Source organism: Schistocerca serialis, chromosome 3, assembly GCF_023864345.2.
Source record: "Schistocerca serialis cubense isolate TAMUIC-IGC-003099 chromosome 3, iqSchSeri2.2, whole genome shotgun sequence".
NCBI lineage: Eukaryota > Metazoa > Arthropoda > Insecta > Orthoptera > Acrididae > Schistocerca > Schistocerca serialis.
The window spans coordinates 921,519,625-921,663,803 of NC_064640.1; the positions used below are offsets into that span (position 1 = coordinate 921,519,625).

General features: G+C 42.4%; 1 non-coding gene across 1 annotated transcript; it reads right to left on the reverse strand.

Moving 5' to 3' along the window:
* Positions 1-25,766: 25,766 nt before the first annotated feature.
* On the reverse strand, positions 25,767-25,841 carry Trnat-ugu (transfer RNA threonine (anticodon UGU)). The gene has a single exon. It is a non-coding gene; the product is annotated as a tRNA-Thr (tRNA).
* Between the last annotated feature and the right edge of the window lie 118,338 nt (positions 25,842-144,179).

Genomic DNA, 144,179 nt, shown 5'->3' on the forward strand with positions numbered 1-144,179 from the left:
TTCAGGTTGCTATTGTGCTGGTTTTCTGGTGATAGTTTGAATTTGCATATTGTGGCTGATGGATTCATTTTTATGTTTGGAAATATTAGTTTCGTGTGTTTCTTATGGTCGGAGATTTAATATTAATTTTTATTTTTTGTTCAGTTGTGAATAAGATACAGATATTTGAGTAGATCGTTGCTTGTTGCAGTGGGAGATGGTATTTTTGTTCTATTTTCTTTGTATGCTATGAGTTGATTATAGTTTGTGTATATTGAAATTGGTGGTTATGCAATTTTTCTTGAATTTTTGAATTTTTCTTGTTAGTATGTGATAATTGTGTTGGATTGTGATTGGTTTGTATCAGGGGTATTGATGTACCATTAGAATATGTTTCTGGTATTAGCCATATGAGCACGGTTTGGTTTGTTGTACTATGGGCTTTGCTTTACGTAAAGTACGTGAAAGTGTGGATAATGGATTTTAAAATTTGTGTGTGTTGGGTTTTTGTACATTCGGCTTTGTTTTTTGCTGCCATATAGGTCAATTTGTGTCAGCGGGTTTTGGAGTTGTGTGCAAGTTCAGCTTTGTTTGAGGTATATTGGTGAAGTGAAATTTGCAACGCAATGTTTGAGTTTTATGTAGGTTCCTGGTATCTAGGGCTTTGTTGGAGCTATGTCGGTAAAGTGAAAATTATGATGTTGAGTTTTTGAGTTTATTGGTTACTGGTGTTGTAGTCTCCATTTGAGACATTGAAATTTACAACACTACTAGTTTTCGTTTTTGTGAGTTTGTGTGTTACATTTTGAGGATTTTGTGTGCTAGATTTTTGTGCAAATATTTGTTTGGCAGTAGTGTCATTATTCTTATTGTTATATGTTTCGTTTGTCTGTACCCGAAACCACCTTCTTCATTCAGTTGTCTACATCTACATCCATACTCCGCAAGCCACCTGACGATGTGTGGTGGAGGGTACCCTGAGTACCTCTGTCGGTTCTCCCTTCTATTCCAGTCTCGTATTGTTCGTGGAAAGAAGGATTGTCAGTATGCTTCTGTGTGGGCTCTAATCCCTCTGATTTTATCCTCGTGGTCTCTTCGCAAGATATACGTAGGAGGAGTAATATACTGCTTGACTCCTCGGTGAAGGTATGTTCTCGAAACTTCAACAAAAGCCCATACCGATCTACTGAGCGTCTCTCCTGCAGAGTCTTCCACTGGAGTTTATCTGTCATCTCTGTAACGCTTTAGCGATTACTAAATGATCCTGTAACGAAGCGCGCTGCTCTCCGTTGGATCTTCTCTATCTCTTCTATCAACCCTATCTGGTACGGATCCCACACTGCTGAGCAGTATTCAAGCAGTGGGCGAACAAGCGTGCTGTAACCTACTTCCTTTGTTTTCGGATTACATTTCCTTAGTATTCTTCCAATGAATCTGTCTGGCATCTGCTTTACCGACGATCAACTTTATATGATAATTTCATTTTAAATCACTCCTAATGCATACTCCCAGATAATTTATGGAATTAACTGCTTCCAGTTGCTGACCTGCTGTTTTGTAGCTAAATGATAAGGGATCTATCTTTCTATGTATTCGCAGCACATTACAGTTGTCTACATTGAGATTCAATTGCCATTCCCTGCACCATCCGTCAATTCGCTGCAGATCCTCCTGAATTTCAGTACAATTTTCCATTTTTACAACCTCTCGATACACCACAGCATCATCTGCAAAAAGCCTCAGTGAACTTCCGATGTCATCCACAAGGTCATTTATGTATATTGTGAATAGCAACGGTCCTCCGACACTCCCCTGCGGCACACCTGAAATCACTCTTACTTCGGAAGACTTCTCTCCATTGAGAATGAAATGCTGCATTCTGTTATCTAGGAACTCTTCAATCCAATCACACATTTGGTCTGATAGTCCATATGCTCTTACTTTGTTCATGAAATGACTGTGGGGAACTGTATCGAATGCCTTGCGGAAGTCAAGAAACACGGCATCTACCTGTGAACCCGTGTCTATGGCCCTCTGAGTCTCGTGGACGAATAGCCGGAGCTGGGTTTCACACGACCGTCTTTTTCGAAACCCATGCTGATTCCTACAGAGTAGATTTCTAGTCTCCAGGAAAGTCATTATACTCGAACATAATATGTGTTCCAAAATTCTACAACTGACCGATGTTGGAGATATAGGTCCTGTCAGTTTCATCCTGTTGCTGAAGTTATACTTCACGTTACTTATGTTTGTTTGCAGGTGTAATGAGTGATGTCGTGTTCGTCATATTATATGAGCCGGCCGGTGTGGCTGTGCAGTTCTAGGCACTACAGTCTGGAACCGCGTGACCGCTACGGTCGCAGGTTCGAGTCCTGCCTCGGGCATGGATGTGTGTGATGTCCTTACGTTAGTTACTTTTAAGTAGTTCTAAGTTCTAGGGGACTGATGACCTCAGATGTTAAGTCCCATAGTGCTTAGAGCCATTTGAACCATATTGTATGTGCTTGAAATAGTGTAAACCACGCTGATGGCATTACTGATTGAAACAGGTGGATAGATTTATGATTTTGTTATGCCAATCTACCTTTTGTAATAGTTAGAGCAGCAGATCCTTTTTTATAGAATGATTTTGTTCTTCAGATATAGTTTGTGTGTGTTTTGACTAATGATGGGGTGAATGTCGGAGAGGAAAGTGGCTGGGATTTTGAGAGACACTATAGTCCTGTATGAAAGGCACAGGGCGGGAGCTGGGTGGCTATATACTAGCTACTTACGGATTACCAGATAGCTCACTGGCTGGTAAGTAATAATAATGAACATACTGGTCTCTGTCAGTGCTCATGTTACTGTTAAGGAATATTTACATCTAATTCTAACTAGAATAAGCAATCATTGTAGTCTTTTATGCTATACGGTTTTTGTTAGATATATCTTCAGAGCAGAAGTTGCCAGAAGCAGCAATTCCAGTTCAGATTTAAAAGTGTGTTAGTTTCCAGCAACCAGTCACCTTTGATTTTATTCTTCATTTACTATTTACCATGATCGGTTTTGAGTTGACAAGCGATTTATTGTTAGATGGTACATATTTATTGCATATTTGCAGCATTGTTGTGGCTTGTGTAGCTGTGGCAATAGAACGAAATATGTACGCACTGAATGTAGAGAGAAGTTTGTACAGTTCACACCTGGCTACAGCTGTGCAGCTCCAGCAATGCTGCAAACATGCAATAAATATGTACCATCTGATGATAGTGATTCAAAACTGATCATAGTAAAGAAAGATTGAAAAATAATACAAAAGGGGGCTGATAATAGTAATTTCTGGAGACCTTTAACCATCACAGTCACAGTGCCTATATAATGGATAGATCGTTAAAGTTTCAAAATTTTTTGGTACTTGTCAGATTATATTAGTGGGAAAATAATAGAAAGCTTTTGTGGTTATTGTTAAATGCTTTCATGGGCCTTTGCCATATATTTAGTGATAAACGATTATTATGTTCCATTCTAAATTTTGATTGAATTAACTTCATGGCTGACAAACAACTATGGTGGCGCAGGATTGTTGGTTGTATACAACATTCCACATACTTAGAATGAGAAAGAGCTGCACATGCAGTTCAAATAGAACAAGACATACATTCAAATTATTTTCATTGTCATCGTCAGCAGCAGTGGGAAGTACATCAGTTGGGGTGGTAGATAGGGCAACAGTTGGCTCTCCCCTCCCTGTGCATCCTGCTGCACCTGAGAATGCTGTGTTGTGCTTAAAAAAATCATCAGTAATTGTAGTGGGCATATAGGTATCAAGAAAGAACTGCAGTTGGCTGACTCCTAGCCACTGCCACAATCAGAGTTATTTTAGTCAAGGTGTAGTGTGGTTGTGAGAAATCAGTTCAAGCAGAACTGTGATCTGTGCTATCAATACAAGACAGAAATATAACTTTTGTGTAAACTCTTCATTCTTACCTAGGATTTAACAAAGTTATATACTATGGTGTGGAGATATTTGAGAAACAAAACATTCCTCATGAGTGACCTCTTCCACTGATTATTTTAGTGCAAGGATTTGATTCCTCCTTTAGATGGATGGCAAGTAGTGTGTTGTAAACTGTCCTGTGTAATTACATATTTAGGTTACTATTTTCTTTGAATAATACTTGACTAATGAAGTAAATATTAGGTTTCTGAGGCAGCCTGCAGCTACCTAATATAACTGAAGTATCAGCAGCTTTCTTTCTAATTCACTAGAACACACTTAACTGGCATAAAGAGAACTAATATTAAGCAGTATTGTGATAATTTCTTGTTAATATAGTGTAGGGCTTAAGCAATGTTTAGTTGTCTTTTGTTAATGTGTATCTTTACTTGTTTCGTAGCACTGTAGGTTCACTTTCTTGGTGGGATGTACAGAACATGGTGAATGAGTAGAAGAAATCACTATTCTCTTGAAATTGTGATGTCAAGCTACATTAGTAAATGTATATATTGTGAAGTTGCTGTTAGCATGTGTGACATTCTCTTGCTTTATTTCTTCCTTGATAGTCCTCTGTGTCAACATGCTGCATTGTTATAGTGGCTGAAAAATAGGAAGTGGAAGCTCAACAGTGTCTACTGTAAATGATTTAGCAGACAGTTGCACAATTGTGATTCTCGGTTCTTTACTTTCAGTGTTCACAACCCCACAATATTACACAATTATATAGCCAGTTCACTATTGGTAAATGTCGAAAAGCCTCATTAATACGTTGCAGGCAGCATCAGCATACAGGTACAATAGCTTGCCACTGAATATCTATGAGCAGTAAAAACCTAACCACGCAGTTCTTGCAGAATAATACGGTATGTGTGACACTATTTCCCAAATAAATTGAACAGACATTGTCATTAATTGTTCTAACACACTGCTTATTTGTTTTATACTTATTCCACTGTTAAGTTGATGCCTTGTTATTAATTTAACCAATGCATAACTCCTGTCTGAAAATCGGCCATGGACTGACTGTCTCGGGACCAAAAATCAGTCCTTAGTATAGCCTCATAATAATAGGCACTGAAACTATACATTGTTTGATGTTTAAGTTACAGAAATTACAATTAAAACGTAACTCATTCAATGAACTGAATACATCGAAAAATTCCTTCTTTTTAATAGTTCCATCTACCACAAAGATTAGGATGAAACATTTGTATAAATAATAAAATTAACAGATATACTTACACAAACAATACTTTTGACAAACGTGGTAATTATTTTGGAATTAAGGGCTGGGCTTTGTTATTATGTTTTCAAATAGAGCGAAATAAATAGTTTAAGAATCTTAGTAGTTTTTCTTCCAAATGTTTATATTTACTACGGAATTTATATTTGTTTATTAGTCAACAATAGAATCTAAGTCGTGAAACAATTACTGATTTCACCCTATAACAAAAATATTAACTATGAATGGTCAAAATAAATTAGGAAATTAATTACATGTACAAAATTAGACCTGGTGCTATATTCGTTAAGACGGAGGACCACCCTTTCTCTTGTATGGAAATGAAGATAATATTCATGCGTGTTAATGGTAATTAGACTGAAATGAAAATACAATGAATTTAAGGAGGCAGATCGCAAAACGAGAGGAAGTGAAGAGATACCAGCTTGGTTTGTCACAAATGCTTAATACCTTGAAGATGCCCCCTGCAGGTCCGGGGTTAGACTCAGCCCAAGGTATTCCTGCCTGTCATAAGAGGCGACTAAAAGGAGCCTCTGATGGCTCGGCCAATTTGTGATTGGCCCCTGTAGGGTTTCACCTCTATTTTTCAAAATTTTTCCGGAAGAGTGAGCCAACTTGGGTAGAGAGCCTTATGTTTTGCATCATATCCATCGTGCATTGAGATCTTTATCCCACTTTCTCGTCGTTGCATTGCAGCGCCGCCCATTCTCCATCTCTTGGGTGAGGACACCTTCCTGGGTGTGTTTTCCACCATGCACTATGCAGTTTCTTCTGTGCCGACAATTGCCATGGACTTTTTTGCACCTCATATCCAGCACAGGAGCCAGTCCATTGTGATGAGGCCGCCATGTCATTCCCCAAGTCATTCCCCTCCCTGGCCATACCATTGGAGGAACACCAGGCTAAGGATGGCAGTGAAACGTATTCGCCCTGATACCTCGTATGTATGAGAGTTGATGGGGAATCTTTAATGTCCATGAAGCCTCAGTTTTTTGTGGAGCAATTCGAGGACAAGTTTGGGGAGGTGGAGGGCTTGTCCAAAATCTGCTCTGGGTCAGTTTTGATAAAAACAGCATCCTCTGCCCAGTCACAGGCATTACTCGCTTATGGCAAGTTGGGAGATGTTCGGCAGCAACACTCCTCCAACCATTGAGGATTTCAGTTCCCACTTCCGAGCCAGAGAAGCGTAAGGCTTCTTCAGCTCCTCTCGATAGGCAGGGTCACTCCCTTTCCAGGTTTCTGCTAGTGGGAAAGATAACACCTGCCAGCAGCAGAAGAGCCCAAAAGCAGCTGGTCATAGGGCTTCACGCTCATCCTCAGTCCAGGAGACTGATTCAGTGAAGTCCTCCCAGCCAGGGAAACCCAAGGAACAATATGAGAAATCGAAAAAGATGACCCCTAAGAACAAGGAACTTGCGATGCCACCGACACCACCACTACCTACAAGCTCTATGTTTGAGGATGGGGTGGAGATTTTGGCGTCTGTTGAGGACCTGGATCTCGCTGGACGCTCAGACACAATGGATATAGGCTGCTCAGTCAAATAGTCAGTGGCAGCAGGTAACCCTGAGGTGTATGCTGCCTCATTGGATGTTCCATGCCTTCCCAGCCTCACGATGATGTCATCCTCCAGTGGAATTGCGGCAGTTTTTTCCACTGCCTGGCTGAGTTACGGCAACTGTTAAGCTTTATGCGTGCTTTCTGCATTGCCCTCCAGGGAACCTGGTTCCCGCCAATGCGGACCCCTGCCTTTTGTGGCTATAAGGGATATTACAGGAACTGTAGTGACTGTAATCAAGTGTCAGGTGGAGTTTGCATTTATGTCCTAATCCCAGTCTGTAGTGAAACTCTGCTGCTTCAAACACCTCTTGAAGCTGTGGCTGCGCAGGAAATAACTGTCTGCAATGTATATCTTCCTCCAGATGGTGCAGTACCCCTGAATGTAATAGCTGCGGTGATCGATCATCTCCCTACACCCTTCCTACTTTTGGTAGATTTTAATGCCCATAACCCCTTATGTGGTGACACTGTGCTTGCTGGCTGAGGCAAAGATGTCGAAACTGTACTTCTCAGTTCGACTTCTACCTCTTAAATACTGGGGCCGCCACACATTTCAGTGTGGCTCGAGGTAGTTACTCAGCCATTGATTTATCAACTTGCAGCCCAGGACTTCTCACATCTATCCACTGGAGAGCACATGACGACCTGTGTGTTAGTGATCACTTCCCCATCTTCCTGTCAGTGCCCTGGTGTCAGGCCCACAGATGCCTGCCCAGGTGGGCACACTGGGAAACTTTCACATCTGTCACCGTTGATTCTCCCCCACATGGTAACATCAATGTGATGGTTGAGCATGGTAACATTGATGTGATGGATGAGCAGGTGACTATAACAATCGTTTCTGTGGCAGAAAACGCAATCCCTAGCTCTTTAGGGTGCCCCGGCAAAAGACAGTCTCATTGTGGTCGCAGGAAGTTGCTAAGGCAATTTCAGTGTGTCCATGAGCTCTACAGCGACATAAGCGACACCCTTCCCTGGAGCATCTGATAGCCTTTAAGCGGCTCCGTGCCTGTGTATGCCAGTTTATAAAACAACGGAAACAGTTGTGCTGGGAGAGGTATGTGTCGACCATTGGGTGCCATACATCACCTTCCCAAGTCTGGACAAAGATTAGACGTCTTGTTGGGTGCCAGACCCCAATAGGTGTCCTCTTCATTACCATCAGTGGCGTCTTATGTACTAACGCAAGTGCGATTGCCGAGCACTTTGCTCAAGCCTCTGCGTCGGAGAACTACCCCCCAGCCTTTCACACCCTCAAACAATGGATTGAAAGGAAAGTCATCTTGTTCACTACACGCCACAGTGAACCCTATAACGCCCCGTTTACAGAGTGGGAACTCCTCAGCGCACTTACACATAGCACTGACACTGCTCCTTGGCCAGATTGGATCCACAATCAGATGATTAAACATTTCTCATCTGACTACAAGTGCCATCTCCTAATCATCTTCAACCGGATCTGGTGTGATGGTTTCTTTCCATCACAATGGCGGGAGAGCACCGTCATTCCAGTGCTCAAATCCGGCAAAAACCTGCTTGATGTGGAAAGCTATCAGCCTCACCAACAGTCTTTGTAAGCTGCTGGAATGTATGGTGTGTCAGCGGTTGAATTGGGTCCACGAGTCATGTGGCCTACTGGCTCCATGTCAGGGCAGCTTCCGCCAGGGGTACTCTACCACTGATGATCTAGTTTCCTTCAAGTCTGCCATCCGAACAGCCTTTTCCAGACACCAACACCTTGTTACCGTTTTCTTTGATGTACACAAACCATATGACACCACCTGGCGACATCATATCCTTGCCACATTATACAGGTGGGGGCTCCGAGGCCTGCTATATTTTACAGAATTTCCTGTCGCTCCGTACTTTTAGTGTCAAAGTTGGTGCCTCCCATAGTTCCCCCATATCCAGGAGAATGGGGTCATGCAGGGCTCTGTATTGAGTGTATTACTATTTTTAGTGGCCATTAATGGTGTATCAGCAGCTGTAGGGCCGTCCGTCTCACCCTTCCTGTATGCAGATGACTTCTGCATTTCGTTCTGTTCCGCCAGTACTGGTGTTGCCAAGTGGGGCGCCTACAGGGAGCCATCCACAAGGAGCAGTCATGGGCTTTCGCCCACAGCTTCCAGTTTTTGGCCACTAAGTCGTGTGTCATGCACTTCTGTCAGCATCGTACCATTCATCTGGAACCAGAACTTTACCTTCATGATGATCCACTCACTGTAGTGGAGACATATCGATTCTTACGACTGGTTTTCGATGCCCAATTGACTTGGCTACCTCACCTTCATCAGCTTAAGCAGAAGTGTTGGCAGCACCTCAATGCCCTCTGCTGCCTGAGCAACACCAACTGGGGTGCAGATCGCTCTGGTCTGCTGCAGCTCTACAAAGCACTTGTTCAATCCCACCTTGATTATGGGAGTGTGATTTATGGTTTGGCAGAGCCCTCAGTGTTGCGTGTACTCGACCCAGTGCACCACTGTGGCGTTCACCTAGCGACGGCAGCTTTTATGACAAGTCCGGTGACCAGTGTCCTGGTGGAGGCCGGAGTCCTTCCATTGCAGATCTGACATGCACAACTGCTCATGAGTTACGTTGCACACATTCTTAGTTCTCCTGAGTATCTGAATTACTGTCTCCTATATCCACCTGCGGCAGGCCATCTGCATCGGCGGCCCATGTCAGGGCTAACGAGTGCGGTTCGCGTGAGATCCCTTCTGTGTGAACTGGAGTCCTTCCCCTTACCATCTCCCATCCAGGTCTGTCTGCATACACCTCCATGATGTATCTGTCTGCATACACCTCCTTTTGTACACCTAGACTGCAGATTCGTCTGGACCTTTAGCATGACCCTAAGGACTCAGTTACTCCTGCTGCTCTCTGCTGTCACTTGCTCTCGATACTTGACCTGTTCCAGGGCTCTGAAGTGGTTTACACCAGCGGCTCAATGGCTGATGGTCCCCCCTGCGGGTTCGGTGGTTAGAATAGGCCCGCGGTATTCCTGCCTGTCGTAAGAGGCGACTAAAAGGAGTCTCACATGTTTCGGCCTTATGTGATGGTCCCCTCTCTGGTTTCACCTCCATCTTTCTAAATTTATCCGAAGAGCGAGCCAATTGGGGAAGGGCGCCTTACATGGTGCACTGTATCCGTCGTGCAATTAGACCTTTCTCCGGATTGCTCGTCGTTGCAATGGTGTCCCACTCGTTTTCGATCTCTTGGGCGAGAATACATCCCTGGGTGCGATTACCACGCTGCCCTCTGCAGTGTTTCTTTTAACTGCGACGACGACCTTGGACATTTTTTGCACCTAAGATCCAGCACGGTAGCCAGTCCGTTGTGGTGGGGCCGCCATGTACCCTCTTGGTTGTTGCCCCCTGACAACACAGGGATCGCTCTACTGATGCCTGCGCCGTTAACTCCCCACGTATGCCAAGGAGTAGATGCCTATCCTCCTGGGGTATCGGGACTCCCGGCAACGGCCATCCTGCCAGGTGGCCTTTGCTGTGGCTGGGTGGCGCCCGTGGGGAGGGCCCTTGGTCGGAGTAGGTGGCATCAGGGCGGATGACCCGCAATGAAGTGTGGTACATCATCTCTCGCTGGCGGCCAGCCGCCAGCAGTCTCTAAGCGTTCTCGGGCTCAATTTAATGCTCAGAAGTACGATCCGAAAACGTTCCCCTCCCTGGCCACGCCGTGGGAAGAGCGTAAGTCTCAGGGTGGAGGTAACAGTTATTCGCCCCGATTCTTAGTTTGTACGAGAGCTGATGGGGAGTCTTTTCTCTCCACAAAGCCTCAGTTCTTCGTCGAGCATTTAGAGGACAAGTTTGGGGAGGTGGAGGGCTTGTCTAAAATGCGCTCTGGGTCAGTACTGATACAAACGGCATCCTCCGCCCAGTCACGCAGGTTACTTGCTTGTGACAAGTTGGGGGATGTTAACGTTACTATTACACCACATAAGAGTTTAAATATGGTCCAGGGTGTTATTTTCCATAGGGACCTCCTTTTGCAGTCTGATGACGAGCTGCACGCCAACTTAGAACGTAGAGGTGTTCATTTCGTCCGGCGCGTTCATCGGGGTCCAAGGGACAATCAGGTTGCTACCGGTGCCTTCATCTTGGCCTTCGAGGGTGATACGTTACCGGAAATGGTCAAGGTGATGGTCTACCGATGTGACGTCAAACCCTATATCCCTCCCCCGATGCGGTGCTTCAAGTGCTGGAAGTTCGGCCATATGTCTTCCCGCTGCACTTCCAGCCTCACGTGTCGAGATTGCGGATGCCCATCTCATCCCGATACTCCATGTGCCCCGCCTCCCATCTGCGTCAACTGCGGGGAGCACCATTCACCTTGCTCGCCTGACTGCACAGTTTTTCAGAAAGAGGGCAAAATCATGGAATACAAGACCCTGGACCGGCTGACCTATACTGAGGCCAAAAGGAAATATGACAGACTCCATGTGAGAATGACATCTTCTTATGCAGCTGCTACAACACCTGTGCTAGCCCCATCAGTTTCGAGACTTCCAGCCAGCTCGATAAGCAGTAAGACTCCTCCTGCCCCCTTGCCCGTGGGGGGCTCTACCCAACCGGTTGCTCCTGCACCACCTACCTCAGGAGCAACCTCCTCCCACCCATCGGGGACGTCCGTCCCCGCTTCTCATCCGGAGAAGCGTCTAACTTCTTCAGCTACTCTCGCCCGTAAGAGTTCCCTTGGGACCCTCCCTTCCCAGGGTTCCACCAGCGGGAAGGATGACGGCCGCCAGTGGCATAAGTCCTCACCAGCGGCTGGGCGTAGGGCTTCACGATCCTCCTCTGTCCCGGAGACTGAATCGGTGAAGCCTTCCCAGCCGGTGAAACCCAAGGTTCAGCGAGAGAAGTCCAAGAAAAAGACCTCTAGGGCCAAAGAACTTGCGGTGGCACCAACCCCACCGCACCTTTTGCGCTCTGCGTCTGAGGATGAAGTCGAGATTCTAGCGTCCGCTGAGGACCTTGATCTCGCTGGTCCCTCAGACGCCATGGATGCCTCTCGTACGGGTACTGAATCGGTGGCAGTGAGTGAACAAGCGGCGTAAATTGCCTTCCCAGTCCTTTCACGCCTTTCTCAGCCGTGGACAATATCATCCTCCAGTGGAACTGCGGCGGTTTTTTCCACCATCTAGCTGAGCTCCGCCAACTTATCAGCCTTCGCCCTTTCTTCTGCATTGCTCTCCAGGAAACTTGGTTTCCAGCAATGCGAACCCCCGCCCTCCGTGGCTATCGGGGTTATTTTAAGAACCGGGCTGCTTATGAAAGGGTGTCTGGTGGCGTCTGCATATACGAGGGCCGTTCAGAAAGTAACCTCCGGTTGATTTAAAAAAATACACCAAGTTAAATAAAAATATTTTAATATATACATCTTACAACTACATCTTTGCACTATTTTTCTACATAGTCTCCATAGCGATTGAGGCACTTATCGTATCTCTTCACAAGCTTTGAAATTCCTTCTGCATAAAAATCACCCGCTTGTGCCTGGAGCCAGCCTGTGACCGCATCTTTGAGCTCTTCGTCGTCATCAAACCGCTGTGACCCGAGCCATTTCTTCAAATGCATGAAGAGGTGATAATCACTTGGCGCCAGGTCTGGGCTGTAAGGTGGATGGTTGATAACGTCCCACTTGAAGGACTCAAGAAGGGCCGTTGTTCTGCGAGCAGAGTGAGGACGGGCATTATCGTGCAAAAAAACGATACCGGAAGTCAGCATACCACGGCGTTTGTTCTGTATAGCCCGTCGTAACTTTTTTATTGTTTCACAGTACACGTCTTGATTAATGGTCGTACCACGTTCCATGAATTCAACCAACAACACCCCTTTGGCATCCCAAAACACCGTTGCCATCAGTTTTCTGGCAGAAAAATCTTGCTAGGCTTTTCTTGGTTTGGTAGGCGAATTTGAATGTGCCCACATCTTTGATTGTTCTTTTGTCTCAGGGTTCACGTACTTAATCCAGGTTTCGTCACCGGTCACGATTCTGTTTAACAATGGTTCTCCTTCATCCTCATAACGTGACAGAAAGTCTAATGCAGAGGCCATTCTTTGAGTTTTGTGGTGGTCGGTAAGAATTTTGGGCACCCATCTTGCACAGAACTTACGGTAACCCAATCTTGCTGTCACTATCTCGTACAAGAGAGTCTTAGAAATCTGTGGAAAACCAGTAGACAACTCCGACATTGAGAAACGTCGATTTTCACGAACTTTTGCATCAACTGTCTGAACGAGTTCGTCAGTCACCAATGATGGTCTACCACTCCTCTCTTCATCATGAACGTTTTCTCGTCCACTTTTAAATAAACGTACCCATTCACGGACAACTCCTTCACTCATAACTCTTGGTCCGTACACGGCACAAAGCTCACGATGAATAGCTGCTGCAGAATATCCTTTGGCTGTAAAAAAACTTATGATAGCACGCACTTCACATTTGGCGGGGTTTTCTATTGCAGCACACATTTCAAACTGCCACAAAAACTAAACTAGCGCAGGTACGACGTTCACTCGACCACGGCTTGATGCCAACTGACCTGTTGAGTGCGTGAACGCACAGATGGCGTCGCTACTCCCCCCACAACCCGCACTGTGACCAATCGGAGGTTACTTTCTGAACCGCCCTCGTATGTCCTTCACACTCTGCACAGCGAGTCTGTCCCTCTGCAGACGCTTTTAGAGGCTGTCGCTGTACGCGTGTGGACGCCACAGGCTGTTACCATCTGCAGTCTTTACATTCCACCGGATGGTGATGTCTCGCAGCATGTCCTGGCTGCACTGGTCGCCCAATAGCCGCCACCTTTCTTGCTATTGGGCGACTTCAACGCCCATAACCCTCTGTGGGGTGGGTCAGTGGCCACAGGTCGAGGCGCCATCGTTGAGCATTTATTGTCGCAGCTCGATCTCTCGCTGTTAAATGATGGTGCCTTCACACACTTCAGTGTGGCGCATGGCACCTACTCCGCCATTGACCTTTCCATCTGTAGCCATAGCCTCTTACCGTCTGTCCAATGGAGTGTGCATGACGACCTGTGTGGTAGTGACCACTTTCCGCTCTTTTTGTCACTTCCACAGCGTCACTCTTCTCATAGCCCTGGCAGATGGGCTATGAATAAGGCTGACTGGGATTTGTTCTCCTCCACTGCCTCTTTTGAGCCTCTCTCTACTGATGACATTGATGCGGTGGTTCAATCGGTCACCACCGGAATCGTTACTGCCGCCGAATCTGCCATTCCCAGTTCTTCTGGGTCCCCTCGGCGGAAGGCTGTGCCTTGGTGGTCGCCTGAGATCGCTGAAGCGATTAAAGATCGCCGACGGGCGCTCCAGCGTCACAAGCAACATCCCTCCTTAGCCCACCTTATCGCCTTCAAACGGCTGCGTGCGCGGGCCCGCCTCCTTATCCGCCAAGGCAAGAAGGAGTGCTGGGAGCGGTATGTGTCCACCATTGGCCTCCATGTCACTCCCTCGCAGGTCTGGGCCAAGATTCGACGCGTCTACGGCTATCGGACCCCTGCCAGCGTCCCTGCGCTCTCACTGAATGGAGCCGTTTGTACTGACTTCGACGTCATTGCAAATCGCTTAGCAGAGCATTTTGCTATGAGTTCCGCTTCTGCTCCGCTTCTGCGAATTACCCCCAGGCCTTCTGCTCCCTTAAAGAGCGGCTGGCACGTCGGAGCCTTTCGTTTCGCACCAACCACCCGGAATCTTACAATGCTCCATTCAGTGAGTGGGAATTTCGCAGTGCCCTAGCTGCTTGCCCTGATACCGCTCCTGGGCCAGATGGCATCCACTGTCAGATGCTGAAACACCTTTCAGTGGACTGCCAGCGGCGCCTTCTCGATCTTTACAACCGTCTTTGGGTCGAGGGGGAGTTTCCGTCGCAATGGTGGGAAGGCATTGTCATCCCCGTTTTGAAACCTGGACAGACCCCTCTGGAGGTGGACAGCTACCGTCCCATTAGCCTCACCAACGTTCTTTGTAAGTTGCTTGAACGGATGGTGAGCCGGCGCTTGCATTGGGTACTGGAGTCTCGGGGCCTTCTGGCTCCGTCTCAGGGTGGGTTCCGTAAACGCCGCTCCGCCACCGACAATCTGGTGAGCCTGGAGTTGGCCATCCGTACTGCTTCTGTCCGCCGTCAGCACCTGGTCGCTGTCTTTTTCGACATGCGGAAGGCGTACGATATGACATGGCGTCATCACATTCTTTCTACGCTTCATGGATGGGGTCTTCGGGGTCCTCTGCCGATTTTTATCCGCAATTTTCTGTCGTGTCGTACCTTCCGCGTGCAAGTCGCGGCCTCGTATAGTTCCTCCCACGTCCAGGAGAACGGTGTGCCACAGGGCTCTGTCTTAAGTGTCTGTCTGTTTTTAATAGCCATTAACGGGCTTGCTGCGGCCGTGGGAAATTCTGTCTCCGCTTCCCTGTATGCTGACGACTTCTGCCTTTACTACAGCTCTACTGGCATTGCAGCTGTTGAACGTCAGCTACAGGGCGCTATCCGTAAGGCGCAGTCTTGGGCTGTAGCGCATGGGTTTCAGTTTTCGGCAGCCAAGACCCGCGTTATGCATTTCTACCGGCGCCGAACAGTCCATCCTGAGCCGCGGCTTTATCTTGCCGACAAACTCCTTGCTGTGGTGGAGACCCACAGGTTTTTGGGGGTGGTTTTCGATGCCCGGTTGACTTGGCTGCCTCATATCCGGCAGCTGAAACAGACGTGTTGGCAGCATCTAAACGCTCTGAGATGCTTGAGCCACACCCGCTGGGGCGCCGACCGCTCTACCCTGTTGCGGCTCTACCAGGCGTTAATCCAGTCCCGTCTGGATTATGGGAGCCTGGCTTATGGCTCAGCATCCCCATCTGCGTTACGGGTGCTGGACCCAATTCTCCACAGCGGGATACGCCTTGCCACGGGTGCTTTCCGCACCAGCCCTGTGGACAGCATACTAGTGGAGGCAGGTGTACCTCCACTGCGGGTACGACGCCAACAATTACTGGCTGCTTATGCTGTCCATGTTTTTAGTTTGCCCGAGCATCCAAATTACCGTGTCCTGTTCCCGCAGTCGGTCGTTCATCTGCCGGACCGTCGGCCCCGGTCGGGTTGTCCGATCGCCATACGCGTCAAGGAGCTTCTCTGCGGGCTTGGGTTTTTCCCTGTTCCGCCTCCTTTCCAGGCGCCTCTGCGTACACCCCCGTGGTGTGTTCCTCGCCCTTGCCTTCGACTCGACTTGGCACAGGGCTCGAAGGACTCGGTCCCTCCAGAGGCCTTCCGCCGTCGCTTTTATTCCATGCTTGCCACGTATCAGAGCTCTGGAATTGTTTACACCGACGGTTCGATGGTTGCTGGTCGTGTCGGGTATGCGCTAACTCTAGGGGACCATTCCGAACAACGGTCCTTGGCGGCTGGCTGCAGCGTTTACACTGCTGAGCTAGTTGCCATCTTTCAAGCCCTAGAGTATATCCGCTCCTGCTCAGGTGAGTCCTTCGTGATCTGTAGTGATTCCCTGAGCGGTTTACGAGCTCTCGACCAGTGTTTTCCTCGTTCTCGTCTGGTGATGGCTATCCATGAGTCCCTGCATACTCGTGCGCGTTGCGGCCGCTCTGTGGTCTTTGTGTGGAGCCCCGGTCATGTCGGTATCCCGGGCAATGAACATGTTGACCGCCTGGCGAAAGAGGCCACGTGTAAACCATCTCTGGATTTTGGCCTCCGAGAGACTGATTTGCGGGCAGTCCTCTGCCGAAAAGTTTTTGCGCTTTGGGACGCTGAATGGCGCGATCGGATTACACCCAATAAACTCCGTGCCATTAAGGAGACGACGACTGTGTGGCGGTCATCCATGCGAGCCAACCGCAGGGACTCCGTCATCCTTTGTCGGCTCCGCATTGGCCACTCCCGGCTAACACACAGTTATTTACTGCGCCGGGAGGACCCTCCTGTATGTCGCTGCGGGGCGGCTTTGACGGTGGCCCACATTCTGTTGGCCTGCCCCCTTTTAGCTGTGGTCAGGCAGACATTTGCGCTGCCTGCTACGCTCCCTGCCCTTTTAACAGACGACTCCACTATGGCTGACTTAGTTTTACGTTTTATTCGGGCAGGGGGATTTTATCATTTAATCTGAGTGTTTCTGTTTTATTTTATTGTTTTGTCTTGATTCTGGCCTCTGGCCTATGATTTTCCACTGATTTTTTTATGTGTTTCTAAGTGGTTGGCTTTTCCTTTTTTATTTCTCTGGTCGGCCAACCACCGTCACACTCTGTGTGGTTTTAGTTCGTTTTGTCTTGTCTTTGTCTCAGTTTCTCTTGTTCTGTATCATCTGTGATCTCTTCTGTTCCTCGTTTTTATTCTCTGTGGGTGTGCTTTGTCTTTGGAAAAAGGGACCGATGACCGTAGCAGTCTGGTCCCTTTAATCCCCCAAACCAACCAACCAACCTCAATGGCTGATGGTCATGTTGGCTTCGCCTGCATCCACAGAGGCCATTTTGAATAGCATTCCTTGCCTGATGGCTGCAGTGTATTCCTGCAGAGCTGGTGGCCATCTCTCGTGCACTTCAGTATATCCATTCATGCTCCGGGGAATCACTTCTTGTGTATAGTGACTCCTTGAGCAGCCTACAAGCTATCGACCAGTGCTACCCTCGCCATCCTTTGGTAGCGTCCATCCAGGAGTCCATCTATGCCTTGGACTGGTCCCGTTGTTCAGTGGTGTTTGTGTGAACCCCAGGACATGTTGGCATCCCACACAATGAACTTTTTGACAGGCTAGCCAAACAAGCTATGCAGAAACCACTTCTGGAGATGGGCATCTCTTAACCTGACCTGTCGTTCTGACTTATGCTGTAGGGTTTTTCGGCTTTGGGGGATGGAATGGCATAATAGTACACACAACAAACTGTGTTTCATTAAGGAGACTACAAATGTGTTGAAGTCTTCCATGCGGGCCTATCGAGGGAATCAGTTTTCCTCTGCCGGCTCCGCATTGGCCACACTTGGGTGAAGACCCGCCCGAGTGTCGGTTCGGCGCCAGTTGACAGTGGTCCATATTCTGTTGCACTGTTCCACTTTGACTGCCCAGCAATGAAATCTACATCTACATTTATACTCCACAAGCCACTCAATGGTGTGTAGCGGAGGGCACTTTACATGCCACTGTCATTACCTCCCTTTCCTGTTCCAGTAGCCTATGGCTCGCGGGAAGAATGACTGTCGGAAAGCCTCCGTGCACACTCGAATCTCTCTGATTTTACATTCGTGATCTCCTCGGGAGGTATAAGTAGGGGGAAGCAATACATTCGATACCTCATCCAGAAACGCACCCTCTCGAAACCTGGACAGCAAGCTACACCATGATGCAGATCCCCTCCCTTGCAGAGTCTGCCACTTGAGTTTGCTAAACATCTCCGTAACACTATCACGCTTACCAAATAAACCTGTGACGAAACGCGCCACTCTTCTTTGTATCTTCTCTATCTCCTCTGTCAACTTAATCTGGTACGGATCCCACACTAATGAGCAATACACAAGTATAACTCCAACGAGTGTTTTGTAAGCCGCATGGAACTTCTGACACTATCTACTAGATGATATTATCTTGGGTTACCGGAATCGTTGCCACTAATTTTATCTGACAATGTCTCATCGGCTGATTTAGTTTTATGTTTTACTCATGAGGATTGGTTATATTATTTGATCTAAGTTTTAGCACATGTCCTTTGTCCCTCTGTATCCTCCACCGTAGTGCTTCTAGGGTGGAGGTTTTAATGTGTTGCAGAATTGCTGACTTCTCCCTTTTTATTCTCATGGTCAGCCAGCCATGGTAATCTGCTTTGTTGTTTTAATACCTTCATCCCATGTCTTTCATTTCTGTGGTTTTCTTGTCCCCTTTTGTCCATTTACATGTTTGTTGCCCTTCATCGTTCTTGTGATTTTTCTTTTCATTCTGTTTTGAGTTGTCAGTCTTGTTCATTTTCCCACATTTGTGCCATTGTTTTATTCGGAACAAGGCTCTGATGACCTCGTAGTTTGGTCCCTTTCTCCCTCTCTCAATCAAACCAAGCAACTGTTGAAGATGCACCTACAAAATGACTGTTGGTAAACACTATAAACACTTAAATCACTGTCTGCAGCTGCCCATTTACAAAGTGACTGCAACATGTCATCAGATTAGCTGATTATATGCTTCAACATTTCACAACTAAATATTTGCTCAAATGCAGGAGTTTTTACTCCTCAGTGCTTCATTTGAGATTGATTTGTACCTCATTGGTGATTGAGTGGTGTACTCTACATACAAAATTCATGTTACTAATCAGTACATGCTTAACCCCTTTGTATTTTGACATGTAGTGATGTTATTCTACTTATGTTTGTTTTTTCCATTACTGCCAGATTCTATCAACAGATATGCAATAATTCATTCAATATACCTTTGATTTATTTTCAGAAACACATCGCAAATCCAGTACCACAACAGAACAACTACAGGATTGCACAACCAGAATTTCTCTGCCACCAAACTATATTTTATGGGCTGCTTACAAGTGATAGGCCATGGTCAGTACCCAAAATCATTATTTTATATTTTACCATCTGTGCCAAATTAATTTGTCTGGTAATATAGTAATGTTATGGTGCTGTCAATGATAGTCTCATAGATACACTTTAAGAAAATGGAATTGTGTACATTCCAATGTGAAAACCCACTGTCATAAAATGTTTATTGAAGTGGATGACACTTGTATTCCATGTGCTGGAGTTACTGTTGTAAGGAATGTGATTTTTTAGTATGACATGTTAAAAACAACTGCAGTAAAATAAATTTGTTTATTGCAAAAGGAGTTATGTCTCGTACATATATTGTCCAATTTTATATGTGAGTTGTCCACAATCCCTGCTCCCATCCCCACACAGAGAAATTAATTACAGAATCATTGCATAATGTTACATGTGTGTCTCTTGGAAGGGAGGGGGAAGAATACACACTTTTGAGAAGAGTTTACTGGTCCGTCCAAGGATAATTTTGTTTGATTGAGTTGCTTACGTTTCCTCAAAAGTAAAGCTGTGAGAGAGGATGAAATTAAAGTATTTTATGATTTGTTCTGCATGGAATGTAGAATGTTTTGTTATAATATATTCAATTGTTCAAAATTTATTGTCTTACTGCAAACTGTTAGACATCAGCTGTATTAGGTATAGATGTAACACATATTAGTGACATGTGAAAATTTCTGCTGGACTGCGACTTTCACCTGCATTTCTCTCTTATTGCGAGGAAATATTCCATGAAGTTTAGGGTTTGCAGTCAGATGTTACTGAACCAGTCTTTTGACTGCATAACTTCCAGCAATCCAAATGTAAATGGGATGAAGAAATACTGAGTATTCATCTGTCCTAGAAATCTCATCAAAGATTCACTGTGGATGTGTTTAAAATAAGGTATAATGAGCCAACTGTAACACATTCAACCAATGTTACACATCTTCTTATTTGTCTTGTGTTCAGTTCTTTTTCTTTGGTTCTTTCCACGCATCACCTCTACTCTGCTTGTAACTTCAGATTGATCAGTCTATGATAATATATAATGGGCTATGAAAATGAACACTTATTTGCAAGAGTTTCTTCTAGATATGTTCAGTTTGATTTGATCTTTTGGATGTGACATGACCTTGAAGAAATAAAAAAAAAAAGCAGAAGTAGCAACAGTTATGACCATGCTTGATTTGTAAAAAAGAGAGGTGCCAGTACTGTGACCTGCCAGGGAGTGTTTTTTTTAATCAAAGTTTTAAACCATTATTTTAATGCCTTTTTTTATCATAGGTATTGGTGCGGAATACCATCACAAATCAAGCACTGGTTATAACAACAAAAGCAGTTGTTTAGAATAGTGACACTAGTAACTGTATGTGGCTTGCTTTGTCATCTCACAGCAATAAAAAAGGAAGATCAACTTTTGACAATATTGTGAAAAGGATAGTTGCAACGCACCATATAGTGGAGATACTGATTCACAGAGGGGTTCAACAAAAAGACTGTTAAACAAAGCTTTTGGCCAAATAGCCCCTCATCAGAATCAAACGTGGCTGCAGTCTTTGGTTGCCAAGGCAAAATTTGAGCATCGTGCAGTGCTGCTCACAGGCTGGCCTTGGCAGCCAGAGACAGTGGTCAGGTGTGTCTTTGACTGAAAGCTTTGTTTGACATTCTTCTTGTTGTACCTATCTGTGACTCAGCATCTCCAGTATGGATTTATATAACGTCCAGTTTTATGTGTATTTTGTCAGTTATGTCCTTGCTCCCCACTGCCACCCAAACCAAAGAAACTGGTAAAAGAAATTGGTCTCATGAATTTCTGTGTGTTTGTGGTTGGGGGGGGGGGGGGGGTAGACAGAAGGGAAGGTTTGCACTACTCACATGGAAAAATCTATCTTGGCATGTGTTAAAATTATTTAATTGGATAGATAAAAAAATCTACTCGCCAAGCAGCGGGAGAACACACACATAAGACTGTTGCGATTGGCAAGGTTTTGGAGCCAGTGGCTGCTTCTGCAGGCAGAAGGGCCGAAGGAGAAGGAAGCAGGGTGAAGGAAAAAGACTGGCGAGATCTAGAAAAATGGGTAGATTGTGGGCAAGTCACCAAGAACTGTTGCTCAGGGGAGACTTACCATATGGAATGAGAAGGAAAGATTGATTGTTGTGGACTGCATACAGCTTTGGCATCCAAGGCACATGTATTTGATCGGTTGCAGACTCCATTACAGCAATACACCACCATACTCACCTCAGCCATAACTGCACGTAATTACCTCACCAGCCTATTTAAAAAGGTTTCCCGGGCCATTGCATCCAGTCTTGGTACTGCTGATCCCTCCACAAAACACCTTCAGAGCACACTATTGGTGACTCAGTATTATCCTGCTCTGGAATACATTAATCAGCTACTTTGACTGGGCCAAGACTTCCTAAAATGATGACCTGTCTGACATTTTGCCCACCACACCTAGAATAGCTTTCCAACACCCCCCTACCCAAATCTCTGCAACATTCTTGTCAGACCCTTTGCTCCACCTGCAGCCATCTTGCTACTGTATGGCTCCTACCCCTGTGACCGTCCCCACTGCAAGACTTGCCCTATGCACCCTCCTACCACCACCTATAACAGCCCTGTAACTGGCAAAAAAAAAAAAAAAAAAAAAAGGGGGGGGGGAGAGCCACCTGTGAAATGACACACACCATATACTAGCTGTTATGTGAGCACTGTTCAACCTTCTACATTGGCATGACTCCCACCAAATTATCAATTACAATGAATAGTCATACACACAGGGTATGTACTGGCAACTCACAATATCCTGTTGCAGACCATGCTCTACAACATTACATTCATGACCTTGATGCCTGTTTCACCATGTGCGCCATGTGGATTCTTCCCACTGGACACCAGTTTCTCAGAACTCCGCATTTGGAAACTAGCACTACAACATGTCCTTGGTTCTTGCCCCCCACCTGGCCTTAATTTACGTTAATATCTTCCTTCTCAGCTTTCCTTCACTGTAACTACTCTTTGCTTCACTCCATTTTAGTATTCTACATCTTATGTTGTCTTTCACATCTATTTTTCACCCCCCCCCCCCCCCACCTCTGTTACATACAAAGCACTTACTTCTCATGCTTATTAACTCATGCATGATGTTTTAGTAGTAATCTCTGTCTCGCATATTACCCTGTCTTCTGCCTTTGAGCTCTCAGGTTTTCAAATCTCGTCCAATTCAGTTATCAACAGTCTGTCTTTCCTTCTCATCCTGTACAGTAAGTCTCCTGTGACACATGGTTCTGGGTGACTTTCCCAAAATCTACGCCTTTTCCTAGACCTCTCCAGTCCTTTTGCTTCACACTTCTTCGTTCCTCTTTAACCCTTCTGCCTGGAGGAGGAGCCACTGACTTTGAGAACTTGCCACTCACAACAGTTTTATGTGTGTGTTCTGCCAGCACTTGGTGAGTAGATATTTTATCTATCTAATTAAATAATTTTATCACTAATTTATTGTTTTCATTGTTATATTAGTATGTGTTAATTAAGAAACCCCACCTAATCATGAATCTGCCACTATAGATTTACCATTGAGTCAACATACCAGAATTAGAAAATAATTTAAAAGTCATGAATGAAATCAAAATATTTTGTGATTGGCTCTTCATGGTATCTGAACCGTGTTACATTCATCTTTTTTTGTAGTGTGTTTGGCTACACTGATACAAAACTTGAGGAAGAGTACATGAGATGAAAGCTCCATGTATAATGGGCAATCAAATGAAAACAAGACTGATGAGAAAAAAGTAAGTAAACTGTTTATTATTTCAAAAGTAATCACCATAGCTGTAAATACATTTATGCCACTACGAGACAAGATAGTCAATTCCTTCATGGAAAAATGTTTTGCAGTTGTCTACAGAACCATGACTGTACCTGTGTGTGCACCTCTTGATGTGAAGCAAACGGGTGGCCAAGAAAGTCTTTCTTCAGGGCTCCCAAAATATGGAAATCACATGAGACTGGGATTGTATGGAGGTTGTGTGAAAGCTTCCCAGACAAAACTCTGCAGCATAGTTGAAGCAACCTGCCAATAAAATGCCTGCTAAGGTTGTATAGTGTGTGCTGCAGATGTTTTGCTGGGAAAACCCTTACATTTTCTCTGTAAAGTCCCAATCTCTCCCCATATGATTTCCATATTTTTAGAGCCCCAAAGAAAGATATTCATGGCTGTCCTTTGCTTCAGATAAAGACGTGCATGCCTTGGTACAATTATGTTTCCATATGTAACTGCCAACAGTTTTCCATAAATACATTGACCACCTTGCCTTACAGTGGAATACATGTAACAACTATGGCAATTACTTCTGTATTAATGGATAGTTTACTTACTTTTTTCCCATATTTTTCATATTAATTTGACTGTCCTCGCGTGCCACAATCGCTAAGTTTGCTTTTGTAGATCTGTGTACTATGTAAGCAAGTGCTCTGTTATTATTTTACAGCATTTTATTATTATTTTAAATACTGTGTTAACCTCAAAAACTTGCATCTGTATGCTAGGTTAAAGATTCCCAAATTTGGTGGTTTTAATAATCCAGCTAGCTTATCTGCAGTACTAAAGCAATCAACAGTAAGTTCATAAACACTGATTTACATGCACCATTTTGGATTCGAGAACTGTAGACTCACTTTTTTGAGGTGGGGGCAGTAGAAGACATGTTTCACTGTACAGCTGAGCAACTTGAAACTTAGCAAGTGTGGATAACGCAATTTGCTATAACTCTACTCCTCACATAACTTTCTTACTTCCTTTTTGTATTATGCTGGTAGTAGATGTATCACATTTACATAAAGCACCCAAATTCATATTTGAGTGGCATGTCAGTAAAATTCATTTTTCATCGGTTGGAGTTCTGCTAATGCCAATGATATAGTTAATTTCTCACTGTACATGTTCCTTTAAGAGAAATCTTTATTTAAAAGCCATATGTGCAGAAACACATCGTGAGGTAACAATTGTTTATTTCCAGAATGACATAAATTATTTGAAAGTCCTCATTTCACTCTTTCAGTGACCATTTTATTATGTGTGAAAATTCATTAACTAAAAAGTTATTCGTAATTAAAGTTTCCACCACCCAGAAAATATTATTATTTGGACCATTAAGTATGTTTATGACATTATAACTGTAGTTATAAATTTCTTGCTCTAATTTTTCTGAACTGGAAAATAATTTTATCAGAGTAATTTGGCAATTAAGAAAACTACCATACTGTGAAATTTCCAAGAAGCTCGGTAAATTCCCACAGCAGTGCATTTGGTATTAATAAAATATTCCACCCAACTTTATTTATTTCCCAATCATCTATCACATAGATAAACCAAATTATTACTTGCCTTCCCATAATGTCATTGCCACTAATTTTGACATTGTCCTCTTTATATAGCAGTAGGAATTTTGCTCCCAGTAATTGTTACAGTAACTTCTCCTTGGCAGAGTCTTGATTAGCTATTTTCATCTTAATATCTCACTGTAAAAATTCATAGCATGCACTCATCCATTCCACATTTCAATGTCAAAGTCACTAACATGAGCAGATCTTACTGTTACACTCACTGAGTGTGATTATTTCATGCACTTGTTTGGAAAATCTGGCTGTAGATGTCCATGTAACATCTCTGCATTAAAGTGTTAGTAAAGCTTCAGTGACGGAGTTCTATCAAATGCTATTTTGTGAAGATCTATTTTTTGTAGACTTGAATGATGACTTCATCATGGAAAGAACCTGCTGCTGTTTAGAGTTCATCAAGCGTAGTAGCTGACTTGGTTTACTTGAACTATAAAAATAGTTGATAGCAGAAGTAAATATTCATCATTATATGTTTTGGTGCTAAGAAATGTGAAGTAATCTCAAGTTTAAATCAATGGTGTCATGCCCATCACTTAAATATTAGGTTAAATCTCCAACCAATTTCAGAGAATGAGACTTCAAAATTACCAAAGAATACCAGCAATATAACCAGGTCAGTAATGTTACATAGTGTGTTTAGCTTTTCACTGGCCAACTGTAGAATCCCTAATGATGAAGAGAAGCTTCGTAATAAGGCATTAAACATAAAATGTGGCTACCCATGTAATTAAATATGAGAGGAGTGCACATTAAAGAAAGCATTTTGTAAGAAACTTAATTTCCAACTGGAAAAACAGGTTGTCCAAAACTGCAATACTAAATACTATACGGTACAGTGTGCTCATTGATACTTAAAGTGTTTGTTTCTATTTCATGCAGTGAACAAATCATATGAGGAATGAGTCAGTTTTGTAAAGATTTGTATTCTTCATGTAGAAGGTACGCCTGTAAGAGTTGCTGTTAATTCAATTACAAGTGAAATGATAGTTAAATGGACACCCTAGCTGCAAACAGGCGTTGATGTACTTCATTGGGGACATGTTGAAAATGTGTGCCCCGACCGGGACTCGAACCCGGGATCTCCTGCTTACATGGCAGTCGCTCTATCCATCTGAGCCACCGTGGGCACAGAGGATAGCGCGTCTGCAGGGACTTATCCCTTGCACGCATTTTAGGACATAAGAATAAAACTAAAGCAGTATGGTCTTTTATTGAATCAGAATTAGGTACAACAGTTAACCACCAGGAAATTTCTAAAAACGTACAAAACAACGTTACTATTTCAAACTCTTCTCAAATAGCTCAATGTTTTAATAAGGTTCTCATAAATGTAACAAAATTTGGTGTAAATGTGATTACTTATCAAAACAGTGTGAATTGCTTTGGCCTAAACAATAATAGTGACCACTTTGTGATATTTAGTAAAATCTCAGCTGAAGATGTAAAAATGCTATTTTGTCATTAACAAACAAAAATGCTCCAGGATGGGATCAAATACCCACCAAAGTAATTAAATTTGTATTTGATAAAATAGCACACCCTCTGTCCTTAATAATCAGTCAGTCATTTGAGCAAGCAAACTTCCCTGATGTGCTTAAGTATGCAGAGGTAAAACCACTGCACAAAAAAGGATCAATAGAGTGTATGTGAAATTATCACCTCATCTCTATCCTCCCAGTGCTATACAAGTTATTTGGAAAAATAGCTGCTGTCCATATAATAAATTTTATTGTGAAACATGGTTTTATTCTTAAAAACAAGTATGGGTTCCAAAAAGGGAAAAGCACCATGAGTGTTGTTAATGAATTCATTGAAAAAATCTGCTCATCACTAGATAAAAGCAACAAAGTAGCAGGTGCCTTCTGCGACCTTGCAAAGGCAATCGATTCTGGGAATCACTTCATGCTGCTTCATAAACTAGACAGATATGGTGTCAGACCAAATGCTCTGCAGTGGCTCAGATCTTATCTGACAAACAGGAAGCAAAGGGTAATCATAACATCTAACATCGTAAATTACACATCTCAGTGGGGTACAATACCACAAGGAGTCCCTCAAGGCTGAATCTTAGGGCCAACATTGTTTCTCTTTTACATAAATGATTTACCTCTTAGTATCAATGCAAATGGCCTTCCTGCAGTGGTAATACCTGTTCCCATCAGATCACCGATGTTAAGTACTGTCGGAATAGGCTAGCACTTGGATGGATGCACTCAGCCCTTGTAAGAAAACTTAGAGCTACTTGATTGAGAAGTAGCGACTCCGGTCTCATAACCTGACATACTGCCGGGAGAGTGATGGTGTGACCACATGCCCCTCCATATCCGCATTCAGTGATGATGGTGGGCTGAGGATGATACAGTGGCCGGTCAGTACCGTTGGGCCTTCCAAGGCCTGTTCGGATGGAGTTTAGTCTAGATTCTTAATATCAATGCCTAGCCAGTCATGTTTGCTGATAGTACTTATGTACTCCTTGAAAAACAAAATGTGGGAGAAATTCTGGATGGTGTTATAAACACACTAAACAACCTAGATACATGGTTTCAACATAATGGCCATAAACTTAGCTTTTCAAAGACCTTGTTTACACAATTTAGAACCAATCAATCAAAACTCAGTGACTTCAGTATTGTACATAAAAATCAAGTTATGGACCAAGCTCAGTCCTTTAAATTCTTGGGACTAAACTTGGACAAAAATCTAAGCTGGCAAGCACATATAGATTATTAACTGCAACATTAAACAGCCTTGCCTTTGCAATGAATCTGGTATAACAGACGTAAGCTGCATCGATGAACCATAGTTACTTTGAATCTGTAATTAGATACGGTTTAATTTTTTGGGGAAATTCAAGCTACATGTCATGAATCCTGCTACTTTAAAAAAGAGTTGTTAGAAAAATGTGTGCTGCCCCTCCCAGAACATCCTTCCACCCATTATTCAATAACCTAAAAATATTACCTATCCCTTCACTGTACATATTTGAAATTATCATCTTTTTACATAATAAACCTGAGCTAAGGGAAGAAAACCATTTCAAACATATGTACATCACTAGACACAAAGATAATTTCATGCTTCCACAACAGCTCTTGAAACTCTACCAATGGACACCCTAGTACATGGGACTGAAAATTTACAATAAACTCAAGGGTAGAGATGTACTGACGATGGAGATAGGTTCGCTAAAGAGAAAACTATGTGATCTCCTGGTGGAAAATACTACTATTCAACTGAGGAATTTATGAATGATGAAATCATCATTTGACTAGTGTGATTGTTTAATATTATGGCATTGTGCATAATATTGTACACATATGTAAAGATAATGTACTATCACATCATAAGAAAAACAATATCAACCAGTACTGGTAAAAATAGTGGTAGGGAATTGTGTAATTATGTACATCGTAAGGCTAAAATTTGTGTGTCTCCTGTACAGCATCATCAGTAGATTTGTAAATGTATGTTATGAGACAAATAAAATGGAAATACAAATACAAACTATCACCTAGCCTTTAAAAAAACCCCTTGTGCACTCCACAAATACTCTTGCTCCCCGAGTAGCTCCTACCTTTGTGTAGTGCACCCCTGACCTGTCAAGAGGAGTCCTACAACTCTCCACCCAATAACATAGCTCCAGAAATCTGCAGCCCAGATCATCACAGAGCCAACATAGCCTTTGGTTGAGACACTCCACTGGTCTCCAAACCAAAGGAACCCAATCACCTCTGGAAACAATGCTGCAAATTGCCAGCTCTGGTTGCACCCCACAGGCGAGGCCAGCAGGCTTGTCCACTTTCACGAGCCACTGGTATGAACTGAGGATAGGCTCAGAACTTATGTAACAGGCATCATTGGTGCCAAAACCAGCCAGAACTCACAGATGACTGCAGCCTGCATGCTTGATAGCTGCATGCAAGGATTCCTCCACTTTTTTGGATGTGGCCTTCTGGCAGATGTATTCAGTACACATTGGCTTTCTTACAGGCCCTGAATGCTATTTCTCTATGAGGCTCTATAACATACTTAACTGTGGAGATCCCAATACACAGCAAACCCCAACCCCCATTTGCCTGCTCAGACCCTGCTGAAAGACTGATGTGAAAGCATTATCACCCACAATTCTCACTGCAGTCAAGGCGGACACCCCTTGCTGGGCCATCTGGAGGCTGCCTCAGTAGCAGAGCCTGTGGGTCAAACAAGTGACACCTGAAGTTTCCCATGTGATATATCGGATGATCCACCACTGCTACACCTCAAGGCAGCAGACTCAGGATCGCTGACTGTAGCCAAAAGTACCTTCAGCTGTTCGCAAACTGTGGCCAATAGCTAACTGCTGTATGACATGACCACCCTATTACATAAGTTCTTCTGAAAATGTTATTGTACCATGCTGTTGTGCTTTATTTACATAATGCATTTTCCCAATGGTTAACATGTATTAAGCCTGTTTCATTTATATTTGTTAAAATGTTTTTCTTAGCATGTGTATTGTTACACATACAGTATCTCCTTTTGTAATTCTGCATTACACATTTATGTTTAATGACTACTAAACGTGTGCAGTATAAAACATATTTACTCATTCAGAATGTTAAAAATGTATGACTTTTTTTGTAGTTATATAGTGTATGTAAAATGACGACATCAACTGCATGAAAATTGCTTAAAGATGGATCAATAAACCAATAAACCAACAAGGGCTGTAATGTTATATGTGGTAATTCTTGGGCACTAGAATATGTTTCTTTGAAATTACTCATGAAATCAGAACAAGCACTCCTATATTTAGCCTTTAGAGGTCAACATAAAGTTGAATTTCCAGGCATTTTCCAACAGAAAGTAAATGAAACTGCATGAAAAATGGTTTTTACTTGAAAGTGCAAAGCTTACATTTATGTAATTTATTAGATGTTTGTATAAAATTGTTTGGTGTTAACTGAACCAATCCCCTTAACCGCAGATTTTACTGATACATATAATTCCAGCTTCACTTTATCAACAATCTTCAACATGAAAGGAAAATGACTCCATCCACAGCTCATATTTCATGGAGTGTCATAAAGCAATAAACACTTAACCTAAGTCAAACAAGTAAAACTGTAGGAGAAATTGTTAAATGCAAAAATAAATTACTCTTACTAGTGGATTTCAGTTTTTGATCTATATCTGCAAATGTGGCTAATAGACAACATTCATATTAGCTCACTCAGTACAGCCCACCTAATGGAACATATTTATGGTACAAAAAAAAAAAAAAAAATTTTTACTCTTGAATTGTTTATAATTGTGATGGTCCAATTAGCTTTGAGAAGCAGTTAACCCAGAAAACCATTGGTCCAATGTAAAATGTAATTACGTTCAGTTGTCTGTATGAAAGTTCATCTTTTCAATACGTGTGTACCATATTATAAGTCTTTCAGACCAAGATTAAGAATATTGCAGTAAAAATAAATGTTGCATACACTAAATTTCAGTGAGAACAAAGTGTGTCAGAGACTTGCTCTTCAGACACGAGGAAAATAAAGTGATCATTTGAATAAGTTTTTCTCTGCTATGTGGTAGAGAGTAACGTCTTGCTGTTAATGTGGGTGGTTGCTGTTGAGAACTATCAAATAGTCTTTTTTTTGTGTATAAAGCCAAGCAGAATGAAATATATGAAGCAGCAATGTATTATGTAATGGAGAAGTATATAATAATGATTTGGTGAAATATAAAGTGAATATGAAGTACTATGAAGTATATATGAAACAGCAATAGTTAGGGACCCTGTCTTTGTAATAGTTTCTTTTGCAAAAGTATCTCTTCAGTCAACATGTTTGTAAGGGAATAAATAAGCACTATAATGAGCATTGATAAATTGGAAAGTGAAATGATATACTAGAGAATGTTCTTTTGTTGTGATGACATGCCCAAGAAATATGACATTACTTGTTGAGAAGCTGCTGGACATTACAGCACTGTTGTCAGAAACAGAGTGATTCTTTTATAAAAAAATGATAAAATACTAAAAATTATTTAATGAAGCTATGTGAATTACTAATTTATTTAGTGACTTGTTTAATATAAATTGCTGCACAGTTCATTTCTTTGATGTTGTTATTTTCTAACAGGAATTAAACATGCAGAGTATTTCACTAACTTCATTTCGAGAAGGTTAATTGGCCAGAGTCAGAGGAGACCAGTTGAGTAAATAAAGCAGCTTCCATTCTCATTTGATTTATATACATGTGTTGTTGTAAATTTTCTGTGTGACATTATACTGACAGTTATGTTTATTTATAATAAGTAAATTTCCAATTAATGAATAATCATTCTTACTAGAAATATAGAGATAGAAATTACTAGTGCACTAATTTAGGAAATTTGTTTGTCTATCCTTGTTTGTAAATGCTTAACACCACTTTGCATCAGTACAATACAATACAATGGACGTGAGTGAAAATTTGAAGGAGAAATCACAGAAAGGACCTACAGCAAACCGTGAGAGTGGTTTTTGTGAAGATGGTGCCAATAATGAGTAATGAACTGTGTTAACACAGTGAAAAAATTGGGAAATATCAAGAATAAGTTATGGCCCATGAAGTTCTCTGATATAAATGTGTTTTGAAATATTATGGTTATGTACATATAATGCTATGCACTTGTATGTTTAGAAATTTTGTAAAATTTTATGTCATAAGATGGCCAGGGGAAGCTGTTAGGTAACATTTATTTAGGATACCTGATTTGAAAATTAGTTTAAAGCATTATGGTAACATTGTTTCTTTTTTATGTATTTTGATACATGTAATAGACTCTTATAGACCACTGAATTATCCAGTAAGCTAATTGTCAATAACAGTCTGTTTAATTCAGTTGGAGGGTGAAGAGATGTAGCAAGTTGTAAAATACGCCAACTGTTGTGTTTTCTGCCCACATGAATAACTGAAATTCATTCACTTTTTCATTCTGTATTTATTGCTGTCATACATGCAATATGTAAGATATACAGGAATATGTAAAATTTTTATTTATGTGAAATGCCATTTAAAATTGTTCAATTGTTTGTATTTATCTTCCTGATTAAAATGGCATATTTTCATTAGAAGGCTCAGAAATTAAATGTTATGGCGAATTAATGTTTGGACACTCATAATTTGAATGGCCTATTTTGCTTTAATATCGGCAAGATTTTGAACTTAGAAGACATAATTTTTTTGCTATATTTTTTTCTGAATCAGAGAACAACTCTCACTAATTAATTCAGTCACTAATTAAGATTTTGGATAACTGAAGATCATAAAATATGGATTTCAGGATTGATGCCTTACTTGTAGATAGGGGATTTCAGACTACAAAAAGGTAATGATGTTCCACATGCTTTTATCATTTATTAACCTGAAGCATTTTTCATAAACGAGATAATAGTAAAGTCCGCAAGTCCACACAAAATAGTGAAATCTAACTTAGCAAAATTTAAAAACATTGAGTAATTTTATAAATCACATAATGTTCTTGTGCCTGTCTTTAAATAGCCACCCCTCCCCCAAAATCAACATTCTGTGTAGTAGTAGTATTAGTAGTAGTAGTTTATTCATTCAGCGACAATGTACATTGTATGGATTTTGTCAAAGAACATAGTATAACAAAAATAAGATAAGGGTGTACAGTTTCCTACATACTACAATGGTTCATTGTACCCATCACAATATTTTTGGGCAGTACAACTTTGATTACTGTAACAATATAAAAGTATGAGAAGGATCGTTTACATGAAATACATTACAAGTAAATAATTGATTTAACACTTTTGTTCAGAAAAATTTTCATTGAGGCTGTGACAAGCATTTGATTTGTGGTACTATTAACTTACAGTAAATGAATGTAGTTACTTGCTGCAAGGGCAGGTATTCATTTATACTGTAATAGCAGTTGGTCATTAAGAATTTAAATATTGTTTCCTTGAATGTAGACAATGTTTTTATTTCTCTTAGCTGAGTTGGAAATTTGTTGTACAAAATAGTACCCTGAATATTGGTTTGTTGTTGTGTTAAAAGCCTTGTTTACTCTTTTTATGTGGATGTCATTGCACATTCTTGTATTGTAGGAATGAGGATCTTAGTTGGTTTTATAATTATCAATGTGCATTTTTATATTAACAACACTTTTTTGTATAAGGCATGGTAAGAGTAGAATATTTAAGTGTTGCAATAACTGTTTGGAAGGTGTTAGCCTTGTACTGTTTGAAATTATTCTAACAGCCCGTTTTTGTAAGGTGAATATGGTTTTTCACGTTTGCCTTATTATGACCCCAGAGGGTTAGACCATAGGTGATAGCCGAATGGATGTAAGCAAAGTAGACAGTTCTGCTACACTCTACTAATAATGCAAAGCAAGCAGAGTTTAACTTGTTAGTGAGGTACTTATGTTGATTAAAGTGAAAGTCTGTGAATGGTGAGCAACCAGGTAAAATCTCTATGTCGAGTTGTGTTAGACTCATGGAAGTAATACCAAACAAACAACATCAATGCATCAGAAAGTTCTGTGACACCCTAGCTCTCAGAAACATACTATAACATTCAGAGTCAAAGTCCAGGGTAAATATCAAAGACCTAATACCTCATGTGAAAATCTGTGCTCTGACATCGTGTGCATGACACCCATGTGTCACATATGTAAATGCAAAGTGTCATCTTACTGAACAGTATAATTCGTTTTGGTGATTGTATAGCAAGTTATATAATGCGCACTGTTAACTGCATATTGCTGTCACTGTCGCATAATAGGGCCACTAGTAGTGCCACTATGAGGATGCAAATCAGGTGTCATTAAACACACGCTGTAATGACCATAGCATTGGTGACCTTTAGGACTAAACATAATGAGTTGATGTTAGTCAAGTACACCTTTAAGGCAACAAAATGCCATTATCAGCACCTCACTGAGTTTGAGCGAGTTCATGTAATAGAGCTATGAGAAACTGGATGTTCCTTCTGTGATATTGCAGTAAGACTTGGCAGAGATGTAACCACTGTACATGATCACTGGCAACAGTGGTCACAAGAAAGTACAGTCACAAGAAGATGAGGGTTCTGGATGGTCACGTGTCTACTGAGAGGGAAGACCATCATATTCGGTGTGTGGCTCTGGTGAACTGTGCTGCATCTGCAGCAGCAAGTTCAGCAGCAGTTAGCACCACAGTGACACAACAAATTGTTACAAATTGGTTGCTTCAAGGACAGCTCTTAACCAGATGCCCTGTAATGTGCCTTCCACTGACCCCAAAACCTCTGTCATTTGTGGCTTCAGTGGTGTCAAGTGGCTCATTGGAGGCCAGGGTGGAGGTCTGTTGTGTTTTGAGATGATAGTTGGTTCTACCTGAGTGCCACTTATGGATGCGTGTTGGTTATAAGGAAGCCTGTTGAGTGCCTGCAATCTACCTGTTCATGTGCTAGACACACAGGACCTACATCTGGAGTTATGATCTGGGGTACGGTTTTGTATGACACCAGAAGAAATCATGTGATTAGTCCATGCATCCTGACTGTAAATTTGTATGTCAATCTGGTGATTCAACCTGTTGTGCTGCCATTCATGAACAGCATTACAGGGAATATTTTTGAACAAAATGGTTCAAATGGCTCTGAGCACTATGGGACTTAACATCTAAGGTCATCAGTCCCCTAGAACTTAGAACTACTTAAACCTAACTAACCTAAGGACATCACACACATCCATGCCCAAGGCAGGATTCGAACCTGCGACCATAGCGGTTGCGCGGTTCCAGACTGAAGCGCCTTTAACCGCTTGGCCACACCGGCTGGCTATTTTTGAACAGGATAAAGTTCACCTATGTACTGCTGTTGTAACCCCACATGCTCTACAGAGTGATGAAATGTTGTATTGGCCTACTCAATCACGAGATCAGCATTCAATCAAGCACATATGGGACATCATAAGACAACATCTCCAGTGTCATCCACAAGGAGCACTAACCGTCACTGTGTTGACTGATCAAGTGCAAAAGCATGGAATTCCATCCCATAAACTGACATCAAGAAGTTGTACAACACAGTGCATGCATGTCTACATTAATTATTTTTTGGTGTTGAGATTTTTTTCCTGGCAGTGTACCTTCCTCTAAAAGGAGAAGTATTTGTGTGTGAGGATGTAATTGATTTTGGGAAGCTCGTAAAATATGTGTGTGTGTGTGTGTGTGTGTGTGTGTGTGTGTGTGTGTGTGTGTGTGTGTGTGTGTTTTATTTGTTTTAGGCCACAAAAGCAACTATGGTCATACGTTCCCATGTCATAACCTTAGAATATCAAGAAGTAACAGAACTCAAAAGAGACTATACATTAAGCCCAGTTGATTGATGGAAAGCAAGCTAAGAATAAGGTCCACAAAATATGCTGTAGAAACAGTGGTGGTGCTGAACCAAAGAAATGCCGTTCGCCATGTTGCTATGAAGGATAAAAAAGTAAAACATGGTCAACAATCCATGCGTCCTTTGCTAATACAGCCTACAAATCAGAAAGCAAACATATATGAGAATGTAAGTGGTAAAAACAAGGATATTCGGTCAGGAAATGGCGAATCATCAAAGGTTGACAACAGTGAGCACAAAGTGGCAGGGGACCATCACTTAACAAATAGCACTGACTAAAACAACAATGCCAAATATGCAACCTAGCAAAAATGATATCCTCATTTGATGAGGTTGGCCAAGCAACTGGGAGAGGTTCAATTCCCCGGAGCACATTCCCATGAAGAAAGCTCCAATGGTGATGCCAAGCTGGCTGCTGTGGCTGAGTGGTTCTAGGCGCTTCAGTCTGGAACTGCGCTTCTGCTTCTGTCGCAGGTTCGAATCCTGCCTTGGGCATGGATGTGTATGATGTCCTTAGGTTAGTTAGGTTTAAGTAGTTCTACTTCTAGGGGACTGATGATCTCATCATTTAAATCCCATAGTGCTTAGAGCCATTTTTTCATGATGCCAAAGTGACACCACTTGCCAATGGACGACAACATAGAGATCATCCATAGGGTTGGAAGAGCTAGCGGACTGAGGTTGGAGGACTGCAGCCTTTTGAGCAGCATCAGCAGCCTTCCCATCAGACTGACATTACCAGGAGACTGTATGAACATCACAGTGTCTCCCTCAACAGAGAGAAAATGGTAGCCTCCATGGACCCATTGCACCAAGGGATGGACTTTGTACAGCACACAGAGGCTCTGAAGGGCACTGAGAGAATTGGAATACGACACAAATAAAAACTTGTCTTGCTGGATGTATTAGGTATCCTGATACAGGGTGAAGAGCTCTGCTGTAAATATTGGGCAGTGTTCTGGAAGCCAATACCGAAAATGGTCGGTGTCAATGATGAAAGCACATAGGACTCCAAAATCAGTCTTAGAACCGTTACTGTACACAAACGTGCTGTCAATATGTTGTGTGCAAGGGTCAAGAAACTTACTACGATACATCAAATCAGGAGAAGTTTGCTTAGGAAGTAAATGAAGTCCAAAATAAACACAGGCCCCCACGTAATCCAAGGTGGTGAAGGGTTCATACCAACCTTGAAAATAGCAGGGAGTGTGAAGTTAAGCTGCTGGAATAGGTGCCGAAAGCAAACTCTGGGAAATAACAGAGAAGGGGGATGCGCCCCATACTGGCAGTCAAGGGAGTCATCAAAAAAGGAGGTGCAGGATGGGTGGCTAGGCATGGGAGACAAAACAGCAAGCATATATTCTGAGGAGAACATCACACCAGTATAACAGCAGTTGTCCGGCAACTTCTGGATAGAGACTCTCAAATGGGCTAGTGTAAAAGGCACCAGTGGCCAAACAGATTCTGTGATGCTTGGTTGTATTAAGATGGCGTAAAATGGATGGACATGCAGATGAATAAATGAAACACACATAGTCTAATTTCGAATGGACAAGAAATTGGTACAATTGGAGGAGGGTGGTCCGATCTGCTCCCCATAAAGTACCGCTTAGAACATTTAAGATATCAGGAGACGCGGTAAAGCGTACAGCCAGGTAAGACACATGGGAGGACCAAGAAAATTTTCTGTTAAGCATGAGCTCCAGGATTTTCATAGGTGGAAAAGCAAAAAGCCCAAGATGTAAAGATGGTGGAAGAAACAGATTGCGGTGCCAGAAATTCATACAAACTGTCTTGTCAGTGGAAAAGTTAAAGCTATTGCCGATATTCCATGAGTAAAGACGATCAAGATGTTGCTGAAGACGCTGCTCAAGGATACAAGTATGTGGAGAACTGCAGTACATTGCAAAATCGTCAACAAAAAGAGAGCCAGTGATATCTGGTGGGAGACAGGCCATTGTAGGATTAATAGCTGTAGCAAAGAGTACAACACACAAGACGGAGCCATGAGGCACCCCATTTTCCTGGATGAAGGTGTCTGGCAAGAATGTACCCACACGTACCTTGTATACCTGGCCTTTAAAAATTTCTGAATGAAACAGACCAGGTGGCATTGAAAGCCCCACGTGTATAGAGTACAGAGGATACCAGTCCTCCAGCAGGTGTCGTAGGCTTTCAACAAATGAAAAAACATGGCCACCATCGGGTATTTTGTCAGAAAACGGTTAATGACATGGGTTGACAGGGTGATGAGCTGGTCAACAGCAGAACGGTGCGCTCGAAATCCACATTGTGCAGTGGTTAGTAGATTGTGAGATTTGAACCACCGTACCAACCAGCCATAAATCATATGTTCTATCACCTTGCAAACACAGCTGATGAGAGAAATGGGGCAGTAGCTAGAAGCAAGGTGTTTGTCTTTACTGGGCTTAGATGTGTGTACAATAGTGACTTCACATCAGCATCTGGGAAATGTGCCATCTGCCCAAATGCGATTGTATGTATGAAGGAGAAAGTGCTTGCCTGTGATAGAAAAGTGCTGCAACACCTGAATGTGAACATCTTCTAACCCTGGGGTGGAAGATCAAGATGAAGTGAGAGAATGATCTAGTTCCCTCAAGGTAGAGGCTGCATTGTAGCATTCACTTCTCTGACAGACTCAGGAAGAGCTGCAAATGGAACAGTGTGCACTAAAGACACTGAGCAGAGGTGAGGGAGTTGATCAGTAAGCTGGAGGAAGTTTGTCCTGGTGACACCAAATGATGGAGGGATGTATACGTTGCAAAGAGAAAATGTGAAACGAGGAAGGCTAATGTGGACTGCAACAGCTGGCAGTAAGATGGTATGGCTATGAACGTCATCCCAGATGAGCAGCATGAGATGGAATTCTGTCCTCGGTAGGAAGGTCAAAGCAGTCCCAAGGATGCAGTTTTGTTTCTTGGAGGCAGAGAAAGAGTGGACGCTACAATTCCAAGAGCAGCCATAGTTCCTCCTCCTTGGATCTAATGCCATGAATGTTCCATTGGAAGAGGGTCATAATGGTGAAAGGGGATGAGGAAAAAAATGGTTTGTCACCTCAGTGGCTGCTGAGTGCCAGCCTTTGAAAACTCACTGTTACAGGGTGCACAGGCTGGCAGATCTTGTTCCATGAGGTCTACAGAGGTGTTGGCATTCTCACTGAGTTGGCCTGCAGATTCTACGTAAGGAAAATGGTAGGCAGTGTGCACTAGTGAAATGTAGGTCAGCTAGGTAGGGGTATAATGCAGTGACACCATTGAAGAGGAGCTCTGAGTCAGGGAAGGAGAAAACCGTTTGCTTTTGTTTGATTTCTTAGAACTTTTGTGGTTGGCAGAAGAAGACTCAGAACTTTGCTGGCAGGAGTTACATAAAAAATCATCAGGAGAGTATTCCTTTTCTCCTTTCCAGCCTACCAGTTGTGTAGCAGGTAATTTCACTGCAGGAGGTGAAGATTTGATGATTTGTTGCACAGCTGGAGGAGAAGGAAATGGTTATGCTACCACAATGCTTGGCGAATTTACAACTGCAGTGCTGAATTTGAAGCTGCAAGACTGGGTGGCAAGGCCCTTCATGGAGCGAGGCGTAGCAAGACTGGTACTGTAAGTGCCAGATGGTGAAACACAGGGCTTTTGTCTAGCCTACAACTCGCAAGCAACAGGGTAAGGCACTTTTTCCTTCTACCAGATCTCCTGGATGGCCCACTCATCAAGATATATGGGACATTCTCTGAATGAGGCTGATGATCACTGTTGCAATTGATGCAGCACGGAGGATGGTGTGGGCAATCACCCTTCTGAGCAACCCTACCACAAATAAAGCGTTTGGTCATGTTTCAACAGGAAATGTGACTTTGGTTGTAATGTTGAAACTGGTGCCTACACATTGGGTTTGGAATGTACAGTTGGATCATGTTCACTTCACAATCTACTTTGATCATCGGTGGAAGCAGTACTCAATCAAACACGAGTAAAAGAGTACATGTAGGCACTAATGTTGCATCAACATTTTTCATTAGCTTATGGACTGCAGTGATGCCCTGATCAGAGAGGTAAGTTTGGAATTCTCCCTCAGTCAAACCTCCAAGCAGCCTAGTGTAAATAACACCATGCAAAGAATTCAGCGTTCAGTGGGCCTCAACATGAAAAGGATGGCTGTGAGGAGTGAAGCTGCAAGCAATTGTTGGGCCTGAAATCACAGACTCCAAACGCAGATTTCCATTGCATAAATGGGAGCAAGATTTCACAGGGCCTGCAATTGCATCAACACCTTTTTGAATAATAAACACATTAACAGTAACAAAAGACTGACCTTCTTCAGTATGTGATACTATGAAGGTCTGATGTACTGCTGGGAGATTTTGTGAAACTTCATCTTCATTCCATTTACATTTAGTACAAGATGTAGACTGAAATGATGATTGACTCAGTGTGAGAAAATCTCCCATGACTCCCAGCATCTCCGATGGCCTGCTTCTTCAAACTGGGATCCCTCCAAGGGGGGCTCACCTGTCTTAGGTGATGGTTCAAACCTCAGGTCACACCTTCGAAACTCCGGATAGAGTGACAAATTGGCAATTTGGGAAGGTAAGAGCTCAGCCAGTCACCCCTCCCTGGGCCTGTCATGTACCAGGGGATACGTGCGAACCCTATGTATCGACCCGAGGTTGGGAATAACACATAACCTGTTACACTTGGGAGGAAGAAGAAACAAAGGGGAATCTCAAATGTTGAAGCAGAGGAAGGGTAGGAGATGGCAAATGAAAAAAGAAAGAAAAACAGTTGAGGGACTGTTCTGATGTCAGGGGCTAAAACTTCAGAACACATTCCCAAAACTAACCCAGACATATCCTCCGAGGGATGGCAAAATGAACAGCAGGAGGATGGACATGCAGTGCAGGGCTGATACCTGGAAGTATACCTGACCCCTCAAGGTGTCGACAGATTGCCAGGAAAGTATGAAGCATTACATCAAAAATAATATAGAGTATTCACTTTCACACATGTGCTCCATGAAGCTGGATGGAAGGGTGTACATTGTGATTGTGATGTTGACTGTAAGGTACAAGAATTTGAGTATTCTGTAGAAATATTAAGATGTAGCATTTCCAATCAAACTTAGATCTAAGCCAAATATATGCAAAATGTCTAGCAATAAACTGCAGATGTCAGGAATACAAACCTTTTGTGGAAATAAGAGACTGCTATATTCTTACAGTAAAACTACAGACAGCAAGTTATTTAATAACTATTTGAAACTGAACAAGTCTGTTGTGAAGCCTATAAAATGTACAACTGGCAGTTTATACTCAGTTCAAGTAATAAATCAAAGGCGGTACGAGACTGTTGGTAAAAAGGAAAAAATATCAATCAATAACATGCATTAAGAATGAAGATGCTGTTTCCTCTGAGCAAAAAATTTATGTGAAGTATTCAGCAATCACTTCATGAACATTCATGACAAACTTTCTTCTTTTATCAATCCTTCTGTACCCAGTCATTGTAAAAGCTTTGTGCTGCTCCCAAGATAACTTTTTCCTTGCCCACTCACACCTTCTGAAATTTGCAGTATTATAACACAGAGCCACACAAATAATCCTGTGGTTTGGATAACATTGCTTATTATCATCAAAAAGCAGTCTGACATCATGTCCATTTATTACCAGCTCTGTGTTCTTAACCAGCCATAGCTGAACAGAATGCATCAAGATTACAGTAGTATTTCTACAATAAAATGAATGTAACACTGCAATTTAAATTATGATACTAAAACTGATACTATAAAATATACTAAAGAGAACAAATACATTATGATATACTGCACAATGATTTTAATGCACAGATTGGTAAAGAAAAAAGATACAGGAAAATAGTTGGAAACTATCCTGCACAAAAGAGAACAAACAGAAATGGTGTGAGACTAATAGAACTTTGCCAAGCACACAATTTAATTCTTAAATCCACAGCTTTCAAAAAACTACCACGAAGACAAAAAACATGGGTATCCCCAAATCCTAGCCTTGGTGAATTTCAACTTGATCATGTGGCAATTAAGAAGATTTCTAGCAAAGAAATCATGAACGTTAGGGTACTCAGGGGTGCAAACTTGGATTCAGACCATTACCTGTCTAAAATTAAGTTCAAAGTCATCCCAAACAGGAAACGCAGCATGAAACAAATTAAGGGTCGGAAGTATAGCACAGAAAAGATATTAAAATCAGATGAATTCACAAAAGCAACAGAAACCATTCAGACACAAAGCTGGGGGGATATCAAGGAAAACCTCATTACTACAGCTGAATGGATAGCACCTAACAAAAAAAGTAAAAAACATGCCTGGTGGTCGCTGGAATGTGGTGCCCTCATTGAAACGAGAAAACAGGCATGGCAAAATTGGCAATCACAGAAAACAGAAGAAAGTAGACTGAATTTCATTACAGTTAGAAAACTGGTAGATAAAAATATAAAAAGGATTAAGAAGACACATGAAAACAAAACTCTACTCCAAATTGATGAAGAATTTGCTAAAAACAACACAAGGAGTTTTTACAGAACTTTCAAACAAAGGTTATCAAGATACAAAGCACCCACCCTCCAATTTCGAGATGTAAATGGGACCATCGCTCACAACAACACGGAAAACTGCAAAATACTAGCAGGCTACTTTGAGAAACTCTTGAATTGTGAACCCATCCTTGAAAAATTTGAATCCATTCCAAACAACCGTGAGAAGCCGGCTTCAGAACCACCGACGACTGAAGAACTACAGAAGGTCATCTCAGAACTTAAAAACAACAAGGCGTCCGGAGAAAATCGAATAGTGGCCGAACTATGGAAAAAGGCTGACAAAAATGCAGTTACATGCCTAAAGTGTGTTTTCGATCAAATCTGGAAAGAAGAAGAGATCCCCGCAGAATGGAGAACAGCTCTCATCCACCCTATCCACAAGAAAGGTTTGAAGACAGACCCCAACAATTACAGAGGAATATCACTGCTGGATATAACGTACAAGATTCTTTCTAAAGTCCTTTTGAACAGGGCAGAGCCGCAATTGGATCCGCAAATCGGGGAATATCAGGGAGGTTTTAGAAAGGGAAGATCATGTTCGGAACAAATACTAAACCTCAAAAACATCATGGCTTACCAAAAATCAAGGGCAAAGACATACGTAATCTCCTTCATTGATTTCAAAAAAGCATATGATTCGATTGATAGAGAATCTCTGTTATCAGTCCTGGAAGAAATGGGTTTGGATAAGAAAACAACTAATATTATAAAAGCGACCCTTACGAATACATTTTCGAAAGTTAAATTTATAGGCGAACTATCGGAACCCTTTGAAATAAAAACGGGAGTGCGACAGGGCGATGGGCTCTCACCGTTGCTGTTCAATTGTGCTCTTGAGAAAGTAGTCAGAGAATGGAACACAAATATTAAGAGTGGTATAAGACTGGGTTGCAAAAAGAACCTTAAAGTAAATTGCATTGCTTTTGCAGATGATATGGCCCTGTTTGCTGAAACAATGGAAGAAGCACGGGAGCGAATCCTTGAACTAAAGAAACAAGCAGCTAAAATTGGTCTTCACATCTCCTCTGAAAAAACTAAGATATTGACAAACATCAAGCACTCATGTAAATACCTCAAAGTTCAAGAACAGAAGATTGAAATAGAAAAGAATTCAACTATCTCGGAGAATGGATTACTTGGAATGCTGGGGAAAGCAAAGCAATGGAATCCAGAAAAAATAAACTTGAATTGGCCTTCCAACTAACAAAAAATACATACAACAAAAAATCCCTTTCATGGGGGTCCAAAATTACACATGACAAGACAGTGATTAAGCCAGAAGCACTGTATGCAGCAGAAACACTTAACATGAATTTCAAAGGCCAAATGGAGAAACTTGAGATAAAGGAAAGAAAAATTTTAAGAAAAATCATTGGGCAAAAATTTCAAGACAATAAGATCATATACATTAAAAATGAAACTCTCTACAAGAAAATTGAAAAACTTTCACATTCTATGCAAAAAAGGAGAATAAATTTTTATGGTCATCTTCTCAGAATGAATTCCAACAGATTAACTAAACAAATCTTTGACTTCTTCCGTAACCGAAAAACGAAGCCCAACTGGTTTAAAGAAACTGAGAAAGACCTAGTGGAATTAAATATTTCAGAAAATTCACTTATTGATCGAACTGCTAAATTAATTACTAAAGATGAAAACATAAGGTTCCAAGACAAATCCACACAAAAGTCCAAATCCTTCATCTCGGAAGAAGAGAGAAGAAAAAGATCAGAAAGAATGAAGAAATACTGGGCCCTAAGAAAAGAACAACGCACAAAGAAATGATTGATCCAGCGTACCCCAAAGAGGGTGAAACGAAAGAAGGAGAAGAAGAAGAAGAAGATAAGACAACTATGAAATCAGTACTAGAACATACTGCATAGTTCAGGCAAAATTTTTGTCCTAAATTGCTCCATTGGTTGTTACAGGATACCCTTAGATAGCGCATTCAACAGTTTGAAACCCACCATGTGGATACCCTTTGTGTTTTCGTTAATCAACATCCAGGGCTTTCTTTACTGACTCTATTACCAGTGCTATGTTAATGAGATTTATTTTTCTTTCTGTAGTGCTCATGATTTATTTTTGTACGAGCAAGGCAGTTGAATAAATATTGTCTACAAACAGTCAGAACTCTTAATCTAGAAACAATTGGTTTACATGGTCGTTTTTTTTTTTTTTTTTTTTTTTTTTCACAACAATGTATATTCTTGCAGCTTGCAGAGTGACTCCACAGCAGCAGCCCATGTCTCATGCAGCTTTGGAACATTAGAGGGTAAACTGTTAGTACCTTTTAATTTCCTCAGGAGATCCAGGACCCAGGAAAGTTTGGAATATACAATTTTTGTGTGCTGTTGTTACGTTAATGTAGTATCAATGAAAAAGCCCATGAGTTTAATGGCTGCTGTGCCACCCAGTGCTCCAGTATCAATAAGGCTGTGTGTCATTCTCTGTGTTTTGTATTCATTAATTTTCATCTTGTTCATAGTAAACTAGGCATTGCCTTTGCTTAATGGGGCTTCTACTTGTTGAAAAGACTGACCGACACTCTATCGTTTTGAGAACAAATGTTATTATCTGCAAACTGCAAGGTGTGCCCATTGGTGCTTATGTCATTAACAAAAATCAGGAACAATAAAGGCCCCATTACAGGCTGCTATGGTGCACTCTATTTCAACTTGTGGACAATGAGTCTGCTCCCTGCACTGATGCAATCTACTGTCTGCTATTCAGGTAGGATTCAAGAATTTGCTCAACACTCCCCCAACACCATATGATTATACATTGCTGAGGACCACCTTACATTAGGTACAATTGAATACCTTACTAAGGTCACAAGGTACCAGTGCTATAGACTCTTTTGTCTTCAAAACCCTGACTTACATTTGTAACTAAGTCAAGCTCTGCTACTATCACTGACCTGCCCTTCTAAAGGTGATATTGTGCATCACAAAAGAAGTTACTTTCTTCAAAATAACTTACCTGTCTTAGAATTTCAGTGAACAATGCTTTTTTTCATGTATTAAGCTACTGAAAAGGCAAAGGAAGATAGACATACAAATTGCATGCTGACTTTTGTAACAGAACTGTTGGAAACTCACAGGGAGTTACTGTGGTGTGTTTTGTTTCAATGGTCGCTTTAAAGTATAGCACACTGGAAGTTCATTTCAAGTTATCATGTGTGTTTTTTACATAATAAAGGAATCTTGTTAACAATTCTCAGAATTCTCATTAATTGTTAGCAAATTATTCCTGTACTAGAGTAATTTAAATGATATTCCATGTTTCTGTACCAGCTGGCCACATAAACTAGTGTGGGTTGGTTAGCTGCTAGTGCAACAACTATTGATTTGTAGAGCTTCTTCAGAAGTTATTGCTTATTGAGTCTGCAAAAGTTTGTCTTTTGAGAAAGGGTATTGATACATGGAGCTTTATATTCATATTTATTAATTCTATAGTGCACTTTATGAAGTAAAACACAAAACAGGCTATTCCTTGAGCTCACAAACTTTGGCAGCCATACATTACATTTCAGAAACTATGGTACTATAGAATTAGGGGAAAATGCAGTTGTTGGTTCATATCACATCTTTTGAACAGAGTCAAAAAAAGTAGTAATCATCAAACAAATGGTGAAAGTGTTGGTCAAAGGAGCAAGTAGTAAGACAAGGAATTCCTGAATTTTTAAACTCTGAGCAATTCTGTTTATTATACATTGCAATGGTCTGTCCATAAGTATGCAGAAAGGTATGTTGGTAATGTTTTCTGGTGGTACTAATATACTGTTCTCATCAATTCAAAACTCTGATTGTTGATACAAACATAAAAATGCAACCACAAAATTCCTCAGAGTATGTTGACAGATAGTACTAGACAGAAGGAATACATAAAGAGAAGTCATTAAATGGACTGAGCAATTTTTACTAAGCTTTTAGTATTCTCAGTAAAGACATCAACACAGAAACAGTAAAATGTGCCTGCTTTGCACTTGTGCATTTTGTAATCTCACACTGCATTCAATTTTGGGATATACCTCTCAAAAATATATTTATTATACAAAAGTGAAAATTATGAAACAAGTGCCTTTCTCTTCCCTCAGTTGACACGTTTTAAAGAAGTTTATGTCTTGCCACTGTCATGTATCTATATGAAACAGTGTGCTTAATTTTTAATGGAATTTACATGCTTCACTTCAAATATTCTGACAAATCGTTGAAAGAGTAGCTAATGAGGTGTTATTTTCTTTGGTTTTTAAATATTTGCAAATGTTCAGTTTTCTGCCTGCAGCCCACTGGTTACCTTTTATAAACTTTTGTACCCGAAAATAAAACTCCTTTCTGAACTCTAAAAAGAGATACATAGATGATATGGAAATTATGACTTCCTCTAGTTATGTGATTATGAGTTGTTGACGTCATCCTAAATGCACTCTTCCTGTTATCCAGAAACACCACTAGGGAGTGTATACATGTAACATTCCCTAGGTCCATAAAGTGGCTTCTAAAAGATGTTCAGTTGCAACGTTTACCCAATATATGCATTTGTTAATTTTATTGTGTACATTTTAGTATAAGCCTGCAGTATGAATTACTGTGCAATGTGGGACCATGTAGGGACACCATCTACTACATATAAAATACATACAGGGAATAACAGTGTATTAGTGAACAAACCAGAGCAGTAAGCAACAGAGAACATGAGAAGTTAAAGACTCACTGCACTTGTCACACTTCTATTAGTTGATTATGTCACTCCCACACAACACCCGCCCTCCTCTGCCTAAAAAATGAGAGGGAGTTTGAATTTGACCACACAGCCAGCTTGTATGTGGCTGGGCATGATGGACATGTAACTGCAGTCAGTGACACAGCCATTACCATTGAATGATGGTTGGGAGGAGTGCCACTGGTAGCAGATAGGGGGGAATGGGTGTGGGGTGTTGGTTCCCCCGGTGCCACTGGAAATCGGTGGTAGTCATTTCCATGCATTCCAATGGGCTCATGATGAAGTTGCAGACCAGGTTTGGTACAGATATGGTGCATCGTAGTATGTGTGCCCCTGCCCTGTAGTTTTACGGGCCACTGTTAATCCATGGACACAGTTGTGTGCAGAGCATGGATGCAATGCAAAGGTGTTCTATGTTGTTCTAATGTTTTTCGGGCCACTTGGAGCTGGCCTTATATTTCCAGTAGAGTATCCTTCAACACCACATTATCCTCATGTAACTTGATTATTTCACACCTCATTATTACGTAATCTTTTCTCATGGTCTGGAGGTGTGATTTCAAGTTGTGGCAGTAGGACTCCCAGTAATGACGATGGCCATTTGAGGTGTTAGCACTTAAATTATACACCCTGGGCATTGTGTACTTTGATGAATAACCCTTTACTGCAACAATAGTGTGACTGCTGATGGAGTTTATCAGTCATTCATTTGGTAGATTGGTGGTCATGACAGCCTGTGTGAGGAAATCAGCACCCGAAATAGTTTGAGCAATGTTGTTTAATGTGTAAGACCACTTGCAGTTGTCAAAGAGATCATTGTCAACCTCAAACGTTTTGTGACCATATGCACATATGACAGACTTGTTAACTGCCATTAAATTGGCCATAGTGTGTTGTTTTGCATCTGGGTAAAATGTATTCAGCAGTGTGTTGATCTTTGATCCTGTTTGATTAATAACACTAGCCTTGAATAGTGGTTGGTAACGAACAACGTTTGTGATGCATTGTTGTGTAGCCATTTAGTAGTCGGCAGCTTTGGAGTCATGCTGATACAGGTGGTAGGCTGAGCACTCCTATACTGTTTTTTTGACTGTTATTAAACAGTAGGTGCTGTAAGTGGGTGTCCTATTGTTGCACCTGAACCAAATCGAGTCTCGGTGTTGAGGTGCAAGCATGATTTCTTGCACTTAGTTGCCAGGTGACAAAAATGTCTGTGGAACAGCAAACATTAGTCTGAGTGGTCTCGTGGCTATGAGGCCACTGTGGGCATGTGCAGTGGGTCCGTTTGCTCTCAGATGTCATGATCCATAGTTGCAACATTTTCAGCTGCTTAGTTAGCCTCTTGACAGTGGTATGGAGAGTTCACTGGTCCTCGATAACACACTGTGACTTTCAGGTGGAGGTGGCATGGTGGCTAGGCAGCAGCATGTTGGGCCGGTCTGGGATGGTTCGGCTCTCTTCAGAGTGAATGGAAGTTATCATGGTGGCCATTGTGGCATATGTTTTGGGCAAGGTGTGTGCTTTATTGGTAACTAGTATAATGGCTGCCCTTCCTGAGTAATTAAAGTTAACCTCACTTTGGTAGCAGTTGTTGCTGCCAAATGTGTAACAGCAAAGCATCCCAATTTGTAATCATTCCATGCAGATGTCTCCAGAATTCAGATGGTATCATGTCATCATGCCTCTCATGGCACAGGATTTGCATGAGCCTTTGACCCACTGATTTTGTTGCAGTGTGAAATTACCACTACTGTGAGAGTATTGTAGGCTTGGTGCAGGGAGGCTCATAATATAATGTCCAGCATTACTGACGTAACACGTTGATCAAGATTACTGATCACTAAAGTGAACTATTCAAACGTATAACAAATATGCTGTTGTTTGAAAATGCACTCCATTTACTGCAACTAAATTTTCAATTGACTGGGCGCAAACTGTGGGGCCTGAACTTGCCAATACAGTGTGGGACGACTGTGAAAGCTGATGAGTGGATATTTCTGTTGATCTCACATGTGGTACCAGGGGACATGAAATGACTGGAAACATGTTCATTCTGAATATGATGTCTTACGATACTGTTGTAATTATGTGCAAAGCATTGTTATGTGGTTATATCACTGTGTCATGACCAGAGAAGTTGAAACCATCATGTACCAAAATGGGTCAGTGTGTGGCATGGAATCTAGCGGTCGAAACACGAGAGGTGGGCACTGTAGAATCTTAATGTCATTTTTAATGACCTGGATGGCGCCACTGACAGAATATAGAACATTATGAAAGGTATTCATGACTGTACTTATCTATATGAATTGCAGCAGATAACCTACCGAAGAGAGTAGAATTTCTTCTTTGGGTTCACAAATTATGGAAGGGCACTATCTCCTAAACATAAAATACATTGACAGACTAATGGTGTAATACAATGAGGTATCAAAACTTACGGGATGGCTCCCAATATCATGTTGGACCTTCTTTTACCCGGAGTAGTGCAGCAACACCATGTGGCATGGACTCAGTAAGTCATTGGAAGTGCCCGGCAGAAATATTGAACCATGCTGTCTCTATAATTGCAAGTGTTGCTGGTGCACAAGTTTGAGCATGAACTGACTTCTCAATTATGTGCCACAAATGTTTGAAAGGATTCATGTTGAGCGATCTGGGTGCCTAAATTATCCACTTGAATTGTTCAGAAAGTTCTTCAAACCAACGGTGAACAATTTTGGCCTGGTGATGAGGTGCACTGTCATCTATAAAAATTCCATCATTGTTTGTAACATGAATAGCTGCAAATGGTCTTTAAGTAGCTGAACATAACCATTTCCATTCAATGATTCGTCCAGTTGAACCAGAGGAGCAAGTTAATTCTATGTAAACACAGCCCACACAAATATGGTGCCAACACCAGCTCCCACAGTGCCTGAAATTTGGTACTGTTGACACATTCTTGACACTGTGGATCTCAGAGTATTGAAGTCCCTAATGATTTCTGAAATGGAGTCCTGCACATCTAGATGCAACTACCATTCCATGTTCAAAGTCTGTTAATTCCCCTCATGTGGCCGCAATCAGGTTGGAAATCTTTTCACATGAATCACTCGAATACAAGTGACTGCTCTGCTAATGCATTGTCCTTTTATAAATTGTATACGTGATACTACCGCCATCGCTAGTCTATGACTTTTTTTCTCCTCTGTGTAAATCACACTTTATTGTGCACAAATACAAAAGACGCAGGTATACACATTAGCAATCAAACCAGAACAGGAAGCAACAAAGAACATAAGAAATTAGAGAGACACTGCACTCGTCATATATCAATTAGTTGATTACGTCACTCCCACAATTACATTTTGTCAGTTCCCGATGTAAAAGTTGTTATCAGAATTAGTCATGAAGCCATTAACTGCATGTGAATGCTCTGGTGTAGATGAAAATAAATAAATACCTTACCCCCACATAGTATTCAATTTTGTGGGAAAGGAATGAAGAATAAGTGCTCGAATATTCTCTGATATGACACTTGTAGCAAAATTACTACACGGCCTAGAGAATGTTTGCAGGACTTGGCAATGACAACACAACAGTAGGACTACTACCTAGAAAGTTCTGTTACTATAGTGAAATGGAATTAGATTAGATTCAGTTTTCGTTTCAGAGACCCAAAAATGAGATGCTTATCTTGGGTGTGAAACAAGTCAGAAAGTATAACATAAAAAAAACGTAAAACATCTGAATATAATACTCACTACCCTGATCATTTATCAGCAGACTGTCAAAATAGGTAAATGTATTACAGTAAACTAGAACTCCTAATATTTACAGAATTAATACTCTGTCAGGATGCAACACAGCTCTGCACTTTTAATAAATTTATCATTCACAAAATACCTAATCTTGTCAGTTGTGACCTATTGCTGTCAAAATTGAAATCTGAAATTTTTACTTAAGCTGGTCTAACAGTTGCTGTTAAGAGATTCATCTGTAGAGTAGAAGGAGCTGCCTACCAAAAAGTCTTTCAAACTCTGTTTAAACTGTGCTTTATCTGAAACCAAGTTTTTAATGGTTGCTGGCGATTTATTGAAAATGTGTATTTCTGAATATTGGACCCCTTTCTGGGCCAAAGTAAGTGATTGTAGGTTTTTATGTAGATTGTTCTTATTCCTAGTACTGATAATATGTATTAAGCAATTTGTTGGAAATAGAGATATATTACTTGCAATAAGTTTCATTAAAAATAAATGCAGTATACTGAGAATCAATAGTTAGAATTCAAAGTTCCTTGAACAGGTTTCTACATGATTTTCTTGAATTTACACAACAAATGAATCTTGTTACACGCTATTGGATTCTAAAAACTGTTGCTCAGCTTCACAAGTTACTCCAGAATGTGATCCCATATGACATATTAGAATGAAAGTAGGCAAAATATATAAGTTTTTTGCATCTGCTACATCTGACATCATTCTAACTGCAAATCCTTTCCCAACAGCATTTATTATCGAATTTTAATCCCAGAAAATTAACCCTGTCAACCTCTTCGATCTGCATTTGCTATGCACATGCTTGATTTTCTATACACATGCTATAACTAAATATCTAACAGGTTCCAGTGGGTCTTTTCAAAGTTTAATGACAGTGAATTAGCTCTAAATCATTTATTAATGTCAGTGAAAATTTGATTAGCAGCCATTTCTAAATTTGTACTTGACCTCCTACTTATTGCAATGTTTGTCTCATGTGCAACAAAACAAACTTAGCATCTGGTAATGTAATTGGCGAGAAGTCATTAATGCACACAAGAAAAAGCAACAGACCAAAGATGGAACCTTGAGGAACACCATATGGAATTAATTCCCAATCAGATGTAGGCTGACTGTTTACTGCACAGATATTTCGCAACACCCTTTGTTTCATGTCACACTAGTTAAATAAGGCTCAAACCATTTCACAGCACTGCTGGTGACACCATAGTATTCTAATTCACTTAAGAGAATGCTGTGATTCACACAGTCAAACACGATTGACACATCACTGGAAATGCCAGTAGCATCTAATTTGTTATATAATTCATTATGTTCATTATCACTGAACATGTAAATAGCTTTCTCTCTATCAGAACCTTTAAGATACCCAAACTGTGATTTGGACAATATATTATTTGTAGTCAGATGCTTAAGGAGACACTTGAACACAACCTTTTCAAATGTTTTTGGAAAAGCTGGCAAAAGTGAAATTGGTTGATAGTTTGATGGTATCTCGTTATCCCCCTTCTTGTCAAGAGGCTTTATATTTTAGCCAGCATGGAAATGTTTCACTGATAAGAGATTGATTACACAAATAGCTGCAGACAGAACTCACCTTGCATGAGCACTCCTTGATTAACTTTGTTGATATATTACCATAACCACTAGAATACTTAGATGTTAAGAATTTTATGATGAATGCCACTTCTTCGTAAGATTTGAGTGTCATTGCCATTTTACTGCAGCTATTTGTAAAGAATGGTCTCAGGTACTCCATTGCACTGTTTACTGAACCTGAAAACCCCAAGCTGTCAGTAACAGAAACAAAGTACTTGTTTAAGTGATTTGCAACACAACATGCACTCGTCACCAAAGTCTCATTTATTTTTAGAGCTATTTGTTCCTCTTGCTTTTTGGCCCTACCTATTTCAACTGCACAAACAAGGCACAAAACACAAGATTATTGTTTTATGTGTATAACTTGTTCTACTTCTGTATCTGTTCAACAAATTGACTTGCCCTGCAAAAAGTTGTAATTTGCGTATTTACCTGGCAGCTGCAGTTGAATGTTTTGCAGTGCCACATTACAATAAACTGGAACTGCTAATATTTACAGAATTAATACTCTGTCAGAATGAAACCAAGTTATAAACTTTTGATAAATTTATCATCATACACAACATACCTAATCTTGACTGTTGTGATTTCTCTGCCTCGTGATGGCTGGGTGTTGTGTGCTGTCCTTAGGTTAGTTAGGTTTAAGTAGTTCTAAGTTCTAGGGGACTGATGACCGTAGATGTTAAGTCCCATAGTGCTCAGAGCCATTTGACTGTTGTGACCAAGTACTGTCAAAACTGAAATTTTTATTAAGCTAGTCTAACAATCGCTGTGAAGATATTCATGCACAGAGTAGATGAGTTGTCCACCAAAAAGTCATTCAAACTCTTTTTAAACTGTTCTTTATCTGAAACCAAGTTTTTAATTATTGCTGGTAATTTACTGATAATGTGTGTTCCTGAATCTTGGGCTCCTTTTGGGACCAGGGTAAGTTATTTTAGGTTTTTATCTAGGTGTAATATATACTATTTTTATGTAAATATGCTATATATTGAGCTATTGGTTACAAATAGAGACATATTACTTGCAACAAATCTGATTAAGGCATACCCGATCCTTGTGTCTGTTCACTTCTACAATAACTTTGTCTTGACTTGGAAACTGAACACGCTAGCCTTTAGTCCTGACAAGTAAGTTCTTTGGTGCTGTTGCAGTGATAGATAATAGCAGGAATTGCCATAAGTGCAGAGGGGGAGAAAGTTATCCATTCATAAACTGTTATATTTAGCTGTTATAAGAATAGTATTAACCACAAAAAGTTTTATTCAATAGAAACTGTTATGCCCAAAAGTGTTTGTGTTTTGGTTGAATAGATTCTGGAAGCTCCAGCATTCCTGCTTGTTATGTTCAGTCCCTCTGATGGCCACATTCAGCAATAAGACTATATTTACAGAGGCGTGAGATACTGGTAGCTGCTTTATTTGCATCACGCAATTAAGTTGAAAATATATGGGTTAATCGCTATTATTGTTATTATTATTATTATTATTATTATTATTATTATTATTGTCATCATCATCATCATCATCATCATTATCATCGTCATCATTGCAACTAAGGTATTAAACTTTACTGGCTCTCTCCTACTATTTTATGTCGATTCTTTTATGGCTTCAGTATTTCGACAACCCTCCACCTTTCTCCAGGCTTGGAACTGACACCATCTACTGCAGAGCTATTTAATTCACTCCTACAGTAACTGCAGGCAGAGTTAAAGTGATTTTCCACACCAGCCCTTCAATTTCTACATTCACACTACAAACAAATTTGCATCAAGTGTTTATGCTTTTAACTCTTATACACTTTAATTTTCTCAATCAATTTCAGTGCCGAAGATTTGAAATTTATAGGCTGCAAGACTGCTGGGCATGACTATCGATAGTTAACGAGTGTCAAACCATTGCAATGAAGTTTATTATCTTTTATTTCCATGGGCATAGCATACCCTGAATTAGTCAATTTACTTTGTTTTACAGTATGTGTAAATATGTAATAAACTGATATAAGCACAGTGTTTGGTGGTGAATTGCTTACCTTACTCAGTTGTCAGTGTGTTTCTCAATAGCTATAAGAGATGGCACTATGGATAGGCTTTCACTCTCCCCCGAGTCCTTTTGCTTTCCCCTCCCCTGCCTTCCCCACTCCTTCTCGTGTCCACCCTGCCCCCTTCCCTTCCTGTGTCCTCTCCTTCCATTGGCTCGCCCTTTTGCTTTTCCTCTCCTTCCCCCTCCCCCCCCCCCTCTTCTGGCCGGATCCACCCCCCCTCCCCCTCCAGTCTGTCTCTGACTCTACTTTATAGTGCAGTATTTTAGTGATGTGTCAGTGTTGCACGTCCCATTTTTTTTACATCACTAGGTATGTTGTTTCTTTTTAACTCTTGCGAACAGAAACCAGACTGTCACCACGTTTTTTTTTTTAATTGTCCATGTCTAATTTTATGTGTTTAAATTAGCATCACCAGCTCTTTGTTTTTATATTTTAACTTCTGCCATTTGTCGCCCTATTACAGTTTCACCCAGTCACTGTTTTATCACCTGTTTTTATTGTTTATTCTCTACTCATTATGTTTTTAAACTCTTCTGTAGGCTGCAGAGCAGCATATTATACTGTTGCCAGCCTGCCCCCCCCCCCCCCCCCCGCCTTCTCCTCCTGGGGGGAATCTAAATTCAACAAAGAAGAAAAAAAAGAAAAGAAAATAGCCTTTTACTCAGTGAGAGATACTACCATTTAACTAAGCACACACAGCATCATATAGCGTACATAAATGTTTACTGTATTTTTTTCTATGTAGCTGAACAATTTGACACTTTGTTCCGATTCATCATGGTAACTGAGACACCATGCATCACAGCTGTGCTTCGTGTACTACAGGGCCGGCCAAACGCTGCACAGTGTGCAGATGTGCGGAAGTGCTGCACATGTGCGCACGTGTGCGACAGCGAGCGACAGCGACATCTGTTATTAGGCATGTGTCCTATATGAACGGCGGCGGCTCCTCTTCCCTGTTTATGTGGTACAAGCAAGAGCGCAACATACCCAGTCTCATTTACCCCTGGTGACTGTAACTTTAACAGAGAAGTACTGAGAAACGGCAGGTACTGTGAAAAAGCAAAGAACGGAAGATCTATGTTCTCAGTCGTTTTGATCAAGCATCAGTGATGAAAATCTCCCGCAACTGCTTGCGTTTGTCAATGAGCCGTGCTTTTGTGCCCGATATTAGCTATATCATTTCTCATGACCAGTGATAAACGTGTTTGGATTTATTTCTTTCATAATTAAAAATTATTGTTTACTAACTGTGCACTATTGCCTCATTCTGCTCCATGTTTCATTATTATAAGGAAAATTGGTCATTAAACCGATTGTTGTATACTTACATTTAGGTTCTTTTTTTTAAAAAAATGTGTTAAGGGCTACGCTCAGCTGAAGTCGATAAAACATAACATTCATCTAATCGTCGGTTATTGTGCAGATTTCAGACGGAACTGATGAAAGATATAGCAATATTGGTACAGGTCATCATCGAGAGGTCTGCGGTGGTCATTCTGTTCAGAGGTCAGTGAGACAGAAATTATGTGGGTATAACTCAGGGTACCGAGAATTAGTTATAGGAAACCTTGCATTAGTTTAATGTTATTTGAAATCATGACTAAGGTTCGCTGGAAGTCGCCGAGTGCTCTCTTTCTTAAATACTAGATCAAAAACACTAAGCGTATTTATGTACCGTCAGTCAAGCTGCCTTAATAAAAACCCACGGTTGTTAACTGTATTACTTGTCTTACTGGGTTAAACTGTTAACATAAAAGTAGACGTCTCAATGAGTAGACTGTGACAGTATTTTAAATGTTTAATACGCGAAATACCTTCCCATGGTTGGCATGCAAGCTGTGGAAAGAGCAGTAGAATGCGCCGGTACAGGGTATCTCAGCAAGTGGATAAAGCGACATCTGTGCGTAAAAACATGCACTACATGAACGCTGACGGCTGCGGCGTGCACGCTGTGACCCGGAAGTTGCACATGTGCAGGAGCACCACACGCGTGCAGAATTTCTGGCCGGCCCTGGTGTACTACATGCGCAAACATTGTTACACTCAGTGCGGTGGCTGATGGCAGCGACTGTAAATGGGAAATGCCTTTATGGTCGCTCCCATCAGGCACCGCTCCGATTGTCATCTTTATTTGCATGTGTAGTACACGATGCGTGATGCGTGACATCTCAGTTGCCATGATGAATTGGCACAAAGTGTCAAATTGTTCTGCTACATAGAAAAAAAAACAGTAACCATTTATGTACATTATATGACACTTTGTGTGCTTAGTTTATAGTCCACTGGTAGCTATTGCCTAGTACCTTCTAACCTTTCCCTGCAACATAAATTTTGCTATTATTCTGCTGTGTTTACGTACGTAATTTCTGAACTGCCACTAAAGCTGCTGACAAATTATGCTTCTCAAAAACCTTACCTCTTTGCAAAATATTTTTTGCTCCTTTTTTTCGAATTTTATTTTCTAAATGACAAAACTGTATAGCAGTACAAAATGACGAAAGCATTGACATGAAAAATTTCTTATTGTAGTTACTTAATCATATATGTAGCGGCACCACAGTTTAAGATAGGGAAGTTAGATTTGGTGCAATATTTCAGAGCGCACGAGTTACAACCAGGTGCGGGCTGGATTGCAGTAAGTTACGCTGACCAGCAGTTGCGAAGTGGAATGGAGGTCACAGTGGCCATCAAACCGCTGAAAAGCGTAAACACAGTGGTTCGCATGTCGCAAGTTACAGGAAGAAGGGGCCCAGTGGCGCAATCGTGGTGTGGGACGTACATGACTGGGAGTGACTGCGCAGCCGAGTATAAATAAGTGTTGTTTTCTAAAGAGATTCATTCAAGTGTGGCAGCTCTCCTGGACGGCGTTACATGTCACACTACCGGCGACATATGGCAGCAGATGGGGTGACAGTGTACCAGTCCATGGTGGGTCGTTGGTGCGACCCTCTGAGGCCGACACGGGGTCCGCAGACAGCGAGAGCGGGCCACTCTTTGGGTCACTACCGTGGGCAGTTGTCTCGTCTCCCAACACACGCCGCAGACTTACGAGGTGAGGGCCGCAGGTTCGGATGCCAGAACGGGGGTGGTCGTTGCCGCCGCGTTCCCAGCTACGCCAGGCGAGGTAGAAGCAGCAGCAGGCCGACCTACATCTCCCGGCAGAGCAGCGCGGAATCAACAGGGAAGGTGAGCCCTGAGTCGGCTGCTGGCGCAACCATCCTGATGTAACTGGAATTCTACAGCTGGTGAACAAGGCCAGCACGACACAGCATTGCGTTTCACAGGCCGCTGGGGGTACTTCCTCAGCAATGCAGGGCCTGTGATGGAGACAGGTGGATCAAACAATGTAGTGGAAACGAATAAATCATTTGGAAAGTTCTCGCCGAGTTTTAATATGGCACCTCCTGGCACCCACCCACTACATTTGGTGTCACGATAGCGTACGTCGTCTGTCGAGTACGGCGTTCGAGCCCACTGCCTGCAGGACAGTCACAAGATGTGGTGAGTGCTGTCAAAATGGTTCTTTTGAGTGTTGGACATTTTCTTTCTTGTTGGTGTTTTGAGTACGGCTTGCCAGAAGTCACATTTTAGATGTTTTGCGTATGCATATTATTTATTTTGTCAGAATAAGTGTTAGTGTATTTGGGACAATAAGATGTTTTTCGTGGCATTTGATTACTTTGTATTGGTTTATGATGTTACTGAGTATGATGATATGGTGTTGTAGGAAGTCAGATTGTTCTGGTACTTAAATTTTTTTGTCGGGTCTAACTAAGAACGGAGGCAACACAATGGCAGAGTCAAGGATGCAAAGTGTGTGAGAACCAGAAGCGATGCGGATTTTGTTGGAAAAAGTAGCACAACTGACAGCGGACAATACTCAGTTGAGAAATGAATTAACATCTAGAAGTGAACGGGAAACCGCATGTGATAAGTCGTTGTTGCCTAAGGTGCAGGAGATTCATCCAGCCGCCGTGAGTTTGATTATTCCGTTTTCTGGCAAGGCAACATATGTAAGGTGTTCTGAGGCCTTGAGGAAGGCAGGACAGTTTAAGCAGTTAAAGGAAAGGCTACAAAGATACAAGCAAATGCTACGAATACGTATGCAGAGGTGGAATGTTCAGTGGTAGGATCCGTAGGAACTAAAAAGTTTAAGATTTTGTTGGACACAGGGGCGCAAGTGTCAGTGGCTACTAAGAATATAATGGGACGTAGGAAGATAGACCCACCACGTTACATGTTGCGTGGAGTGGGGGATAAAGAGGTCATGCCTCTGCGGTCGGTGACAGTTGACTTTCGCATAGGGAAAATCCGATTGTTTGCATGCATGGAGGTAGTACCGTCGGTGAGTGAGTGCTACGACATGATCCTAGGAGTAGATTTCTTGCATCAGCATCATGCCAAAATTGACCTTGGACAACGAACTGTGGAACTTAGTGGAATGTTATTTCTGCTAGGGGTTCAAAAATGGTTCAAATGGCTCTGAGCACTATGGGACTTAACTGCTGAGGTCATCAGTCCCCTAGAACTTAGAACTACTTAAACCTAACTAACCTAAGGACATCACACATATCCATGCCCGAGGCAGGATTCGAACCTGTTCCAGACTGTAGCGCCTAGAACCGCTCGGCGATTCTGGCCGGCAAAACTGTGTGCCAGACCGAGACCGCTAGGGGAAACTGTTGTCAGTGCAGAGCTGTCACCAGGGGCGTTCAACGTAATGACCAAACCAATTGAACCGCGTACATTCGCATGAGTGTGTGTCTAGTGGCACTGAGAAGTCGCTCTGGGTAAGTGTGGAGTCGAATCTACCTGTGGGTACAGTATGTGTTATTGAACCATTGGAGGATAATGAAGTTTTGGGTCCACTGGGTTGTTTTGTGCAACGTAGTGTTGTACGCATACAGGAGGGGAATGACGGGCGAGTAGTTCCCGAGAAGGTGGATAATTTTAGCGCTGTAGACGCGAATTTGAGGAAAGGAGTTTTAGTAGCAAATTTGGATGTGCCAGATGATGAAGACTGGTGTTCGAGAGGTAGACGAAGCGATCAACCACTAACTGACGATAGAACTGCATTGCGTGACAAAATTAAACATTTGAAAGGAGAAGAAAGGGAGCAGATGGAAGAATTATTGTGGGAATCTAAGGATTTGTTTTTTCCACAAGGGCCATTGCCAGCAACTCCATTTGTTCAACATAGGATACCAACAGGGACTGAAGCACCGGTTTACCATAAACCATAGAGAATACCGGGGTATTTGCAGCCGATTGTGGAGGATTTCAATGATCAGCAGCTTGCGGCCGGTATTATAGAGCATAGTAATAGTTGCTGGGGAGCGGGAATTGTCGTTAGGCCTAAAAAACTACGGATGGAACTAAGAAATACAGGTTCTGTTGTGACTATCGATACCTCAATAATAAGACAGTAATGGACGCATATCCCATTCCAAACATATCAGAGACTTTGGATCACTTAGGACAGTGCCAGTACTTTCCTACGATGGATTTGACAAGTGGTTATCATCAGTTAGAGGTGGCTCCTGGGGATCGTCCAAAAACTGCTTTCTCTACATTTGGAGACCATTACCAGTACGTTAGAATGCCATTCAGGTTGAAAAACGCTCCGGCAATGTTTCAGAGGTTGCTAGACAGTGTATTTAGGTGTTTGAAACCACAGCAGTGTCTTGTCTATTTGGATGATATTATAGTGTTTTCAAGTAGTATGGAGCAACATAGACAGCGGTTAAGGGAAGTCTTTATGGCGTTAAGAGAAGCTTGTTTGACGCTGAGCCTGGAGAAGTGTCATTTCGCGTTAGAAGAAGTCAAAAATATCTGGATCATATTATCAGAAGGACGGAGTGCGAACAGATACGAGGTTGGTACAGGCTGTAAGGGATTTTCGGGAACCGAAAACAGTTAAGGAAGTGCAGTAATTCATCGGAATCTGCAATTTCTATTGAAAGTTCTTGAAGGGTTTTGCAGATTTAGCACAGTCATTGACGCAATTGTTACGGAAGGGTGTGAAATTTCAGTGGACAGAAGAGTGTCAGAAAGCGTTTGACAAACTGAAAGAAGTGTTAACATCAAGTCCGGTTCTTGTGTTTCCAGATCTTGAAGAGGAGTTTATACTAGCATGCGATGCATCGAATCAAGCATTAGGGTGTGTTCTTAGTCAGGATATTGATGGGAAAGAACATCCTGTAGCCTATGCGTCTAGGCAGTTGAATGCAGCAGAGACGAATTACTCAACAACAGAGAGGGAGATGCTAAGCGTAATCTATGGAATCACATATTTTAAATGTTATTTATATGGGAGAAGATTTCGGGCAGTGACAGATCATGCTGCATTGAAGTGGTTGTTGGAGTTGAAGGATCAGTCTACTAGACTCGCTCGATGGGCTGTGAGGCTTAGTGAATTCGACTACGGGGTGGTGCACAAGCTTGGGAAAAAGCACAGTAATGCGGATGCACTAAGTAGGAAGGTGGCAAAACTAGAAGTCATAGGTTATGACCTAGCGGTGCGGCAAAAATTACAGGATGCGGTCAATGATTGTAAACTGTATCGGACACAGCCACAGTTTAATGTGTACGACGGTCTTCTGTGCAGGGAAACGAAGTTAGGGCCAAGGGTAATAGTGCCAGCGAAGTTAAGGTAGAGGTTTTAAAGGAAGCACATGATCACGTGTTATCCGGTCATGGAGTGTGTAGAGAGACGAATAGGAGAGTGGCGGGGAGATGTGGATCAGTATGTCAAGAATTGCATACCATGTGCACAGAGAGCAGATTTCAGTCGGAAACAGATACAGCTACAACGATTACCGGGGGCAACATGTTCCATCTCTTTCCTGGGGATTGATGTCTTAGGACCTTTTAGGTGAACACCATCTGGGAACAGATTCGTTCTGACAATAATAGACCATTTTTAAAGGTATGTGGAGATGGTGGCAATGCCAAATCAACAGTCAGCAATGGTAGCGCAAGCGTTAGTAAATAACTAGATTTTGAAGTCTGGTGTACCAGAGACAATAATTACTGACCAAGGGACCAACTTCATGTCGGGTTTAATGAAGGAACTATGTAAATTGTTGGACCTAAAGAAGTTGAGGCCGAGTGCATTGCATCCACAGGCCAACGGAAGGACAGAACGGGTACACAGAACAATCGGGAAGATGCTGAGTTTTTATGTGCATTCTCATCACCATCAGTGGGACGAGTATTTGAAGCATATTGTATGCGCATATAATGCTAAAGTCCATACAAACACCGGTTTGTCTCCATATGAGGTAGTGTACGGGCAAAATATGCAGTCCCCTTTTGATTTAGTGAAGATACAGAAAAGAAGGATTGGTGAATCTGTACGTCAATTCGCAAGGACAATTCGGGATGTTTGGAAACGAGTACAAAAGGCAAATACAAAGGCTTTGGAAAGGCACGGAAAGGACGTTTACTGCCGTATAGGGTGGGGCAATGGGTAATGCTGTCCAGCCCCTATACGCAAAAAGGGAAAACGAAGAAGTTCCTCACGATGTACAAGGGCCATACCAAGTTGTTCAGACCACATATTCCGTTAATGTGAAGCTTCGGCTGCCAACTAGAACGACGATAGTACACATTGGGCAATTACAGCCATTTAAAGGTTGCCTGCCCGAATGTGATTCCAGGCGTGTCAAAGGTAGGAAAGAGGAAGAAAGAGAGAGTGTAGAATGGTGCTAAGCGCAGATGAAAGATAGAGTACAGCATGAAGTACCATATGCTTTGTGTTCTAGAAAGTAGTAGAGTATTTGTAGTTTTTTTGTTTTCGTGTCGTGTATCATTGGGTTTGTATGGATTAATTAGGCATTGTATTTTATATGTGTTTTCGGGTATTGTTAGCCTGCTAGGGGCAGCAGTCTTTTTGAAGAGGGAGGAATGGTGATGGTGATCCCTGTTCTCAGGTTACTGAAAAGGGAAGTGTAGCGTCTGACGTATGTGGAGTGTTGTTGGAGGAGAAATAAAACGCAGTTCTGGAGAGATAATTGAGTTGGAGTAAATTTTTCGGCAAAGCTGTAATAAGTATGTGTTGGACGATGTCAGAGTCGTACGATTTCTTGTTTAAATTTTTAGTTATCAACAGGGCTGGGTCAGGAAAGTCATGTTTCTTGCACCAGTTCATATAATGTGAATTTAAGGATGGAAGTAGTCACACAATCAGTGTTGAGTTTGGATAAAAAATAGTGAATGTTGGAGGAAAATCTGCGATGCTAAAAATATGGGACACGTGCATGGTGCAGTTATTTTTAGCTCAGGGGAAATAGAATAGACTGCCCAAGGAACATTGTTTAATCAAAATTGAGCTTGCAACGAGTCGGCATGCATTTGATCTTCTCCGTCTACGAGAATTTGGTAGTAGTGGCAAGTTGTTTTGAGCAAGGAGTGTTTACGGAAGCGAAAGGTTTAGAGCTCGAGGGGAGCGGAATTTTAATCAATGGAACAAAGTGTAACATATTAGGACCAACCTTCCATCTGCCAGCGTCAATTTCAGGAGTCACACAATTGAATGTTACGCAGCCACAGCTGTACTGGTCAGAAGCCACTTTAGAGTTTTTGCCAAGGCAGAATCTGATCTTGTTAAACCAGACTCTGGAGCACGTCTGTTGAGATCCATAAACCAGTTCGTTATAGAGCAAGAGGGGCGCATATCAGCCGAACAGCTTGTTCAACATGTCACGCAGTATAGAGAAAGGCAACGGCAAATAACGATCATTTTGAGCACCTCTGGGCCAAGTGACATCGCAGTCTTAACTTTGTTTTGTGTTATTTTCTTTCTGATCAGGCGGAGAGCTAATTCCGAAAGGGAACCAAGGATAGTCCAAGTCCCAGGAGATTGGATACTGAGGGGGTGAGATGAGTAGGTAAGGGATTGATTCAGCAGTGGTCGTCCAGTAAGGAATTTTTACATTTTGTTTCATGCCATGGTTTTAAGGGGCACTAGACCACATTTAAGTTTTCTAGTAGTAAGTAAGCATCCAAACAAGTTTAAGAGTTAGTTAAAGGATGACGGGGGGGACCGGGTCTTTCCAAAGAGGGGAATAATGTAGCGGCAGCACAGTTTAAGATAGGGAAGTTAGATTTGGTGCAATATTTCGGAGCGCACAAGTTGCAGCCAACTGCGGGCTGGATTGCAGTAAGTTACACTGACCAGCGGTTGCGAATTGGAATGGAGGCCACAGCGGCCATCGAACCGCTAAAAGGGTAAACGCAGCGGTTCGCATGTCGCGGGTTACAGGAAGAAGGAGCCCACTGGCGCAACCGTGGTGTGGGGCTACGTGACTCGGAGCGATGCGTTAGCGAAACAGAGGTGCGCAGCCGAGTATAAAAAAGTGTTGTTTTCTAACGAGATTCATTCACGTGTGGCAGCTCTACTGACTATTAAAAATTTACACAACTCTGATTGTTCACTACGCACTGGCAATACCACATTTTCTTTCTTATTCAACGGCTTTGATCAACACGTGGCCATCGCACTGAATATGAATGGCGCAAACATTATAAATTCTGGGTATCATGACAACATACTATTCGAAGGAAAAGGCCACCAATCTTTTTCTTTTCACTGTCTTATTTATTCCGATAAATTCTATAACCTAAACACACAAATTCTATAACCTACAACAATAACACACGAGAAATTCCGCCCAGTGGGCATGGCTTTACATTGGTGATTCTCTATCTTATGGTCTCGTAATTATTTAACGCTACAGTGCACTTTCTGGATAGGATGGTGGATCTTTTGCTATATATCACACTTTGACTCTCACACCCATCATCACGAAACTTTCCTCCAGACCGAGTGGTACAAAAAGGAACATGCATAACCCACTGCCTCTGAAACTATCTTGTTACTCTCCCATGCCAACCAAACATACTTAAATTTCATGAAATACATCACACTGGCAACTTACAATACAAAACAAGGAATAGTCACAGCGTTATAATTACATCACTTTCAGCTTTCCCACTTCAATTAAAATTCATCCAAGTTTCACACGACACTGCCCCACTTCGTAACTTTTCTTTCCTACTACGAACTCTGGAGGATATATGCATGTCTTCCTGTGCAGTGCAAGCCAAGTGGCGTTGCTGAATAGACGGCTGACTCACCTTGCTTCACTCTCAGAGTATTATAGTTTGAATCAAGCGTCACACGGAAACATAGTCACACAATCAGAACTGGAGCCAGGGACAGAGACTCTTGTGACATTATCCTGACTGCCTTGTCCGAGAATTACTTCGAGCAGATAGTTAGAGAACCAACTCGTGAAGCTAACGTTTTAGACCTCATAGCAACAAATAGACCGGAACTTTTCGACTCCGTGAATGTAGAAGAGGGTATCAGTGATCATAAGTCAGTGGTTGCATCAATGACTACAAGTGTAATAAGAAATGCCAAGAAAGGAAGGAAAATATATTTGCTTAACAGGAGTGATAGGGCACAAATCGCAGAATATCTGAGTGACCACCATCAAACGTTCATTTCTGAGGAAGAGGATGTGGAACAAAAATGGAAAAAATTCAGAAACATCGTCCAGTACGCCTTAGATAAGTTCGTACCGACTAAGGTCCAAAGCGAGGGGAAAGATCCACCGTGGTATAACAATCATGTACGAAAGGTACTACGGAAACAAAGAAAGCTTCATCATAGGTTTAAGAGTAGTCGAATCATAGCTGATAAGGAAAAGCTGAACGAAGCGAAAAAGAGCGTAAAGAGAGCAATGAGAGAAGCATTCAACGAATTCGAACATAAAACATTGGCAAACAATCTAAACAAGAACCCTAAAAAGTTTTGGTCATACGTAAAATCGGTAAGCGGATCTAAATCCCCTATTCAGTCACTCGTTGACCACGATGGAACCGAAACAGAGGACGACCGAAGAAAGGCAGAAATACTGAATTCAGTGTTCCGAAACTGTTTCACTGCGGAAAATCGTAACACGGTCCCTGACTTCAGCCGTCGCACGGACGTCAAAATGGAAAATATTGAAATAAACGATATCGGAATTGAAAAACAACTGCTATCACTTAGTAGCGGAAAAGCATCCGGACCAGACGAGATACCCTTAAGATTCTACAGTGATTATGCTAAAGAACTTGCCCCCTTTCTATCGGCAATTTATCGTAGATCGCTGGAAGAACGTAAAGTACCTAGCGACTGGAAGAAAGCGCAGGTCGTTCCCATTTTCAAGAAGGGTCATAAATCAGATGCGAATAATTATAGGCCTATTTCGCTTACGTCAATCTGTTGTAGAATAATGGAACATGTTTTGTGTTCTCGTATTATGACGTTCTTAGATAATACAAATCTCCTTCATCATAACCAACATGGATTCCGCAAACAGAGATCATGTGAAACTCAGCTCGCCCTATTTGCCCAAGAAATTCACAGTGCCGTAGACACTGGCGAGCAGATTGATGCCGTATTCCTGGACTTCAGGAAGGCATTTGATACGGTTCCGCACTTACGTTTAGTGAAAAAAATACGAGCTTACGGAATATCGGACCAGGTTTGTGATTGGATTCAGGATTTCCTAGAAGAAAGAACACAACATGTCATTCTTAACGGTTCAAAATCTGCAGATGTAGAGGTAATTTCGGGAGTACCGCAGGGAAGCGTGATAGGACCTTTATTGTTTACAATATACATAAATGACTTAGTTGACAACATCGATAGCTCCGTGAGGCTATTTGCAGATGACACGGTTGTCTACAAGAAAGTAGCAACATCAGAAGACTCGTACGTACTCCAGGAGGACCTGCAGAGGATTAAAGCATGGTGCGACAGCTGGCAGCTTTCCCTAAACGTAGATAAATGTAATATAATGCGCATACATAGGGGCAGAAATCCATTCCAGTACGATTATGCCATAGGTGGTAAATCATTGGAAGCGGTAACGACCGTAAAATACTTAGGAGTTACTATCCGGAGCGATCTGAAGTGGAATGATCACATAAAACAAATAGTGGGAAAAGCAGGCGCCAGGTTGAGATTCATAGGAAGAATTCTAAGAAAATGTGACTCATCGACGAAAGAAGTAGCTTACAAAACGCTTGTTCGTCCGATTCTTGAGTATTGCTCATCAGTATGGGACCCTTACCAGGTTGGATTAATAGAAGAGATAGACATGATCCAGCGAAAAGCAGCGCGATTCGTCATGGGGACATTTAGTCAGCGCGAGAGCGTTACGGAGATGCTGAACAAGCTCCAGTGGCGGACACTTCAAGAAAGGCGTTACGCAATACGGAGAGGTTTATTATCGAAATTACGAGAGAGCACATTCCGGGAAGAGATGGGCAACATATTACTACCGCCCACATATATCTCGCGTAATGATCACAACGAAAAGATCCGAGAAATTAGAGCAAATACGGAGACTTACAAGCAGTCGTTCTTTCCACGCACAATTCGTGAATGGAACAGGGAAGGGGGGATCAGATAGTGGTACAATAAGTACCCTCCGCCACACACCGTAAGGTGGCTCGCGGAGTATAGATGTAGATGTAGATGTAGATAACACGCAAAGTAATATTAAGAACATATTCATCACACACGCGAGTCCTCAACTGATACCATGGACGAGTACTTCTCTTTATCCTTTGTCTCATACACAGATTGAGATTCACACAGTACTCACCACGTGGAAGAACTCGTCTCTAATTTCAAGTCCTGCACACGCCATTTCTTAAATATTTTCAACTTATAGTAGACACGCTAGTAATTCAGCTTAACTTAAGCACTCGGAAGTATTTCATCTTATTGCTACATATGGTTTCATTGTGACCGTTGGTCACTTCCGAAGATTACTACGATCCCCTTAATATTACCTGCCTGACATTTAATTCTCCCCACAAAAGTTCCTGAAATAGAGAAATTATTATTCCAAACTACTCTTACGTATTTCACATGCACACCATGTCTCCACTCTTTTGTCTTTATGAAGCACACCTAAGACAGGTCTTAGCAACACAAGATCCAGCAGCAGAGTGCTGAAACATGGCCATTCTTCAGGCCCTCTAGCACCTCTGCCAAAGTGGGGGAGCACCTTGCTACCGTATTGGTCAGCCACATTTCAGGCGCTCAAAGCTCCGGTAAATTTCATCTCTTTGGTTCCACCAAAGGTGACCAAAAGATCGTCTCAAAGATGATCATATATTCACATTCACTATCTGCGGTTAGCAGATGACCATACATTCATTCATTTCACAGATCTCACCAAACTGGATGTAGGGATTTATTTTGTGGGAGTGCACATGTGATCAGTTAAATAAATAAATTGTCATTCTTTCCCACACTGGTATGCGGCTTCGCTGTGTTAATTGAAATTGAGTTATTATTAGAAAAAATATGTTGTACTGACAAGAATAACGAAGAATGTTGTACCTATTTTCAATGTCGGGCGGTACTGTACCCTTTCAATATGTTAAAAAATACTTAAGAGGTTTTGTACACCAAAAGAGAAACTTCTGAGAGAGGCTTCTAAGACCATGTATGCAAATAAAAGTACCAGCACAAATGCTTTTAGTGGATGTACTAATGTACAAAGACCATCAATCCTTAGTGTTTGAAGGAATTTTTCCGCAAGACAAAGAAATTCAGTCCAATAATTTGCAGTTTCCGCTCTCAGTCGTTGCTTAAAGCCCTTAACATGAACTCTCCTGAGTTGCACCCCTCAAACAGTTTATCAATAATTATGATGAATTCTACAGTGGCAGAGGTGCCATGAATATCTGAGTGCTTGGAACTTGCTAAAAATTTAATGGTATCATGAACGCTGAAGCTCATTTTCTGGGCTGCTAAAGAAACATTCATTTTTGTATTACAGAAATTCACATGTGAATCAGAGACTGAATTGGCAAATTTTAGAGATTCACACTCTTGTAGATAATGTAACTTCAAAATAAAATTCCACTTCATATCTCCAGCTTTAAAGTTAATAATTTTTATCTCAGCATATTGCATGGGTTGAATTGCGTGAACATAACTGTCATTGGCTGGATGCTTAAATTTTCCAGATTCAGTGAGCATCTAATATTTTTTCATTGTCAGTGTTGACAGCAGCACAATCACATATCACTGACCTCACAAGAACACCTGCAGTAAATATTGGTTTCATGCAGGCTATTAATGGTACAGAGTTTGGCATTATGACGAGCTTGTACAGTAGAAATTTGAGCCATAAGCCTGTGCCAACTCTCATGTAGCTTCATTATATTAGCAGTAGAACGTATGCGCAGTCCACATGGGTATGGAAATGGTAATGAATCCTTCAGACATGACACAGTTGGCGTGGCTGTTGCAGATATCTTTGAGTGACAGAGCCCAATAGCATCGCTCACAACACGAACTGATGCTGCAGAGGTAGTAAGAGAGAGTGGCTCTTTCCGAAGACACTGATGCACTAAATCCATCATGAAAGCAAAATGATAGAAAAAGGCAGCACCGATAATTCCACCTTTGACATCAGCAACCACAAAGGCCAAAGTGGATTGCAGCTCGTCGCTGAACTACAAAATCAACTGCATCATTCCAAACACGGCAATGTGGAGGCCGTTAACTGTTACAAGATTAAGTGCTTGCTCACTAGAGCAGTGCATATTATGTGACTTAGGGTAAACACTAATCCCATATCCTGAGTCCACTAAGAAATTATTCCCAATATGTTTGTCCTTCATGAAAAGTCTGTGAGAAACTGTTACTGTGGGTTCAGTTCCATTGTGTATGGCTTGTAGGTACTTTAACTGACCTTGACAAATATGCCCACCTACTGGCATCATCTGGGAAGTATCGGTAAAAGCATGGTTTCATACAATATCGAGCAGCTTTGGCAAAATATTTATGAAACCAGCACCATCTGTATGTTGGCCTGTCATTTGGAGGCTGCTGCTTCTTGTCATTGCAACCTGGCATTAAGGTAGGAGAGCTCATCGATGACATGACTCATAGATGGCCCTGGCGCAGGAAGGGAAATGATGCACGCTGCAGGACCCCTAGAAGCTGCTGAGGCTGAAATGCTTGGCTCGAGGCTATCTGCCATAAGCTCAGCTTTCATTTCACACAAATTTGAATCAGCATAAGTGCTAGTCAAAGAGTCTGCTTTTCATGCCACTTCGTCAATGGGAAGGTCCGGAAAAGCTGATAATATTTCCCTGGACATGTGGGAGCAAACATCAGAAACAAAAAAGCTTTAGTGATTGCTCTGATAGTAGATTTTGTCCCACCAAGGTGCATAGGGCGTAGATCAGTTGGGAAAGGGAAGCACCAATCACTAACTCACTCTCCATGGTTTTCTCTAGGTGTGGTTCTGTGGGCAGTACAAAATGTTCCAAGATAGCATTTTGAGGAGTAGCGAAAGACTGTTTGTCAAACACATCTGCCAAAAGTTCACTAATTGTAAGGTCCAGTTGCGAAATGGCAATAGTAAATTTCTCCATGTTGGAACCGATACTGTGAAAATGGAAAATTGTGGCAACTTGAGTTAACCACATTTGTAAGTACTTCAGGTACTTTCTTCTTACGCAGCACACAAGTAAAAATATAGAGAAAAATACTTTATTATTTACTAAATGCACAAATAATGAAACACAATACATAAGAGAAGTCACATATTTGAGCTTCTATTTTCCAACCTGATCAAGGAAGATAATACTAAGAAAATACATTTTTATACAATAGGTTTACTCTTGGTGGTCAGTTGTATCACTACTGTCGCCAAACATTCATTAAAGTGCCGGATGTTAATCATAAACTAATTTTTGGTAATTTATTGTATACAGCATAATGGATTGATGCTGGTTCCTTAATTCTATTTATGTTGCATTAGTATTTCTATTTAAGTGATTTCTCAAGTATCAAATGCACATTGTGAAGGAAATGAGACCCAGATGCCCCATTCCTTTGTAATAGCATATGAATATTAACTGTGTTTCTCTCGTAATAGGAGATGGAGAAACTGTATTTATTTTGACTGCGGCTCTTCATGTGACTTTCACTTCTGAAATAGAAGTTTTATTACCGGTATTGTATTACCAGATTCTGTGCTCTCTCTCTCTCTCTCTGAACGGAATGATAACAGAGTTACTGAACTCCAGCTGAAATTTATTTCCCCAGTACCCATTCCATTTCCCAACAAAAATAGATGGGCATAGTACAACAGTGATTAACAGTGATTAATAATTTATTTATAAATCTAATATGCTCCCATGAAACAGATGTTAGCCCAGTCATATATGATTTACCTGACCATAATTGTACTGTAGTAAGAAAGCATTCCTGTTAGCCAGTTCTACCAAGAACGGTAAAAGCACAGTTTCACAGAATTATACAGATGTTGACTGCGTCACAGTATAGTATTTAAAAAGAATTTACTGGATAAACAATGGAAAAGTGTGTGCTCTGATATCAACCTTCTTGGGAGATTAACAGTTCTGTGTACCAGACTGAAACACAAACCCAGAACCTTTGCTTTTGCAGGCAAATGCTCTACTGACTGGGATACCCAAGCATGACTCTCAACTCATTCTCACAGCTTTACTTCCGCCAGCTCCTACCTAGACTAGCACTACACTGCTGAATGAAAATCTCATTCTGGAAACATCCCTCAGGCTGTGGTTAAGCCATATCTCTTCAATATTCTGTCTTCCAGGAGATCTAATGTTGCAAAATTTGGAAGGTAGGAGGTGAGGTACTGGCGGAAGTAAAGTTGGGGGGTGCTGGTCATAAGTTGTGCTTGGGTAACTCAGGCAGTAGAGCCACTTCTCTGTGGAAGGCAAAGGTCCCGAGCCTGTGTCTCGGCTTGGCACACAATTTTAATCTGCCGGGAAGTTTGAATGGAAAGGTGTTTGCCAAGGGCGCTGGGGCAGACAGTACTTTGATGCAGTGGGATAACTTCAGTCAACATTAAAAATTCACTATCTTATGTCCAAATGATATTGGAAAATTCTGCACTGTGCCACCAAAAATTGTACTCTGAAGAAAAAAAAATGAACAACAGAAAGGCAACTTAGATCATTAGGAAAATAATAAACTTGGCAAGGCAAATAATGTTCAGCAACAGGGTGACAGCAGTAGTGAGACAGGTGATGATAAATTCAAACCACTGGGCACAAAATTCAGTGAATTCTTTCATACAGTAGCTGCAGACACTGACAAAAACTGGACGATTGAAAACAAACCCATTACATTTCCTAGTCCACCAGTAGGCAGTAGTTTTATGACATTGACTGTCCAGGATATTACAGATTTCTGTAGTTCACTAAAAAGCAATAACTATTTCAGTTATGATAACTCTTCAACATTGTTACCAAACTCTTGTACATACACATATCAAAAAAAGTTCTGCATGAGCTCGGTTCCGAGAGTTCCGGAACCTGTACAGTAAATTGGAGTAGAGATCAACATAAATATCATTTCTGCCCTTTTTATTGCTCATGAAAATCACATGTTGCGTGCCTCTAATACCCAGTAGCATGTCCTCTTGCATTGATACATGCCTGTATTCATGGCATACTATCCACAAGTTCACCAAGGCACTATTGGTCCAGAATGTCCCACTCCTCAACAGCGATTCAGTGTAGATCCCTCAGAGTGGTTGGCAGGTCACGTTTTCCATAAACAGTCCTTTTCAATCTATCCTGGGCATGTTCGATAGTGTTCGTGTCTGGAGAACATGCTGGCCACTCTAGTTGAGCGATGTCATTAGCATGTAGGACGTCATTAACATGATGTGCACGATGGGGGTGTGAATTGTCATCCATGAAGACGAGAGGCTCGCCAATATGCTGCTGATTTGGTTGCACTATCGGTCGGAGGAAGGCATTCACTTATCGTACAGCCATTATGTCGCCTTTCACGACCACCAGCGGTATATGTCGGCCCCCTCATAATGCCTCCCCGAAAGTCAGGTAACCTCCACCTCGCTGCACTCGCTGGACAGTGTGTCTAAGGTGTACAGCCTGACCGGGTTGCCACGAAACATGTCTCTGATGACTATTTGTTTGAAGGCATAAGCGACCCTCATCGGTGAAGAGAACACGATGCCAATCCTGAGCGGTCCATTCGGCATGTTGTTGGGTCCATCTGCACCATGCTGCATGGTGTCGTGGTTGCAAAGATGGACCTCGCCATGGACGTCGGGAATGAAGTTGCGCATCATGCAGCCTGTTGCGCACAGTTTGAGTCATAACATGACATCCTGTGGCTGCACGAAAAGCATTGTTCAACATGCTGTCAGAGTTCCTCTGAGACATAATCCATAAGTAGCAGTCATCCGCTGCAGTAATAGCCCTTGGGTGGCCTGAGCGAGGCATGTCATTGACAGTTCCTGTCTCTCTGTATCTCCTCCATGTCCGAACAACATTGCTTTGGTTCACTCTGAGACGCCTGGACACTTCCCTTGTTGTGAGCCCTTCCTGTCACAAAATAATGAGGACGCAACCGAACTGCGGAATTGAGTGTCTAGGTATGGTTGAACTTCAGGCAACATGAGCCGTGTATCTCCTTCCTGGTGGAATGACTGGAACTGATTGGCTGTCGGACTGCCTCTGTCTAATAGACACTGCTCATGCATGGTTGTTTACATCTTTGGGTGGGTTTAGTGACATCTGTGAACAGTCAAACAGACTGTGTCTGTGATACTACGTCCGCAGTCAACATCTATCTTCAGGAGTTCTGGGAAATGGGGTGATGCAAAACTTTTTTTTATAAATGTACATAATTCAGTATTTCAGTCATGATAATATTTCGATACTGTTACTAAATTCTTGTACACATATAATAGCACCATCAGGAATTTTGAGTTATCCTTGTAATTATTTGATGAATCAAGATATGTTTCCTGAAAGATGAAATCTGCAGTACCCTATTTAAAAAAGCGGAGACAAGCAGGTGAATTCTATTATAGACACATCTCCCTCCTTGTTGTGTTCAGAAAACACATTGAGAGGGTAGCTTGTAACAGAAAATTAAACCACCATTCTGATAATAATATTTAACAGAAGCTTTGTCTGACCTCTGAACAGGCTTTTCTACAGATAAATCCGTATACTATTCCACAAATTCCATTCAAGTAGAAATAAACAAGGAAAATTAGTCTGTTGACATATGATCTTATCTAGACTTTGTTTGGACCACATAGATCTTACAGGAAATCGAAAATGTAATGGCATTATAGGCATTCCCTTTAAATGGCTGATGTCACATCTTAATTATAGGTAACAGGCGTTCATATTAACAATTTATGTCACAGGAATAACGCTATATTCAGAGTGGGAAAACTACAATTATAGTTTCTTGTAAGGTTTGATGATTGTCTCACTCCTGTTATTGACCTACATAAATTATTTACCATGGATGTTGCATGATTCTTCAAATACTCTGATACTTGCTACTCAAAAATAATCCACTGAAGAGCTCAAGCTTTAAGGCTTAATCATACAAAGACTCATATTACACATTTCCAAACAGACACAAGTGACTTTAACGTATTTTAATTAGAGGTCAGTGAGCATACATTCGTTGAGGTTCCATATGTGGAGTTCACAAACATTCAGGTGGCACCCACATATGAATGTATTAATCAAACAATTCAGTTCAGCTTAGAACTCTCTGTCATTGTGCTGATCTGCACACTGGATTTCTACAATGTTTTCATTCACACCCTCCTATACCATTCTCTTGTGGCGCTATCCAGCCAAGATAAAAAAAGTACCTATTTAGTAAACAGAATCATGCAATAGGAAGATAATGTAAAGTTTATTAAACAACCATCTTGCAGAAGCCTGTTTAAGGAGATACAAATTGTAACACTTACGTGCCAATGCTCTTACTCCCTAATGATAATTGATGTTAATAAAAAGTATTAATCTAACATGAACTGTGCATCGTTAGTCTCTTGGAGAGAAGCTGCCATAAGGCCTGTGGTTTTCAATCATGATGAAATTCCTGTGTCCCATCGTCAATGTGAAGGTACGGGGGATATAGTAATTGTGTAGTAGTGTATCAGTTAAAAGGTCCTGGTCTTCCAGGTGAGGTTACGTGCAGTGACCGTAGTATTGTTAGTCTCTTGGTGAGAAGCCGCCATGAAGCCTGTAGTTTTCAATCACATTGCAATTTCTGTGTCCCATCGTCAATGTGAAGGTGTGAGGGTTACAGTAAATGGGCAGTAGCGCATCAGATGCAAGCTACTGTGCTGCCAAGATAGGCTATGCACAGTGACCGTAGTATCGTTAGTCTCTTGGTGAAAAGGCGCCATGGGGCAAGTAGTTTTCAATCGAGGTGCAGATTTTGTATCGCATTGTCAATGTGAAGGTGCAAGGGATATAGTAATTAGGTAGTAAAGCATCAGTTACAAGGTACTGGGCTCCAAGGTGAGGTTACGTATAGTGACTGAAGTATCGTTAGTCTCTTGGATAGAAGCCGCCATAGAGTCTGTAGATTTCAATCGTGATGCAATTTCTGTGTTGCATCATCAATGTGAAGGTGTGATGTGAAGCAAATGGGCAGTAGTGCATCAGACACAAGTTACTGGCTGCCAGGAGAGGCTACGAACAGTGAATGAAGTATTGTTAGTCTCGTGGTGATAAGCCGCCATCAGCCTTTAGCTTTCAATCGCAATGCAATTTCTGTGTCGCATCGTCAATGTGAAGGTGTGGGGGTTACAGTAATTATATAGTAGTGCATCAGATACAACATACTGGCCTCTCAGGTAAGGTTACGTACAGTGACTATAGTATCTTTAGTCTCCTGGAGAGAAGTCGTCATGGATCCTTTAGTTTTCAATCGCTATGCAATTTGTGTGTCACATCGTCGATGTGAATGAGTGAGGAATATACAATGGTCGCATCGTCAATGTGAAAGAGTGAGGGATATAGTAAATAGGCAGTTGGGCATCGGATACAAGCTACCGTGCTGGCAGGATAGGCTACGTACAGTGATCGTAGTATCGTTAGTCTCTTAGTGAAAAAGCGCCATGGGGTCTATATTTTTTAATCGAGATGTAGTTCTTGTATTGCATCATCAATGTGAAGGTGCGAGGGATATAGTAATTACGTTGTAAAGCATCAGTTACAAGATACTGGGCTCCAAGGTGAGGTTACGTACAGTGACTGTAGTATCGTTCGTCTCTTGGAGAGAAGCCGCCATGCGGCCTGTAGTTTTCAATCGCGATGCATTTTCTGTGTCACATCGTCAATGTGAATGAGTGAGGGATATACTATTGTTGCATTGTCAATGTGAAGGAGTGAGGTAAATAGGCAGTAGGGCATCGGATACAAGCTACTGGGCTGCCATGTGAGGCTACATACAGTGAACCTTGTATCGTCAGTCTCTTGGTGAGAAGCCGCAATGGAGTCTGTATTTTTCAATCACGATGCAATTTCTGTGTCACATTGCCAATATGAAGTTGTAAGGGTTATAGTAATTATGTAGAAGTGCATCAGTTACAAAATACTGCCCTCTCAGATAAGTTTAAGTACAGTGACTATAGTATCTTTAGACTCCTGGAGAGAAGTCGTCATAGAGCATGTAGTTTTCAATCGCGATGCAATTTTTGTGTTGCAACGTCAGTATGAAAGTGCCAGCAATATAGTAAATGGGCAGCAGTGCATCGGATGCAAGCTACTGTACTGCCAGTATAGGCTACGTACAGTGACCGTAGTATCGTTAACTCTCTTGGTGAAAAGGCGCGATGGAGCCTGTAGTTTTCAATCGCGATGCGATTTCTGTGTCGGCTCGCCAATGTGAAGGTGTGAGGGTTATAGTAATTATGTAGTAATGCATCAGATACAAGATACTGGGCATTCAGGTGAATGAGTGAGGGGTACACTATGGTCGCATCGTCAATATGAAGGTGCCCGGGATATAGTAAATGGGCAGTAGTGAATCGGAGGCAAGCTACCGTGCTGACAGGATAGGCTACGTACAGTGACCGTAGTATCGTTAGTCTCTTGGAGATAAGCCCCCATGGAGCCTGCAGTTTTCAATCGTGATCCAATTTCTGTATCGCATCATCAGTGTGAAAGTGCGTGGGATATAGTAATTATGTTGGAGTGCGTTAGTTATAATGTACTGGGCTGCCAGGAGAGGCTACGTACAGTGACTGCAGTATCGTTAGTCTATTGGTGAGAAGCCACCATGTGGCTTGTAGTTTTCAATTGCGATGCAAGTTGTGTGTGTCGCAGCGTCAGTGTGTAGGTGTGGGGGATATGGTAAATGGGCAGTAGTGTATCGGATACAAGCTACTGGGGTGCCAGGAGATGCTACGTACAGCGGCTGCAGTATCGTTAATCTCTTTGTGAGAAGCCGCCATGTAGCCTGTAGTTTTGATCGTGATGCATATTCTGTTTCGCATCGTCAGTGTAAAGGTGCGGGAGATATAGTAAATGGGCAGTAGTGCATTGGATACAAGCTACTGGCCAGCCAGGAGAGGCTACATGTAGTGATGGCAGTTTCGTTAGGCTCTTGGTGAGAAGCTATCATGTAGCCCGTAGTTTTGAATCGCGATGCATATTCAGTGTCGCATCGTCAGTGTGAAGGTGTGGGGGAAATAGTAAATGGGCAGTAGTGCATCGGATACAAGCTACTGGGCTGCCGGGAGAGGTTACGTGCAGTGACTTTTACTATCGTTTGTCTCTTGGTGAGAGGCCGCAATGTAGCCCATAGTTTTCAATGGCGATGCAAATTCTGTGCCGCATAGTCAGTGTGAAGGTGTGGGGGATAAAGTAAATGTACAGTAGTGCATCGGATAGAAGCTACTGGGCTGCCAGGAGAGGTTACATGCAGTGACTTTTACTATCGTTTGTCTCTTGGTGAGAACCGCCATGTATCCTGTTTTATTGAATCGCGATGCCAATTCTTTGTCGCATCATCAGTGTGAAGGTGTGGGGGATATAGTAAATGGGCAGTAGTGCATCGGATACACGCTACTGGGCTGCCAGGAGCGGCTACGTACAAAGTCTACAGTATCGTCAGTCTCTTGGTTAGAAGCCGCCATGTATCCTGTATTTTTGAATCGCGATGCCAATTCTTTGTCGCATCTCAATGTGAAGGTGTGGGGGACATAGTAAATTGGCAGTAGTGCATCTGATACAAGCTACGGGGCTGCCAGGAGAGGATATGTGTAGTGTTGGCAGTTTCGTTAGGCTCTTGGTGAGAAGCCGCCATGTAGCCTGTTGTTTTTTATCGCTATGCATATTCTATGTCGCATGGTCAGTGTGGAGGTGTGGGGGATAAAGCAAATGGGTAGTAGTGCATCGAATACAAGCTACCGGGCTGCCAGGATAGGTTACATGCAGTGACTTTTACTATCGTTTGTCTCTTGGTGAGAAACCACCATGTAGCCTGTAGTTTTGAATCGCGATGCAATTTCTGTGTTGCATTGTCAGTGTGAAGGTGTGGGGGATATAGTAAATGGGCAGTATTGCATCGGATACGAGCTACCGGGCTGCCAGGACAGGCTACGTACAGTGCCTGCAGTATCACCAGTCTCTTGTTGAGAAGCCACCATGTATCCTGTATTTTTGAATCGCGATGCCAATTCTGTGTCGCATCGTCAGTGTGAATGTGTGGGGGATATGGTAAATGGGCAGTAGTGCATCGGGTACAAGCTACTGGGCTGCCAGGAGAGGCTACATGTAGTGATGGCAGTTTCGTTAGGCTCTTGGTGAGAAGCTGCCATGTAGCCTGTAGTTTTGAGTCGCGATGCGTATTCTTTTTCGCATTGTCTGTTTGAAGGTGTGGGGGACATAGTAAATGGGCAGTAGTGCATCGAATACAAGCTACTGCGCTGCCGGGAGAGGTTATGTGCAGTGACTCTTACAATCGTTTGTCTCTTGGTGAGAAGCCGCGATATAGGCTGTAGTTTTGAATCGCGATGCAAATTCTGTGTTGCATCGTCAGTGTGAAGGTGTGGTGGATATAGTAAATGGGCAGTAGTGCATCGGATACAAGCTACTGGGTTGCCAGGAGAGGCTACGTGTAGTGATGGCAGTTTTGTTAGGCTCTTGGTGAGAAACCGCCATATTGACTGTAGTTCTGAATCGCGATGCATATTCATTTTCGCATCGTCAGTGTGAGTGTGTGGCGGATATAGTAAATGGCCAGTATTGCATCGGATACAAGGTACTCGGCTGCCAGGAGAGGCTCTTTGTAGTGAAGGCTGTTTCACTATACTCTTGGTGAGAAGCCGCCATGTAGCCTGTTGCTTTGAATCGCTATGCGTATTTTATGTCGCGTCGTCAGTGTGGAGATGTGGGGGATATAGTAAATGGGCAGTAGTGCATCGGATACAAGCTGCTGGGCTGCCAGTAGAGGCTACATGTAGTGATGGCAGTTTCATTATGCCCTTGCTGAGAAGCCGCCATGTGGTCTGTTGTTATTAATCGCGATGCATATACTGTTTCGCATCGTCAGTGTGAAGGTGTGGGGGATATAGTAAATAGGTTGTAGAGCATCGGATACAAGCTACTGGGCTGCCATGAGTGGCTACGTACAGTGACTACAGTGTCGTGAATCTCTTGGACAGAAGCCGCGATGTATCCTGTATTTTTGAACCGTGATGCCATTCTTTGTCGCATCGTCAGTGTGAAGGTGTGGGGGATATAATAAATGGGCAGTACTGCATCGGATACAAGCTACTGGGCTGCCAGGACAGGCTATGTACAGTGTCTGCAGTATCGTCAGTCTCTTGTTGAGAAGCCACCATGTATCCTGTATTTTTGAATCGCGATGCCAATTCTTTGTCGCATCGTCAGTGTGAAAGTGTGGGGGATATAGTAAATGGGCAGTAGTGCATCTGATACAAGCTGCTGGGCTGCCAGGAGATACTACGTGTAGTGATGGCAGTTTCGTTACGCTCATGGTGAGAAGCCGCCATGTAGCCTGTAGTTTAGAATTGCTATGCATGTTCTATGCCGCATCGTCAGTGTGGAGGTTCAAAAATGGCTCCGAGCACTATGGGACTCAACTGCTGTGGTCATAAGTCCCATAGAACTTAGAACTACTTAAAGCTAACTAACCTAAGAACATCACACACATCCATGCCCGAGGCAGGATTCGAACCTGCGACCGTAGCAGTCGCTCAGTTTGGAGGTGTGGTGGATATAGTAATTGGGCAAGAGTGCATCGAATACAAGCTACTGGGCTGCCAGGATAGGTTACGTGCAGTGACTTTTACTATCGTTTGTCTCTTGGTGAGAAGCCACCATGTAGCCTGTAGTTTTGGGTTGCGATGCATATTCTGTTTCGCATCGTCAGTGTGAACGTATGGGGGATATAGTAAATGGGCAGTAGTGCTTCGGATACAAGCTATTGGGCTGCCAGAAGCGGCAACGTGTTGTGATGGCAGTTTCGTTAAGCTCTTCGTGAGAAGCCGCCATGTAGCCTGTAGTATTGAATCATTATGCATGTTCTAAGTCGCATCGTCAGTTTGGAGGTGTGGGGGATATAGTAAACGAGCAGTAGTGCATCGAATACAAGCTACTGAGCTCCCAGGAGGGGTTATGTGGAGTGACTTTTTCTATCGTTTGACTCTTGGTGTGAAGGTGCCATGTAGCCTGTAGTTTTGAATTGCGATGCAAATACTGTGACGCATCGTCAGTGAGATGGTGCAGGGGATAATGTAAATGGGCAGTAGTGCATCGGATACAGGCTACTGGGCTGCCTTGAGCTTCTACGTACAATGTCTGCTGTATCGTCAGTCTCTTGGTGAGAAGCCGCCATGTATCCTGTATTTATGCATAGCAATGCCAATTCTTTGTCGCATCATCAAAGTGAAGGTGTGGGGGATATAGTAAATGATCGGTAGTGCCTCGGATAAGAGCTACTGGGCTGCCATTAGCGGCTACGTACAATGTCTGCAGTATCGTCAGTCTCTTGGTTAGAAGCCGCCAAGTATCCTTTATTTTTGAATCGTGACGCCAATTCTTTGTCTCATCGTCAGTGTGGAGGTGTGGGGGATGGAGTAAATGGGCAGTTGTGCATCGAATACAAGCTACTTGGCAGCCAGGATAGGTTACGTGCAGTAACATCTACAATCGTTTGTCTCTTGTTGAGAAGCCACCATGTAGCCTGTAGTTTTGAATCGCAATACAAATTCTGTGTTGCATCGTCAGTGTGAAGGTGTGGGGGATATAGTAAATAGGCCGTAGTGCATCGGATACAAGCTACTGGGCTGCTAGGAGAGGCTACGTACAGTGTCTGCAGTATCGTCAGTCTCTTAGTGAGAAGCCGCCTTGGATCATCTATTTTTGAATTGCGATGCCGATTCTTTGTCGCATCGTCGGTGTGAAGGTGTGGGGGATATAGTAAATGGGCAGTAGTGCATCGGATACAAGCTACTGGGCTGCCAGAAGAGGCTACGTGTTAAGATGGCAGTTTCGTTAAGCTCTTCGTGAGAAGCCGCCATGTAGCCTGTAGTATTGTATCACTATGCATGTTGTATGTCGCATCGTCAGTGTGGAGATGTGAGGGGGATATAGTATATGATCGGTAGTGCATCGGATAAGAGCTACTGAGCTGCGAGGGTCGGCTACATACAATGTGTGCAGTATCGTCATTTCTTGGTTAGAAGCCGCCACGTATCCTGTATTTTTGAATCGCTATGCCAATTCTTTGTCATATCCTCAGTGTCAAGGTGTGGGGGATAAAGTAAATGGGCAGAAGTGCATCGGATACAAGCTACTGGGCTGCCAGAAAAGGCTATGTGTAGTGATTGCAGTTTTGTTAGGCTCTTGGTGAGAAGCCACCATGTAGCCTGTAGTTTTGAATCACTATGCATATTCTATGTCGCATCGTCAGTGGGGAGCTGTGGGGGATAAAGCAAATGGCTAGTAGTGCATCGAATACAAGCTACCGGGCTGCCAGGATAGGTTACGTTCAGTGACATTCACTATCGTTTGTCTCTTAGTAAGAAACCGCCATGTAGCCTGTAGTTTTGAATCGCGATGCAATTTCTGTGTTGCATCGTCAGTGAGAAGGTGTGGGGGATATAGTAAATGGGCAGTAGTGCATCGGATACAAGCTATTGGGCTGCCAGGAGAGGCTACGTACAGTGACTACAGTTTCGTCAGTCTCTTGGACAGAAGCCGCAATGTATCTTGTATTTTTGCACCGCGATGCCATTCTTTGTCGCATTGTCAGTGTCAATGTGTGGCGGATATAGTAAATGGGCAGTGGTGAATCGGATAGAAGCTACTGGGCTGCCAGGAGAGGCTATGTGTAGTGATGGCAGTTTCGTTAAGCTCTTGGTGAGAAGCTGCCATGTAGCCTGTAGTTTTGAATCGCTGTGCATATTCTATGTCGCATCGTCTGTGTAGAGGTGTGGGGGATATAGTAAATGGGCAGAAGTGCATCGGATACGAGCTACTGGGCTGGCAGGAGAGGCTACGTACAGTGTTTGCAGTATCGTCAGTCTCTTGGTGAGAAGCCTCCATGGATCCTGTATTATTGAATCGCGATGCCAATTCTCTGTCGCATCGTCGGTGTGAAGGTGTGGGGGATATAGTAAATGGGCAGTAGTGCATCGGATACAAGCTACTGGGCTGCCAGAAGAGCCTACGTATTAAGATGGCAGTTTCGTTAAGCTCTTCGTGAGAAGCCTCCATGTAGCCTGTAGTATTGTATCACTCTGCATGATCTATGTCACATTGTTAGTGTGGAGGTGTGGGGGATATAGTAACAGATCAGTAGTGCATCGGATAAGAGCTACTGGGCTGCGAGGAGCTGCTGCGTACAATGTCTGCAGTATCGTCAGTTTCTTGGTTAGAAGCCGCCATGTATCCTGTATATTTGAATCGCGATGCCATTTCTTTGTCACATCCTCAGTGTGAAGGTGTGGGGGATAAGGTAAATGGGCAGTAGTGCATTGGATACAAGCTGATGGGCTGCCAGAAAAGGCTACGTGTAGTGATTGCAGTTTCGTTAGGCTCTTGGTGAGAAGCCGCCATGTAGCTTGTAGTTTTGAATTGCGATGCATATTCTTTTTCGCTTGGTCAGTGTGACGATGTGTTCGATATAGTAAATGGGCAGTAGTGCGTCAGATACACGCCACTGTTCTGCCAGGAGATGCTACGTGTAGTGATGGCTGTTTCGTTAGGCTCTTGGTGAGAAGCCGCCATGTAGCCTGTAGTTTTGAATCGCGATACAAATTCTGTGTTGCATCATCAGTGTGAAGGTGTGGGGGATATAGTAAATGGGCAGTATTGCAACGGATACCAGCTACTGGGCTGCCAGGAGAGGCTACGTACAGTGTCTGCAGTATCGTCAGTCTCTTGGTGAGAAGCTGCCATGGATCCTGTTTTTGTGAATCGCGATGCCAAATCGTTGTCGCATCGTCGGTGTGAAGGTGTGGGGGATTTTGTAAATGGGCAGTAGTGCATCGGATACAAGCTACTGGGCTTCCAGAAGAGGCTACGTGTTGTGATGGCAGTTTAGTTAAGCTCTTGGTGAGAAACCGCCATGTTGCCTGTAGTTTTGAATTGCGATGCATATTTATTTTCGCATCGTCAGTGTGAAGGTGTGGGAGGTATAGTAAATGGGCAGTATTGCATCGGTTACAAGCTACTGGGCTGCCAGAAGAGGCTACGGGTAGCGATGGCTGTTTCGTTAGTCCCTTGGTGAGAGGCCGCCATGTAGCCTGTAGTTTTGAATCGCGATGCATATTCTTTTTCGCATCGTCCTTGTGATGGTGTGTGGCACATAGTAAATGGGCAATAGTGCATCTAATACAAGCAACTGGGCTGCAAGGAGGGGCTACGGGTAGTGATGGCAGTTTTGTTAGGCTCTTGGTGAGAAGCCGCCATGTAGCCCACAGTTTTTAATCGCAATGCAAATTCTGTGTTGCATCGTCAGTGTGAAGTTGTGGTGGATATAGTAAACGGGCAGTAGTGCATAGGATGTAATCCACTGGGCTGCCAGGAGAGGCTAAGTGCAGTGTCTGCAATATCGTATGTCTCTTGATGAGAAGCCGCCATGTATCCTGTATTTTTGAATTGCGATGCCAATGCCTTGTCGCATCGTCAGTGTGAAGGTGTAGGGGATATAGTTAATGGGCAGTAGTGCATCGGAGACAAGCTACAGTGTAGTGATGGCAGTTTCGTTAGGCTCTAAGTGAGAAACCGCCATGTTGCCTGTAGTTTTGAATCGCGATGCATATTCTTTTTCGCATCGTCCTTGTGAAGGTGTGTGGGATATAGTAAATGGGCAATAGTACATCGAATACAAGCTACTGTGCAGCAAGGATAGGATATGTGCAGCAACTTTTACTATCGTTTGTCTCTTGGTGAGAAACCGCCATTTAGCCTGTACTTTTGAATCGCGATGCAAAAATTGTGTGTTGTATCGTCAGTGTCAAGTTGTGGGGGATATAGCAATTGGGCAGTAGTATATCGGATACAAGCTACTGGGCTGCCTGCAGCGTCTACGTACAATGTCTGCAGTATCGTCAGTCTCATGGTGAGAAACCGCCATGTATCCTGTATTTTTGCATCGCGATGCCAATTCTTTGTCGCATCGTCAGAGTGAAGGTGTGGGGGATATAGTAAATGATCTGTAGTGCATCGGATTCAAGCTACTGGGCTTGCAGGAGAGGCTATGTGGAGAGATGGCAGTTTTGTTAGGCTCTTGGTGAGAAACCGCCATGTAGCCATTGGTTTTGATTCGTGATGCATATTCTGTTTCGCATCGTCAGTGAGAGGGTGTGGGGGATATTGTAAATGGGCAGTAGTGCATCGGATACAAGCTACTGGTCTGCCAGTAGGGGCTACGTGTAGTGATGGCAGTTTCGTTAGGCTCTTGGTGAGAAACCACCATGTAGCCTGTAGTTTTAAATCGCGACACATATTCTGTTTCACATTGTAAGTGTGAAGGTGTTTGGGATAAAAAAAATGGGCAGTAGTACAACGCTTAGAAGGTACAGGGCTGCCAGAAGAGGCTACGTGTAGTGATGGCGGTTACGATGGGCTCTTGGTGAGAAGCCGCCATGTAGCGTGTAGTTTTGAATCGGTATGCATATTCTGTGTCGCATCGTCAGTGTGAAGGTGTGGGAGAATTAGTAAATGGGCAGTAGTGCATCGGATACAAGCTACTCAGCTGCCAAGAGAGGCTACGTGTAGTGATGGCAATTTCGTTGGGCTCGTGGTGAGAATCCGATATGTAGCCTGTAGTTTTGAATTGTGATGCATATTCTGTTTTGCATCATCAGTGTGAAGGCGTAGGGGATATAGTAAAAGGGCAGTAGTGCATCGGATACAAGCTATTGCGCTGCCAGGAGAGGCTACGTACAGTGTCTGCAGTATCGTCAGTCACTTGGTGAGAACCCGCCATGTATCCTGTATTTTTGAATTGTGATGCCAATTCTTTGTCACATCGTCAGTGTGATGATGTGGGGGATAAAGGAAATGGGCAGTAGCGCATCAGATACAAGCTACTAGGCTGCCGGGAGAGATTATGTGCAGTGTCTTTTACTATCGTTTGTGTCTTGGTGAGAAGCCACCATGTGGCCTGTAGTATTGAATCGCTATACATATTGTATGTCACATTGTCAGTATGGAGGTGTGGGGGATATAGTAAATGGGCAGTACTGCTTCGGATACAAGCTAATGGGCCGCCAGGGGAGACTACGTAAAGTGACTGCAGTATCGCCTGAGTCTTTGACAGAAGTCGTGATGTATCCTGTAGTTTTGAACCGCGATGCCAACTCTTTGTCTCGTCGTAAGTGTGAAGGTGTGGGGGACTTAGTATTTGGGCAGTAGTGCTTCCGATACAAGCTACTGGGCTGCCAGGAGAGGCTGCGTGTAGTGATGGATGTTTCGTAAGGCTCTTGGAGAGAAGCCGCTATGTAGCCTGTAGTTTTGAATCACTATGCATATTCTTTGATGCATCGTCAGTGTGGAGGTGTGACGGAGATAGGAAATGGGCAGTAGTGCATCGAATATAAGCTACTGGGCTGCCAGGAGAGGTTACGTGCAGTGACTCTTACTATCGTTTGACTCTTGGCGATAAGCCGCCATGTAGCTTGTAGTTTTGAATTGCGATGCAAATTTTGTGTCGCATTGTCAGTCTAATGGTGTGGGGGATAAAGTAAATGGGAAGTAGTGCATCGGATACAAGCTACTAGGCAGCCAGGAGATGTTACGTGCAGTGACTTTTACTATCGTTTGTCTCTTGGTGAGAAGCCGCCATGTATCCTGTATTTTTGATCCGCGATGCCAATTCTTTGTCGCATCGTCAGTGTGGCGGTGTGGGGAATATAGTAAATGGGCAGTAGTGCATCGAATACAAGCTACTGGGCTGCCAGGGTAGGTTAGGTGCAATGACTTTTACTATCGTTTGTCTCTTGGTGAGAAGCCTCCATGTAGCCTGTAATTTTGAATTGCGATGCAAATTCTGTGTCGCATTGTCAGTCTAATGGTGTGGGGGATAAAGTAAATGGGCAGTAGTGCATCTGATACAAGCTACTGGGCTGCCAGCAGAGGCTACGTACAGGTCTTCAGTATCGTCAGTCTCTTGGTGAGAAACTGCGATGTATCCTGTATTTTGAATTGCGATGCCAATTCTTTGTCGCATCGTCAGTGTGAAGGTGTGGGGGATATAGAAAATGGGAAGTAGTGCATCGAATACAAGCTACTGGGCTTCCAGGAGAGGTAACGTGAAGTGACTGTTAGTAACGTTTGACTCTTGGAGAGAAGCCGCCATGTAGCCTGTAGTTTTGAATTGTGATGCAAATACTATCTCGCATCGTCAGTGTGATGGTGTGGGGGATTAAGTGAATGGGCAGTAGTGCATCGGATACAAGCTACTGGGCTGCCAGGAGAGGCTACGTACAGTTACTGCAGTGTCATCAGTCTCTTGGTCATAAGCCGCCATGTATCCTGTATTTTTGAATCCCGATGCCAATTCATTGTTTCATCGTCAGTGTGAAGGTGTGGGGCATATAGTAAATGGGCAGTAGTGCATCGGATACAAGCTACTGGGCTGCCAGGAGAGGCTACATGTAGTAATGGCAGTTTCGTTAGGCTCTTCGTGAGAAGCCGCTATGTAGCCTGTAGTTTTGAATTGTGATGAATATTCTGTTTCACAGAAATCAGCAGCCAAAATCATCACAGAGCCAACATAGACTTTGTTTGAGACAATCCACTGGTCTTCAAACCAAAGGAACCCAATCACCTCTATAAACAATGCTACAAATTGCCAGCTGTGATTGCACCCCACAGGCGAGTCCAGCAGGCTTGTCCACTTTCAAGAGCCACCACCATGAACTGAGGATAGGCTCAGAACCCATGCAACAGGCATCATTGGTGCCAAAAGCAGCCAGAACTCACAGATGACTGCAGCCTGCATGCTTGATAGCTGCATGCAAGGCCTCCTCCCCTTTTTTGAATGTGGCCTTCTGGCAGATACATTGAGTACACATTGGCTTTCTTACAGGCCATAAATGCTATTTCTCTATGAGGCACTATAACATACTTAACTGTGGAGATCCCAATAGGCAGCAAATCCCAACCCCCATTTGCCTGTTCAGACCCTGCTGACAGACTGATGTGAAAGCATTATCACCCACAATTCTCACTGCAGTCAAGGCGGACACCCCTTGCTGGGCCATCTGGAGGCTGCCTCAGTAGCAGAGCCTGTGGGTCTAACAAATGACACCTGAGGTTTCTCATGCGATATGCCAGATGCTCCACCACTGCTACACCTCAAGTCAGCAGACTCAGGATTGCTGACTGTAGTCAAAAGTACCTTCAGCTGTTCGCAAACTGTGGCCAGCTTCTCCTGCATCTGCACCAAAGCATTTAAACATCCTTTACACCCCAGGACTCATAAGAAAGCACAGAAAAAGCTAAATACATAACTTGCTGCTCTGCAGGTATGTAGCAGGCAACAGTTGGAACCTGGACCATATTGCAAGGTTAATTGGACTTCTCAATTAAATCAATGAATTACATGACTATAAATACGAAAAAAATTGCAACAATTTTAGTAACAAAGACATTTATGAGTATATTAAAGAAAAAATGATAGAAATAATAAAAGTACTGCACACTGAATTTAGTGATGTACTCTGGAATCAAATCATGCCTTCATAGTGAGACCTAGTGCATTGGATAGTTTGGCAATTATTTCAGTTAAAGCAAAAAAAGGTATCTCCTTCGGCTGTTGCTGCAAATTTTGTAGTATAAACTACTGTCTTATATAATTTTACTTCATAGTCATCAACATACATTTTAATCACTCCAGAAAATAATTGTGACTACTTGTGACAGTTTTATCTTGTACCTTAACTACAATGAAGTCACCTTTGTGCACTGTTTCATCATTTTCAAAAGCACTTGTGTACGAGTTAGCATCAGAGGAATCAACGTACTGGACATGATCATGATCTTCAGAGCTACTGCTGCTTTCTGCCAGTATTTGGCATACTTAATTTAATTTATGCTTTTTTGGCAATAGCTTTGCTATTCTGCCTTTTGGTGCTGCCTCTGTCCATTCCATCTATATCTCGTTGTGTTCCTCACACCAGTCTTAGTAATTTCTGTTTACTTATCTTCTGGCTGGTGTCCAAGATTCTCAACATTGCCATCTGCAGATGTACTTTCATGCTCTCCCAATAAATCTTTGTTATTTGTTGCTAAATTGGGAGAGGTCTGTCCAGCACATACAACAATAAAAATATTAGGCATTAAATATGCGTGAATTGGTAGGTTTGATACTACTAATACTAAAGCCTTTCCAAATATCAGAGGCAGTAAATACCAAAGGAAATGCTACACCAACAAGGGCTGTTGTGTTATATATGGTAATTCTTGGGCACTATAATGTGTTTCTTTGAAATTACTCATGAAATCAGAGCAGGTCAACATAAAGTTGAATTTCCAGGCATTTTCTGACAGGAAGCAAGTGAAACTGCATGAAAAATGGTTTTTCCTTCAAAGTGCAAAGCTTACATTTATGTAATCTATTAGATGTTTGTATAAAAGGCATTTTCATTCATTATCAACTGTCTGGGGTTGACTGAACCAATCCACTTAACCCCAAATTTTACTGGTACAGTTAACCCCACTTTCACTTTATCAACAATTTTCAACATGAAGGGAAAACGACTCCATGCACATATTTCATGGAGTATCATAAAGCAATAAACACTGAATCTAACTCAAACAAGTAAAACTGTAGGAGAAATTGTTGAATGCAAAAATAAATTACTCTTACCAGCGGATTTCAGTTTTTTATCTATATCTGCAAATGTAGCTAACAAAAAAAATGGTTCAAATGGCTCTGAGCACTATGGGACGTAACATCTATGGTCATCAGTCCCCTAGAACTTAGAACTACTTAAACCTAACTAACCTAAGGACAGCACACAACACCCAGTCATCACGAGGCAGAGAAAATCTCCGACCCCGCCGGGAATCGAACCCAGGAACCTGGGCGTGGGAAGCGAGAACGCTACCACACGACCACGAGCTGCGGACAAATCTCTGTAGCTAACAGACAGCACCCATATTAGCTCACACAGTACAGCCCATCTAAAGGAACATGTTTATGGTACGAAAAAAATAATAATTTTTACTCTTGAATTGTTTATAATTGTGATGGTCCAATTAGCTTTGAGAATCAGTTAACCCAACTTCCCCTAAATATATGAAATTCAGAAAGTCATTGGTCTAATGTAAAATGTTATTATCTTTAGTTGCATGTATGAAAGTTCATCTTCTCAGTACGTGTGTGCCATATTATAAGTCTTTCCGGCCAAGATAAACAATATTGTATTAAAAATAAATGTTGTGGAGATTAAATTTTAGTGAGATCATTTGAATAAGTTTTGCTCTGCTGTGTAATAGAGGGAAATGTCTTGTCTTTAATGTGGGTGGCTGCTGTTGAGAATTATGCCGTAGAGTCATTTTTTTGTACACAAAGTGAAGCAGAATGAATATATGAAGCAGCAATGTATTATGTAATGGAGAAATATATAATAATGAATCAATGAAATATTAAGTGAATGTGAAGTGACAAAGTGAATGAAGTTCTATGAAGTATATATGAAACAGCAATGATTAGGGACCACGTCTTCGTAATAGCTTCTTTTGCAAAAGTACATCTTCAGTCAACATGTTTATAAGGGAATAAATAAGCAGTATAATGAGCATTGATAAATTGGAAAGCGAAATGATATACAAGAGAATATTCTTTTGTTGTGATGACATGCCTAAGTAAAATGACGTAGCTTGTTGTTAAGCTGTTGGACATTACTGCACTGTATTCAGAAACAGAATGATGCTTTTATAATAAAAAAAAAGAAAATGATAAAATACTGAAAATTATTTAATGAACCTACATGAAGTACTAATTTTTTTAATGAGTTGTTTAATATAAATTGCTGCAAAGTTCATTTCTCTGATACTGTACTGTTTACCTCCTACTTGATGTTATTATTTTCTAACAGGAATTAAACATGCAGTGAACTTCATTTCAAGAGGGTTAATTGGCCATAGTCAGAGGAGACCAATTGAGTAAATAAAGCAGCTTCCATTCTCATTTGATTTATAGACATGCTTTGTTGTAAATTTTCTGTGTAACATTATACTGATAGTCATGTACATTTATAATGAGTAAATTTCCAATTAATGAGTAATCATTTGTACTAGAAATTTAGAGACAGGAATCACTAGTGCACTAATTTAGAAAATTTGTTGCCTTTTTGTTTGTAAATGCTGAAACCACTTTGGATCAATACAATACAAAACAATACAATGGACATGAGTGAAAATTTGAAGCAGAAATCACAGAAAGAGCCTACAGCAGACTATGACAGTGGTTTTTGTGAAGATGGTGCCAATAATGAGTAATGAACTGTGTCAACAGAGTGAAAAATTTGTGAAATATGAAGACTAAGTTATGGCCCATGACGTTCTCTGATATAAATGTGTTTTGAAATATTATACTTATGTACATATAATGCTATGCACTTGTATGTTTAGAAATTTTATGAAATTTTATGTCATAAGACAGCCACGGATGGCTGTTAGGTAACATCTATTTAGGATACCTGATTTGAAGATCAGTTTAAAGCATTATGATAACAGTGCTTCTTTTTTATGTATATTGATACATGTAATAGACTCTTACAGGCCACTGAATTATCCAGTAAGCTAATTGTCAATAACTGTCTGTTTAATTCAGTTGGTGGGTGAAGAGATGTACCAAGCTGTAAAATATTCCATTAGTTGTGTTTTCTGCTCACATGAATAACTAAAATTCTTTCACTTTTTCATTCTGTTTCTAATGCTGACACACACGTAATTGTTCGTTGTTTGTATTTATCTCCCTGATTAAAATTATGTAGTATCACTAGATGGCTCAGAAATTAAAAGTTATAGCTAATTAATGTTCCTACGACATCACTTAAGGGATTTTGAGCTAATGGGCAGGATAGGAAGTATTATTACTACTCATTCAAAAACATACATTCCCAATTTTTCAAGAGCATATTTTGAATTATCTGACATTAATTAACGTAAAGAATAATTAACATTAGAAGTTTGGACACTCATAATTTCAGTGTCTGTTTTGCTTTAATATCGGTGAGATTTTGAACTTTGATGATATAATTTTTTTTGCTTTATTTTTTTCTGAATCAGACAACAGCTGTCACTAATTAATTCAGTCACTAATTAAGATTTTGGATAACAGAGGTTCATAAAATATGGATTTCTTGATAGATGCCCTACTTGTAGATAGGGGATTTCAGACTACGAAAACATAATGATGTTCCACATGCTTTTATCATTTATTAACCTGAAACTTTTTTCATAAACCGGATAATGGTAAAGTCCTTGAGTCCACGCAAAATAATGAAATCTAACCTAGCAAAATTTAAAAACATTAAGTAATTTCATAAATCACATAATGTTCTTGTGCTGTCTTTAAAAAGCCACCCCTCCCCTAAAATCTACGGTCTGTGTTCAACTAGTATGTTACTGACATCTCTGTGTCAATTAAAGGGAAAGTCTGTGAATGGTGAGCAACCAGGTAACATCTCTATATTGAGTTGTGTTAGACTCATGGGTGCACTACCGAATGAACAACATCTATGTATCAGAAAGTTCTGTGACATGCTAGCACTCAGAAACATACTATATCATTGAGAGTGAAAGTCCCAGGCTAAATATCAAAGACCTAATACCTCATGTGAAAATCTGTGCTTTGACATCATCTGCATGACACCTATGTATCACATATGTAAACTCAAAGTGTTATCTTACTGGACAGTATAATTCGTTTTGGTGATTGTATAGCAAGTTATATAATGCACACTGTTAACTGCATATTGCTGTCACTGTCGCATAAGAGGGCCGCTAGTAGTGCCACTATGAGGATTCAAATCAGGTTTCATTAAACACACGCTGTAATGACCATAGCATTGGTGACCTTTAGGACTAAACATAATGAGTTGATGTTAGTCAAGTACACCTTTAAGGCAACAAAGTGCCATTATCAGCACCTCACTGAGTTTGAGCGAGTTCATGTAATGGAGCTATGAGAAACTGGATGTTCCTTCTGTGATATTGCCGTAAGACTTGGCAGAGATGTAACCACTGTACATGATCACTGGCAGCAGTGGTCACAAGAAAGTACAGTCACAAGAAGATGAGGGTTCTGGATGGTCACATGTCTCTACTGAGAGGGAAGACCATCATATTCGGTGTGTGGCTCTGGTGAATTGTGCTGCATCTGCAGCAGCAATTTGAGCAGCAGTTAGCACCACAGTGACACAACGAATTGTTGCAAATTGGTTGCTTCAAGGACAGCTCTGAACCAGATGCCCTGTAGTGTGCCTTCCAGTGACCCCAAAACGTCTGTCATTTGTAGCTTCAGTGGTGTCAAGTGGCTCATTGGAATCTGTTGTGTTTTGAGATGAAAGCTGGGTCTACCTGAGTGCCAGTGATGGCTGTGTGTTGTTATAAGGAAGCCTGTTGAGGGCCTGCAGTCAACCTGTTCAAGTGCTAGACCAGGCTCATCCAAGAATTGCACCCGGCAGCATAGGGGCGAGAGAGAGAGCTGCGGAGCGAGTGAGACCGCACAGCACTGCTCTGTGCTGGACTGTTCCACAGTCAGATCCAACGCAAACAAAAGGACAGAGGAAGCGCACCTCTGTAAAAGAGGTCCATGAGCGGTAAAACAAGCAAACCATTTGCTGTTTAGGTAACAACTAGTGTACGTGTGGCAGAATTACTACGCAAAGCTAGAGAAAAGAATATCCAAAACAAGAATCGAAGAATAACTTAGTAGTTTTCTGACACACAGGTTGATTCTATTAGTACTGCACATGCACACTCGTCATATGTACCATAGGTGTCTTCTGAAAAATATATCAGTTTCTTAAATGAACTAGTCATAAATATTCTATTTTTGAAATAATATTATGTAAGGGATATAGAGTCTCATTCTTGCTGTTAATAGTTACAAGTAAATATTTTCTGTTGTACTTCATGCTACAGCTTTTTGTATTCCTTCTCAGAGTTTAGAAATCGGGTGCTTAGTTTGCTGTTTTGTACATAATAATTTTAACTGACCAAGTTTGAAAACTTATTAAAAAATAAAATTAAGGTTATGAAGCTCTTTAATTCTTACAGTCAACATTTTTAAAGAAGACAATTAACATTTTACACTTTTTTCTTTTTCGAGGAAACGGTTTTGTCAATGTTTGGTACAATATTCCGTGAGACTGATAACTTCAAAGAATTAGTCAAATTTTCATTGCCAAGTAATGAACGGTTCTTAGTTTTAGCAAGCTTTAAAAGAGAGAAAAAGCACTCAACATTGAGAGAACTTAGGCCGCGTGCTTGTGCAAAAGAGGATATTTCTCTTGTGGAAGACAGCTGTAAAAGTCATTCAAAGTTTTACACATGAGAAAGCGGTCCTTCAGGCCGATATCGCACTGCAGGTCATTCAGTTCTAGTTGAAGCACTTGTGAGACGTCCTATGCTGAAGGGAAAATGGGCGAACAAATATACCTAAGGCCGATTGAAGCTCATTTGTCTCCAAACATCTGTTTTCAAACCGTTTTTGTAATTTGCAAATGATTGCAACATAATCTGAAAAATCCGCATCTTCTTTAATGCTGTCTAATGCAGGAAAGTGTCCACAATTCTTCTCGCACAATTGTTTTTCCCACAAAATAAGTTTTTCTTTAAATGCTTGAATCGTCTGCACTAAATCAACGACATAGTGATTTTCGAGTTGGAGTGTAATGTTCAAAGTATTTAAATGACCAGTAAGGTCACTCAAAAAAAGCCAAATTCACCACCCTTTTAGGATCACAAAGTAATTCTTCTGGATGTCCTTTCATTTCCAAAAAGGTATTTATTTCGCCCCTCAAGCAGAAAAACTGATGAAGCACCTCTCCTCTGCTCAGCCATCTTACTTCGGTGTGGTAAGGGATGTCTGAGTATTCCGCTTCGATATCAGCCAGAAATTTGTTAAATTGGCGATGCGTGATTCCATGCGAGTGAAGATAATTAACCGTTTGAAGAACTGCGTCCATAACATTTTTAATGTTGACAATCTTTCCACAAAGTGTGTCCTGGTGAATCAGACAATGGACTGTCGCAAATAAGGAACAGCCAACTTCAGCCATTTTTGACCTCACGTAACTCAGAAATCCAGTGCATATCCCTCGTAGCACAGGGGCTGCATCACGTTTTCCACGGCTAGAAAAATATTCAAACCCATGGTTGTGTCTTTTAATGGTATAAGATCGAGAAATTCTTCGGTGACACGCAGAGTGCCGTCAACACCTCGAATGAATATGACGAGCTGAGATATGTCCGCAACGTCCGCGGACTCTTCAAGAGCGACAGAAAGTGAAATGAAGTTTGCCGCTCTCTCCATTAATTGCTGCTCCATATCTGAGACCATATCTTCAACTGTGTGAGCCACAGTTTGAGGAGAAAGAGCTATTTTTTCAATTTTTTCCGTGAGGTCTGGTGGACAAATACAAGCCGCCGAGTCGACCAGGCAACCCTTGATGAGATTCCCAGCAGCAAAGGGTTTCCCTGCTTTCCCAATTCTCAGCGATCATTTGTAATTTGCGCACAAACTTTGCCCACCTGTTTCCTGCTCGTACCATGCCAAAAAAGAACATACAATTACTTTTGTACAATCCTGTTTTTAAAACACTTTAACATTTAATTGTTTCGTTCATTGAAACTCAAATAAAAAAACTAACAAAAAAGATTGGTTTTACATACGTTTTCCCCCAGGTCTGCTGAAAAGGACAGCGATGTGTGGTCGCAAAATAAATTTTTATCTATTGCAATATTTGCATACCGGCATGCCGAGGCTCGGCGGGCGGTCCGCACGGCCTGCTAGGCGACACGGCTCGGCCACTATGACAACACACGAATTCGCTCGGGGCGCTGGCCGCAGGCGATCGCGGGTGCTAGCGCCCCAGGGGCACAGTTTGGACGAGCCTGTGCTAGACACACAGGACCTACATCTGGAGTTATGGTCTGGGGTACGGTTCTGTATGACACCAGAAGCAATCACATGATTAGTCCACGCATCCTGACTGTAAATTAGTATGTCAATCTGGTGATTCAACCTGTTGTGCTTCCATTCTTGAAAAGCATTACAGGGAGTATTTTTGAACAGGATAAAGTTCACCTATGTACTACTGTTGTAACCCCACATGCTCTACAGAGTGATGAAATGTTACATTGGCCTACCCAATCATGAGATCAGCATTCAATCAGTCACATATGGGACATCATTGGATGACATCTCCAGTGTCATCCACAAGGAGCACTAAACATCCCTGTGTTCATTGGTCAAGGGCAAGACCATGAAGCTCCATCCCACAAACTGTCGTCAAGAAGCTGTACAACACAGTGCATCATGTGTGAATGGATGCATTCAGAACTGTGTCAGTTAAACTGGCTATTAATGTACCAGCGTTTCATATTTGCAATGGCTTGTCTCGCACTTACATTTACCTGTGATCTTGCAATGTCAATCATTTAAATATGTTACCTACACAAATGTATTACTGAAATTTCAATAGTCTACATTAATTATTGTTTGGTGTTTTGATATTATTCCTGGCAGTGTATCTTCCTCTCAAAGGAGAAGTATTTGTGGGTGAGGATGTAATCGGTAAGGTTTAGAAGGAATGAAGTAGTGGGTTGATGTCAGAAGGATGTTGAGAATGGTAGAGTTGGATGGCATGATGGCCATTGGCCTGAGGAATGTTGGTGTGTAGGCAGGTGTCATCAACTGTGACAAACAAGGATCCAGGTGTTAATGGGGTAGGGATGGCTGAGAATTGCTAAGTGGAGTTGTATGTTTGATATGAGAAGCTAAGCTACAGGCAACTGGTTGGAGGTGCTGGTCAACAAGAGCAGAGATCTTCCAATGGGAGCATAGTATCTGTCTACACTGGGACATCCAGGATTGTGGGGTTTATAGATTTTGGGAAGCTTATAAAATATGTGTGATGGGATCACTATGGCACAGCCTGTGGCTGGAGGAGTTAGAATATTGATGGAATCCTTCATCTGGCAGTCAAGTGTTTTTTGTGTGTGTGTTATTTGTTTTAGGACATAAAAACAACTAAGGTCATAAGTTCCCATGTCATAACCTTAGAATATCAAGAAGTAAAAGAACATAAAGAGACTATACAGGGTGTTATAAAAAGGTACGGCCAAACTTTCAGGAAACATTCCCCAAACACAAAGAAAGAAAATATGTTATGTGGACATGTGTCCGGAAATGCTTACTTTCCATGTTAGAGCTCATTTTATTACTTCTCTTCAAATCACATTAATCATGGAATGAAAACACACAGCAACAGAACGTACCAGCATGACTTCAAACACTTTGTTACAGGAAATGTTCAAAATGTCCTCCGTTAGTGAGGATACATGCATCCACCCTCCATCGCATGGAATCCCTGATGCGCTGATGCAGCCCTGGAGAATGGCGTATTGAATCACAGCTGTCCACAATACGAGCACGAAGAGTCTCTACATTTGGTACCGGGGTTGCATAGACAAGAGCTTTCAAATGTCCCCATAAATGAAAGTCAAGATGGTTGAGATCAGGAGAGCTTGGAGGCCATGGAATTGGTCCGCCTCTACCAATGCATCGGTCACCGAATCTGTTGTTGAGAAGCGTACAAACACTTTGACTGAAATGTGCAGGAGCTCCATCGTGCATGAACCACATGTTGTGTCGTACTTGTAAAGGCACATGTTCTAGCAGAACAGGTAGAGTATCCTGTATGAAATCATGGTGGTGAATCGAGGAAGTACTGTACATACTGACGAAACTAAAATGAGCTCTAACATGGAAATTTAGTGTTTCCAGACACATGTCCACATGACATCTTTTCTTTATTTGTGTGTGAGGAATGTTTCCTGAAAGTCTGGCTGTACCTTTTTGTAACACCCTGTACATTAAGCCCAAATGACTGATGGAAAGTGAGCTAAACACAAGGTCCTCAAAATATGGTGTAGAGACAGTGGAGGTCCTGAACCAAAGATTAAATGTCCTTTGCCATGTTGCTACGAATGATAAAAAGTAAAACATGGTCAAAAATCCATGTGTCCTTCACTAAAACAGCCAACAAATCAGACAGCAAAAATATATGAGAACACAAATGGTTAAAAAAAAAAAAATACCTGCCAGGTTAACCAAGCATGTCAATGTGCTGCTTCCTGGACTTGGGTAGGCTCGCCGGCCCCAGATTGAACCCGGTGAATTAACGACGAGGGCTGGTGTGCCGGCCAGCCTGGATGTGGTTTTTAGGCGGTTTCCCACATCCCCCTAGGTGAATACTGGGCTGGTCCCAACATCCCGCCTCATTTACATGGCTCGCAGACATCTGAACACTTTCGCACTATTCCATGGATTATACTAGTCGCAGACAGTTGGGGTACACTAATTCCTTCCTGGGGGGTATGGGGTGGTGATGGTTCAAATGGATTTGAGCACTATGGGACTTAACATCTGAGGTCACCAGTCCCCTAGAACTTAGAACTAGTTAAACCTAACTAATCTAAGGGCATCACACACATCCTGCCCAAGGTAGGATTCGAAGCTGTGACCGTAGAAGTCGCGCAGTGCTGGACTGAAGCACCTGTAACCGCTCAGCCACCACGGCCGGCTAAGTTGTTAAAACGAGGACATTCGGTCAGGAAATGGTGAACCAGCAAAAATTGATGACAATGAGCACAAAATGGTGGGGGATCACCACTTAACAAATGGCAATAACTAAAACGATACTGCCGAATATGCAACCTAGCTAAAATGATTTCCTCATGGCAAGGGGGGCTGAGATAAGATTGGTTAAGCCACTGGGAGGGGTTTAATTCCCCGGAGCTTGTTCCCATGAAGAGTGCACCAGTGGTGGTGCCAAAGTGACACCACCTGCCGACAGATGGCAACATAGAGATCATCCAAAGGGATGGAAGAGCTAGCAGACAGGTAAGAAGACTGCAGCCTCGTGAGCAGCGTCAGCAGCCTCATTTCCCATCAGACTGACGTGACCACCATTTTAAATAAACATCACAGTGTCTCCCTCAACACAGAGCAAATGGAAGCTTTCTTGGGCCCATTGCGCTAAAGGATGGACTGTGTACAGCACACAGAGGTTCAGAAGGGCACCAAGAGAATTAGAGCATATGACACAATAAAAAAGGCTGTGTCGCTGGATGTATTAGGTAGCCTGATAGAGGGTAAAGAGCTCTGCTGTAAATATTGGGTGGTGTTGTGTAAGCTAATACCAAAAATGGTCAGTGACAATGACAAAGGCACACTGGACACCACAGTCAGTCTTAGGACCATTACTGTACACAAAGGTGCTGTCACTATATTGAGTGTGAAGGTCGAGTGTGAAGTCCAAGATGAACACAGGCCACTGCGTGATGCCAAGGTGGTGAAGGGTTCACACCCACTGGAAAATTGGCAGGGAATGTGAAATTAAGCTGCTGGAATAGGAGTGGAAAGCGAACCTGGGAGACAGCAGAGAAGAGGGATGCATCCCATACTGTCAGCCAAGGCAGCATCGAAAAAGGAGGTGCAGGATGGGTGGCTAGGCATGGCAGACAAATGTCAAGCGTATCTACTGAGGAGAACATCACACCCATATAGCAGCAGTTGTCTGGCAGCTTCTGCATAGGGACTCTCAACTGGGCTAGTGTAACAGGCACCAGTGGCCAAACGGATTCCATGATGGTGGATTATATTAAGGTGGTGTAAAATGGATGGACATGCACATGAATAAATGAAACACACATAGTCTAATTTCAAATGGACAAGGGATTGGTACAAACAGAGGAGGGTGGTCCGATCTGCTCACCAGAAAGTAGTGCTTAGAGCATATAAGACATTAGGAGACTGGGTAAAGCATGCAGCCAGGTAAGACACATGGGAGGACCAAGAAAGTTTTCTATGAAGCATGAGCTCCAGGAATTTCATAGTTTCAGCGAATGTAAAAGCAACAAGCCCAAGATGTAAAGACAGTGGAAGAAACCAATTGCGTAGCCAGAAATTCATACAAACTGTCTTGCAAGTGAAAAATCGAAAGCCATTGTCGATACCCCATGAGTGAAGACGATGAAGCCATCACTGTAGAAGATGTTCCAGAATACAAGCCAGCGGAGATCTGCAATAAATCGCAAAGTCATCGACAAAAAAAGGAGCTTTTGATGCCTGGCAGGAGACAGACCATTATAGGATTAATGGCTATAGCAAAGAGTACGATGCACAGGATGGAGCCTTGAGGCACGCCATTCTCCTGGATGAAGGTGTCTGACAAGATCAAACCCCCACATACCTTGAATACTTGGTTTTTAAAAATTTCCAAATGAAACAGGTCAGGCAGCATTGAAAGCCCCACATGTATAGAGTGCAGAAGGATACCAGTCCTCCAGCAAGTGTCATAGGCTTTCTCCCAATCAAAGAACACAGCCACCATTGGGTATTTTGTCAGAAAACGGAATGACATGGGTTGACAGAGTGATGAACTGGTCAACAGCAGAATGGTGTGCTCGAAATCCACATTGTGCAGTGGTTAGTAGATTGTGAGGTTTGAGCCACTATACCAACCAGCCATAAATCATACATTCGATCACCTTGAAAACATAGCTGATGAGAGAAATGGGGCAGTAGCTAGAAGCAAGGTGTTTGACCTTACTGGGCTTAGATATGGGTATGATAGTGACTTCACATCAGCATCTGGGAAAGGTGCCATCTGCCCAAATGTGACTGTATTTATGAAGGACAAAGTGCTTGCCCATGAGAGAAAGGTGCTGCAACATCTGAATGTGAACATCATCTGGCCATGGGGTGGAAGATTGGGATGAAGTGAGAGCGTTATCTAGTTCCCTCTTGGTAGAGGCAGCATTGTAACAATCACAAGAGGAGAAGCGTATCACCTGAGCCTCCCCAACACATTTCCAAGGGAGGAAGTTTGGGTGATAGTGGGTGGAGCTCAAAATCTTCACAGAATAGCAACCCAAGGTGTTGGATATAGCTATAGGGTCCACAATGACACCACATGCTACTGTCATACTGGAAATCAGGGAATGGATCTTAGTCCCACACAGATGATGAGAATTGCCCCCCACACGATGGAAGAGGAAGTGGAACTGTTAAAATAACTAGTAAATGAAATCTAGATAGCTGTTTTGCCATAGCAAAGAATGAAATGACACTGTGCATGAAACTGTTTACAATGAATACAGTTCAACATCATAGCATGAAGGTTAACATTGCAGAGAGCAAGTCTTCACAGCGGTGTCGCAGCATGCCTTAGTCCACCTGGGGTCTGGTACACAGCACAGTAGAGATGAAGTGTGAGTTATGGAATGCTCTATTATGGTAAGGACAACATTCATGACATACTCTGCATGGTCATCACAACTGGGGAAATCTTTGTTGAAGGTCTCCAGGGAGGACTGAAGCCTCCAGTCGGCCTTAGAAAGCTGCCACTTGGGTTTACATGTAGATGGGATAGGAGTCAGCAAACAGATAGCACATGGCAGATGGACGCTCGAGTACACATTAGAGAGAATGGACCACTCGGGATGACAGGCAAACTGGATGCGGCAGAGCAAAAGGTCCAAATGGGAATAGGTGTGTGTGTGGAGTCTGAGAGGAATGCAGGTGTTCTGTTATTAAGATAGAGAGGTTGAGTTGATTGAGGTCAGCCAAAAGGGCACTCTCTGACAGATTCAGGAAGAGCCACAAAAGGGACAGTGTGCATTAAAGACACTGAGCAGATGTGAGTGAGTTGATCAGTAACATGGAGGTAGTTTGCCCTGGTGACACCAAATAATGGAGGGATGTATATGCTGCAAAGAGAAAATGTGTAGTGAGGAAGGATAATGTGGACTGCAACAGTTGGCAGCCAAGTATTCAGTAATATGGTTTGGCTATGAACGTCATCCCTGATGAGCAGCATGACTCCCCGATGAGATGGAATGCCATCCTCGGCGGGAAGGTCAAAGTAGACTGGAAGGAAATATGAGAGGTCAGAGTGGTTTCGAGGATGACTTTTGTTTCTTGCATGCAGAGAAAGAGTGGATGCTATGATTTCAAGAGCAGCCATAATTTCTCCTTCTTGGATCTACTGGCGTGAACATTCCATTGGGGGAGGATCATAACAGCCAAAGGGGACTAGAAAAAAAAGAAAAAAAGAAAAGAAATGTTGTCACCTCTGTGACTGCTGAGTGCCAGCCTTCAAAGACTCACTGTTACAGGGTGAACAGGCTGGAGGAGCCTGTTCCATGAGATGTACAGAGGCACTGGAATTCTCATTGGGTTGGCCTGCAGATTCTACAGAAGCAAAACAGTGGGCAGTGCACACTGGCGAAATGTAGTTCAGCCAGGTGAGAGTATCATGTAGTAGCACCATTGAAGAGGACCTCTGAGTCAGGGAATGAGAAGACTGGTCATGTTGATTGATTTCTTAGAGCCTTTGCGGTTGGCAGATGAAGACTCAGATGTTTGTTGCCTGCAGGGACATAAAAAACCTTCAGGAGAGTATTCCTTTCTTCCTTTCCAGCCTGTCAGTTGTGTAGCAGGTGGTTTCACTGCAGGAGGTGAAGATTTGGCGGTTTGTTGCACAGCTGGAGGAGAAGGAGATGGTTATGCTACCACCATACCCAGTGATTTTACAACTGCAGTGCTGAATTTGAAGTTGCAAGACTGCACGGCCGTGACATCCATGGAGTGAGTCATAGCGAGAATGGTACTGTCAGTGTATATGGTCTAGCCAACAACTTGTGAGCAACAGGGTAAGGTACTTTTTCCTTTGGCCAGATCTCCTGGATGGCCTGCTCATCAAGGTACATGGGACATTCTCAGGATGAGATGCCTGGTCGCCATTGCAATTGATACAGCAGGGAGAAGGAGGCAGGCAATTGCCCTTGCGAGCATCACTATCACAGGTACCACATTTGGTCATGTTTCAACAGGACATGTGAGTTTGGTTGTAATGTTGACACTGGTAACAACACATCAGGTTTGGAATGTACAGTCAGACTGTGATCACTTCATAATCTTCTTTGATTTTTGGTGGAAGCACTACTCAATCAAATGTGAGAAAAAGAGTGTGTGTAGACAGTAATGTTGCATCAACCTTTTTCATTACCTGATGGACTGCAGTGATGCCCTGCACAGAGAGATAAGTTTGGATTTCTCCCTCCATCAGACCTCCAAGCAGCCTAGTGTAAATAACACCATGCAAAGAATTCAGCATTCAATGAGCCTCAACATGAACAGGATAGCTGTGGAGGAGTGAAGCAGCAAGCAGTTGTTGTGCCTGAAAAACACAATTGGACTCCAAAAGCAAAGTCCCATTACATAAATCGGAGCAAGATTTCACAGGGCCTGCAATTGCATCGACACTTTTTTGAATAATAAACACAAAATTTAAACTTGAAGTTAATTATTAAATATAGACGATTAAGAGGAAAAGACATCTTTATCATGTTTGTTGACTTCAAGAAGGCATACGACTCTGTTGACAGAACAACCTTGGTTAACATCCTTAGTGAGTTTGGAGCAGGCAAGAAAACAGTCGCAATCGTCAAAGAAACACTTACGGATACCTATGCAAAAGTAAAGTTCCGTGGTGAGGTATCCAGACCATTCAAAATCAGAACAGGATTAAGACAAGGAGATGGGTTGTCACCTACCCTATTCAACTGTGTGTTAGAAAAAGTTATTAGAGAGTGGAGGAAGAAAACGACTGAAGAAGGAATACAAAAAATCAGATTAGGAAGAATAAAGGATGGATTAGAAGTAGATTGCCTCGCTTTTGCTGATGACTTAGCGATTCTGGCAGGAAGTTTGGAAGAAGCAGTCAAACAGATCAATATTCTGAATGAAACAGCAGAAAAAGCAGGACTGAAAATCTCCTTTGAAAAGACAGAGTACCTAACCAATGTAAAAGAGGCACCAAACAATATGATTACAAAGTATGGCCAGATAAAGGAGGTTTCTAATTTCAAATATTTAGGGGAAATCATCCAGCCCAATGCTTCAGATAAAGAAGGAAATAAAACAAGAACAAGAAAAATGGAAATGGCATCCCAGCTAACAAAGAATGTGTACAAGAAGTCAGTATCAATTAACGCAAAAATAAGGCACTACAACACTGTGATTAAGCCAGAGTGTCTGTATGCATCTGAATGTTTAGCAATGAACACTAACAAGGAAATGGAAGCTATAGCAAAAAAGGAGCGAAAAATCATTAGAAGAGTACTTGGGCCGAGGTTTGAGAATGGGACTTGGAAGCTTAGAAGTAATAGAGAAGTATATGACAAAATTGAGAAAGTGGGAGATACTATGAGGAAGAGAAGAGTAAACTTTTACGCCCATTTGAAAAGAATGAATGATGAAAGGCTGACAAAGAAAATATTCATGTTTTTTGACAAGAACCCCAGAACCCAAATTACCTGGTTCAAAGAAGTCAAAGCAGACTTAGAGGAGATGGGTATAGGAGAAGATGATATAACCAACAGAGACTTAATGAGAGACAAAATTCAACATTTTGAAGGATTTGAAGTGAAGAAGAAAAGAACTGGAGGAACAGTGTGGACAGAAGACCGAAGGGAGCAGCACAGAGAGAGGATGAAGACATATTGGCAGAAGAGAAAAGAGGAGGAGCGCAATAGGAGAAATGTACATTGAGAAATAGCTGTTTAACGCGGTCCCTAGACGGCCAAAATTGGAATAAAAAAAAAAAAATAAATAAATAAACACATTAACAGTAGCAAAGGACTGATCTTCTTCAGTATGTGATACCATGAGGGATCAAGGTGCAGCTAGAAAGTCATTGAATCTTTAGGCTCATTCCATTTGTGTGTAGTAGACATAGACTGAAATGATGATTGGCTCATTTTGAGGAAATCTCCAATGATTGCCAGCATCTGCAATGGCGTGCTCCTTCCAACTGGGGTCCCTCTGAGGGGGATCACCTTCCTTAGGTGATTGTTCACACCCCAGGTCACACCTCCCAAACTCCTGATAGAGTGATGAATTGGCAATTTGGGAAGGTAACAGCTCGGGCAGGCACTCCTCCCTGGGCCTGGCCTGTACGAGGAAGTATGTGCAAACCCCACCTGTCAACATGGGGCTGGGAATTATGCACTACCCAGTCACCTGTTACATTTCAGACATGTAGGTCAGCCTTCAGGAGCACACAGGGAGGTAGAAGAAACAATGAGGAATCTCAAATGTTGAAGCAGAAGAAGGGTAGGGCATGGCGAATGAAGAAAGAAAGAAAAACAGTTGAGGGACTGTTCTGATGTCAAGATACTAAAACTTCAGAACACATTCCCAAAACTATCACAGACATATTCTTCAAGGAAGAGCCAAAAGAACAGCAGGAGGACAGGAATGCAGCACACAAAGGGAGAAGTTGCTGCAAAAGTGTGTCACTGTCTTCATCTTCACCAAATCACACTGTTGAAATATCATGCTAGAACAATGCTAATATCTGGCAGTTTAACTGACCCCTCAAGGTGTCGACAGATTGCCAGGAAAGTATGAAGCATTACATCAAAAATAATATAGAGTATTCACTTTCACACATGTGCTCCATGAAGCTGGATGGAAGGGTGTACATTGTGATTGTGATGTTGACTGTAAGGTACAAGAATTTGAGTATTCTGTAGAAACATGAAGATGTAGCATTTCCAATCAAACTTAGATCTTAGCCAAATATATGCAAAATGCCTAGTAATAAATTGCTGACATCAGGAATACACACCTTTTGTAGAAATAAGAGACTGCAATATGCTTACAGTAAAACTACAGACAGCAAGCTATTCAATAACTATTTCAAACTGAACACATCTGCTGTGAAGCCAAGAAAATGTGCAACTGGCAGTTTATACTCAATTCAAGTAGCAAAGCAAAAGCCACATTAAAAGCCATCAGTGAGACTGTTGGTAAAAATGAAAAAAACTCAATCAATAACATGCATTGAGAATGAAGATGGTGTTTCCTCTGAGCAAAAAATTTATGTGAAATATTCAACAATCACTTCATGAACATTAATGACAAACTTTCTTCTTTTATCAATCCTTCTGTACCCAATCATTGTAAAAACTTTGTGCTGTTCCCAAGGTAACTTTTTTCTTTGCCCACTCACATCTACTGAAATTTGCAGTATTATAACACAGAGCCAAACAAATAATCCTGTGGTTTGGATAATATTGCTTATTATCATCAAAAAGCAGTCTGACATCATGTCCGTTTATTACCAGCTCTGTGTTGTTAACCAGCCATAGCTGGGCAGACTGCATCAAGATTACAATAGTATTACCACAATAAAATGAATGCAACACTTCAATTTAAACTATGATACTACAATTGATGCTATACAATATACTAAAGAGAACAACTAGATTATGATATACTGTACAATGATAATAGAACTATGAAATCAGCACTAGAACATAGTGTAGTTAAACATCAGAGCTGCTGTTCTTGCCATAGCACTGAGTTCCGGCCCAGGTAGACACCGTCATATCACCAGAGAAGAATTATTCAGTACTGTACAAAGGTTGCCCTTTAAATGTACACAAAATTTTAGTACTATATTGCTCCATTGGTAATGAAAGGATAACCTTAGGTAGTGCACTCAACAGTTCGAAAGGTTAGGTTAGTGTCGTTTAACGTCCCGTCGACATCGAGGTCATTAGAGATGGAGCGCAACCTTGGGTTAGGGAAGGATGGGGAAGGAAATCGGCCGTGGCCTTTCAAAGGAACCATCCCGGCATTTGCCTGAAACGATTTAGGGAAATCACGGAAAACCTAAATCAGGATGGCTGGAGACGGGATTGAACCGTCGTCCTCCTGAATGCGAGTCCAGTGTGCTAACCACTGCGCCACCTCGCTCAGTTAACAGTTCGAGAGCCACCACGTGGAAGCTCTTTTTGTCTTTGTTAACAGCCAGGGCTTTCTATTCTGTCTCTATTGCCAGTGCTGTGTTGATGAAATTTATCTCTCTTTCTGTAGTGTTCATGATTTATCTTTGTATGAGCAAGGCAGTTGAATAAATATTGGCTAAGAACAGCCATAAATCCTAATCTAGAAACAATTGGTTTACAATTATCATTCTTTTGCATTTCTTTTACAGACTGCAGGAAGACTCCACAGCAGCAGCTCATGTCTCATTACAGGGTACACTGTTAGTAGCTACCGGCACTGGTCTGATATTACACCTTTTAATTTCCTCAGGAGATACAGGACCCAGGAAAGTTTGGAATATACAATTTTTGTGTGGTGTTGCCATGTTAACATAGTATGAATGAAAAAGCCCATGAGTTTAGTGGCTGCTGTGTCACCCAGTGATCCAGTATCACTGTGGCTGCATGTCATTCTCTGTGTTTTGTATTCATTAATTTTGATCTTGTTCATAGGAAGCCAGACCCTTGCCAAGCTTAATAGGGCTTCTGCTTGTTGAAAAGCCTGAGCAACACACTTGCTTTTTGAGAACAAATGTGGTTATCTGCAAACTGCAAGGTGTGCCCATTGGTACTTACGTCATTAACAAAAATCAGTAACAACAAAGGCACCAATACAGTTTGCTATGGTGCACTCTGTTTCAACTTCTTTTCAGTTGAATCTGCTCCTTGTCCTAATACAATTTTCTGTTTATTATTGAGGTAGGATTCAAGAATTTGCTCAACAGCTCCCCCATCACCATATGATTTTATATTGCTGAGGAGGGCCTTACATGAGGTACAACTGAATACCTTACTATGATCAAAAAGTATCAGTGCTGTACACTCTTTTCTCTTCAAAACCCTGACTTATATTTGTAACTAACTCAAGTACTGCTACTGTCATTGACCTGCCCTTCTAAAGGCCATATTGTGCATCACAAAAGAAGTTACATTCTTCAAAATGACTTAACTGTCTTAGAAAACTACTAAATATTTCAGTGAACAATGCATTTATTGTATATTAAGACACTTAAAAGGCAAAGGAAGATGCACACACAAACTTCACACTGACTTTTGTAACAGAACTGTTGGAAACTCACAGTGAGAGACTGTGGTGTATGTGTTTTGTTTCAATGGTCACTTTAAAATATAGCACACTGGAAGTTCATTTTAAGTTATCTTCAGTGTTTTGTGCATAATAAAGAACTCTTGCTAACAATTCTCAAAATTTTCATTAATTATTAACAAATCATACCTGTGCTAGAGTAATTTAAAAGAAATTCCATGAAATTCCACTTTTCTGTGCCAGCTGGTCATATAAACTAGTGTGGGTTGGTTAGCTACGAGTGCAACAACTACTGGCCTAAGAGCTTCCTCGGAACTTATTGCTTATTGAGTCTCCGAAAGTTAATCTTTTGAGAAAGGATATTGATAAATGGAGCTTTATATTGATTTTAATTAATTCTATAGTGAACTTTATGAAAGAAAATACACAACAGGTTATTCCTTTAGCTCACAAACTTTGGCAACCATACATTATGTTTGAGAAACTATGGTAGTATGTAACTGGGGGAAATTGTAGTTATAGGTTCAGATCTAATCTTTGGAACAGTGGTCCAAATGTTGTAACCATCAAAATTGGTGAAAGCATTGGTTAAAAGAGCAAGTAGTAACGCAAGGGGTGCCTCAATTGTAACACTTTGAGCAATTCTGTTAATTATATTTTGCAATGATCTGTCCCTAAACATTCAGAAAGGCCTGGTGGTAATGTCTTCTGGTGATACTATTATACTGTTCTTATCAACTCAAAACTCTGATTTTTAACAGAATTTACATTCGTCACTTCAAATATTCTGATAAATTGTTGAAAGAGTGGCTAATTAAGTATTATTTTATTTTGTTTTTAAATATTTGCAGATGTTCAGTTTTCGGTGTGCAGCCCACTGGTTACCTTTTATAGACTTTTGTACCTGAAAATAAAACTCCATTCTGAACCCTAGAAAGGAATACATAGCTGATATAGGAATTATTACTTCATCTAGTTATGTGATTGTGAATTGCTGAGAACCAGGAACACCACAAGGGAGTATATACACTCCTGGAAATGGAAAAAAGAACACATTGACACCGGTGTGTCAGACCCACCATACTTGCTCCGGACACTGCGAGAGGGCTGTACAAGCAATGATCACACGCACGGCACAGCGGACACACCAGGAACCGCGGTGTTGGTCGTCGAATGGCGCTAGCTGCGCAGCATTTGTGCACCGCCGCCGTCAGTGTCAGCCAGTTTGCCGTGGCATACAGAGCTCCATCGCAGACTTTAACACTGGTAACATGCCGCGACAGCGTGGACGTGAACCGTATGTGCAGTTGACGGACTTTGAGCGAGGGCGTATAGTGGGCATGCGGGAGGCCGGGTGGACGTACCGCCGAATTGCTCAACACGTGGGGCGTGAGGTCTCCACAGTACATCGATGTTGTCGCCAGTGGTCGGCGGAAGGTGCACTTGCCCGTCGACCTGGGACCGGACTGCAGCGACGCACGGATGCACGCCAAGACCGTAGGATCCTACGCAGTGCCGTAGGGGACCGCACCGCCACTTCCCAGCAAATTAGGGACACTGTTGCTCCTGGGGTATCGGCGAGGACCATTCGCAACCGTCTCCATGAAGCTGGGCTACGGTCCCGCACACCGTTAGGCCGTCTTCCGCTCACGCCCCAACATCGTGCAGCCCGCCTCCAGTGGTGTTGCGACAGGCGTGAATGGAGGGACGAATGGAGACGTGTCGTCTTCAGCGATGAGAGTCGCTTCTGCCTTGGTGCCAATGATGGTCGTATGCGTGTTTGGCGCCGTGCAGGTGAGCGCCACAATCAGGACTGCATACGACCGAGGCACACAGGGCCAACACCCGGCATCATGGTGTGGGGAGCGGTCTCCTACACTGGCCGTACACCACTGGTGATCGTCGAGGGGACACTGAATAGTGCACGGTACATCCAAACTGTCATCGAACCCATCGTTCTACCATTCCTAGACCGGCAAGGGAACTTGCTGTTCCAACAGGACAATGCACGTCCGCATGTATCCCGTGCCACCCAACGTGCTCTAGAAGGTGTAAGTCAACTACCCTGGCCAGCAAGATCTCCGGATCTGTTTCCCATTGAGCATGTTTGGGACTGGATGAAGCGTCGTCTCACGCGGTCTGCACGTCCAGCACGAACGCTGGTCCAACTGAGGCGCCAGGTGGAAATGGCATGGCAAGCCGTTCCACAGGACTACATCCAGCATCTCTACGATCGTCTCCATGGGAGAATAGCAGCCTGCATTGCTGCGAAAGGTGGATATACACTGTACTAGTGCCGACATTGTGCATGCTCTGTTGCCTGTGTCTATGTGCCTGTGGTTCTGTCAGTGTGATCATGTGATGTATCTGACCCCAGGAATGTGTCAATAAAGTTTCCCCTTCCTGGGACAATGAATTCACGGTGTTCTTATTTCAATTTCCAGGAGTGTACATGTAACAATCCCTAGGTCCATAAAGAGGCTTCTAAAAGATGTTCAGTTGCAAAGTTTAACCAATATACACATTATTTTAATTTTATTGCGTACATTTCAGTATAGGCTTATAGTATGAATTGCTGTACAATGTGGGACCGTGTAGGGAGACCATCTACTACATATAAAATACATACAGGGAATAACAGTGTATTAGTGAACAAACCAGAACAGGAAGTAACAAAGAATATGAGAAATTAAAGCGCACTGCACTTTTCACACATCTATTAGTTGATTGTATCACTCCCCCCCCCCCCCCCCCCCCCCCCCAATCCACTCACCTAAAAGATGAGATGGATTTCGAATTTGACCTCAAAGCCAGCTTGTGTGTGGGTGGCTGTGCATGATGGACATTGGACATGTAACTGCAGTCAGTGACACAGCCAGTACCGTAGAATGATGGTTGGGAGGAGTGCCATTGGTAGCAGACAGAGGGGGCGGGGTGTGAGGTGATGGTTCCCCTGGTGCCATTGCGTAGCCACTGAAAATCGGTGGTAGTCATTTCCATGCATTCCAATGGGCTCATGATGAAGTTGCAGACCAGGTTTGGTACAGATATGGTGCACCGTAGTATGTGTGCCCCTGCCCTGTAGTTTTACGGGCCACTGTTAATCCATGGAGACAGTCATGTGCAGAGCACGGATGCAATGCGGTGTCCTATGTTGTTCTAATGTTTTACGGGCCACTTGGAGTTTGTCTTCTGTTTCCAATAGGATATTCTTCAACATCACATTATCCCCATGTGACTTGATTATTTCACACCTCATTGTTATGTAATCTTTTCTAATGGTCTGGAGGTGTAATTTCAAGTTGTGGCAGTAGGACTCCCAGTAATGACGATGGTAATTTGAGGTATTAGCACTTAAATTATACACTCTGGGCATTGTGTACTTTGATGAATGACCCTTTCCTGCAAGAATAGTAAGTCTGTTGACAGAGTGTATCAGTCATTCATTTAGTAAATTGGTGGTCAGTGCAGGCTGTGTGATGAAATCGGCACCCAAAATAGGTTGAGCAATGTTAATTAACGCAAAAGTCCACTTGGAGTTCTCGAAGAGACCATTGTCAACCTCAAATATTTGGTGACCATATGTGCATATGACGGACTTGTTAACTGCCACTAAATTGGCCATAGTGTGTTGTTTTGCATCTGGGTAGAATGTAGTCAGCAGTGTGCTGATCTCTGATCCTGTTCGATTAATAATGTTTGGTAACGAACAACCTTTGTGATGTACTGTTATGTAGCCATTCAGTAGTTGGCAGCTTTGGAGTCATGCCGATACAAGCGGTAGGCTGAGCAGTCCTATACTTTATTTTTGATGTAGTCGGCTAACTGTTCTTAAACAGCAGGTGCTGTAAGTGGGTGTCCTGCTGTTGCACCTGAACCAAATCGTGTCTCGGCATTTGAGTGCAAACATGATTTCTTGCAATTAGCTGTCAGGTGACCAAAAGGTCTGAGGAACAGCTAACATTAGTCTGAGTGGTCCCATGGTTATGAGACCACTGTGGGCATGTGCAGGGGGTACGTTTGCTCTCAGCTGTCACAATCCATAGCTGTAACATTTCCAACAGCTTAGTTAGCCTCTTGACAGTAGCACGGAGAGTCCACAGGTTCTCGAGAACTCTCTGTGACTTTCAGGTGGAGGTGGCACGGTGGCGAGGCAGCAGCACGTTGGGCTGGTCTGGAATGGTTCAGCTTTCTTCAGAGTGAATGGAAGTTATCGTGGCAGCCACTGTGGCATATGTGTCAAGCAAGGTGTGTGCTTCATTGGTAACTAGTATAGTGGCTGCTCATCCTGAGCAATTAAAGTTAACCTCACTTTGCTAGCAATTGTTGTTGTCAAATGTGTAACAGCAAAGCATCCAAACTGATAATCATTCCATGTAGATGTCTCCAGAATTCAGATGGTATCATGTCCTCATGCCTCTCATTGTATAGCATTTGCATGAGCCTTTGACCCATCGATTTTGTGCAATGTGAAATTAGCACCACCATGAGAGCATTGTAGGCTTGGTGCAGGGACGATTGTAATACAATGTCCAACATCTGAAGTAACATGTTGATCAAGATCACTGAATGCTGAAGTGGACTGTTCAAAAGTGTCACAAATTTTCTGTTTGAGAATGCTCTCCATTTACTGCAACTGAATTGACAATTGACTAGGCGCAAACAGTGGGGTCTGAACTTGCAAATACAGTGTGGGAGGACTGTGGAAGCCAATGAGTGGATATTTCTGTTTATCGCACAAGTGGTATCAGTGAATGTGAAATGACTGGAAACATGTTCACTCTGAATTTGATGTCTTACGACATTGTTGAAATTATGTGCAAAGCATTGTTATGTGGTTATATCACTGTGTCATGACCAGTGTGGTTGAAACCGTGATGTTCAAAAATGGATCAGCATGTGGCACAGAATCTAGCAGTTGAAACACAGGAGACAGGCACTGTAGAATCTCAGTCTCATTTTTAATTACCTGGATGGCGCCACTGACAGAATATAGAACATTATGAATGGTATTCATGACTGTACTTATCTATATGAATTGCAGCAGATAACCTACCCAAGAGAGTAGAGTTTCTTCTTTGGGTTCACAAATTATGGAAGGGCACTATCTCCTAAACATAAAATACATTCATGGTCTAACAGTGTAATTCACTGAGGTGTCAAAAGTTATGGGATGCCTCCTGTTATCATGTTGGACCTGCTTTTACCCGGAGTAGTGCAGCAACACGTCATGGCATGAACTCAATAAGTCATTAGAAATCCCTTGCAGAAACATTGAACCATGCTGTCTCTATAATTGCGAGTGTTGCTGGTGCACAAGTTTGCGCATGAACTGACATCTCAATTATGTCCCATAAATAGTTGAAAGGATTCATGTCGGGCAACCTGGCGCACAAATCATCCACCTGGATGTTCTTTAAACCGACCGCGAACAGTTGTGGCCCGGTGACGAGGTGCACTGTCATCTATAAAAATTCCATCATTGTTTGAAACAGGAATAGCTGCAAATGGTCTTCAAGTGGCTGAACATAACCATTTCCATTCAATGATTGGTCCAGTTGGACCAGAGGGGCAAATCCATTGTATAAAAACACAGCCCACACAAATATGGAGCCACCACCAGCTCCCACAGTGCCTGAAATTTGGTACTGTTGACACATTCTTGACACTGTGGATCTCGGAATATTAAAGTCCCTAATTATTTCTGAAATGGAATGTCTCACAAAACTAGCTCCAGCTACCATTCTATGTTCAAAGGCTGTTAATTCCCCTCATGTGGCCACAGTCAGGTTGGAAACCTTTTCACATGAATCACCCGTATACAAATGACCACTCTGCTAATGCATTGTCCTTTTATACATTGTATACGTGATACTACCGCCATCACTAGTCTATGACTTTTTTCACCTCAGTGTAAACCACACTTTATTGTGCCCAAATACAAAAGACACAGGTATACACATTACCAAACAAACCAGAACAGAAGCAACATGAACATGAGAAATTAGAGAGACACTGCACTTGTCACATATCTATTAGTTGATTACATCACTTCCACAATCACATTTTGACAATTCCCAAAGTAAAAGTTGTTATCAAAATTATTCATGGAGCTATTGACTACATGTGAATGCTTTGGTGTAGATGAAAATAACTGAATACCTTGTCCCCACTCAGTATTTCAATTATGCTGGCAAGTAATGTAGAATAAGTGTTTGAGTCTATTCTGATATGACACTTGTGGCAAAATTGCTATATGGGCAAGAGATGTTTATAGGACCTGACAATGTCAACACAGCAGTAGGACTACTACCTAGAAAGTATTGTGAATAATTGTGAATATAGTGAAATGGAATTAGATTAGATTCAGTTTTCGTTCCAGGGGCCCAAAAATGAAATGATTCTCTTGGGTGTGAAAAATGTCAGAACGTGTTTTTTTAAAAAAAATAAAAAATAAAATAATCTGAATATGAAACATAGCTATGTACTTTTAATAAATTTATCATTCACAGAATACCTAATCTTTTCAGTTGTGACCAATTGCTGTCAAAATTGAAGATCTAACAGTCACTGTTAAGATAGTCATCTGTAGAGTAGAAGAAGTTGCCTACCAAAAAGTCTTTCAAACTCTGTTTAAACTGTGCTTCATCTGAAACCAAGTTTTTAATGGATGCTGGTGATTTATTGAAAATGTGTGTTCCTGAATATTGGACCCCTTTCTGGACAAAGATAGGTGATTTTAGGTTTTATGTAGTTTGTTCTTATTCCTATGTATGGAGCAATTGGTTGGAAATAGAGATATATTACTTGCAACAAATTTCATTAAGAATAAATATACTTGGAAGAAATGGTTAGAATTCAAAGTTCCTTGAAACGGTTTCTACATGATTTTCCTGAATTTACACAAGAAATGAGTCTTTGTTACATGTTTTTGGATGCTAAAAACTTTTGCTCGACTTTGCAAGTTACTCCAGAATACGATCACATATGATATAATAGAATGAAAGTAAGCAAATTACGCAAGTTTTTTTTTTATATCCACTACATCTGACATCATTCTCATTGCAAATCCCTTCCCAGCAGCATTTATTATTGAGTTGTAATCACAGAAATTTACCATTGTCAAACTCTTTGATCTTCATGTCTTCATGTGCTGTACACTTGCTAGAAGGAAATCTCTAACAGGTTCCGGTGGGTCTTTTCAAAGTTTAATGACAGTGAATTAGCTTTAAATCATTTATTAATGTCAGTGAAAATTTTATTAGCAGTCATTTCTAAATCTGTACTTGACTTCCTACTTGTTGCAATGTTTGTATCATCTGCAACAAAACAAACGTAGCATCTGGCAATGTAATTGGTGAGAAGCCATTAATGCACACAAGAAAAAGCAACAGACCCAAGATGAGGTATGCCACATGTAATTAATTCCCAATCAGATGAAGGCTGACTGTTTACTGCACAGGTATTTCTCAACGACACCCTTTGTTTCCTGTTACGGTAGTTAAATAACACTCAAACCATTTTGCAGCACTGCTGGTGACACCTAAGAGAATGCTGTGATTCACACAGTCAAATGCTTTTGGCACGTCACAGGAAATGCCAGTAGCCTCTAATTTGTTATCTAATTCATTATGTGCATTATCACTGTACATGTAAATAGCTTTCTCTCTATCAGAAATCTTAAGAAACCCAAACTGTGATTTGGTCAATATATTATTTGCAGTCAGATGCTTAAGGAGACTCGTGAACACAACCTTTTCAAATGTTTTTGGAAAAGCTGGCAAAAGTGATATTGGTTGATAGTTTGATGGTATCTCGTCATCCCCCTTCTTGTAAAGAGGCTTTATATTTTAGGCACTATGGAAATGTTCTACTGGTAAGATATTGATTACACAAATAGTTTCAGACAGAACTGACCTTGCATGAGCACTCTTTGGTTAACTTTGTTGATATATTACCATAACCACTGGAATCCTTAGATGTTAAGGATTTTATGATGGATGCTACTTCTAAGGGAGATGTCAGTGTCATTCCCATTTTACTGCACTTATTTGTAAAGACTGGTCTCAGATACTCCATTGCACTGTTTACTGAACCTGAAAACCCCAAGCTGTCAGTAACAGAAACAAAGTACTTGTTTAAGAGGTTTGCATCACTACATGCACTTGTCACCAAAGTCTCATTTATTTTTAGAGCTATCTGCTCATCTTCCAATTTGGCCCTACCTGTCTGTGACTGCACAAACAAGGCAAAAAAACACAAGATTATTGTTTCACATGTACAACTTGCTCTACTTCTGTATCTGTTCAACAAGCTGATTTGCCCTGCAAAAAGTTTAATGTTTGCTTATTTACCTGGCAGCTGCAGTTAAATGTTTTGCAGTACCACAGTGAATTCGCAAGAAAGATATTTCCTTTGATGGAACAACCATCTATGCAACTAAACACATCTTTAACTGCAGGCCTACTTCCCCGCCTTAATGTGCGTCTACACTTCATATACCTGCATGTAATCAACCTTAATGCATCGACACCTATGCATGAACAAGTCGTTACTAATAAGAACATGGCAGAAAATTTTGGTGTATGGCATATTTCCACAAGCAAGAGGCAAACACGATTGTCATTATCATGAACAAGTGAATCAAAATATATTTTAAATTACTTATCATTTGTTTCTGGTCACATGACGACTTGAATTTAGGCACTCAGTTTGAACACCTATGCTTTAATATACAGCACTTTTAAACAGTGAGTATGCTAAACATTGTCTACAATCTTCACCAATGGGATTTACTCCCCCAGATGATGATGATGATGATGATAGAGAAAGGGGGCAGTAAGGCATCAGAGTGGGAAACAAATCTCCAAAATCCCTATGATTATTTCAATTTTCTACTAATCAAGTAAACAGCAATGTTACTTTCGGTGTAATCAGTGCATTTCTGCAAATGGAAGGCAAGGTTGGTCATAAAATTAGCAAATCAACGGTAAGCTCAATTACAAATTAGAAAACCAACTTTTCTTCAGATGAGGGCACTCTAAGGGATCACTGTAATTTTCGCCAAATTTACTACTGGCCATACTTTGAATTATTTCTCTGTCATGCCTGAAAATGTAGCTGAGACACAACTAAACATAACAAAGAGGTGATAAATCATATTCTAAATACATACTCGTACTGGACTACATGGTATTTTAATTCATGATTTATATCAACTGTTTTGATGAGATGAAATTTTCTTTCTAGATTAGATTAAGTTTTCGTTCCATAGACCCAAAAATTAGACAAGTCCCATGGGTGTGGAACATGTCAGGAGATTCTCACAGTATGTGAACACATTACAGTAAATTAGAACTGCTATTTTCAGAATAGATAAACAGTCAGAATGAAACCTAGTTATGAACTTTTGACAAATGTATCATCATACACAACATACTTAATCTTGACTGAAGTGACCAAGTGCTGTCAAAACTGAAATTTTTCTTAAGCTGGTCTAACAATCCCTGTGAAGATATTCGTGTACAGAGTAGAAGTTGTCTACCAAAAAGTCTGTCAAACTGTGCTTTATCTGAAACCTAGTTTTTAATGGTTGCTGGTGATTTATTGAAAATGTGCGTTACTGAATATTGCGGTCCTTTTTGGACCAAGGTAAGTTATTTTAGATTAATTGTTCTTATTACTGGTATTGATAATATATATTGAGCTATTTGTTGCAAATAGAGATATATTATTTGCAACAAATTTGATTAATTAATAAATATACTGAGAAGCAGTGATTAGAATACCCGATTCCTTGTGTCCACTTCTACAATAACTCTGTCTCGACTTGGAAACTATACACGCTATTCTTTCGAACGACAGATCCTTTTAGCGCTGTTACACTGACAGATAATAGTGGGAATTGTCAAAAGCGCGAAGGGGGTGAAAGTTATCCATTCATAAACTGTTATAAGAATTGCGTTAACCACGAAAAGTTTTATTCAATAGAAACAGTTATGCCCAAAAGCGTTTGCGTTTTGGTTGCATAAATTCAGGAAGCTCCAGCATTCCTGCCTGATATGTTCGATCCCTCCGATGGCCACAAGCAGCAATAAGACTATATTTAGAGAAGCGCGAGGTACCGGTAGCTGCTTTATGTGCATCACGCAATGAAGTTGAAAATATATGGGTTACTCCATATTATTATTATTATTATTATTATTATTAACAACGTCGTCATCATTAAAACTAAGTTATTAAGCTTTACAGGATCTCTCCAACTATTTTATGTCGATTCTTTTACGGCTTTTGCGCCAACCCTCCTCCTTTCTCCGGGCTTGGGACCGGCAACAGCAACTGCAGAGCTACTTAATTCACTCCTACAGTAACTGCAGGCGGAGTTAAAGTGGTTTTCCACACCAACATTTCAATTTCTACGTTCACACTACAAACAAATTTACGACACGTGCTTCTACTTTTGCGTCTTCTGCACTTCAATTTTCTGTCACTTGTGGCGCCGGAGATTCGCTATTTATAGGCTACACGACTGCCGGGCTCGGCTATCGTTAGTCAACGAGTGTCGAACCATTACAGTGAAATGTTATAATCTTGAATTTCCATGGACCTAGCATACCTTGAATTAGTCAATTTACTTTGTTTTGTAATATTTGTAAATATGTAATAAACCGATATAAGCACAGTGTTTGCCGGTGAATCGCTCAATACTTTAGCGACAGCGAAACAAGTGACATAGTTCAAAGTAGTTACCACAGCCAGTTGAAGGCGTTGGGGAGTGTCTCCCGACAGTACGCACTTGGCTGTTTTGACGTTTACTGACCGGAAGTTGGTTTCCGTGACGAGGCATCCTGTTCGAAGACGCCATTCATGTTGATGTTTGCCTTGTGCTCCATTTAACTGCTTTCGTTGTTTGTTGGCACTGCTTCTTGTTATTTCGTTGCTGCTGTTACGTTTTGTTATTGTTTCTTGTTATTGTTTAGTTTGTTTTAGCAAACATGAGTGATTCCCAAGAAACGCTCTATACGTGTGAGGAATGCAGTTCAGAGTTTAAAATGCGAAAGAACCTCTACGCCCATATGAGGAAAGTTCATGAACTTGATATCCATGTGTCTAAAAAAGGAAAAGGCAGTGAATTATGTCCCCAGTGCGGAATTGCATTTATGAGATGCAGTTCATTAAAACGTCATCAAATAACTGTGCATGGCATGAAGTCGGAGGAAAACAGTCGGAAATGCCGCATTATTTGCCCACAGTGCTCTCTCTCGTTTCTCACCTATGACACACTGAGAACACATATTCAAGAGAACCATGACGTTAGTTTTGAGTGCCAGGAGATAGAATTTGGTTGTCTTGCAGGTTCGTTTTTTATATTTATTGTGTTAGTCACGTTTTAGTAAATTTTGTTGATCCCAAGTACATGACTTAAAAATACTGTCTTAACATTTTTTCAGAATTTGAAGAGTGGAAAATTTCTTACTAAAAAGTAAACCATGTTCGTCATGTAATGAATTGTTCGGAGCAGGAGCGACTAGAAAAACGTGTTCGATATTACCACTGCCATCGCTCTTTCAATTTCAATTCTAAAGGAACAGGTGCCAGGTGTGTCAAAAGTATGGGCACGAATAAAATAGGCAGTACTTGTCCATCCAACATGCAAGTGACAATAACAGAGAACAAATGCTGCTTAAAATTTTTTCCAAAACACATGGGACACACCCAAGATGTTGGAAGATTATTTCTGCATGGGAACGAGAGGACAGAGTTGGCAGGTAAAATGGATTATGTTACACTTATGTACATGAAACATGAAATTATCAAATTTATTTGTGTGAACAGACGTAGGGTCTATCAATGTGCTTCATTTTTATTTCCTTTTTTTTTCTTTTTTCAGGACGGCTGTCACAGGGTGTACCTGTTGGACGAGTCTTACAAGATGTCCGAAGTGCAACAATCGCTGCAAGTATGGAGAGAATCCATCTCCTTGAGAAAAAAGATTTGCATAATATAAAAAGGGATTTTGATATTGGTTATGCAACGAAGAAGCATGAAAATGATGCAGTGAGTGTGAGACTGTGGGTTGAAGAAATGAAGAGACAAAGTGACAACCCAGTACTGTATTTCAAGCAGCAAAAACAAGTGGATCCTAATTTTCAAGATGAAGACTTCATTCTTATTATAATGACAGACTTTCAGGCCGAACAACTTCTAAAGTATGGAGAAGATAAAATATGTGTGGATGGCACTCATGGCATGACTGCATACGATTTTCAACTTTTTACTATTGTCGTTGTTGATAGATATGGTGCTGGAATGCCAGTTGCATTTTGTTTTTCAAATAGGGGAGACATGTGCTTACTGTCTTTTTATTTCAAATGTGTGAGAGAAAGGGTGGGCACTGTAAAGACCAATGTGTTTATGTCTGACGATGCACCAGCATTAATGCATGGTCAGCAGTAATGGGACCTGTGCCAAACCAGTTGCTGTGTTCTTGGCATATACAACGGAACTGGTCTCAGAATTTAAGGAGAATTTCTGGGGGTAGTGAGAAAAAATCAGCAGTGTTTAGTTCACTAAAGCGACTTCAGACTGAACTGGATATAGATGTTTTTAGTTGTAGTCTGGAGAAAGTGGTGGAAGACTTATTGAATGATCCGGATACTGCAGAATTTGGCAGGTACTTTCTTAAGATGTACTGCCAGCGAGTGGAAAAGTGGGCGTATTGTTTTAGGCACTGATTGGGCATTAATACAAACAATTACTTGGAGTCCCTACATAAAGTTATTAAATACAGTTATCTAGAAGAGAAAAAGTGCAGAAGGCTGGATAAGTCATTAAATGCTTTGTTATGTTTAGTGAGAGACAAAGTATATGAGGGCTTAGTGAAGCTCTCAAAACGTAAGCAGTGCTCTAGGGCGTCAAGAGTGAAAGCAAGCCACAACGATAGCTCAGCTATAACAAATGGGATGATTTTATGCAGGGGTGAAGGGTTGTGGGAAGTGCTTTCTTCCACTGGTTGTGAAGTGTATGTTGTTGTAAAAAATTCAGAACTGATATGCGAAAGAAAATGCTCACTTAAGTGCAACACCTGCAACATATGTGTACATTCGTATAAATTCAGCTGTTTAGACAACATTTTAAATTTTAACATATGTAAGCATATACATGCATGTGCCAAATCATTGTCTGGTGCTGTCCAGGAGAGTGAACAGTGTTCCTTGCCCTCTAGTGCAGACAATGAATATGTGTCAGCATTGCTTTCTGGCAATTCAGAAAAATCTGCTGACACATTTGAACAGGATGTGATGTCTCACTGTGAAACTATAGTTGCACTCAGCAAAGGAACACAGTGTGGACAGGAGACTAAGGCCAAAGTATTGAAGGATCTGAAGAAGATCATTGGTAATCTTAATAAAGATTTTTCTTTCTCAGAAGAAAACACAGTAAATGTGAATGCCAAGATTGAATCTCAGGCTAGATTTTTTCCACAAAGCAGAGAAGGATTTTGTGAGGGGTGATTAAGTGTTTAAAAAAAAGTAAACTCCAGGTTGGAATATCAACAATATTAGGAAAAAAATAGTTTGCCACTCACTGTAAAGGTGACATGTTGAGTTGCAGACAGGCACAATGTAAAGAATGTTACATATTTAGTTTTTGGCCAAAGCCTTCTCCAGAAAACAAAACACAAACAGATTAACACTAGCAAGCACACATGACCAATATCTCCCACTCCAGATAGTGAAGATGTGTGCAGGTAGTGTGCTTGTGTGTGTAAATCTTTTTGTGTTTTCTTTTCTGAAGAAGTCTTTGGCCAAAAGATAAATGTGTAACAGTCTTTACATTGTGCCTGTTTGCAACTCAACATGTCACCTTTACAGCGAATAGCAAACTATCCTTTTCCTCATATTGTTAATGCACATAAAGGTGGTCTTGTAAATTATGTCAATTTGTGTGTGTGTGTGTGTTTCTGAGAGAGAGAGAGAGAGATTCCGTGTAGTTGAAGGTGAATAAAAATTTAAATTTACTTGTGCATTTTTTTAATTTTGTTAATCATGGTATACTAAAATAATGCTGTCCCACCATCTTGGCTCATTCAAACTGTATTCTATAATTCAGTGATATCTAATTGTCTAAATAAAACTGAATTGCACAATGAAACATTATAATTGGTCTGTATCAGTGTTTGGTAAAGGATTTGAGTTAACAAAAGACAACAAAGAAAGTAATGGAATTTGTCATGATTTTACTACTGTGTTTGAGCACAAAAATCAAGGATTTAGTGTCACGCTACAGCAAGTCTTAGTTTCTATGTAAAAGAAAACTGGCTGAAATTCTCAAAAGTGCTTAAATGTCATGTCTGTTATGACTAAATACTTTACCACACACAGAGTTTGCCTGTGTTGCGACATTTTTTGGTCTTCTGTGGATAGCTATAATCAAATTTGGTTTTGATGGTCTGAAATAACTCTTTAAATGCATTAATTACAGCCATTTCTTGTAATCCCACCTGTGAGTCTACTGCAGTTAGCGCTGTTTGAAAAGAGTTCAATGTTTCCTTGTTAATGATCCTTTTTGTGAATACATAATTAGAATGCTAGGAAACAGCTGGTTGATTATTAGTTCTCTTTGTATAAAGTCCCATGACTAGTGCTCTGTTGGCAGACGTCATTGGGTCAACTAAAGTCATCTCATAGTCCCATGTATTTAGATTTGCGATAACAGTGTCAAGGCAGGCATCACCTCTGGTTGGTAAATGACATGCTACAAATAGTCCATAAATTGTTAATAGATTCATAAATTTTCCTCCTTAGAACTCTCCTTGCAAAAGTGTACATTGAAATGAACACCCAGTGCAATTTCTGATTTCAAGTGCATAAAATAGCACAGCCAAGATTCTATTTAGATGAGAAAATTTTCAAAGTTGCCATCTGGAGAATGGTATACTAGACAACAATTATTATAATAAGATTTAATAAGTCCGAAGCAGCCAACTCAAAATCTAGGTCCACACAGTAGCTTTTTAAATCAATTTCTTTAACACTAGATTTTCTGTTCGTATATTTAGATACATCACCAAAGGAAGCAGGTGTTCTGCACCATGCACTTATTGAATTTAGGCATTCAATTCAGTTATACTACCCTGCTTCTTGTGCTGATAACCAATGTTTACATACACAGTAAAATTGGCTTCACTTCTATAAAAAGTGATAACACATTAAGTTTAGTTCTAAGATACAGGCATTATGGGAGTAACTTTTTGAGCACTATGTGACCCGTTTACATTTCATTCTTCTTTCTGTTTGTCACAGAAAAGATTATTTCACAGGAATATTGGCGACACTATGGAATAAAATAAACGATACATCACAATATTTTTGGACCATGTAGCATTATCCATTACATTATATCTAAGATCAGGGTAAACACTTTCAAGATTTTCACCTCTTTTTTTTTTTTTTTTTTTTTTTGCTGGAAGCTAAAGACGTTTTCTAGAGTTGTACAAATTATGACTCTGTTCAGGTCTAGCCATGATCTTTTTCACCATACAGCATTCCTTATGCAGGTTTTCAACAGGGCTGGAACTATACTATGGCTACTTAAAAGCCGCTTTTCGTCGTCCAAAATATTAAAAATACTTCATATTCCCTGGTTTGGTCCCCCTACATGTGAATGCGAAATAAACCGAGGTAGCAGACTTATGAGCAGTATAGCCTTGTGTTAACCTTTTAACTACATTTATTTTCCATATTTTACGCACATTTCGTTATAACAACTAAGATCCACAGAAAGAAAGGGAAAAAAAACCTGACACTAATCGGCAGAATATTTCGGCGAATCTGTACGCACACATATCAATTACGTAAATTCCAGTATGGGCCTACTGCGGAAATTTTACACTATTCTGTTTATTGAACATGAAGGACTAAATCATAAGATGGAAATTACTTCGTGCTTAACTAATTCCTTCAGTATTCACGTGTGCAACTCAGTGATCTCTATACTGATGCAACTGCACTGCATGAAAACCGTCCTTGCAGCAAAGTGTTTACTGAAGGGACAGTCACGTGACTTCCGGCAGCCAAACGTCAAAACAGCCAAGTGCGTACTGTCGGGAGACACTGCCGAAGGCGTTGTGAGTATTAACTTTGAAGAGGTAAATTTTGGCGGGCAGAAGGATCTGTGTTTGTTATTGTTTCGGTGAAGATAGCAGACGCTGCATTGAATAGTTATAGCAGTAACGTAGTAATAGGCTTTGTGCTATTCCGATTTGAAAGAGACGAAAAGCGGGTTGAAAAATTGTTGGAGAGGGAATAAGAAGCATAATATACGTTCACATTCTGGGAGTAAGTTGATCAGTGAAAATGATTGTGGGGCAATAGCCGTGGCGCGGTACCTTTGTAACGAGACAGATTTCCAGAACGAAGGTATCCCGACAGGAAGACGTTCGAAGCAATTGATCGGCATCTTAGGGAGCACGGAATATTCCAGCCTATGACTCGCAACTGGGGGAGAACTAGAACGACGAGGACACCTGCAATGGACGAGGCAATTCTACGTGCAGTTGACGATAACCCTAATGTCAGCGTCAGAGAAGTTGCAGCTTTACAAGGTAACGTTGACAACGTCACTGTATGGAGAGTACTACGGGAGAACCAGTTGTATCCGTACCATGTACAGCGTGTGCAGGCACTATCAGCAGCTGATTGGCCTCCACGGGTACACTTCAGCGAATGGTTCATCCAACATTTCAGTGCAGATGTTCTCTTTACGGATGAGGCTTCATACCAACGTGATCAAATTGTAAATTTTCACAATCAACATATGTGGGCTGACGAGAATCCGCACGCAATTGTGCAATCACGTCATCAACACAGATGTTCTGTGAACGTTTGGGCGGGCATTGTTGGTGACGTATGGACTGGGCCCCATGTTCTTCCACCTACGCTCAATGGCGCACGTTATCATGATTTCATATGGGATACTCTACCTGTGCTGCTAGAACATGTGCCTTTAGAAGTACGACACAACATGTGGTTCATGCATGATGGAGCTCCTGCACATTTCAGTTGAAGTGTTCGTACGCTTCTCAACAACAGATTCGGTGACCGATGCATTGGTAGAGGCGGATTAATTCCATGGCCTCCACGCTCTCGTGACCTCAACCCACTTGACTTTCATTTATGGGGGCATTTGAAAGCTCTTGTCTATGCAACCCCGGTACCAAATTTAGAGACTCTTCGTGCTCGTATTGTGGACGGCTGTGATACAATACGCCATTCTCCAGGGCTGCATCAGGGATTCCATGCGACGGAGGGTGGATGCATGTATCCTCGCTAACGGAGGACATTTTGAACATTTCCTGTAACAAAGTGTTTGAAGTCATGCTGGTACGTTCTGTTGCTGTGTGTTTCCATTCCATGATTAATGTGATTTGAAGAGAGTAATAAAATGAGCTCTAAGATGGAAAGTAAGCGTTTCCGGACGCATGTCCTCATAACATATTTTCTTTCTTTGTGTGTGAGGAATGTTTTCTGAAAGTTGGCCGTACCTTTTTGTAACACCCTGTATAAATGTATGGGATTTATTTAATACTGTGCCTCAAGGTGCAAGTGTAATGTTTTACTGATGAACGTTATAAACTGCAGAATTGTTACATAGTTGTAAGCATGTATTAAAGAGTACACAACTGTGTTGTGTGCAACTCAGTACTGTTGTAATGAGTGTTGGAAGGTTTCTTCAAAGTGAACTCTCATTTAAACATTTTGAGTTGTTAACTAACGAAGTTCTTGGACTTAATATTCATTCACTGAAGTATTTAACGATGAAACTGTAAATGTAAAATGAAGCAGAACTGGAGATATTGTGGGAAAGTTGCATTTGCCAAACAAGATGTTGAAATAGCAGGTAAAGGTTTATGCGAATGTCTCAGCTTACGTTCAGAAAATTCATAAATCAAATCAGTGCCTACGAAATTCACTCCTTATAAGTACCACTAGGAAGTAAATGGTTTAGGATTAAGTATAAGAATTTGTGGTAGAATGGACAATTTTTAGATCTTATCTACGCCACTTACAAAGAAAATGCTGTAGGACAGATTGAATAAAAGTATGCTGTCAGACCTGCTTGTGGGGCAGTACAGTGAGAAAGATTTCAAAGTGCAAAGCAGGCAGTATTGACCTTTCTGGGTTGTACAAAGAAGACGCACACTCTGAACAAATGTTCCAACAGTAATTAAGCTTCATTCTACATAATTTAGACCCGTTTTCTTGCCAACTGGCAGTTACTGTCTCATCACTATTTACTATCTGACGCTAACATCAGGTTATTCGCACAAGGTCAGGTACTGATGTTACAGCCATCTGCTTAGACCTATGACGTAACTATGATATGGTGTGTGATGTCATGATGAGGTGTGATATTTTTGAGTCTGTCTGTGTTTGTAGATGGTGTGTTGTATTTGGTGGTGCTCTCTTGTGCTAGATGTTTGTTATCGAGTTGTTTGTCAAGAATCGAGTGTTTCAGGTTGCTATTGTGCTGGTTTTCTGGTGATAGTTTGAATTTGCATATTGTGGCTGATGGATTCATTTTTATGTTTGGAAATATTAGTTTCGTGTGTTTCTTATGGTCGGAGATTTAATATTAATTTTTATTTTTTGTTCAGTTGTGAATAAGATACAGATATTTGAGTAGATCGTTGCTTGTTGCAGTGGGAGATGGTATTTTTGTTCTATTTTCTTTGTATGCTATGAGTTGATTATAGTTTGTGTATATTGAAATTGGTGGTTATGCAATTTTTCTTGAATTTTGGAATTTTTCTTGTTAGTATGTGATAATTGTGTTGGATTGTGATTGGTTGGTATCAGGGGTATTGATGTACCATTAGAATATGTTTCTGGTATTAGCCATATGAGCACGGTTTGGTTTGTTGTACTATGGGCTTTGCTTTATGTAAAGTACGTGAAAGTGTGGATAATGGATTTTAAATTTTGTGTGTGTTGGGTTTTTGTACATTTGGCTTTGTTTTTTGCTGCCATATAGGTCAATTTGTGTCAGCAGGTTTTGGAGTTGTGTGCAAGTTCAGCTTTGTTTGAGGTATATTGGTGAAGTGAAATTTGCAACGCAATGTTTGAGTTTTATGTAGGTTCCTGGTATCTAGAGCTTTGTTGGAGCTATGTCGGTAAAGTGAAAATTATGATGTTGAGTTTTTGAGTTGTTTATTGGTTACTGGTGTTGTAGTCTCCATTAGAGACATCGAAATTTACAACACTACTAGTTTTCGTTTTTGTGAGTTTGTGTGTTACATTTTGAGGATTTTGTGTGCTAGATTTTTGGGCAAATATTTGTTTGGCAGTAGTGTCATTATTCTTATTGTTATATGTTTTGTTTGTCTGTACCCGAAACCACCTTCTTCATTCAGTTGTCTACATCTACATCCATACTCCGCAAGCCACCTGACGGTGTGTGATGGAGGGTACCCTGAGTACCTCTGTCGGTTCTCCCTTCTATTCCAGTCTCGTATTGTTCGTGGAAAGAAGGATTGTCAGTATGCTTCTGTGTGGGCTCTAATCCCTCTGATTTTTATCCTCATGGTCTCTTCGCAAGATATACGTAGGAGGAGCAATATACTGCTTGACTCCTCGGTGAAGGTATGTTCTTGAAACTTCAACGAAAGCCCATACCGAGCTACTGAGCGTCTCTCCTGCAGAGTCTTCCACTGGAGTTTATCTGTCATCTCTGTAACGCTTTAGCGATTACTAAATGATCCTGTAATGAAGCACGCTGCTCTCCGTTGGATCTTCTCTATCTCTTCTATCAACCCTATCTGGTACGGATCCCACACTGCTGGGCAGTATTCAAGCAGTGGGCGAACAAGCATGCTGTAACCTACTTCCTTTGTTTTTGGATTGCATTTCCTTAGGATTCTTCCAATGAATCTGTCTGGCATCTGCTTTACCGACGATCAACTTTATATGACCATTTCATTTTAAATCACTCCTAATGCATACTCCCAGATAATTTATGGAATTAACTGCTTCCAGTTGCTGACCTGCTGTTTTGTAGCTAAATGATAAGGGATCTATCTTTCTATGTATTCGCAGCACATTACACTTGTCTACATTGAGATTCAATTGCCATTCCCTGCACCATCCGTCAATTCGCTGCAGATCCTCCTGAATTTCAGTAAAATTTTCCATTTTTACAACCTCTCGATACACCACAGCATCATCTGCAAAAAGCCTCAGTGAACTTCCGATGTCATCCACAAGGTCATTTATGTATATTGTGAATAGCAACGGTCCTACGACACTCCCCTGCGGCACACCTGAAATCACTCTTACTTCGGAAGACTTCTCTCCATTGAGAATGACATCCTGCGTTCTGTTATCTAGGAACTCTTCAATCCAATCACACAATTGGTCTGACAGTCCATATGCTCTTACTTTGTTCATTAAATGACTGTGGGGAACTGTATCGAACGCCTTGCGGAAGTCAAGAAACACGGCATCTACCTATGAACCCGTGTCTATGGCCTTCTGAGTCTCGAGGACGAATAGCCGGAGCTGAGTTTCACACGACCGTCTTTTTCGAAACCCATGCTGATTCCTACAGAGTAGATTTCTAGTCTCCAGGAAAGTCATTATACTCGAACATAATATGTGTTCCAAAATTCTACAACTGACCGATGTTGGAGATATAGGTCCTGTTAGTTTCATCCTGTTGCTGAAGTTATACTTCACGTTACTTATGTTTGTTTGCAGGTGTAATGAGTGATGTCGTGGTCGTCATATTGTATGAGCCGGCCGGTGTGGCTGTGCAGTTCTAGGCGCTACAGTCTGGAACCGCGTGACCGCTACGGTCGCAGGTTCGAGTCCTGCCTCGGGCATGGATGTGTGTGATGTCCTTACGTTAGTTAGTTTTAAGTAGTTCTAAGTTCTAGGGGACAGATGACCTCAGATGTTAAGTCCCATAGTGCTTAGAGCCATTTGAACCATATTGATATTGTATATGCTTGAAATAGTGTAAACCACGCTGGTGGCAGTACTGGTTGAAACAGGTGGATAGAGTTATGATTTTGTTATGCCAATCTACCTTTTGTAATAGTTAGAGCAGCAGATCCTTTTTTATAGAATGATTTTGTTCTTCAGATATAGTTTGTGTGTGTTTTGACTAATGATGGGGTGAATGTCGGAGAGGAAAGCGGCTGGGATTTTGAGAGACACTATAGTCCTGTATGAAAGGCACAGGGCGGGAGCTGGGTGGCTATATACTAGCTACTTACAGATTACCAGATAGCTCACTGGCTGGAAAGTAATAATAATGAACATACTGGTCTCTGTCAGTGCTCATGTTACTGTTAAGGAATATTTACATGTAATTCTAACTAGAATAAGCAATCATTGTAGTCTTTTATGCTATAAGGTTTTTGTTAGATATGTCTTCAGAGCAGAAGTTGCCAGAAGCAGCAATTCCAGTTCAGATTTAAAAGTGTGTTAGTTTCTAGCAGCCAGTCACCTTTGATTCTATTCTTCATTTACTATTTACCATGACCGGTTTTGAGCTGACAATCGATTTATTGTTAGATGGTACATATTTATTGCATATTTGCAGCATTGTTGTGGCTTGTGTAGCTGTGGCAATAGAACGAAATATGTACGCACTGAATGTAGAGAGAAGTTTGTACAGTTCACACCTGGCTACAGCTGTGCAGCTCCAGCAATGCTGCAAACATGCAATAAATATGTACCATCTGATGATAGTGATTCAAAACTGATCATAGTAAAGAAAGATTGAAAAATAATACAAAAGGGGGCTGATAATAGTAATTTCTGGAGACCTTTAACCATCACAGTCACAGTGCCTATATAATGGATAGATCTTTAAAGTTTCAAAATTTTTTGGTACTTGTCAGATTATATTAGTGGGAAAATAATAGAAAGCTTTTGTGGTTATTGTTAAATGCTTTCATGGGCCTTTGCCATATTTAGTGATAAACGATTATTATGTTCCATTCTAAATTTTGATTGAATTAACTTCATGGCTGACAAACAACTATGGTGGTGCAGGATTGTTGGTTGTATACAACATTCCACATACTTAGAATGAGAAAGAGCTGCACATGCAGTTCAAATAGAACAAGACATACATTCAAATTATTTTCATTGTCGTCGTCAGCAGCAGTGGGAAGTACATCAGTGGGGGTGGTAGATGGGGCAACAGTTGGCTCTCCCCTCCCTGTGCATCCTACTGCACCTGAGAATGCTGTGTTGTGCTTAAAAAAATCAGTAATTGTAGTGGGCGTATAGGTATCAAGAAAGAACTGCAGTTGGCTGACTCCTAGCCACTGCCACAATCAGAGTTATTTTAGTCAAGGTGTAGTGTGGTTGTGAGAAATCAGTTCAAGCAGAACTGTGATCTGCGCTATCAATACAAGACAGAAATATAACTTTTGTGTAAACTTTTCATTCTTACCTAGGATTTAACAAAGTTATATACTATGGTGTGGAGATATTTGAGAAACAAAACATTCCTCATGAGTGACCTCTTCCACTTATTATTTTAGTGCAAGGATTTGATTCCTCCTTTAGATGGATGGCAAGTAGTGTGTTGTAAACTGTCCTGTGTAATTACATATTTAGGTTACTATTTTCTTTGAATAATACTTGACTAATGAAGTAAATATTAGGTTACTATTTTCTTTGAATAATACTTGACTAATGAAGTAAATATTAGGTTTGAGGCAGCCTGCAGCTACCTAATATAACTGAAGTATCAGCAGCTTTCTTTCTAATTCACTAGAACACACTTAACTGGCATAAAGAGAACTAATATTAAGCAGTATTGTGATAATTTCTTGTTAATATAGTGTAGGGCTTAAGCAATGTTTAGTTGTCTTTTGTTAATGTGTATCTTTACTTGTTTCGTAGCACTGTAGGTTCACTTTCTTGGTGGGATGTACAGAACATGGTGAATGAGTAGAAGAAATCGCTATTCTCTTGAAATTGTGATGTCAAGCTACATTAGTAAATGTATATATTGTGAAGTTGCTGTTAGCATGTGTGACATTCTCTTGCTTTATTTCTTCCTTGATAGTCCTCTGTGTCAACATGCTGCATTGTTATAGTGGCTGAAAAATAGGAAGTGGAAGCTCAACAGTGTCTACTGTAAATGATTTAGCAGACAGTTGCACAATTGTGATTCTCGGTTCTTTACTTTCAGTGTTCACAACCCCACAATATTACACAATTATATAGCCAGTTCACTATTGGTAAATGTCGAAAAGCCTCATTAATACGTTGCAGGCAACATCAGCATACAGGTACAATAGCTTGCCACTGAATATCTATGAGCAGTAAAAACCTAACCACGCAGTTCTTGCAGAATAATACGGTATGTGTGACACTATTTCCCAAATAAATTGAACAGACATTGTCATTAATTGTTCTAACACACTGCTTATTTGTTTTATACTTATTCCACTGTTAAGTTGATGCCTTGTTATTAATTTAACCAATGCATAACTCCTGTCTGAAAATCGGCCATGGACTGACTGTCTCGGGACCAAAAATCAGTCCTTAGTATAGCCTCATAATAATAGGCACTGAAACTATACATTGTTTGATGTTTAAGTTACAGAAATTACAATTAAAACGTAACTCATTCAATGAACTGAATACATCGAAAAATTCCTTCTTTTTAATAGTTCCATCTACCACAAAGATTAGGATGAAACATTTGTATAAATAATAAAATTAACAGATATACTTACACAAACAATACTTTTGACAAACGTGGTAATTATTTTGGAATTAAGGGCTGGGCTTTGTTATTATGTTTTCAAATAGAGCGAAATAAATAGTTTAAGAATCTTAGTAGTTTTTCTTCCAAATGTTTATATTTACTACGGAATTTATATTTGTTTATTAGTCAACAATAGAATCTAAGTCGTGAAACAATTACTGATTTCACCCTATAACAAAAATATTAACTATGAATGGTCAAAATAAATTAGGAAATTAATTACATGTACAAAATTAGACCTGGTGCTATATTCCTTAAGATGGAGGACCACCCTTTCTCTTGTATGGAAATGAAGATAATATTCATGCGTGTTAATTGTAATTAGACTGAAATGAAAATAAAATGAATTTAAGGAGGCAGATCGCAAAACGAGAGGAAGTGAAGAGATACCAGCTTGCTTTGTCACAAATGCTTAATACCTTGAAGATGCCCCCTGCAGGTCCGGGGTTAGACTCAGCCCAAGGTATTCCTGCCTGTCATAAGAGGCGACTAAAAGGAGCCTCTGATGGCTCGGCCAATTTGTGATGGCCCCCTGTAGGGTTTCACCTCTATTTTTCAAAATTTTTCCTGAAGAGCGAGCCAACTTGGGTAGAGAGCCGTATGTTTTGCATCATATCCATCGTGCATTGAGATCTTTAGCCCACTTTCTCGTCATTGCATTGCAGCGCCGCCCACTCTCCATCTCTTGGGTGAGGACACCTTCCTGGGTGTGTTTTCCACCATGCGCTATGCAGTTTCACTTTCTGTGCTGACAATCGCCATGGACTTTTTTGCACCTCATATCCAGCACAGGAGCCAGTCCATTGTGATGAGGCCGCCATGTTCCCTGTTGGTTGTAGCCCCCTGACATCACAGGGCTCGCTCTGCTGGTGCCTGTGCCGTTAACTCACTACTTATGCCAAGGAGTAGATGCCCGTCACCCTCGGGCATCAGGACTCCTGGCAATGGTCATCCTGCCAAGTGGCCTTTGCTGAAGCTGTGTTGCGTCCATGGGGAGGGCCCCTGGTCAAGTGGGTGGCATCAGAGTGGGTGACACACCATGAAGCGTAGTACGTCATCCCTTGCTTGTGGTCCGCCTCCAGCAGTCTCTAAGTGGGCAAAGTATAACTTAAATGCTAAGAAATATGACCCCAAGTCATTCCCCTCCCTGACCATACCGTGGGTGGAACACCAGGCTAAGGATGGCAGTGAAACTTATTCGCCCTGATACCTCGTATGTATGAGAGTTGATGGGGAATCTTTAATGTCCATGAAGCCTCAGTTTTTTGTGGAGCAATTCGAGGACAAGTTTGGGGAGGTGGAGGGCTTGTCCAAAATCTGCTCTGGGTCAGTTTTGATAAAAACAGCATCCTCTGCCCAGTTACAGGCATTACTCGCTTATGGCAAGTTGGGAGATGTTTGTTACCATCACGCCTTATAAGAGCTTAAATATGGTCCAGGGGATTATATTCCACAGGGACCTTCTTTTGCAGTATGACGATGAGCTGCGCACCAATTTAGAGTGGTGAGGTGTTCATTTTGTCAGGCGCATCCATCGAGGTCCGAGGGATAACCAGATTGCCACCGGTGCCTTCATCTTGGCCTTTGAGGGTGAAATTGCCCGAGAAGGTCAAGGTGATGGTCCACCGCTGTGACATCAAGCCATATGTCCCTCTCCCAATGGGGTGCTTTAAGTGCTGGAAGTTTGGCCATATACCTTCTCGCTGTACTTGAAGCGTCACATGTCGATATTTTGGACGTCCATTGCATCCCAGTACTCCATGTGCCCCGCCTCTTATCTGTGTCAACTGCGGAGAGCTTCATTCACCTTGCTTCCGAGACTGCAGGATTTTACAGAAAGAGAGGAAAATCATGGAATATAATACCCTGGATTGACTGACTTTCACTGAGGCTAAGAGGAAATTTGAGCGCCTACATCCTATGGCTATGACCACCTCATACGCCGCTGCTATGAGAGCAGTTGTCGCCCCGTCAGTTCCTCGAATTCCTGTTGCCTCTCAGAACCAGGAGATTACACCTGCCCCCTTGATGGCGGGGAGCCACTTCCCTTCCTGTTGCTCCCATATCACCTACTTCGGCAGCAACACTCCTCCAACCATTGAGGATTTCAGTTCCCACTTCTGAGCCAGAGAAGCGTAAGGCTTCTTCAGCTCCTCTCGATAGGAAGGGTCACTCCCTTTCCAGGTTTCTGCTAGTGGGAAAGATGACACCTGCCAGCAGCAGAAGAGCCCAAAAGCAGCTGGTCATAGGGCTTCACGCTCATCCTCAGTCCAGGAGACTGATTCAGTGAAGTCCTCCCAGCCAGGGAAACCCAAGGAACAATATGAGAAATCGAAAAAGAAGACTCGTAAGAACAAGGAACTTGCGATGCCACCGACACCACCACTACCTACAAGCTCTATGTCTGAGGATGGGGTGGAGATTTTGGCGTCTGTTGAGGACCTGGATCTCGCTGGACCCTCAGACACAATGGATATAGTCTGCTCAGTCAAAAAGTAGGTGGCAGCAGGTAACCCTGAGGTGTATGCTGCCTCATTGGATGTTCCATGCCTTCCCAGGCTCACGATGATGTCATCCTCCAGTGGAATTGCGGCAGTTTTTTCCACTGCCTGGCTGAGTTACGGCAACTGTTAAGCTTTATGCGTGCTTTCTGCATTGCCCTCCAGGGAACCTGGTTCCCGCCAATGCGGACCCCTGCCCTCTGTGGCTATAAGGGATATTACAGGAACTGTAGTGACTGTAATCAAGTGTCAGGTGGAGTTTGCATTTATGTCCTAATCCCAGTCTGTAGTGAAACTGCTGCTTCAAACACCTCTTGAAGCTGTGGCTGCGCAGGAAATAACTGTCTGCAATGTATATCTTCCTCCAGATGGTGCAGTACCCCTGAATGTAATAGCTGCGCTGATCGATCATCTCCCTAAACCTTTCCTACTTTTGGTAGATTTTAATGCCCGGAACCCCTTATGTGGTGTCACTGTGCTTGCTGGCTGAGGCAAAGATGTCGAAACTGTACTGTCGCAGTTCCACTTATACCTCTTAAATACTGGGGCCGCCACACATTTCAGTGTGGCTCGAGGTAGTTACTCAGCCATTGATTTATCAACTTGCAGCCCAGGACTTCTCACATCTATCCACTGGAGAGCACATGACGACCTGTGTGTTAGTGATCACTTCCCCATCTTCCTGTCAGTGCCCTGGTGTCAGGCCCACAGATGCCTGTCCAGATGGGCAGACTGGGAAACTTTCACATCCGTCACTGTTAATTCTCTCCCACATGGTAACATCAATGTGATGGTTGAGCATGGTAACATTGATGTGATGGATGAGCAGGTGACTATAACAATCGTTTCTGTGGCAGAAAACGCAATCCCTAGCTCTTTAGGGTGCCCCGGCAAAAGACAGTCTCTTTGTGGTCGCAGGAAGTCGCTAACGCAATTTCAGTGTGTCCATGAGCTCTACAGCGACATAAGCGACACCCTTCCCTGGAGCATCTGATAGCCTGTAAGCGGCTCCGTGCCTGTGTATGCCAGTTTATAAAACAACGGAAACAGTTGTGCTGGGAGAGGTATGTGTCGGTCATTCGGTGCCATACATCACCTTCCCAGGTCTGGACGAAGATCAGACGTCTTGTTGGGTGCCAGACCCCAATAGGTGTCCTCTTCATTACCATCAGTGGCGTCTTATGTACTAACGCAAGTGCGATTGCCGAGCACTTTGCTCAAGCCTCTGCGTCGGAGAACTACCCCCCAGCCTTTCACACCCTCAAACAATGGATTGAAAGGAAAGTCATCTCGTTCACTACACGCCACAGTGAACCCTATAACGCCCCGTTTACGGAGTGGGAACTCCTCAGCGCACTTACACATAGCACTGATACAGCTCCTTGGCCAGATTGGATCCACAATCAGATGATTAAACATTTCTCATCTGACTACAAGTGCCATCTCCTAATCATCTTCAACCGGATCTGGTGTGATGGTTTCTTTCCATCACAATGGCGGGAGAGCACCGTCATTCCAGTGCTCAAATCCGGCAAAAACCTGCTTGATGTGGAAAGCTATCAGCCTCACCGACAGTCTTTGTAAGCTGCTGGAATGTATGGTGTGTCAGCGGTTGAATTGGGTCCACGAGTCATGTGGCCTACTGGCTCCATGTCAGGGCAGCTTCCGCCAGGGGTACTCTACCACTGATAATCTAGTTTCCTTTGAAGTCTGCCATCCGAACAGCCTTTTCCAGACACCAACACCTTGTTACCGTCTTCTTTGATGTACACAAACCATATGACACCACCTGGCGACATCATATCCTTGCCACATTATACAGGTGGGGGCTCCGAGGCCTGCTATATTTTACAGAATTTCCTGTCGCTCCGTACTTTTAGTGTCAAAGTTGGTGCCTCCCATAGTTCCCCCATATCCAGGAGAATGGGGTCATGCAGGGCTCTGTATTGAGTGTATCACTATTTTTAGTGGCCATTAATGGTGTATCAGCAGCTGTAGGGCCATCCGTCTCACCTTTCCTGTATGCAGATGACTTCTGCATTTCGTTCTGTTCCGCCAGTACTGGTGTTGCCAAGTGGGGCGCCTACAGGGAGCCATCCACAAGGAGCAGTCATGGGCTTTCGCCCACAGCTTCCGGTTTTTGGCCACTAAGTCGTGTGTCATGCACTTCTGTCAGCATCGTACCATTCATCTGGAACCAGAACTTTACCTTCATGATGATCCACTCACTGTAGTGGAGACATATCGATTCTTACGACTGGTTTTCGATGCCCAATTGACTTGGCTACCTCACCTTCATCAGCTTAAGCAGAAGTGTTGGCAGCACCTCAATGCCCTCTGCTGCCTGAGCAACACCAACTGGGGTGCAGATCGCTCTGGTCTGCTGCAGCTCTACAAAGCCCTTGTTCCCCCCTGCGGGTCCGGGGTAAGAATAGGCCCGAGGTATTCCTGCCTGTCGTAAGAGGCGACTAAAAGGAGTTTCAACCATTTCGGCCTTCTATGTGATGGTCCCCCTTGGGGTTTGACCTCCATTTTTCAAAATTCTACAGAAGTACGAGCCTTTTGGGGAAGGACACCTTACATGGTGTACCACTGGTCCTAAGTGCACTAAGACCTTGGCACTCAGCATTGCACCGGCGTTGTGACCATACCCACTATTCCTCAAATTGGGCCTAAACGCCTGATGGGTTGTCCAAGTTACGCCCATAGTGCATCTCCATCTGCACCAGCTATCATGATGGACTTTCCATGGTACCAGAAATCCAGCACGGTAGCCAGCCCGTTGTGGTGGGGTCGTCATGTACCCTCTAGGTTGTAGCCCCTTGACAACACGGATCGTACTGCCAATACCTGAGCTGCACCCTCCCCACGTCGGCCAAGGAGTAGATGCCCGTCTCCTTGGGGCATCAGGACTCCCGGCAATGGTCATCCTGCCAGGTGGCCCTTGCTGTGGCTGGGTGACGCCCGTGGGGAGAGCCCCTGGTCGGAGTGGGTGGTATCGGGGCGGACGTTTCGCAGATGAAACGTCAACACGTATCAGGTCGCTCTGTGGCCGAGTCTTTCAAAAGAAAAGGTACCGTTTCTAGTTCTGGTTCTCCTGCCCTTTCCCCCTTGGCCACTCCATGGGAGGAGGGACAGGCCCGCCGGCTTGGGGCGAAGTACTTCCCCCGCTATTTGGTCTGTTCTCGAACCGATGGGGGGACGTTCGCCACCTCCAAGCCCATGTTCTTTGTTCAGCACATTGAGGACGTCTTCGGGGAAATTGAGGCTCTCAGCAAGATGCGATCAGGGTCCGTTCTTATCAAGACCACCTCCGCCACACAGTCGGAGGCGCTCCAGGCGTGCGACCGCCTAGGGGACATCCCAGTATCCATTGCCCCACATCTGGCACTAAATAGGACGCAGGGGGTTATTTTTCATCGTGACCTCCTGCTACAATCTGATGAGGAGCTCAGGGCCAACCTGGAGCGCCGCGGCGTGCATTTCGTCCGGCGAGTCCAGCGCGGCCCCAAAGACCGTCGCATCGACACCGGGGCCTTTATCCTCGCCTTCGAGGGGGACGTTCTCCCGGAGAAGGTAAAGGTGATGTGCTACCGGTGCGACGTGCGACCTTACGTCCCGCCTCCTATGCGCTGTTTTAGGTGTTTGCGCTTTGGGCACATGTCATCACGGTGTGAGGCTGAGCCCCTTTGTGGCGATTGTGGACGTCCTCTTCATGAGGAACATACATGCACCCCACCACCTCGGTGCATTAATTGTCCTGGCGTCCACTCGCCTAGATCCTCAGACTGCCCCGCCTATCAGAAGGAGAAGAAGATACAAGAAATTAAAACTTTGGATCAGCTCTCTTATTCTGAGGCCAGGAAGAAATATGACTGCCTTCATCCCGTGCCATTGACCACTTCGTTTGCCTCAGTTGTGTCCAGTCCTTCCGCGGTATCCTCACCCCTATCCTGTCCCCCCTCCGCCTCCTCCGCCCATCAGAGGGCTCTGCCTCCACCTCCCAAATCCCTCCCTTCCAAATCCTCCTCCCCCGTGGCCCCCACCCCCTCTGCCCCAGGGGCTATCCTTCCTCCTCCTCCCGCCACGCCACCTGAGAAGCGATCCTCTTCTCAGGCGTCCATCGGGGAAACGTTCCGGACCCCAGCTTCCGAGGTCCGGCGTTCCAAAACGGACCCCGCGCGTGAGGACCTTCTTCGGGTCCAGCCCACTATCCCTGTGCCTCCCCGGCCTTCCAAGAAGGCCTCCAAGAAGAAGTCTCTATCCCCCTCTCCACCCCGGCGCGTTTCGTCTGACGCTTCATCCGTGAGTCGCTGGTCCCGGCCGTCCTCAGTTTCGCCGGGACGCTCTGCTGCCAGGCGCTCCGCCGGCCTTTCATCGGCAAATGATGCGGCCCCTCCTGCACAATCAGGGACAGTGGCCGCAGCTGGCGACGAGTTGATGGAACCGGAGCCGCATCCCGTCGGTTGTAGCATTGTTCCCTCGCAACCTGGCCCTCCGCGGCCGTCGAGGTGACCAGCTCTTCCCCCGTCTCGTTCCCCCAACTTTTTGACTAGCGATGGCGTTGTTTCATTGGAACATAAGAGGTATTCGATCTAATCGGGAGGAATTACAACTGCTCCTCCGCCTGCACTGTCCACTCGTCCTTGGTCTCCAGGAAACCAAGTTGCGCCCGACTGACCGTATTGCCTTTACCCACTATACCTCGGAGCGGTATGACCTCACCCCTGCGGACGGTATCCCAGCTCATGGTGGGGTCATGTTGCTCGTTCGGGACGATGTCTATTACCATCCCATCCCATTGACCACCCCACTCCAAGCAATAGCTGTCCGCATTACTCTTTCTGCTTTTACTTTTTCAGTTTGTACCATCTACACTCCACCGTCATCTGCTGTTAGTCGGGCTGACATGATGCACCTGATCGTTCAGCTTCCCCCGCCATTCTTATTGTTTGGCGACTTCAATGCCCATCATCCCCTTTGGGGCTCTCCTGCATCCTGTCAAAGAGGCTCACTCTTGGCGGATGTCTTCAACCATCTCAATCTTGTCTGCCTCAATACCGGCGCCCCGACTTTCCTCTCGGACTCTACTCATACCTACTCCCACTTGGACCTCTCGATCTGTTCTACCACTCTTGCCCGTCGGTTCGAGTGGTATGTCCTTTCTGACACCTATTCGAGCGACCACTTCCCCTGTGTCGGTCGTCTCCTGCACCACACCCCATCCCCATGTCCTTCTAGCTGGAACATACTGAAAGCTGACTGGGGACTTTACTCCTCCCTGGCGACCTTTCCGGACCACGATTTTCCCAGTTGTGACAGTCAGGTCGAATACCTCACGGCTGTTATTATCAATGCTGCCGAACATTCCATTCCTCGTACTACTTCTTCTTCACGTCGCGTTTCCGTCCCCTGGTGGAACGAGGCTTGTAGGGACGCTATCCGTGCTCGACGACGTGCTTTACGCACCTTTCGCCGCCATCCTACGTTGGCGAATTGTATTGAATACAAACGACTCCGAGCGCAATGCCGTAGAATCATCAAAGACAGCAAAAAAGCTTGTTGGGCCTCTTTCACCAGCTCCTTTAACAGTTTTACTCCCTCTTCCGTCGTTTGGGGTAGCCTGCGCCGGCTGTCGGGCATTAAGGCCCACTCCTCGGTACCTGGCCTGACCTCCGGTAATGAGGTCCATGTTGATCCTGTGGCTGTCTCCAACGCCTTTGGCCGCTTTTTCGCGGAGGTTTCAAGCTCCGCCCATTACCACCCTGCCTTCCTTCCCAGGAAAGAGGCAGAAGAGGCTCGGCGACCTTCCTTCCACTCGCTGAATCTAGAAACTTATAATGCCTCCTTTACTATGCGGGAACTCGAACGTGCGCTTGCACTGTCCCGATCCTCTGCTCCGGGGCCAGATGCCATTCACATTCAGATGCTGGCACACCTTTCTCCGGCGGGCAAAAGCTTACTTCTTCGTACCTACAATCGCGTCTGGACCGACGGTCAAGTCCCCAGGCGTTGGCGTGACGCCGTTGTTGTTCCTATACCCAAACCCGGGAAGGATAGACACCTTCCTTCTAGTTATCGCCCCATTTCTCTTACAAGCTGTGTCTGTAAGGTGATAGAGCGCATGGTTAATGCTCGGTTAGTCTGGATTCTTGAATCTCGACGACTACTTACTAATGTCCAATGCGGCTTTCGTCGCCGCCGCTCCGCTGTTGACCACCTTGTGACCTTGTCGACATTCATCATGAACAACTTTTTGCGAAGGCGCCAAACGGTAGCCGTGTTCTTCGACTTGGAGAAGGCTTATGATACCTGTTGGAGAGGAGGTATCCTCCGCACTATGCACAGGTGGGGCCTACGCGATCGCCTGCCCCTTTTTATTGATTCCTTTTTAACGGATCGAAAGTTTAGGGTACGTGTGGGTTCCGTATTGTCCGATGTCTTCCTCCAGGAGAACGGAGTGCCTCAGGGCTCCGTCTTGAGCGTAGCCCTTTTTGCCATCGCGATCAATCCAATTATGGATTGCATTCCACCTAATGTCTCAGGCTCTCTCTTTGTCAATGACTTCGCGATCTACTGCAGTGCCCAGAGAACATGCCTCCTGGAGCGCTGCCTTCAGCGTTGTCTAGACAGCCTCTACTCATGGAGCGTGGCAAATGGTTTCCGGTTCTCTGAAGAGAAGACTGTTTGTATCAACTTTTGGCGATATAAAGCATTCCTTCCGCCATCCTTACATCTCGGTCCTGTTGTTCTCCCATTCGTGGACACAACTAAGTTTCTAGGGCTCACGTTGGACAGGAAACTGTGTTGGTCTCCACATGTCTCTTATTTGGCGGCCCGTTGTACACGTTCCCTTAATGTCCTCAGAGTTCTTAGTGGTTCATCTTGGGGAGCGGATCGCACTGTCCTGCTTCGCTTGTATCGGTCCATAGTCCGGTCGAAGCTGGATTATGGGAGCTTCGTCTACTCGTCCGCTCGGCCATCCCTCTTACGCCGGCTCAACTCCATCCACCATCGGGGGATACGTCTTGCGACCGGAGCCTTCTACACTAGTCCTGTCGAGAGTCTTTATGCTGAAGCTGCCGAATTACCATTGACCTACCGGCGCGACGTACTGCTGTGTCGGTATGCCTGCCGGCTGTTGTCTATGCCCGACCACCCCTCTTACAAGTCCTTCTTCGCCGATTCTCTCGACCGTCAGTACGGGTTGTATGTGTCTGCTCTGCTGCCCCCCGGAGCCCGCTTCCGTCGCCTGCTTCGACAATTGGATATTGCCCTCCCTACTACCTTCAGAGAGGGTGAGAGCCCGACACCACCTTGGCTCCAGGCTCCGGTTCATATTTATCTCGACCTCAGCTCACTCCCGAAGGAGGGTACTCCGGCTGCAGTGTATTGCTCACGGTTTGTCGAACTTCGTGCTCGCCTTCCCGGTCACACCTTTATTTACACCGATGGCTCCAAAACTGACGATGGTGTCGGCTGTGCCTTTGTCGTCGGGGCCGCCACCTTTAAATACCGGCTCCTCAACCAATGTTCGAGCTTTACGGCCGAGCTTTTTGCTCTCCATCAGGCCGTTCAGTATGCCCGCCGCCTCTGCCATTCATCGTATGTACTCTGCTCTGACTCACTCAGTGCTCTTCAGAGCCTTGGAGCTCCCTATCCGGTCCATCCCTTGATTCAATGGATACAGCAGTCCCTCCATTCTTTCGCTGATAATGGTGGTTCTGTCAGCTTTCTGTGGGTTCCAGGACATGTAGGAGTGCCTGGGAATGAGGCTGCGGATGCTGCAGCCAAGGCTTCAGTCCTCCTGCCTCGGCCAGCCTCCCACTGTGTCCCGTCATCTGACGTTCGTGGGGATGTATGTAAGAGGCTTGTGTCGTTGTGGTGGGATGCTTGGTCATCCCTCCAAGGAAACAAGCTCCGGGCAGTAAAACCGCTCCCAACTGCTTGGACAACATCCTCCCGACCATCTCGGCGCGAGGAGGTCCTTCTGACCAGGTTGCGGATTGGGCATTGCCGGTTTAGCCACCGCTACCTGCTCTCCGGTGACCCAGCCCCGCAGTGCCCTTGTGGTCAGGAATTAACAGTGCGCCATGTTTTATTGTCGTGTCCCCGTTTTAGTCAATTTCGTGTTGTCCTGTCCCTGCCAGCTACTTTACCGGATGTTTTAGCTGATGACGCTCCAGCAGCTGCTCGTATTCTGCGTTTTATAACTTTAACTGGCTTGTCCAAAGACATTTAACCTTTTTACTTATTTTATCTGCATCTTTATCAGGTCCTTCTGGTGTCCCCCCATCCCCTTGAGATTTAACAGATTCCATGTGCTCTAACAACAGTGACTGGGCGCTAATGACCTCAGCAGTTGAGCGCCCTTAAACCCAACCAAGAAAAAAAAAAAAAAAAAAAAAAACAAAGCCCTTGTTCAATCCCGCCTTGATTATGGGAGTGTGATTTATGGTTTGGCAGTGCCCTCAGTGTTGCGTGTACTCGACCCAGTGCACCACTGTGGCGTTCACCTAGCGACGGCAGCTTTTATGACAAGTCCGGTGACCAGTGTCCTGGTGGAGGCCGGAGTCCTTCCATTGCAGATCTGACATGCACAACTGCTCATCAGTTACGTTGCACACATTCGTAGTTCTCCTGAGTATCTGAATTACTGTCTCCTATTTCCACCTGTGGCAGTCCATCTCCTGCATCGGCGGCCCAGGTCAGGGCTAACGAGTGCGGTTCACGTGAGATCCCTTCTGTGTGAACTGGAGTCCTTCCCCTTACCATCTCCCATCCAGGTCTGTCTGCATACACCTCTGTGATGTATCTGTCTGCATACACCTCCTTTTGTACACCTAGACTGCAGATTCGTCTGGACCTTTAGCATGACTCTAAGGACTCAGTTACTCCTGCTGCTCTCTGCTGTCACTTGCTCTCGATACTTGACCTGTTCCAGGGCTCTGAGTGGTTTACACCAACGGCTCAATGACTGATGGTCATGTTGGCTTCGCCTGCATCCACAGAGGCCATTTTGAATAGCATTCCTTGCCTGATGGCTGCAGTGTATTCCTGCAGAGCTGGTGGCCATCTCTCGTGCACTTCAGTATATCCATTCATGCTCCGGGGAATCACTTCTTGTGTGTAGTGACTCCTTGAGCAGCCTACAAGCTATCGACCAGTGCTACCCTCGCCATCCTTTGGTAGCGTCCATCCAGGAGTCCATCTATGCCTTGGACTGGTCCCGTTGTTCAGTGGTGTTTGTGTGAACCCCAGGACATGTTGGCATCCCACACAATGAACTTTTTGACAGGCTAGCCAAACAAGCTATGCAGAAACCACTTCTGGAGATGGGCATCTCATAACCTGACCTGTCGTTCTGACTTATGCTGTAGGGTTTTTCGGCTTTGGGGGATGGAATGGCATAATAGTACACACAACAAACTGTGTTTCATTAAGGAGACTACAAATGTGTTGAAGTCTTCCATGCGGGCCTATCGAGGGAATCAGTTTTCCTCTGCCGGCTCCGCATTGGCCACACTTGGGTGAAGACCCGCCCGAGTGTCGGTTCGGCGCCAGTTGACAGTGGTCCATATTCTGTTGCACTGTTCCACTTTGACTGCCCAGCAATGAAATCTACATCTACATTTATACTTCACAAGCCACTCAATGGTGTGTAGCGGAGGGCACTTTACGTGCCACTGTCATTACCTCCCCTTCCTGTTCCAGTAGCCTATGGCTCGCGGGAAGAATGACTGTCAGAAAGCCTCCGTGCACACTCGAATCTCTCTGATCTTACATTCGTGATCTCCTCGGGAGGTATAAGTAGGGGGAAGCAATACATTCGATACCTCATCCAGAAACGCACCCTCTCGAAACCTGGACAGCAAGCTACACCATGATGCAGATCCCCTCTCTTGCAGAGTCTGCCACTTGAGTTTGCTAAACATCTCCGTAACACTATCATGCTTACCAGATAAACCTGTGACGAAACGCGCCACTCTTCTTTGTATCTTCTCTATCTCCTCTGTCAACTTAATCTGGTACGGATCCCACACTGATGAGCAATACACAAGTATAGCTCGAACGAGTGTTTTGTAAGCCACCTCCTTTGCTGACGGACTACATTTTCTAAGGACTCTCCCAATGAATCTCAACCTGGCATCCACCTTACCAACAATTAATTTTATATGATCATTCCACTTCAAATCGTTCCATATGCATACTCCCCAAATATTTTACAGAAGTAACTTCTACCAGTGTTTGTTCCGCTATCATATAATGATACAATAAAGGATCCTTCTTTCTGTGTATTCGAAATACATTACATTTGTCTATGTTAAGGGTCAGTTGCCACTCCCAGCACCAAGTGCCTATCAGCTGCAGATCTTCCTGCATTTCACTGCAATTTTCTAATGCTGCAACTTCTCTGTATACTACAGTATCATCCACGAAAAGCCACATGGAACTTCTGACACTATCTACTAGATCATATTATCTTGGGTTACCGGAATCGTTGCCACTAATTTTATCTGACAATGTCTCATCGGCTGATTTAGTTTTACGTTTTATTCGTGAGGATTGGTTATATTATTTGATCTAAGTTTTAGCACATGTCCTTTGTCCCTCTGTATCCTCCACCGTAGTGCTTCTAGGGTGGAGGTTTTAATGTGTTGCAGAATTGCTGACTTCTCCTTTTTTATTCTCATCGTCAGCCAGCCATGGTAATCTGCTTTGTTGTTTTAATACCTTCATCCCATGTCTTTCATTTCTGTGGTTTTCTTGTCCCCTTTTGTCCATTTACATGTTTGTTGCCCTTCATCGTTCTTGTGATTTTTCTTTTCATTCTGTTTTGAGTTGTCAGTCTTGTTCATTTTCTCACATTTGTGCCATTGTTTTATTCGGAACAAGGCTCTGATGACCTCGTAGTTTGGTCCCTTTCCCCCTCTCTCAATCAAACCAAGCAACTGTTGAAGATGCACCTACAAAATGACTGTTGGTAAACACTATAAACACTAACATCACTGTCTGCAGCTGCCCATTTACAAAGTGACTGCAACATGTTATCAGATTAGCTGATTATATGCTTCAACATTTCACAACTAAATATTTGCTCAAATGCAGGAGTTTTTACTCCTCAGTGCTTCATTTGAGATTGATTTGTACCTCATTGGTGATTGAGTGGTGTACTCTACATATAAAATTCATGTTACTAATCAGTACATGCTTAACCCTTTTGTATTTTGACATGTAGTGATGTTATTCTACTTATGTTTGTTTTTTCCATTACTGCCAGATTCTATCAAAAGATATGCAATAATTCATTCAATATACCTTTGATTTATTTTCAGAAACACATCGCAAATCCAGTACCACAACAGAACAAGTACAGGATTGCACAACCAGAATTTCTCTGCCACCAAACTATATTTTATGGGATGCTTACAAGTGATAGGCCATGGTCAGTACCCAAAATCATTATTTTATATTTTACCATCTGTGCCAAATTAATTTGTCTGGTAATATAGTAATGTTATGGTGCT